Source organism: Serinus canaria, chromosome 2 (assembly GCF_022539315.1).
Source record: "Serinus canaria isolate serCan28SL12 chromosome 2, serCan2020, whole genome shotgun sequence".
NCBI lineage: Eukaryota > Metazoa > Chordata > Aves > Passeriformes > Fringillidae > Serinus > Serinus canaria.
Window position 1 is genome coordinate 143,110,495 of NC_066315.1, and position 121,896 is coordinate 143,232,390.

The 121,896-nt window shown below is 38.5% G+C and overlaps 2 protein-coding genes across 5 annotated transcripts; one reads left to right on the forward strand and one right to left on the reverse strand.

The window, feature by feature from the left end:
• The first annotated feature begins 22,465 nt into the window (after positions 1 to 22,465).
• On the forward strand, positions 22,466 to 97,895 carry EFR3A (EFR3 homolog A). Of its 4 annotated transcripts, XM_050970853.1 has the most exons (25): positions 22,477 to 22,560; positions 26,982 to 27,035; positions 32,607 to 32,687; positions 45,137 to 45,213; positions 47,025 to 47,152; positions 48,517 to 48,667; positions 57,126 to 57,247; positions 58,930 to 59,079; positions 63,525 to 63,662; positions 68,242 to 68,320; positions 69,320 to 69,455; positions 70,644 to 70,808; positions 73,040 to 73,154; positions 75,000 to 75,051; positions 77,470 to 77,642; positions 78,095 to 78,170; positions 80,751 to 80,912; positions 82,098 to 82,229; positions 82,715 to 82,782; positions 83,969 to 84,096; positions 88,430 to 88,518; positions 91,883 to 91,931; positions 92,879 to 92,982; positions 93,588 to 93,637; positions 94,827 to 97,895. In XM_050970853.1, exons 3-25 carry the CDS (start codon positions 32,675 to 32,677, stop codon positions 94,930 to 94,932), a joined length of 2,463 nt encoding a protein of 820 aa, XP_050826810.1. In that variant the 5' UTR covers positions 22,477 to 22,560; positions 26,982 to 27,035; positions 32,607 to 32,674; the 3' UTR covers positions 94,933 to 97,895. The 4 variants fall into 4 exon arrangements, with proteins under 4 accessions (XP_050826811.1, XP_050826810.1, XP_018769508.1 ...); XM_050970854.1 differs by lacking the exon at positions 32,607 to 32,687 and having other exon boundaries at positions 22,466 to 22,560; XM_018913963.3 differs by lacking the exons at positions 22,477 to 22,560; positions 26,982 to 27,035; positions 32,607 to 32,687 and adding an exon at positions 41,518 to 41,664.
• A 3,116-nt stretch (positions 97,896 to 101,011) lies between these two features.
• OC90 (otoconin 90) lies at positions 101,012 to 121,648 on the reverse strand. Its single transcript, XM_050971043.1, has 14 exons — positions 121,613 to 121,648; positions 119,459 to 119,467; positions 117,765 to 117,834; positions 117,494 to 117,553; positions 117,071 to 117,245; positions 114,386 to 114,501; positions 112,860 to 112,988; positions 111,349 to 111,390; positions 110,948 to 111,004; positions 107,896 to 107,946; positions 105,525 to 105,671; positions 103,302 to 103,476; positions 102,202 to 102,308; positions 101,012 to 101,690 (listed from the first exon to the last, which is right to left on the reverse strand). Exons 1-14 carry the CDS (start codon positions 121,646 to 121,648, stop codon positions 101,314 to 101,316), a joined length of 1,551 nt encoding a protein of 516 aa, XP_050827000.1. The 3' UTR covers positions 101,012 to 101,313.
• Positions 121,649 to 121,896: the final 248 nt, after the last annotated feature.

Genomic DNA, 121,896 nt, shown 5'->3' on the forward strand with positions numbered 1-121,896 from the left:
TTTTCATTTAATTAGTCATCACATTTTTAATACTCTACAAAATAAAAATGACAAGTGATTTATTTTTCTGAGCCCACAGCCAAAGGCTTGGTACATATACTATAAACCACTCTTTTCCTCTAAAGTGTAAATCAGTCTGTAGCACTTTAGTTTGTTACCTGCACAAGACTGGATTGTAATGGATAACATGCAAAGAATTTTGAAATCCTACAGTGACATGTTTTGTAGCAGAATAAAATTATTGTTATATCATTATACAACACCATTCATGCTACCTAAAAGCATTTATTTATCTCTTCCCACAGCAGGCTCTGTACTAAGAGAAAATATTTTATTCTGTTTCATAAGTGAAAGTCAGCATGGAGTTCACTGCTCTAAAAACTCTTTGCTGCTAAGACTTTCTCAGAAAAGTTATTCTATTATGAGGATCTAGTCAGCCAGGAGGTTGAGTATTAAGCACCCAGTCATCAAAGTTCTGAGCTCATGTTTCTTTGTAAAAGAAATGAGCAATATAGACAATCAATTTTCTTCTGAATCTCCACATTTTGGATTATTTACAGATACTGCCTCATCTTTGAGGGTTTGCTTTTGGTTTTGGTTTTTAATTTTTATTAAAGACCACAAACTAATTTGAAAGTGAGAGAAGAAATTGCCTAAAATACTGATTTATACCAGTCAGTCTGCAATGATACCTGTTAACTTTTGCTGTTAAAACAGAACTAGTTCTTGAAAACATTATAGAAAAATAGAAAAAAGTTGAAAGAGATTCTCACATAGTCTCTAGAAATTTCTAAATTTTTCTAGGCTTTTTTGATTGTTTATATCTGCAGTTGCCTGAAATCCATGAATCCATGCTGAGGTTTTTTTCTATTTATATGCTAACAGCCTTTAGGAGTTTTCTAAAAAACAAACTTTTAAAAAAAACTTCTTTTTATTGAGAGACTTTTTACTCCTTTAATGTTTGTGAAGGAAAAGTCCAGCCCAAAACAAGGATCTATCTTTATACCAAAATAGTGACTTTCAAGGAAAAAAAAATTAAATTACTGTGAGTTAACATCATCAGGATGGCTGAATTATATAAAAAATACAGTTCCATATGAGCCTGCTACCCATATCACTTTCTTGATATTAACAGATCAAATTTAAGAGGTTCCTTTCCCTGCTACTCTGCCCCCTTGGCAAAGCAGCTAAATGTGCATTCTTACCTCTCAATAGAGGAAATGGCTCAATTTCCCAGTCCTAGTTTCATTTAAGGTATGGTACTGCTTTGGCTGGATAAAGGTTACAGCTGGTACAGGGTTGAGGTTTGGATTTGTGCTGGAAATGGCGTTGATACCACAGGGATGTTTTAGTTATTGATGAGCAGGGCTTCCACAGAGCCAAGGCCATTTCTGCTCCTCACAGAAACAAGTGCAGAAGTTGTGAGGGGACACAGGCAGGACAGGTGACCCCAGCTGGCCACAGGCATATCCAGGCCATATGCTGCTGTACTCGGCATATAAAGATGGGCAAGAAGAAGGAAGAGGAGACATTCAGAGTGATGGTGTTTGTCTTCTCAAGTCACTGTTATGCACAAGGGAGCCCTACTTTCCTAGGGATAGCTGACCCCTGCGTGCCCATGGGAAGCAGTGAATGAATTCCTTGGTTCACTTGGTGCTCAGCTTTTGCTTTACCTATTAAAGTGTCTTTATCTCAACTCAAGAGTCTTCTCACTTCCACCTTTCCAATTCTGTGCACCATCCAGTCGGGGGAGAGAGCAGCAGGCTGGGTGGGGCTTAGTTGCTGGCCAGGGTTAAACCATGGCAGAGGTTTTATGGCATACACCTTGGCATATCTGGAGTACTCTTGGGATGCCAAGATACATTTGGCAGGCAGTTTGACCAAGTGGACAGTTCCATCTAATCTGAGGGATGTAAGTTTTAACACTCTGCAGAAGATGTGCGAGCACATTGATCCTGTAGCCTTCAAGGAAGGCAGAATAATTTTACTTTTACAGATTCATAAAAGCAAAATGCTGTGCTACTTGTCCCAGTTTGTTCTTACATTTTTCAGGGGAGCAGGAAGGAGGAAGGATGGAGATTGCAAGGATCACATTGCAGAAAGCAATCCCAACGAGAGGTGGTGCTGCACGTCCATTTTAGAGTGAAGTTCTGTCTCCTGCTAAGTGTTGGTTAGAAGAGAGGGTGGGAGGCAAGTGCTATCTCCCTACAATGGAGTTGTTACAATCAAACCACTTCTTTGCAAGACCAGTACAGTATTAATTTTCCCTATTGTGGCAAACAGAATTTATTCCCACTCTCATTATGAGAGGTCTGTGCAGCATGAAGTGTACATCAGATGATTTTCTCTTGTACTTCACATCAGTTACAAATTCAAAATGACCTCTGAACCCTTCTTTTCAACTGGGCTGTTCCACAGCTTCAGCAGCACATGTTTTTTGCTGTCAGAGATGCAAATTTGAACCTCTGTTTTTGAAATCATACTCCATAAGCATCTTGACATAGTTCATCATTGTAGGCAGTTCTTCAACTACAAAACTTGAAGATAGAAGGTTGGATTTTAGGCATTTAAGTTTCTTTATTCCACAAGAAAAATGTGGTTATACTTAGAAGATAGTGGATCCCATAAGGAATGCTGTGTTGCTGCCTCACACTAACAAACAGGGAAACTTGAAGGTTGGGGGCAGCCTTGGCTGCAGTGACCATGAGATTGTGGAGTTCAGTTAAAGGTGAGGAAAAAGCAGGGCAGCAAATAAGATTGTAGCCATGGGCTTCAGGAGAGCTAACCTGCTGCTCAGGGTGGATCCAAAGTGAAGCTCAAGGTGGGCTCCTTCAGGGACTGGATCATGAGTGAGGCTGAAGACCTCATAGCAAACCAAAAAAGCTGCTAAAACTCCATTAATTCCTTAAGAAACCTATCCTGAATAGCCATGATCTCAGATTCATTGGAACATGAACCTCCCAGTGACTGACCCAATGTTTCTCACAGCCATGATGGCCTAGATATGGGCCAAATATGAAAGGTACAAAATGGAAAACTGTGAAGAAATATTTTAGGGTACCAAATGTTTGTGATGCCCAATGGAAGGCTGAAGAGCAACCAGCAGCTGGTGGACATCACTGAGAAAGTGAAAGCAAAAATAAGTCCAGAGGGAATTGGCTGATGTGGTTGCCAAGTCACCCTTCAAGAAATTTGAAAATTTGTGGCAGTCAGGTGAAGTCCCAGGTGATTGGAGAAAGAAAAACATCATCCCCATCTTTAAAAACATGAAGGAGGTCCCTGGGAACTAGCAACCTGTCAGCCTCACGTCTCTGCCTGAACAGATCCTCCTGGAAGCCATGGTAATGTATATAGAAAACAAGGAGATGGTTTGGGACAGCCAGCACATTTTCAAGACCAAGTCCTGCCTGACCAAGCCAGTAGCCTTCTATGATGGAGTGACATAAGTGGACAAGGAAAGACAGATGTCATTTATCTGGATTTCTATAAAGGGTTTGACACAACAGACCCCCACAACTTCCCTCTCTAAATTGGAGATAGATTTGATGAGTGGACATATTGAGCAGCCCTTCTAAGAAGGACTTGGGGGTGCTGGTGGATGAGAAACTGGCCATGACCCAGCCATGTGCACTGGGAGCTCAGGAATCCAAATGTATCCTGGGCTGCATCCAGAGCACCATGGATGTGTGTCCTGTGAACCCCCTGTGTCAGCAGGTGACAGAGGGGGTTCAGCCCTTCTGCTCTGCTCTGGTGAGACCCCACCTGTGACCCCAGCACAGGGAGGACTTCAGCCATTTGGAGTGAGTCCAGAGGAAGCCAAGATGATCAGAGGGCTTGAGCATCTCTCCTATGAGGAAAGGCTGAGAGAACTGGGATTTTTCAGTCTGTAAAAAGAAGGCTTAGGGGTGATCTAATTGTGGCCTTCCAGTACCCAAAGGGATCCTACATGAAAGATGTAGAGAGACTGTCTTCAAGAGCATCTAGAGAAAGGACAAGGGGGAATGGGTTCAAACTGAAAGAAAGTAGGTTTAGATTGGATATTAGGAAGAAATTCCTTACTGTAAGGATGGTGAGACACCAGAAGAGGTTGCCCAGAGTTGTGGCTGCTCCATCCCTGGAAGAATTCATGTCCAGGCTGGACAGTGGATTGAATAACCTAGCCTAGTGCAAGGTGTTCCTTGCCCACAGCAGTGGAACTGGAAGCAGACAATCTTCAAGGTTCCCTTCCAACCCAAACCATTCTGTGATTCTATAATTTTCCTTATGTGGCAAAGCCCTGACTACAGGATTTTAGAAATAAAGTTCCACATAAGAAGCTGTCTCTGATTAACACGAATAAAATCTTTAAATAAGACATAGGTGTAAAAATAAGATATCAGATATCTGAGAGAAATAAGGAAAATCTAATTTGTACGAATATTGCTTAAATCTGATGATAGTTAAGCCAGCGTCAGGTTTAGCAGAAGCAAGAAAATAAGCACAGCAGATGAACACATTCTCAGTGCTTGGATCACTGACAATATGTGTACCATAACAGCCAAGATATCCGGTAGGAGGATGCCACTTTGCAATATTATCAGGATATCTTTCTCTGGTACAAGTTCTTTGTATAGAGAATATTCCTTATACATGATGTTGCAATTACTGGTCCTGCCCCAAATATGGGGAACCTAGGAACTGATGCCCCAAAGAATATAGAAGTGAAGGGGCAGAGTCCTGAGTCCCTGCTCATGGAGAACATGTTTATTTATAACAGAAGTACTTTATATAAACTATATTTTTCAGCCAGCCAGCAATTTCAAGGGAAAAGTATATTTGGAGCAAAATGTTCTGATATAAAGTTTATTTCCTGCCAATGCTTTTATTAATCTAAATGACAGAATGTATAAAAATGTTTCTGCAATCTGAGCGTGTAAAATACATCATAGAGTAATGCAGGAACTAGGCATCAGTGTGTCAGCATGTCCCTTGAGATCCTGAAATTAATAGCTATATTTATAACTAAATTATATTCTGAATCTTAGCAATGGCAAGGGACGTGTACGAATTGAAACATGTTGCTATTCTAGTGAGATACTGACTCACTAAAGGAAGAACAGAATTGGGTCAGCCTTAGCAAAGTCTGAATCTATGCCTGGAAGAGGGGTGCTATTATCCCTTAAATATTTCTGAAATTTCAGTTCTTCCTTGTGGGCAAAACACTGGGGATTTATTCTGTAAAATGCAAATATTCAAAGCCTGGTGACTCTTTCCTGCTTTTGATCTCCCAGTTCTGACTGTACCTCACAGCTTGCAGGCGCTGTGTCCTGTTGCCTGTCTGTCCCCTTCCCGTACTCCCATCAAACAGCAGTCCCTGAAGGGTGCCAGAAGTACTGTGGAGAATGGTCTTAAGCCTCCCTGGTGCCTGAGACCTGCTGATGAGGCCAAAACCAGGCTTTTGCAGGATCAGTAGAAGTGGGTGATTAAAGAATGGAACGTCAGTACCATTCTTCATCCTTTATGTTTCTCTCACCCCAGCTTCATCTTTCTTGGATTCTCTCCAGAGACAGAAATAATCAGAATAATCTGAAGTGCTCTAACACTCAGAGTAACACTGAAGGGTGAGTCAGTGTTTTACAAATGAGGAATTGTCTACCTTTTATCATCTATATGCTCCATTCACTTCTGCAGGTGTAACAATGCATCCATAACTATTTATTTTATAAACATAGAAGTCTATAATACAGGATTTGTTAGCACATCCCATAGTATGCTGAACTAGCCTGAAATTTAAGGAGATTTCACACATTAGGGGAAAAGCTGTAATGGGTGGCCTTTTTGAGCTGCTTGTGATTTCAAATTCAAAGCCACAGTAGAGCAGCCTGGTGACATCAGTTACTGCCCTCAATTCTTTTCTCACCATACTCATCACCACAGGAAATCTACCACCCCATCACCTAAACAGCATGAGTGCTCAGCTAAGGTTCTCATTTCTTGTAGCAGTTTCTTGATCTGTTGGGTGCTATTCCTCAGCAAGGCATGAGATGGGAATGCAAGTAGGTCACCTTTCCAGACAGCCATCACAGCTGGAAACAAAGCTGGGAGGAAATGCTGGGCCTGAGATAACATTCAGGGAGCAGCACAGAGAAATTATTCCTAGTCCTCAAGTTCTCCAACCAACCTTACCTCACCTCCTGTCCCCTACCTTGTCCCTGCCATAGCTTCACCCAGCTACAGTTTAGTTATTGATATCATGGTAATCTATCCTCAGAATTAAAGAAAGGACCAGCTGATCAGGCTCTGATGATCAAAATTGTTATCTGTCAAGAATTTCAAATACATACAGACTTGTGGGAAAATACTCTTCAGGTTGGACAGGTAATCACATAAATAAATTTTTAATAAATGCTGTGGGAGAATAAAAGCAACCTCAAATGACAGCCCCAGCTATTTCCATCTGCTTTGAACAGCCATTATAGACCTCCCTAACACAAGCCTAAGAGACTGAAGGTGAAAGTTTGCTGGAGTGCTTCAATTTCTTAGTCTTTTTTGAGAAGAAAAGGGAAGGTTGAAGTCAAGGATAAATGCCAAACCACTGTTGGGTTTTTTTCAATTTCAACTTGCTTTAAATTCAGGATACTGCCTCAAATTGTAGGGTGCTAGAACAAGATGAACTTTAAGGTCCAATCTAACCCAAACCATTCTGTGATTCTATGATTCTTTTGACTTGTAAGTAAAGTTGCTTCTTTACTACACAGAGTTCCTGGGGAAAAAAAAAAAACCAAACAACTGTTCCTTCCTTTATTTTTATTCCTCCTTTCACTTTATGAAGTTTTGCTCCATAGAGAGAGAGCAAAGTGATAGTGTGCTGTCAGCCATGTGGAAAGGTGTAATTTTATGGACCACTTCTCTGGGGAATGGGACTGATGAGGTAGGAAATACTGAGTCTCTTACAACACATATCTTCTATAGCACTATAGCTGGGAGGAAAGAGGAGTTTATGCAAAACTGTGCCTTTAAAAAAGGTCAAATAGGGAGATAAAGCCTGCCCATCAAAAAGGCTTTGATTATGTGACAGCAATGCTTTCCATCTACCCTTTGAAATAGTACAAGAGTACAGGGAATATTGAAGTACCTTCTGAGCCAATAATAAGTAGAGGCAAGATTAAAGTGACTTAGTAATTGCATCAGAAGTTTACAATTAATGAGCAATAGCTGTCTAAAAGTAGTAGAATAAGATGTTAATCTTTTGCATTTTATACAATACTAGGGAAAAAAAGTAGTTTGCTTTTAATATTGCTGTTAAAAATTTTATTGTTAATACAAAAAAAATCTTTCACTCAGCTTTCATTTAAGAATCAAGTGCATAAGCACCAGCTGTAAACTAAAGCCTCTTCTCTGTAGCTTTGTCAAATACAAAAAGAGCAACACTGCAGCTGTAGGATGATGCCTGAGAGCACAGCCCATTTGTGTGGGACCAGAACATGATTCGATTTCCTGACAGAAGTCAGATCAAACATTCAAATGAATTCTTTGGACACTATCCAAAATGAGCTCCTGCATTTGGAGATAATAGAATTGCCAGTATAAATCATATTGAAGATGGATTTCACTGAAAATGATGTTAATACATCTGGTGGGTGGCACACATCAGCTATGAGCAGAGACAACCAAACACTTTATCCTATGCCTAGGGAGGCTAAACCTGGTTAGCCTTAGATTTATTTGCAAGTGTATTTTTAGTTGCAAGACATTCAAAGGTGGTCAGGAAATGACTGCAGTAGCTCAGAATCACACCAGGGCACAGTATTTTTTGGTTGTAGCTGTGGGTTACTCTCCAATATACATGTTGATAGTTGTGCTTTATTTTAAATAACTGACTTCTAATACTTATTTCCATGTTACAAGCAAAGCAGATTTTTAGTTAGCTCTAGGTGAGAAACACTTCCTATAAGCAATGTTCTTCTTTTATACTGGAATATAGATAACCAAATCCATTAAAAGTAACATGAAAGACAGATGAGTGTAAGACAGACCTTCCATTTTGTCAAGCTTTATTCCTTGTGACATCAGCTTCTCTGTTTTCAAAAACCATAAGGATATAGTACTGTCACCTAAGATTAGTCATACTACTGCAACACATGATGGAATTACTTTCCAACTGCAGAGTGAATGTCATCATAGAAAAGGAAAAGGAGGGAGGTAAAAAGGCAAACCTCACAGATATGTCCTGAAGATTTGATTAATGTCAGTAAAAGGCTAACCAGTGAAAAATCAAATGCATCTCACTTGTAGTATATTGTGCACAATCACCAAACAAGTGATTATGTGGTAAATTAGAATACCGCTCCTGTGTCTTGGATACAGAAGCATTTTAAACAGGCATTTGTGTAAAATTACAAAAAGTTTGAACAAGGTCCTGAAAAGGACCCTTTTAGCTCCAGATGACCTACACTTTTCTTCACAAATGTTTGCCACATAATAGTCTTGGTGTTTATTTTGTCTTTGAACCACACATTTTAGTGATGCATACAAACCACTGAAAGCCAGAGTAAGAATACAGCACACAGTAAAAATTACACACCATTTTTGTCAGCTGATTCCATGCACTCATCTGAACACCAAAACAATGTTAGTGGGAGGAGAGAGATGACTTCTATTAGAGTAACCAGTCATACTTCCATAAATTAAAAGAAGTCTACAGGATATTGCTATAGTTACAACAGGATATACTGCTTCTAGGAGTCCTTTAAGATAAAAGCAGATATTTCATTTACTTCATTTTGTTCTTCTGAAGATTCAAAACATTACATAGGGATTAAAGAATATACTTAAAAAAAAAAAAATTCATGTGACAAACGAGGAATGGTGCTACCTGTGGTCACACCTATTTTCTTTACTCTCCATATATCAACAGGTTGTGAACAATACCCTGTAAAGGAAGCAAAGAGCTATTCACCATTTCTGGTCTCCATACAGAAATATGAGTAGAACTTCTAAACAAAAAATTCAGATACTTAAAGAGCATGATGCAACTGCCTTTTAGTCCCTGACCCATTTACAGTTTAAATGACTATTATAATGCATAAGGCACCTGACAAATATTTAGAAGACTAAGTAGTAGGGAAGAGTCTATATTTGTAAAATCTGTCCAGCTTCTTTGGATAAAAGGCATTATCATAGAATCATAGAATGGCTTGGGTTGGAAGGGACCTTGAAGATCATCCTGTTCCAATCCTTGCCATGGGCAGGGACACCTTCCACCAGACCAGGCTGCTTGAAGCACGATCCATCCTGGCCTTGGACACTTCCAGGGATGGGCCATTTCCCTGGACTACCTGTTTCAGTGCCTGTCAGTGAAGACCTTTTTTCTCATATCTAGTCTAAACCTATTCTCTTTCAATTTGAACCCATTTCCCCTTGTCCTGTCACTACGTGCTCTTGTAAGTAGTCTTCCTTCATCCTTTGTTTAAGTTCCATGCAGGCACCGGTGTATTACATTTATATATTCAGGAATATTAAATATAGTACTCAGAATTTAGGCACAAGTGCTACAAATACTGTGCAGCATTTTTCATGGTTTTTTGTGGTTCATGAATGAAACAAAAAAAGAAAATGTTCACAAAGTTCACAAAGAAAATGAACAATTTCTTCTTGGCAAATTCAGCAATTATAATTCAGTAAAATTCAGAAACAGAAATAAGCAGACCTAAGGTTTGTGCTTAGTCCTGTTCACATCTGGGCTGCAGATACTTGTGAATGTAATCACTGCTCTGCTAAAGCCAAAGGAATATCTGTCAGCAGGATCATGGTTTATTCATAATTACAGTCTTAGGTTAGGGACAGAACATCTCCAACAATCTAAAGGACTAAAAAAATTAACTACTATTCTTGCTGAAAGTGTTGAGAGCTAGGACTGAGGATCAGGCACAGCAATTTTTTCATTAATGACACTTTTCTTGGAGAAAGGAGTCACATTATTATTTTCACTGAATTAGAATTTTTTTTGCTACTTTTATTTTCTTCAATACTATGTGATATTCAACTTAGAAGGTTAAAAGTACATACAAGCTCTCCTGCTTCAGAAACTTTGAAGTGAAAACCAGTTTAAGATTGCAAAATAAAGTTTTTATTCCTCAGAATCAACAAATTGTTGCTATTCCTGAAATGAAAATCATATCTTCTGCAAGCTATTTCAAAAGCAAAAGAAAGAAATATCTCTTTCATGCTTTCTTTAGAAGGCAAATCATAAAGCCAGCAGAAAATAGAAGCAATTGGAATAGATAAGCAATTTAGAGACACTTGTTTAATCTCAGTAATTACCTATTCAGAGGGGCAGGATTGGTTAGAAAGGGCTATAGATATTTTTCTATTTAAAAATTCACAGAATTTCCTGAGATGTGCTAAATACAGGATAAATGTCATCTCTCTTCTGTCAAAATCATACCAAGATAAAGAACAGAATATGATCAGATAATATTTTCTGCTGCAGTCACAGCAGATTAACAACTCAGAGCTAAATTTTGTCTGTTCACATGTATACAAATCTTGCTTATTTCACTGAATTTCCTTCTGTCAGGCAAAGCAATGTCAGAAAGCAACTCTGTCAATGATTTTCTGAACGGCATTTCTTGAAAGGGTTTTAGAGTTCAGGAACATCAAGAAATTGCATTTTAAAACTATGTCCTCTTTATAATTTTTTTTTGTGGTTTGGGTTTTTTAGTCAGATTGAATAGTATTTAAATACAGACTCAGTCCTTCACTCTTCCATTGGGCATCTTAGCTTGGGAAAATCAGATTAATTTGTTCCCAGAGAGCAGGAATAAGCTTCAGAGGACTAAGATATACATGGCACAAAATGGCACTTTGCTGGGCAAGTTCTAGATCACTCTGGGCAAAATTAATGAATTACAGTGCTTAAAGAAAGATCATGTGAATGATAGACATCATCAGGCCACTTCACAGACAGCAGTGACCCAGCTGTGGCAATGCTGCCCTTCCTGGCTGCCAACTTTTTGACCAGTTTTGGCCCTAACAAATTTTGTCTGCAGGGTGGCCCCTAATGTGAACCCTTAATGAAGGACATATGGCTCACAGAATCAGGTTGTAAACATGCAGGACCAGCAGGCAGACCTGAGAGCAAAGCTGAAACCAGTCCCAGATTTGGCAGGCACAGATGTCATGTCAGGGCATGACCTTCTCCCAGGCTGCTGCATTCAACACAAACTAGATAAAGCAACACCTTTACCACAGTTTTCTATTTATGAACTTGGCATATTCATGTAACTAAATACATGAAAAAGGGGAGAGGAGAGGAGAGAGATTGGGAAATACTTTATGTCTTTGGTGGGTGCAGCTTTTAATCAGTATTTCAGCTCCCTAGGCAAAATTCAGCTTGATGGCAGTGGCAATGTGGGCAGGAAGGAGGGAAAAGGAAAGGAGGAGATGCCTGAAGAAAACCATGAGAAATTAATGAAGGGACTGAGAAGACCAAGGGGCTGTGAGGCATGCAGGGGAATTCCCCTACTTTTTGGGGTTTTTAGGTTTTATTGGGTGGGCTTTGGCGAGGAATGCTGAGTGATTACAGTATGTCTCTGGAAGGCTTTGAGATACAGTAGGCCACAGGGGCTCTGCCTTCACCTAGTCTCATCTTCCTTAGTTCCCCTGAACTATAGGGTCTCCTCACCTCTCCCATAACTCAAAAACCCTATCTTGTCCTTGGCAACAACTTACATTTCTGCAAATTTTTCAAGGAAAGAAACAACAACACCCACTCCTCTCCACCCACAGTGGGGCAGAGGGATTGAAGACAAGATGAGCCTAGATCAAGGAGACAGGACTAGAGAAACCTCTGAAGGGACAGGAAATCAGTGGATAGGTATTGACAGTGATCGCTTTTCTGCAAAGGGCCACTTGGTAGAGCAGCCACAACTGCCCTCCTAGACAAAATTCCAGAAAGAAAACCCCAAGTTTGCTGCATTGCAAACTCTGTGTCCCAAAACTTCAACTGCTTGTGCCTCAATTCAAATGAGGTAAAAGTGTCTCATCTACTCATCTCAAAAAGGGGCGGTAAAAAGCAAATTAGCATGTACATTTAGTGAGGAAACAAGTACTGATGAGCACAAGTACTGATGAGCAGAAGGCAAAAGTCCACCAGGAAATTAAGTTACAAAAGCAAAATCTGAAGAGGTAACAAATGCTCCACTGGGGCATACACTGAACAGCAATGAGCAAACAAATTAGAGAAGAGTTTCTCATTTGGTAAACACTAATTGCTATGTACATAAAATGTGGCAGAAGTTCAAGTGGAAGCAAATGTGTATATATATATATATATATATATATATATAAAATCAGGTACGAGAAGTGCAAAACTGTGCTTGAGTCTGAAGGAGGAAATAAGGTAGGCACACGCCACCTCCTGGCATTTCTTAAACAGAGCTTGTGACTTATTTATCTATTACCCACATTGTAACTTTGCAGGAAAATGCAAATCTGACATATGGCCAAATAATATTGACTCAAAAAAATTACATCTACACTGTTATTTTCAAAACAAAATCTCCTGCAGGTTTTGCTCCATGTAGCATTATTTCAAAATTTATCTAAAAAGACTGAGTGAATTAAACATTATAATGCAGCTGAAAAATCTTTTGGACTTATTGGCAATTGGAACAGGGGCAGTTTATTTTTTAAAACATATTAAATTATGTGATTTGACCCAAGACATTCATTAGCTACCCTTCACCCCGATATTTCAAGTTAGCCAGCATTTCCTACGAAGATGAGGTATCAGCAGAGAGGCAGGGGGATTCCTGTGCCTTGGTGTCTGTTCCTAGCACTGGAGGAGAATGCTGTAGTGAGCAATATTTTGCATTTAAACCTGTGCATTAAACCAAAAGGGGTTCCCAGGTCCTGCTCTCCCAGTGCCACTCTGTGTGTCTTGGTATCACCAACCCTTCTGCACAGTCCCAGTCTCCTCCTTGTGTCCACACTTCTGGTATTTGCCTCAGCCCAGGTCTTCTCTCCAAACAGACTCTATTTCCTGACACAGGGTAAAGAAACCTGAGAAATTTTTGGGATAGAAAGGGCTGAATATCCTACTTAGTCTTGATACTCTTAAAATAGTCAATATTTTACTTCCCTAGCATAATTTTATGTCCTTTTTCCCAAGACTTATTCCTGCCCATTTTTTTTATTTTATTTATTTCCTAGGAAGTATTTTTAACATCCTAAACTAGAGGGCAAATTGGCATTAGGTCAGTGCAACTCAATTAATTTCATATTAATCCTGCCAGTTCACACAGGCTGAGAATCTGGCCCACTGTGATAGGAAATTAGGTCTTTTTTTAGTCAGTGGAGGCTGTCACCCACAGGCCGTTTAGAAATGTATTTGGTTATTTTTATGGATGTGACATATCTTTATCCAAAAGGTATCAACAGGAAAAACATATCTTTTTTTCTGTGAACAGTAGAACCAGTAAATCTTGATTTTTCATGGGTTTGCATCCCTGTACCTGTACCTGAAATGTGATAATTCAAATTCTTCTCTTATTTCATAATGATCTCATTCCATAATATTTTAGTAGCCCCCACATTCCCTCACTGCCATCTGGGAAGAAAGAAGCACAGTCAGGCCTGGCTTGGTGTTGTATCTGTGTGTCTGCTGTTGGTTGTGTCTGTAGCTCTTAGCCAAGCCAAAAACCACAAAAAAATACTGAGTTCATGTGAAGATTTTTTTTCTTCTCAGTGAGGTCATTAATTCAGTTCACTTTCACCTACCATTTTACAGATTTTCACAAAACCTCCAGGACCATTTTATCTGTGAGACTTCTATCATTGTCTAGTGTGGCTAAAATTGACCTGTTGGTTCCCAACTTATTAGAGACTGGTCAGTGTAATTGTAAAAGCCATAGAAATCAAGAAAAAAAAAGTTATGGGACATAACGTGCATTATCTGTTGCCAGTACTTTAAATGACACAGAATAAATAGTTTTTGCAGCAAAAGCAAAGATTCTTGGAGCACATTCATTCTTTTCTAGTGGGTTTTAATTGGTTCAAAAAAAAAAAAAATCTAGCCAACACAGAAAATGGAAGAGAATAATTTGATTCTATTTTTGAATGTTATTGTATAACAAAAATTTTGACACTACTTTCCTATTTTACAGCAAAGGGAAGAGAGTACTTGAAGTGAAGATCCACAGAATATGCCAAGGTACATCAGCAGCTCAGTAAGGAGTGGGAACTTGACTAATACATAAAGTCGCTGATTTTGGAGTATAAAATACTTGAGTGTGACCACCTGTGCATGTGGCTAGCTCTCCTTACAGACAGCATTTCAGGAAATCAGAGTTTTACATGGAATGTTTGAGGGATGACATTGTCATCCGCTCCTTTGGTGAAAGCTCTCTACTTCATCCTCCTTCTACCCTCAGTTGGACAAGTTAAATTTTAATTACACAGACCTCACTTGGATATCGTACTATAACTCCATGAACTTTATAGAAACACTGCCTATGCTAAATATAAAATCTATCAAGATTGCTTGATTCTGCCAGAAAATCATAATTATAAACATTCCTAATGACAGAAAGTATGGAAAATATGTAATCCAATGAAACAAGAATGTTTCCTCTGAATAATTTTGTTGTAAACAATTTAAGACAATTAATGACTTCATAATTTATGATTCAGAGGTTTTATTCTTATTTGTTGCCAAATACATATCTGTGTAGATATATGTCATATGAGAACCTTTCTTACTCCCTTGAAAATTCTGCAGTGCTGACATGATGTGGAATTAACTCTCTAAGTATATATGGCCATGGTTTTGAAAGGTATGTGGGGATTTGGGCTGCAATTTTAAGATTTTTGCTCTAAGACATCTGTGAGACTTTTCTGTCAGTGGCAGCTCAGCTTTTCCTGGGAATTTTAAAAAACGTAGTCATTCCAATCTATTTTTGCTGTCCCTCTGACAGATGTCATCCCAGTGAGCAGAGCTGTCACTGAGAACTCTCACTTGAGATGAAACTGGGGAAAAAACCTGATATCAACCCAGAACTGCGGGATGGTCTGGGGTGTGGAATTGGCAGGAACTCTCTGCTTTGCTTTTCACGGTTGGTTAATATTGTCACTTTGCATCCACCATGGCTCCTGACAAAATTAACAATGGCAGAGAGAAAGCACTAACACAGGCCCCGGGGATTTTATCTCTGCAGTGTAACAATGCTGTAATGGGTTGACCTTGGCTGGATGCCAGGTGCTCACCAAACTGCTCTATCACTCCCCAGTAGTGATAGAGGAGTGGCAGGGGAGAGAAAAACAAGGAAAACAATCACTAGGTTGAGATAAGGCAGTCTAGGGTCTGTGAGTGCATAAGAAAAGGAAAACAAAAATTGATCTCTACTTCCCACTGGTGATCAATGTTCAGCCACTTCCCGGGAAGTAGGGCTTCAACACATGGAGCAGTTGCTCTGGAAGGCAGACTTTGTTAACTAAAAAATTCCTCCATTCCTCCTCCTTCCCTTAGCTTTTATATCTGAGAGGATGCCATATGGTATGGAATATCCATTTGAATCATCTGGGTCAGCTGGCCTGCTTGTGTCCCCTCCCAGGATCTTGCCCACTCCCAGCCCCTTGACAGGGGAGCAGGGGAGGAATGTTACAGAGACAGCACAGCTGCTGTGCCAGCAGTGCTCAGCAGTAGCCAAAACACTTGTGTAACCAACACCCCTCCAGCTACCAATGAAAGCACAGCACTGAGAGGGCTGCTAAGGAAAAGTGAACTCTGCCTCAGTCAAACCACATACAGTCTCCATCCCTTATTCCATACCATGAGTCATACTCAAATCCCACATAATTTATGTATCTTCCAAATGGTCCATTTTATTTATTTCTCATTACTGGAATCCATTCTCACCCACACATACAACTTGAAGTACATCCCTAAACAATCTCTATACCTGACACAGATTTTCATTAACCTTTATCCCTCATCCTTTCACAGATAAATATTTTGCCATTTCATGGGCTTCCTTCACCCCTCCAGATCTATGACTTGGAATACAGGGGGCTTCTGATCCTTGATAAGTCCAGTTTCTTGGAGTGACCTCTGTGTCTTAGGTTACAATGTAAGATGTAACCAAGTATGTATTCTATCTGTTAAAACCAGGTGGGACAGTGTTCTTTATCTCTTCCATAACCCACCCCTCATAACTCCCTCTGGGGGGGATATCTTTTATTAATGGGCCATCAAGTCTCCCTGAATGACTGATAAAATTACATCATGCTATTGTGAGATGCTCCACCCAGGGGGAGGAGCCAAGCATTCCTACATGGACATAATCTGGGTTTGGAACACCACAATCAGCCTTATCCACTGGATTCCCAGAGGAAGACCAGACTACACCACCACTGGACCTTCAGAGGAAGACCACACTCTTCTACAGGATCACTGCTGCAACAGAACCACATCTATTACTCCAAGAGAACTGCAGCCACTATTAAATTGGACTACTACCAACACCTTTAACAACAGGGTTCTCAGGTTGTATTCTGACTCTGTCAGTGTTTTATATTTATTTTAATTTTCCTATTAAATTGTAGCTCTGACTTGGGCTATCCCACAGGTTTGCTTTCAAACCAGTACACTTTACCAGAGGCTCCAGGTGACACCCTGCTCCCCTGCTGCATGCAGCCATTCTGCATGGCTGGCTGGTCCTGTCAATACAAGCCCAAGAGCTGTTTCCTGTTTGATCTGCTCAAAGGCCTCCTGCTACTCAAGGCCACACTTGAAATATTCCTTCTTCTGGATCACTTGATAAAGGGGCCAATAAGCTGACTAGAACCTGGAATGCGCATTCTCCCGAACCCCACTAGGATTAGGAAAGCTTGTGCTTCATTCCTGTTAGCCAGTGAGAACATAGCAGCTATTCTGTTAACCACCTCCATAGGCACATGATTGCATCCATCCTGCCATGTTATTTCCTCAGAACTTGATCTCCCATTGTTATGAAGGGAGTGAAAGCTTAGACAAGTCCTGCCTTTGACTTGGATTTATGGATTGCTCTGTTTGATGCAGCTTGCACCCCAGATTGCTCTTGCTTGCAAGTTCTTAAGAATGGCTGATTAAGTCTGTTATAAAATGAATTATTCATTGAATAGATACAAGATTAACAGATATAAGATTTTAAACAGAATACTTACTAAGCAGGATAAAACAAAAAGAACTATGAGTAGATAAAAAATACCTTGGACGATAAAAATGTTACCACCAAGTTGATGGTGGAGTACACACAGAATGCTTTTACTCAGTTTCAGGGAAATAACCACAAAGTTTGCATCCAAACTTTGGGGAAAAGCCCTACATATTTCCAGGATGTGTGTAGGAGACTTCTGATTTGGTGAAAGTTTTGCGTAGCTTTTATAGTTTGTAAAGTGAAGTGTCTGTCAGTCAGAAATTCCAGCTTATCTCCCTACATCTTATTCTCAAGGCCAGATGTTTATTGTCAGCTGGGAATTCTACCTCTGGCATCAAAGATAACTCCCTACCAGACAAATGTCCAGCCTGGGTTATCTCGCCAATTCATGTGAGGAGAAGAATGCCCAGAGCCTTCACACCAGCTGATCGAACAGATAAGCTCTTCTGTGGTAGCGGGGAGAGTGCTGCCACACCTTTGCAGGTTTGTTTAGCTTACTTTGTTCTATGGCAAGACCAGCTTTCAGATGAATTTGGATTTTTTTTTTCTCAAAAATTTTTTCGGCTGTATTGCCCCACACAATGACATCAATGATGGATTACAGGTGTTCTGAAGCTCCACCTTTTCCTGTGCAGTCTGGGTCAGTCCATGGCAGATGGTCGGGCTGTGCTTCCACCCATGGGGCAATCATTTCCAGGTATACTGGACATTCCTACAAGCAAAAGCAAACTGTGGTCTGCATTCTGCTGCCAGAGGGACTGAGAAAAATGCATCAGTGGTATCAACTGTGGCACCATTTGTCTGCCTTTGACTCCTGCTAATATTGGAATTCCAACACATCCAGCACAGCGGCACTCGGAGGCAGTGTGACTTCATTCAGGCCACGACATTCCATTATCAGCCTCTATTCCCCATTAGACTTTGGCACTGGCTACATGGGGCTGTTAGAAACATCTTATATCATCAACCACATTTGGATGGTAATAAAATATTGTAGTTGCCACTCATTTATAGAATCAACTATAAAAATGCAAGGTGGGAAAAATACGACAAAAAATACATATTAACAGAACTATTATTTGGTGTCTCATTATATAGTCATAACATTACATTTTCTTTTCATGAAATGCCTGTGAGTGGTGGTTTCTTTAGTGGTGGCTGGGCAAGCAATGAAGTCATTGCTACAAAAACTCCTGGTTTTTCACTATTGAAAGCTGAAATTATTGTTATAATGGATTATAAACTGTTCATCAACTGGATTATTAATGTTCATTAATCCAGCCATTACTCCTTTCTGTGAATGAATACTGAACATTTCCTTATCTTTTTTTTTTATCTGCAACAGTTTACAATTAATATTATCCTTCTTACACAGGTATAAAACCATTATCAGCTTTCTATTATTCCTGCATTATATTGTTATTGGGGTACATTAATTTTTTGGGATTTTTTACTTTTCTTTATTTTTTTCTTTAGAACTCCTTGAAGAGCTCATTCTCTTAGACCATTTAAGGCTAACTAATTCTTGATACCCTTTGAACCTCCATGAGCACTTCAAACTAAAGTACTTTTTGCTGCTTGCTGTAAATACTGAACATTTGATTGCAGTCTTAGGTGACTTAGTAATTCAATCAGAAAATGAAGAACTGCTGCTGCCAAATTACTTATGCAATTCACATTTTATTATTGGCTGCCGAACAAGATGTTTCAGTCTCACACTTTAGATATTACTCAAGTGAAAGCTCTAAAAATTCTGCTAATGTAATAATCATAGAATCCAAGAATGGATAAGGCTGGAAGGGACCATAGTGGGTCATTTGCTCCAACTTTCCTGCTCAGACAGGGTCATCCCATAGCACATGACACAGGATTGTATTCAGACAGTTCTTGAATATCTCCAATAAGGGAGACACCACCAACTCTCTAGACAATCTGTGCCAGTGCTCAGTCACCAACATAGTAAAGAAGTTCTTCCTCATATTCAGGTGGAACTTTCTCGGCATCAGTTTCTGCCCATTGCCTCTTGTCCTATTGCTGGGCAGCACTGAGCAGAGCCTGGTTCATCCTCTGACACCTCCCTACAGACACTGACAGACATTGTTGAGATCCCCTCTCAGTTGTCTCTTCCCAAAGCTGAACAGGCCCAGCTCCCTCCAATTATGTCGGCTGCCATCCACTAGACCTGCTCCAAAATGATGACCTTCACTTTTTAAAGAACTGTGAAAGCAGGTCACTTGGGCCAGGGAGTTTTGTGCATATGGGGACCAGCATGCTTACATACTGTTGGCTCCAGAAGATTCAAGTAAAACTGGCCAGTCCACTTTGATGGGCTTGGGATGAGGGGGTGTAAAACCTTAATAGATAGTTTGGCTGCAAATTACCCATGCAACAATGTTTAATGTACACAATTCAACTTTTTCTTATTTTACTGGGTAGTTTGATTGGCAGTCTAGCTGTGGTCAAAGGATCAGCTCCATCTTTCATTGACAGTAAATGAAAAACTGGTGTTGGACAAAAAGGGGTCCAGATACTCTTCTGATGTCCTCACACGTTTTTCACAAATGAAAAATTCTCGTAATTCACAACTAAATTTGCTACCCATTACATAACACATAAGGAAGCTCAAAGAGATCAACACATATATTCATAGACTACCGCTGTTTCCTCTGTTTTGAAACTGAATTAGAAAAACAGTTGTTTTAAACAACACCACTACAACTCTGCTAAGGGCTTTATTGACTTTTATTAAGTATTACATGCAACATGGTTTATGTAATAATGTAATAAAAGAAGCATTCTTTGAAACATATCAGCTGTTTTCAAAAAAACCTCAATACCAACACTGTATTTATTCAGTTATCTGAGCTTTGCAAGGCTACTCCATATACACAGATATGTTTAAAACAATAAAATGGGGGAAAACATTTTGAAAACCCTCAAAGAATAAAGAGCATTTATCACAGAAACAGGAACTATAATGTCAGGCAATTTAAATTGGTTCTAAACTGTTTTAGAGAAATCAGGATGCTACTCAGTGTTACATTTAATATCTGCGAGTAGTGGCTCCAACCTGGCTTGCTGCTTGTTGTTTAGACAACTAGTAAGATCTAGCAATTGGACTGGTTGCCAGCATTCTCCTGAAACCATATGGCATGACGAGAACATTGGAGCCTGCATGCCCTTATGCACAGAGAAAAGAAAAATGAGACAAATAGCTGGAATGAAACACTTCAGTAAAGAGAGCAGACTGTCTGTAGCTGATGGTTAGAAAGATGATCTTTGAACTAAAGCTGCATCTGACATGAGTTAAGACCATAATAATGCATTTGAATTTTTGGCTGATGAAAAAAAAATTTAAATTTTCCTCTAGGTTTCAGAAAATGAGGAGGATTATTATCACCAGCTGTACTTAAAGGACAAAGGGCAAATGTAGATCTATGTAGTTCTGACTGTTGTTGGCAGAAACTTTAAGAAATCGACTGCTAATGCTAACATGTTCTGCTTTACAGGCAGTAACTCGACACACATATTTATGGAAGGCTGAATGTTCACTGTGTCTTATCACTTTCATTATGTTTGGCCCCAAGAGTTCAAAGCCATAAGCTGCGTTTCAGAAATGATATAAATGAATAAGAAGAACTGCAGTTTACTTCTTTAACTTGCTCAGTTGCACCCACATGTGAGAGACTGTCCAATTTTTGCGAATTAACATGTTTTGGATACTGCTGAAAACTGTGAGACATGTAGACATCTCACTTCCTCAGCTGCACATTTTTAGGGATTGTTTTCCAGGAACACAAGTGAAACACTGATCCTGTTTCTACTATTGGTGAAAGGAAAGTTTCAAGTAGTTTCAAAAGCATAAGAAAATGAAATGCTAGTTTTTAACAGATGCCACATAAGCAGAACTGAAGTCACTGAAAGATAGAAACTCAAATGGACTGACATGTTCTCCTTTAGAAGGAACTACTACAACAGGAAATGGGCTTTTAGGGCTATAGGCTGGGTAAATGGGCCAAGACCAATATATGAGGTTCAACAAGTCAAAGTGCCACGCCCTGCATTTGGGTCACAACAGCTGCATGCAGCACTGCAGGCTCAGGGAAGAGTGGCTGGAAAGGTGCTGGTGGAAAAGGCCCTGGGGGTGCTGGTCAAGAGTGGCTGCACACCAGCCAGTGCTGCTCAGGTGGCCAAGAATGTCAGGGGCATCTGGTCTGTATGAGCAATAGTGTGAGAGCACCGAGTGTCGCCCTGTACTCAGCACTTGTGAGGCCACACCTCAGCTCCTCATGACAAAAATCACATTGAGGTGCTGCAGCATGTCCAGAAAAGCACAACAGTGCTGGGGAAGGGGCTGGAGCACAAGTCTGATAAGGAGCAGCTGAGGGAGCTCGGGGTTTCTAGCCTGGGGAAAGGGAGGCTCAGGGGAACTTTCTTGTTCTCAACAGCTGCCTGAAAGTAGGTTGTGTCCAGATGGGGGTTAGTGACATTTTCCAGGTAAAAAGCAAGAGGACAAGAGGAAATGGCCTCGTGTTGCACCAGGGAGGTTCACAGGAGAAAGTTCTTCACTGAAAGGGTTGTTCAGCATTGGAAAAGGGTGCCCAGGGAGGTGGTTGTGCTCAACCACTCAGTACCATGGTCTGCTTGACAAGGTTATAGGTGGGGTTCTATGATCTTAGAGGTCTTTTCCAGCCTTAACGATTCTGTGAAAGACTTCCGCTTTCCCCTTGCTTGTCTGGAAAATCTGGCATCAAAGGCATCAGATCTGGAAGCTGTCAGTATAATTTCAAGGAAAACAGACTAAGAGAGATTGTGCTGCCTCGGGCTTCACTGATTTTCACGGGGGTTTGGCATCACGGTCTGTGTAGGTGAATTTGAACTCCGGTTTCAGGAGAGCGTCCAACACCGTTCGCCCTCTCCTGCCTCTTCCTTCAGTCCATGGCTGAGAGGAGCCCAACGCCCCGCCCGGGCCGGATCCACCGGAGCCGGCACCAACTCCCGCCCGCAGCACCGAGCCGCCCTCACGGCGCGGGGCCGGGCACGGGGCACGGAGAGCGCCGCCCCCAGGAGCCGGCGAGCCCACCCGCAAGTGCCTCTGGGAGTTGTGGTCCGCTCCGGCGGCCTCCGCCCGCCCGGCCCGCGTGGCGGGGCTCAGCTGGCCCCATGCCCCGGGGCTGTCCCTGCGTGTCATGTCGGGGAGCTTCTTCGTCCGTCGTGATCCCTCGGCGTCCTCTCTGTGTGAAAGGGATGGGCGGAAAAGTAGACGGAAGGACTCCGGTTAGAACTACAGCTCCCGGCGTGCACAGCACTACGGAGCACACAACGGGGCGGGCGGGGTGGATGAAGATGGCGGCTGCTGATCCGAGCTGGAGGGGAGGCTGAGGTGAGTTTGGAGCACCCGGGCAGTGCTTCGGCCATTCGTGGTCACCCTCGCAGTCTCCTCCTCGTTGCGATCTCTCGCTTCTTTCCTCTTCTCTACTCTTGCGAACGAGGAGGAGGTGCCAGAGGGGTGGGCGCTGAGGGAGTGGCGGGAGGCTCGGGCCGCCAGGCTGGCGCGGGAGGAGAAGCCTCAGGGCATGGCCTCAGCCTGGACCCGCCGTGGCAGCGGCTCGGGCTGTCCCAGTGGGGGCTGCTCCCGGCGGAAGGGCTGCCAGGCTGGCTCTCCGCCTCCGGACGGGTCTGCTCGCCACGGGAGGTCCGGGGACAGCCAGCGGATCCCCCCGCTTTTACCGGGCGGGGCTGTGGCTTTGGGAGTTCCCTCAGCAGGTTTTCCTCAAATGGACCTTAAGAGAGCGAGATGTTAACTGAAGACGATGCAAATTGACAGGAGGGCGGCATTGTGAGCTTTCTTGGCTTCGTCTTTAAAGTAAATTGTGCATCACGGAGCCAGCTTAGTATGAGGGGGTCACCTGTCTGAAACATAGTACGTTATTTTTTGATACATCTAGAAAAGTATGCCGTGGTCCTTTGAGCTGAGATACAAGAGAGAAAATATTGTGGTGTGCATTGTCTCTATGCTGTTGTAGGACTGGTGGGCTTTTAGTTACAGGCTTTTAAACTCTGGTTTAAAGCCTGTAACTTTAAACCAGAGTTTGATTTGCTGTATCAAAACCCAGTTTGCTAGCCCAGGTGTTTCACTTTGCAAAGCTGCATCAATGCTTGCTGTGCAAACTGAGCAGGTAAGCTAAACCCGGAGTTAACAGCCAAGGCTTTGGGATTTTATAGGTAGTTACTTCCTAAAGCACTTGTAATTAATTCTAAATATTTTGAAATATTTTCTCAAGTAGCTTCAGGACATCTTGCTTGAATACTTGGTTTTAATGCTCTTAAACATGATAAAATTTCTATGAGAACTTGGTGGTTTGGAGTGGAAATCTTGAATGTAGTGCCCTGATAAGCCTGAAAACTTATCCATAGGTTTTATTTAAGCCTTTTGATAACAGTTTTAATATTTGTCTATAAAAGGCTGCTAGAATGAGATTACTTTCTGATTCAGGAAAAAAACCTTACAAAAATGTAATTCAAGTACAGTTTGTGATTAAACAACTGTTTTAGATACTACAAATGTTTGCTGTCCATGATGGGGCAGTACCTCCTCTCTACTTCTGATCCCAACTTGTGCAGTAGAAAAGAACAAACAAATTTTATATTGCATGCAAGTTGAAGGGGGTGTGAGAATACTCACTGGAGTTGGCAATTCAAGTATAATGATAAAATCTAAATTATAAAGAGTACAGGTTAGAAACAGCTTTGGTTGGTGTCAGTGACTTTTAACTGCCCAGCCTAGCTCCATAAGGGAGTAATCCTTGTAAAGTTACCACACAACTTTTAAACAATTTGAAGATATGTAATTTTTTGAAGTGAAAGCAAATCATGTTTTCTGTCATTGCATTCTGTCTTGAGTAGTCTCATTAACTGAGACAGCTTCATACCTGGCATTCCCTCTCCAGCTGAGAAAAGTAATTCAGATTAAAGTCAGGTGCTTTCCCAGAATTACTGTGGTATGTAAATCCATTTTATATTACATTTTTTGGGTTCTGGGAATCATAGTTGGAGCTTAATGGTCTATATTTAGGAATGAACATGTGATTTATTAATCTTGCATTGCACTGGCCGTTTGCCTACTTTCAAAGCTAAAGGCATTGATTAATTTTTCAAAGAGAAAATATGAGTGGGGAGCTAAGTGATCTATCTATTTACTCTAAAGTAAATGTGCAGTGGATTTTTAATTTTTCAGTTCATGCCTGTGTGGCTGTGAGAGGTGCTTAAGCTTCTGCCTTTATTTGGCTTAAGTTGGAGGAATGAAAAGGAGCCCAGATGGCAATTTCATTTTGGAGACGCAAAATCAAGTTAAATATTTATGGTGTTACATAATAACATAATAGAGGGCTTTTTGGAAGAAAATACAAAATCTCAGGTATGCTGACTTCTCTTTCTTTACCTGTACACAAGGTTATATAATTTTTTCCATTTTGGGTCTTTTAAAGAGGTCCATTGTTTTTGGGTGTATAGGAAAGCAATCTCTGTTTGCTTTCAATGCCATTTCTGGAATCTTGCGATAATAAAAAATATTTGTGCTTTATAAACTGTCCTTTAATTTCAGATCCTGAGTTAGCTAATGAAAAAAAAAGGTACAAACTGTATTTTTATCCTCGTTGTGATGAGCAATAAGTTGGCTTTGGGTTTCCTAGCCAAATGGTGCAAAATCATCTCAAAAGAAAACTGCAAGTTTTTCTTTAGAAGAAAGATTTTATGTGTCATGCAAGTGTTCCTCTGTCTTTTAAGGTACATTCACTAGTACTTTGCACTTTGATTATAATTTCATTTAGAACTATTGTTATGTCCTTAGAGAAAACACAATGACTCAGTCCTCCACAGAAAAGTAGGTATGATTTTGTTTACCTTCTTAATAACCAGGAGTCAGTTGCTTTGGTGAAGGAAACAGTGTAGAGTATTTGATATCCATAAGCATCTGGGGATCTGTCACATGTCACAAATTGACATGGAATGTGTTAAACAGTAAGTGTTAGACTAGGAAACTAAATGGTATCACATGATTTTCCACAGTTCTCTTTTAATTAGTTAAGTTCTGCTTCATCAAATTCTGGGAGGGGGTTTTTCCTCTTTTCTGAGGTAAAATTTTAGCTCAGTGACAAATAGATGAGCAAACTCAGAGTGGAAAGCTTCTTGGTTTGGTTTAGTTCTGTTCTGCTGTGACAGGTGACAGCATCTGTGGATGAAACTTTGTCCTAGGCCAAGTGAGACAGTGATTGAAGACTTTATGGAGAGGAACCTGTGTGCTCTGTTCTGCCTGTAGAGGCCAGGCCACCTCCATGTGGAATTTCTGGTCATGTTACAGATCATAAAATAACTAAAAACCCAGTGAATTATTTTAAAACAGGTGTTTTCTATATGTCTCAGTTGATACAACTTTTCTTGTAATTTCTGCAGAAGACTCTTCTAAAAATCTTGTAAAGTGAGTTGACTATGCTGACAGCAGTGGTTATGTTTTAGGAAAATGTATTGAATTCCTGATTGCTGGAGATGGTCAGTAAAACACTCTTGAGTCTCTGGCACTTGGCTCCTTGAAACTCTCACCAGGTTCCCTGCTTTTTTATTCTGAAACATTACAGAAAACAGTAAATCTGTTTTCTGTAATGTTTCAGCTAGCTCCATAACTACATTCTGAACCAGAGATTTTGCTTCTTCATGTGTCTGTTGGACATGACAATCTGCAGCACATTTCCTTTTATAAAATTACACTGTTACTCATGCTGCCCTTGGAGAGCTTGCTAATAGATGGGATATTTAAAATCATTTACTTTGAAGTACTATTTTTAATTCCAGTTGCTGTCAGCAAATTGGAACCTTTGATTGAAATGCACATACAAGAATAAAGTTTATTTTTAGCAGCTATGAACATTTCTTTAATATGTGGTCATTAAAACATATGTTGACCAAATGAAATGTTTATTCTCTCTTTATCCATCTGTGGAATTGCAATTTTTTGGTGTATGTATACATACAATTATTAGCTGAATATCTTTTATTAAAAAAAATATTTTATTTTTGAAGAAAGCAACACCCAGTATCATTAATGAGATTTTGTTCTTATTTGTGGAAAAATACATTTGTGGGGAGCTTGCGTTTGGCAATAAGTAAAAGCCAAACACTGCTTTAATACAGAAAAATCTTCAAATAATTTGCATTTTAGTGCTAATTAGAGGATCAGTAGGTTTAGCTAGTTTTATATCCAAAATAGATCGTCATAGCTACAGATGGGTTCATTTTACGAATATATTTAATTGCATCAAAAATCCTTTGAGCAGCTATTGTGTATAGGAGGTTGCACTCTGATCTAAAATCTGCCTTTTTTGATACTGGGAGACAAATGCCCTAGAAAGGGCCATGCAGGTTTTTCAGTTTTTTTTTATAGTGTTGAGCAGAAGCCTCTCTCAGGCATTTTAACAGGGAAGTGCTGTGCTTTAGAGCTGAAGTGGAAGTATCCTGTGAGATGTTCACGATTTATCATCCTAAACAGTGGCACTTGGGAAGGTCACAGTACACAACAGAAAAATGTTTACTCCAGCATCAAAGGCAAGAACAGAATGACTGCATTTCAGGAGCAGGCAAAATCAACATCTAGTCTGGTCAGCTAAGAGAATATTTGGATTTCTGTGGTAACAGCCCCTCTGGTACTGGAGCTGAAGAATGCTCATTCTGCATGAGTTACTGAGCCTATTTGGATGTAAATTGTCTTAAGCTATAGTCCTGACTTTGGTTTTTTGTTTGTTTCCTTCATAGTTCCTTATGCTTTTACAAAATTGAAGACAGATCCCCAATTAACAATGCCTGGCAGTAAGTATTCTTATCTTAAGTACATTAAGACAATAAATAGGGGTGTTTACTGTTATTTTCTTTGGGGTTTAAAAAGTAAAAAAAAAAAAAAAAAAAAAGAAACATTATACTTGTGGTCATTTATAAGAATTGTACGATGTTAATATTATCTAGTCTCTGCCTTTGTAAATCTCCATATATTTTACAAATAATATTATGAGCTTTGCATCTGCCTTTGTGATTACAGCCTCACAGTATAACGTTGAATTTTGTGATTTAGACTGTGTTCTGAAATAGTTGGATTCAAAAACTGAAAAATATATTTTTGGTATTAAAAAGTTTTATTTTGATATAGCTATAATCCTATCTTTAGAAAATGACAACTAGTGTTTATAGAAGATAGAATTGCTATTTAGGATAAAAAGTGCTAAGACTTAAAATTTTTGACATTCAAAGTGAGATTTTTTGAGGCAAGTGTTTCTAAGAATCAAATTATTTACCTTCAAGAGTAGCAAATTTCTGTAACTCAAAGGATCAAATTAAAAAATGTGTTAGAAAAATGTAAATTTAACTTTTCCTTTAATCATGTTTTCTATTTAGAAAAAAATCTACGTGATCTGTAATAATACTGCTAACACCAGTCTTCGGATAAAGCAATCTGCTTTATCAAAAAAGTTACAGTACCAGTCATACTGAGTACATTCTAATATTGGTTTGTAGTGAATTTCATGGATGCCTAATTTCATGAGGAAGTCTTTGAGCATTTGTTCATTGCTGTGATTTGTAATAAGCTGTGACTGGGCACTAGAAATGCCTTGCAGTTGTTCTGTCTTGTGTCATTTGAACCCTGGTCATGTAAAATACCTTACTGTAAGTAACAGTGTCACACCTGTCATGTGAAGGAGTGAGTGGAGTTTTTTTAACAACATAAACTGGAAAAGTAAGTTGGGGTTTTTTTGGTGGTTTTTTGGGGTTTTTTTTTGGGGTGTTTTTAGGTTTTTTTTGTATTTTGTGTAAACCAGATGTGCTTATGTTTAGGGTCACTAATATCAATGCAAGTAGAGTATGCATTACTGCAGTCAGATGGGAGTTAAAGAAGACCAAAAGAGCTGATTGCAGTGTTTATCTGTGCAAGACACTCAGAACTACACAGCCATTTATTTATCTTTACTGTGTTAATGAGTGTAGCTGCATGGGTGAAGGAAAGGAAACCTAACAAATGTGTGCATTGCAATTCTTGTGAAATAGCAGTATTTTCATAATATTTTACTTCTAAAAGTTATGGCAGTGAAGAAGTAAAATGGGATTTTAAGGCAAGCGAGCATCCTTTTGTGGCTGCTTGTACTTCTAATCAATAGAGATAGAGCCTTCAGGAATTCAACTCTGTTGCATGTGGAAAGGAAATCTTCTGCCTGCTAATTTAGGCTTCTCTAAAGGTTCCATTTCTTTTCAGAGCATATTGATGAAACAAGCTGCTGCTAGTGTTACTTTGAAATCTTAAAGAATTTGTCCTTGAAATCTGAAAAACTCAGTTGTTTCTAAGGCTGGGGGGTTTTGTGTGTTGTTTTTATTGTATTTTATTTTCACATGAAGTTCTCTCATCACACACATCAAAAAGTGCATATAAAACTTATTCCTAAACAAAAGGCTGTTACCGTGAGATATTTTCCAAAAATGTTTCTGTCATGTTACAGTGAGTTCTTTACAAATGAAGTAGAAAAATAGTATCTAGTTAACAGGAAATTTTGATAGACTTCTTGGGTCATACTGACCAACTCCTGTATCCACTACTGTCCTGCTTTGTTTCCTGGGTCTGTGTAGCAGTTCCTGGTGGTAATTTTATCCCTCCACCCTTCATACAGTAATTGAATGAATGTGCAGGTCTGAAGGCAGTGTTCTGGAATATCATGAGAGATCCAGATGACTGGTATTACATAAAGACTTAGTAAAAGCTTAATTAGTCTTTCTGGGGAATTCAGCTGTACCTGGTGATTCTTTAGAGGTCAGTATTGAAGTTACTGTGTGTGAAACCTTGTCAGGACAATATGCTTTTTAACTTCTTCAATATTAACTGTGGAAAAACAGGCATTAGTCAGAACTGGGCTGTGGTACTGAGAGGGGGGGAGATGAACAAAGGTCATTAGCCAGAGGTGATGGATGCTCTTCTCTTTAAACCTCAGCTCAGCCGTGGCTGCTGGGCTCTGCACGAGTTGTTCATTACATATTTGGATTATCACATTTTCTATTGACGTTTCTGTTTATTAATCTCTCTTAGGAATGTGGGGATTTAGTGCTGCATGAAGTCCTAAAAAATGTTAAGATTTTAGTCTCAATGCAGTTGCAATACTGCATTGAGTATAGGAAATAGAAAATTTTTCAGTCTGCTCTCTTTACCTTGAGAAGTAAAAGTGCTTGGCTTTGACCAGCCATGACATGGCATTTGTGTTGACAACTGCAGTGGAGGTGTGGTGCTCTGTCGTTGCTGCAGCACCTGGATCAACCTTGCCAAGATGTAGCTTTTCCCTGTACTTTTTATGTTTATGTTACAAGTTTTTCTTGTGCAATTAGAATGGATATTGGTGCAAATGGTTACAGACATGGATGGTGTCTTCAGCTGAATCTGAAGTAAAAATTCTGAAATGCCGAGGAAGCGAATGTTTTCTCATTTCTGATTGAGTACAGGAGGAGTAGGTTTGAACCACAGGTGTTTAGTAACTGTTTAGGGTGAGCTTTATCACAAAGAAACTGGAGTAAAAGATTAAATAGTGCTTTTATTTAAAAGTGAAGCCAAAGAATATATAACTAGATAGCCTCTGCAGTAGCGGCAGTATGTGTTTCTCGCTTGCCTCTTGTGCTCTCAGTTTCCCTGTTGAATAATTTGTGCAGATAATTTCATTTAGCATACTTCTGTTATGGAACACGGGTGGTTTTGGTAGGTTTTTTTATTGGCTGCATTTGGATTGAAAATGCTTCTGGTAAGGAGAAAAAGCGATAACTAAGTTATATCAAAATATTGTTGAAGACTCTCTTTTTGAACATTATGTTCTGGATATTCACCTTTAATTAGATGTTTGAAACACAGCTTGGTAGATAGTGAGGTTTTTCTTTTCTAGAAACAGCTAACCTACTTACTGGATGTGCTCCCTGACTTCAGTGAAATGTTTAACTTAAAAGGCAGCTTTTATACTAAAATGAAATCGCTTGAACTAGAAGAATTATATGTGGCACAGGTGAGAGCACCTGTTGACTATAAAAATATATTATATTTGTGGTAGCTGTGTTTGAATTTTTTTAACTTTTTCTTAGCTTATTCTTTTTTCCTTTGGCTTATGCCATTAGCATAACTATGTCTTTGGGTTTCAAGGTTTTGGTAATAGTAATTGTAAGTTAAATTGTTTTTAACTGATTAGCAGGTCCTTTTGACTGACTGTAACACATAAAGAGAAGAAATAAATAAAAATAAGGATTTTGCCAAATGTAATGTTCCCACATTCTTCCTTTGATTTATGGCTGTGAAATCTAGTAATATGAACACCTCCCACACTCTTCTGTCAGATATTTGTCAGTTGGAAAGGGACCATTCTGATTTAAGAAGTACATGTATTAGTTATGTGGAAAATATTCCATGATTTGGCCTGTTCTTGGTTGCAGTGAAGAGGCAGCTTTGGTGACTTCAGAATGGCTCCAAGCATGCTCACTAAACTACTCAGTATTTTATTTCCTCAGCCTCCCAAAGACCATGTGGCTTTTTGCCCCTTGTCTGCAGAGGCAAGTCCTCTAAAAGCAGGTGGAGTGTGCTGGTGACTTCCCTGCTTTGTGCAAGGTGAAAACAAGCAGAAGATGGAACAATTGAGTAGTGCCTGTCAGTTTCTGTATGCTACTTCCTTCCTTGCGTTACTTCATGGTCTTCAAACAAATAAATGACCCACTCCTCCCTCAAACCCAAAAATACCCATCAAACTTTAAAAATTAAAATTTCTATGCGCATAGAATTTTCTTGCCAAGTGTAGGAGGGAAAACAGCACTTGAAATGGAATTTGAAATGAATGAATTCTTAACTGGCATTTAACATTTTTAACACATTTTAAGAGGCAGATAACTTCCTCATTTTGGTTTCTCTCCTCCCAGCAATTTAGGGAATATCATTTATTTGTGTTTTGTGGTTCTAGTTTTTATTGTGTATGTATTATAAGTAAGTATTAACAAGATTGGTAATGGGAAGGGAAGATTTATCACCCTGTGAAATAAAATTCTGAAATACCAGTGACTGGAGATGTGTTCCTAAATGTGTCAATATAAATATTTCAGGGACTAAGCTTTCTAATGTTTTTTGTGAAAATCAAGCCATAGTTCTCATTAATTATTCTCTCCACTCTTTCCACCCATGTGGAATATGTTTCTCATGTCGCCTTCAAACATTGCAATGGGACCTGCTACTTAATAAAGCACTTCTTGTAATTTCTTAGTTTATTTTTTAGGCAGGAGAAACCCTCTTAATTTTATGACACCATTATTGACTACTTAAAACAATGTTAAATAGGTTATCATTCTGTAACATTTTCATATTTCATCTCTTACAGAAGAGTTACATCAGGTGATGTCTGAAATTTTTGTTTGCTGCTTGATTCTGGTATTTTAGGATGAGACACATCGGAGTGCCTGTATCATGTCCTTTTCACTAGTAACCTAAGGGACCATAGGAACTTGGAAAACAGCTGCTAGGGGAAGGTCATGGTTTTGGGCTTCCTTTGGCAGTTTGCCACTTGCTAGGACTAGGCCAGAAAAAGGAAATAACTGTATTTCAGGATGCCTGTAGCTATTATAATGCTATGGTTGCAGAATATATAATAGATTATTTGCATAATAATGTGCAAGAATTGCTTTCAATATGAAAACAGCTACAGTTTTTTTTCAGCTGATTTTTAGGTGACTGCATTGAAAAAAAAAAGTAGTAACTTTTCCAAATGTATCCTTCATTTAGCTAAGAAAATAAACAAAACAGGAACTTGCAGCTGGAAAACTGTAGCTCTCTGTACATCTGTTTATTTAATTCATGGTATCTTAAACAACTTTGTGTGCCACCAAATTGGTGCTTCCTTATTTAATGAATACGCATGGGTTTCTTTAAGACTTGTTGATTTGGAGCAAGTGTTCCTTTTGTTGTTTTCTGTTAGCTGTCATTTCTATGTACAGATCATCCTAGCCCTGTTTGGGAAAGTTAATGTTGAGGAGCAGTTCCATAGAGTCAAACCATTTGTATTAAGACAAGACATGATGAGTGATATCATTATCATTCATCCTTCCATTTCCTCCATTTGTTTTGGAACACACTTTAATATAGCTAAGAAATGAACAATGGTGTTTCATCCATTCCTTGTTAAAACCCGAAGAATTAATTTTTTCAATTGTTGTTACTTCTGTATGCACAATCTTTATAAAAATGAAATTCTTTAGAGATGAGCTTCATTCAAAGTGCCTGTCAAAGCCTTTGTGTGCTTTCAAACTGTACATGGACATTTCCCCAAAGATTAAAATGTAGCTTAGTAATTTTTTGGGGCTTTATTAAAATATGGCTGTCGTTGTTATTTACAGAAATCGCTTTGCAGCTATCAGTCGATTAATCTTCATGTGCAGCCTTGTTTGCTATTGATTTCTGAATCATGGGACGAAAGGGTAAGAAGGCTCATGCTGATTGTGCATGCAAGTGTCCTATTTTTTTTTTTTTTGTGCATGACAACAAAGCAGAATTGGTTTTGGGGAGTGGGGGTAAGATTTCCATTATGTAATTAAATGCATGTCTCTGGAAAAGCCAGGGTGAGCTCCTTTTGAAAGTGTTTTGGCTTTCCCTTTCCTTGATATATGGACTTTTCTTCCCACCATTGGCCCTTGTCAACCTCAGTGGCTCTCTAGGGAATCATGTTCCTTGTGGATTGCTGAAGATTAAAAATTATCTGTGTACTCCACTCTTGGCTTTCAAAGAATGCAATTTAATTTCTAGGAAGTTACATTATTCAAGATTAATTTATGCAGTAATTAGAAATTAATAAGAGGTGGTGTAGGTAGGTGAATGAAACTCTTCCAAGGCTTCTGAGAGTTCAGGAAGCATTTGGACATTATTCTCAGGCACACAGTGTGATTCTTGGGGCTGTCCTCCATAGGGCCAGGAGTTGGATTTGATCTTTGTTGCAACCCTGTGGAGTCACAATATTCTACAATTCTATGATTCCTAGTCTAACAATTTGTAGACCCCAAGACTTCAAAAATAGCTGGTGCTTGTGTAACTCGTGTCCTGCTTGAGGTCTGCTGAAGGTCTCAGTCCTTTCATTTTTCAAGAGCACAGTTGTGATTCTAAATTGTACTTGGACCTGGTATGGTTGATAACAGTCTGTACTTTGGCTGGAAATGGGCACCCTGAATCTTTAATTGTGCTTTGAGAATGCTTACTCATTCCTGAGTAAGAGAATGAGAAAGGAATTCCAATCTAGCGCTAAGCTATATAATTATACTAAATCAGTGCTCCTTCCTGATACTTTTGTCAAGCTGTTAATGCATAAGGAAGTTGGTGAAGATAAAGCTTCATGGATATTTTGTTAGAAGTCCACTAACAAATGCCCAATAATTTACGCTATTAAAAAAAATTTCCTGTGTTTGTTAAATTAGAGTGTAACTGTGTAATGATTAGGAAAGGGCTTTAGGATGATGATACCCTATTTATGAATTTTATATGTAATAAAATATGAATAGTTATAATTGATCTGTGTCTGACATGATTGAGCTGGCAGAGTTCTCTTGTCTCATAATAGATTCAGTGCTGGCTGTTTTCAAGACTTCCTATCTGCTTGTGGTTTTTCTATTAAATGAGTTTGTGATCCATTACTGACATTGGTTTAGATATGAGTTTTAAGTTCCTCAGAACTGACAAAACATAATTTGTGTAAATTGAGTCTGATGTTGGAATTGCAGTGTGGTTAGAAGTGCTGGTTGTGGGCAAGAACTGCTGGATTGCTGCAGAAACCAGTGAGCCTGTGTGCCTACAGATATCCTGTCTGATTTCTACAGAAAGCTGAGACACTCAAGATTTACTGCTTAACAAGATGTGTTTATAAAACAACTTCTTTGTGTCTAGATGCAAAACTGTCTGTCTCTTCCACTGCCCATCTTCTAGACTGACCAGTTCTGTCTGGTGGGAAACAGAAGTTGTGGTGGAAAAAGGACCTACACAGACTTTAGGTGCCCAGAAGAGCAAATCACTGTGTCTGTGTTCCTCTCTAACTCATTAGACATTACAGGAGGGGAAAAATTGCTTTCTAATCAGCTGGGATATGTGGTTCTAGATAGGGATAAGTTCCAACCTTATATACCACTGCTTGGGAGAAGAGCTGCATTTCAGTTCTTGGGGGAAGCCTGAACTCAAGATGATAAACCCTTTAGAGCTAATGGGAAAGATAACAACCATGAGAACATTTTATAATTTGTTTTGACCTAGAAGGAGGTTTTGTTTTCAGTGAAACTTAAAGTCTTTCATGTCTGTGTTTAAAACTGTTGCATATACTTCTGTTTGCTGGTTTGTTCAAAAGCTGCTCTTCTGTAAGGGCAGGATGAATGAGGTAAAACTGTTTGCATTGAAAGGAAGACATGAAACATGGAGCGTATTGGCGGCTCCAAGGACCTGTTCTTGATAATATGTAAAGGGATTTTTGTTTCAAATTTTTGATTCCATATTCTTTTAATGTACATTTTCTTTTAATGGAAACATATGTGTTTCCAAGTCCAAATGGCAATATCTCATTTTGTAAATGCTTTTTGGGTAAGTCAAACAGCTAGGAATAGACACAAGCAGAGCACTTAATTGAAGATTGGTGATATTTAAACAAGAATTTTAATTCTGAAGCCTAAGTATCCTATGTGACGGTTTCTTGAAGTAACATTACAACATTTTTCTTTAGCATTTTATTTTTCATTAATGTCAATATAGTTTAAAGACTTGTTTCTGAACAGGAACAGATGCCTTGTTGTGTTTTGAGCTCTGCATATATGCCTCAGCAGAATTGCTCCACTGTTTTCTCAGCATAAATATCACAGTATGATTCTAGATTCACAGAAACACTTTGATCCACTCTTCTGTTACTTTCTGTGTACATTGTGTATTTGTGCAGGAAATAAAATGTATGTAATGAACTACTTGTGAACAGAACATTTTTCTTTTAATTAGGAAATGTTTTTCAAAATCTGTGCAAATTTATTGAAGCCTGTAGCTGGGTTTGCTGAAGTGAAGGTAAAACTTGTTTTTGTAGCCCTGGCTATGCTTATATTGGTATTTGGGGTGTTTTAATCGTAGCAAGGATCTATAGAGCAACACTCTCTTATGTGTCCTATTAACAGGTCAGTGCTTTATATTGAACTAGTTAAAATCTAGTTTCCTAAGCTAGGCTTATCTTCTCCATTAGCTTTGAGGGCTCTGGAGGGAAGGCCTGTGAACCTTTGTTTCCTCATCATCAGGACTTTTAATCATGACATACATGCATGTTTCACTCAGAAAAACCTTCTCATGCCTTGTTTTTCAAGTGTCAGTGTGGTACCTACTCCCCTGATCTCTTTCAGTCCTGTGTGTTTGGGCAGGTGAGCTGCAAGGCATCGTTGGGCAGGAGTGGAGAATTAAATCCTCCCAGCCTGCATACTGCAGTGAGGAGGTGACACAACGGTTCTAAGCATCCATTTTTCTTAGGAAGAAGATGGGCAGCAGCGTAAGATTCTGGGAGTTCTTACCACTGCAGTTGTATTCCTTTCCTGTGGATTGGATTAAGAAAGCAAACTGCATCATCTTAAGGAAATGGAAAAAGCAGCAGTCATCAGAAAAAATTCTTCATGTGGCTTTATGATCAGGGTTTTCAATGTGCAAAGCTTCAGGTGCTTTCCTTCTAAGACGACTTGAAACCCTGGGCACTTGCTGACCAGTTACTCATGGGTTTGAAGTGGGCTTGTTGTCTGTAGGGCAGGTGATAGTTTATCAGTGCCATCCTTATAGCTCTCTTCAAACAATAAAGATTTGTAATACTGACAAAATCTTCATAAAATTCTAAAAGTAGAGAGTGTTTGACACTTCTCTGTCAGTTTCTTGGTGCAGGGAAACAACAGTTTCCAAAGCAGAAGATACTACTCTGTAATGCAGATTTCAGTTGACCAAGAAGATAAAACTTTAGACATCTTGGCAACTTTGCTATGTGTCAGGAGCCATTCCAGTTACTTTTGGGATGCTGACTCTGGAATTAAAACAACTGCTGAAAAGCAGAACTGTTCATGGTGTTTGTGTGCTGAGATGCCAAGTAATCCCTATGTGCTGTTACCCTGAGCTTGCAATCTTAAAGGTTCTGTTAATTGTAACTCCTTAAGTTGTATCTAGATCTGTGTTCTTGTCCTGCTTCCCATCGATTCCCCTCTCATCCTCATGTATACAAGGGGGTATTCCTCTGAAGGCAGTAGCTTAATCCACTTGAGTTCCTGTAGCAAAACAGAAGCAAGTATTACAATAACTCCTTGCTGGAAAAGATAACTCTTTTCCATGCTGTGACCAGTAGTATGAGGAAATGCAATGGAAGGGGAATTGTGGAACATCAAGACTAGAAATTTTAAGACTAACTGGGCATGGGCAGCAAGGCACAAAGAAAGTCCCTGTCAGCAGTCTGCTGTGCTGCCAGGGCTGGAACTCAGATGAAAAGGTCTGACCAGCTCAAGCATCTGTGAGGCATTCTGTAGCCTGGGCTTAGTCTCCAAAGTACTGAGCCTTTTAGACAAGTATATATATTTTTACCAGTAGTTGGCCAACCTACTGATCAGAGGTATGTTTTGAAAACTCCTGAGGCAGACAGTGACCCTTTTGGAATAGTTTTGCCTCGGGCAACCCTCTAGAACTGCTTCTTACTCACCTCTGGCCACCCTGGAGATAGGCAAGTGTCGCTGCTTGGCCTGTTACCTTTCAACCATGCCTTGTGTAGTGTCTTTCCTCTCCTTCAGTGTCCATCTCAATCCAGAGGTGCACCAGCCTCTTCTGGTCTTCTGTGTTTGATGTTTCTCCCTAACCTGCCACAAACAGGAAACAAAGTGGTAGGAGAGGTGCAGGTGTTGCAGACCCTCTTCTCAGTGGAGTGTTTAGCGAGTTAGGTGTCTTGGCCTTGGAGCACGCATGACATTTACAGTCCTCTGTCACCTGCAACTGTCTTCTGTACCTGGCAAGTGTTCAAGGATGCAGCAGCATTCTGAAAATGACTCATCTGGGTAAGAGAATAGCTTAGGGTCACGGTGAAAGCAGGCTTTGAGCAGAATTGTCTGGAGCTCAGAGGCTGCTTCTATGCTAGAATTGTCACTGTGCTGGGGATTTTCCATTCTCTGGTACCCATGGATGTTGGGAGGAGCCAGGCATTTGGACAAGCCGATAGGTGGGTTAAGTAGCAGGAATAGAACAAGGTCACTGTGATAATGCCTATCCTTCTTTACTTCTTTTATTCTGAATTTAATAGTAGGTAAAGAATGTCTTGCTGGCTCAGTGTGTTACTGGATGTGCACAGTGGGTGTTTTGTCAGTGTCAGGAGTCTGCTCTTTGCCTGGATGGAGGAACAAAAGCAGTTCATGTCTTCAGAGAACACACAAAGCACTATGAGTCTCTCTTTCACTCTGTCTCCTGTAGTCCAGTCGTTTATTTACATTACATTTTTCACTGATTTATTAAACACCTTGTTATGAAATCAGTGTTCCTTTAGAAATAAAGGTACAATGAAACAAAAACTCTGTGGGGTTTTTTTCTGTCCACTGGATTTATCACCTAGAACTCATTTCCCAATTGCAAACCAAATATGAAGGCAGGAATGAAAGTTGGACTTTGCCTGGTCGTTTTTTTCCCTGAACAGATTATCAGTGCGAGCTGTGAGGATGAGGGATCAAGGAGATTTATGTAAATGTGTCTTTCTTGTCTCCTAAAGTCTCTTTTTTGTATTGCTTCAGTGATAGAAGTCAGAGAAGTAAATGACATTGGCTAGCTTAGTAGGAATATAAGTAAGGACAGGAATTAAGAAGCAAAACTCACAGAGTTCTTCCACTGCAACCAGATTAGTTTTAGGTAATTTTAATGCTGTATTAAAAATAGAGAGTAACAGTTCTATCTCAAAGAAGGAAAGGAAGAGGTTGTCTTGAGGAGCACAGAAATGAGCAAGTAAAGCAAAGTTACTATGTGAAACCAGCAAAGGTGGGGGAAAGGAGAGATAGTATGGACACACTGCCAGTGGTGGAACTTAAGGAATGCAACTGGAGAACCTGATGTAATGGAAAACTTTCTTTTAATGGATTAGAAGTCTGTAAAACACACTATCCCAAAAATAATATCTTCCTGAGGGTTTGTTATAATTGCTACTGGCTCTGAAAAGAATACTTCATTGAAGAAGCTTAGTGGTGAGCATTATTTGACTAGCTTGAGGGTTTTTCCTCTTTCTTATTAGTAACTTCACATGGATTGTCATTTCTTGCTTTCATAAAAAGTTTACATTCAAATTATTTTTACATGCTTTTCACCATAGCAAAATGTACCTCTCTCCATGCTGACTCCAGCACACAGTGCTATGGGTTTGGAGAAGAGTGGCTGGAAAGCTGTCAGAAAAGGACCTGGGGTGTTGGTCAATAGTGGCTGAACAGGAGCCAGAGTGAGCCCAGGTGGACAAGAAGGTCAGTGGCACCTGGTCTGTATCAGCAACAGTGTCCCCAGCAGGACCAGGACACTGACTCTCCCCCTGTATTCAGCACTGGTGAGGCCACACCTCAAATCCTGTGCTGAGTTCTGGGCCCCTCACTGCAGGAAAGACACTGAGGGGCTGAAGTGTGTTCAGAGAACAACAGAGCTGGTGAAGGGGCTGGAGCACAAGTCTGAGGAGCAGCTGAGGGAGCTGTGGCTGTTCAGCCTCTGAGCCTCCTTTTCATTCTCTACAACTGCCTGGAAGGAGGCTGTACTCAGGTGGGGGCTCGGTCTCTTCTCCCAGGTAGCCAAGAGTCAGGACAAGAGGATGTAGCCTCAAGGTGCACCAGGGGAGATTTAGACTGATATTAAGAAAGAAAAAGTGGTTAGGCACTGGGATAGGCTGCCCAGGGGAGTGGTGGAGTCACCATCCCTGGAAGTGTTCAAAAACCATGTGGATATGGCACTTCAGGACATGGTTTAATGGTGAATATGGTGTTGGTGTTGGGTTGATGGTTGAATTTCATAATCTTAGAGGTCTTTTTCCAGCCTTAATGATTATATGATTCCAGTTTAGAAGAACTCTTGAAGTCATATCACACCAGAAATAACTTGAACTTTTTAGCTTACTGTGAGCTTACTGTGAGAAATTTTAAGCAGAAAGCTGTGGTTTTTTAGGTGTTGTTTTCATTTGTTTCAAATAAACTGAGCACCAAAATATTTTTGAAAATAAATGTAAAATTGTCAAACCTAAGTATGGATGGAATTTTCCCCATTAGATGTTACTGTGGGTTTGCTACATGGGGGCCATAAGTTCACATCACAAGATGAATATCCCGTTCTCACGACAAAAATTTCGTCTGCGTGTTGGACATTTTCTTGGGTGCATTTTTGTGGAGAGAGGCTGGAAACCAGGCACTTGGAAGTCAGCTGGCTTTGAGTGAGGGAAGGAGAGGCTCATCTGGGGGATGAGGCTTCATCCTCTCTAAATGATGAGCCCACTGTGCCCTCTGGGAGTGCATTCCAGGGACATTGCAATGGCTGAGCAGTGCGTCCTTACAGCAGTTACTCTTTTTATAGCAGGTTGAAGAATATTTTTAATTAACTCCCTTATATGGCTGGAATAATTTCCTAGTTATAAAATGTCTGATCTCTTTTTTTATAGTGGAATGAGAGTACTCTTGAAAGTCATTTTAGTTCTGAATTAAATGCATCAAATGATATTAACCTTTCAGAAATTACCCAGTATAGTAAGTGGTTATGGTTAAAGTGTTATTTTATGCACTTTCATCAGGATATTTGAAAGAAATTTATTTTATTTATATTTTTCATCTCAGATACAGAAAAATAAGTAAAATGAAAGTTAAATTTATTACAGTCAAATGCATTTTTACATAGTTATATTTAAGTACATTGATCAACCAAATATAATTCTAATATTGCTCTACTGCTTGATATTAGCAAAACATGCATTTTTCTGTAGATGAAACTTCTATGTTAGTTGCACCATTTTTTGATAGAATATGTTTTTTTGAAAAAAGCTTCCACAATTGCAATTAAAGTTAGGGATGACCACATTCAAGCATGAGATATAATAAAAATATTCAGGGAGTAAACGTGAAATCTTGCTTCAGGTTGTTAATGCTCTGTAAACAGTTGCCAACAATATTAGACAACATGACAAAACTATGGAAGAAATTCCAGCATTAGATAAAACATTATTTTTTCCTAGGTTTTGATAGAAAAAAATGTGGCCATTTTAAACTCAATTGGCAGAACTTAGTCTTTTATGTTTTATGAAACTTTTGTTTTCCTGTAATTTTGTATGAGTAAGATACAGCACAAATATTCAGACACCCTATTTTGAAATACAGCTTTATTGTAATGCAATTTTTCTAATTTACAACATAGTGTTCCCTGTAGTAAACTGCGTGGGGACACTTTCTGTGCAGCTCAATGTTTTCCCTGAGTTTATTAGCACTAATCTTTTAAGTGCTGAATTGATATGGAATTTTTATGCAGTGGAAATTATTAGCTGTGTTCCTATTAAAAACAGTACTTAAAATTTCCAGGGTTTATAAAAATGTCTTTTTGCAAATCCTGTATTTGTGTATCCCAAGTGGATGTAATGGAGGAAGTGAAACAATAAAATGCTGAGAATTAATGGGAAGCTGGAAAGTAACTTCAGAATTGCTTAACTGAAAATTGATTTTCTACCTGCTGGCTCATAATCATGTTAATGATTTAAATTCTGTAATCCTTGCTTCCTAAACTAGGAAGTTTTATTAGAGATAATATTAATTTCATTATTTTTAGATTGTTTCTTTAATCTTAGATGTAAACCTTTCTGTTTAAAAAAGTCTTTTTGGTCAGTAGTCTGCCTTAAATGCATTACTCTGTGTCCGTTCTCCAGGAAGACCGAGCGAGTAGGTTTAGCTAAAATATTTATCACTCTACAGTGATATGTGGCAGCTGTCTGAGGATAGTTTTACCTGAAACTATATGGATTTTTTACTTTTAGTCAGAGAAATAATGATCTGTGTGTTCCAGGCAAGTTGAAGTAATGAAACTGTCTGTGCAGTTTCATTGGAGGAATGTGTGTGAATCACACATTGACAATATATCTTTTATTCTTTGCTCTTTTCCTGTGCCTGGCCTTGTTAACAGAATTTGATACTGAGGTTTTTCACGTGTTTGGTGGCTTTATGCAGATGTCACTGAGCTGATCAGATAAGCTTACAGTATTGCAGAGCCCTGGCGGGAAGGAACCGCAGCTATGTGAGTGTGAGAGAGCACATTTCTGGGAAAGGAGACAGTTCCCTGAGAGTGAATTCATATCCAGGATGAGGCAGTATGTGCAAGTTCCAACTGTTGAGCAAGAAAAAGCCTATGATTATAGTTCTGCTTTTGAGCCGAGGCCATGTATGTGTTTGGGTAGGTGAAATTACCATTTTCTGATGGTGGGGGCTGTGTCTTACTGCACTTGTGTAGAATAAATATGTGTAAAAAGAAGTACCTGTGCAGCTGGTAAATGTGTACAGTTGTAACATGAAAAATGCAGATTATCGGACTTCTTTAGCAGAAGAGAATGTGCATGTTTGAACTTGATAAAAATCCCACTATTGGAGAAGCAAACAGTATTTTTTAAACCTTATACATTAACTTTCACATTACAGTGCAGAATTCTCTGTAAATATTGCTTTAACCTTTGTATTTACTTGCATAAAATGATGTAAAGATGTGTGCAAGGGGGAGGCCATTTAAATGTAAATTTTGTCTGACACTAAAAAGGAATTGTCATAGGAATCTTCCTCAATAAACATGCATAAAATGGAACAGGTTTTTTTTTACTTGATTGTGTTCTGTAGACCTACAAAACAGTTTATTTATGTGAAGCAAATGTGTTTATTTGGATAAATTTTTATCTGTGTTAAATTGGTATCCAAGAAGTAGGGAATCCATTTTCAGTTACTCAGCTTCTATGCATCTTTGACAAGATTCATCTTTTTGGTCTATGTAGTAAAATGTTCCTAAATTTTATGGATTACTTTTAATGTAGTTTGTTGAATTGATCTTGTGGCGATTTTGTTGTCCTTTTTTTGTTGTTTTTAAATATTCATACATTCTTTAAACCTTTTCCTATGATTTGTTTAACCTTTCATGCTTATATCAAAATGATATAACTGAGCAATGATTAGTAGTTTTCCCACAAAATCTGTGTCGTGACTGTTAACTATTCTGGTTTTTGCTTTAGGTTGTCATTTATTTCTGTGTTGTTTGGAGTGCCTGTCAGTTTTATTTCTGACAGTGCTCTGCTTGGAGGCTGAAAACTTTGACAGATTAAATCCCACTTTCTGATACTTGAATGTTCTGTTTAATGTAGGAAGTTCTTTTGATGGTATTAACATCATAGTTTTTAGTTTATATTTTGATGATAAAGAATTGTTGACAAGTTCATAGGGTTTTTTTTTCCCATGTAAACAGTTCCATAATTAAATACATAGCAATGTAAAGATACCTCCAAATTCCAAGATGAGGAGGGAATTTAAAATCTTATGCATAGTTACTGTTAGGCCTTTTTTTGGTGTCAAAATTCACTATGTTCCATAAATTTGGAGGGCAATATATCAATAGAGCAATATTATGTTTCCATTAAGTGAAACCATCTGGTGAGGCTGTCAGAATGAGTTGGTACTGTTACCTGATCTTTTTTATCCCTCTCAAAGAAGTAACTGGATCCAGATTTTATGTTGAATTTATGTAATTAAATTGGCTTGAAACACCATTTTAAGATTTAAATTGCTGTTCTTTGCAGAGATTTTCTTCTTCTATCACTTAAAGAGGGAGAAGGTAATTCTAAAAAGTATTTTTAATTGCCTGTCTTGCAATATTTTAGATTGCTTTCTGCTCTTGTTATATTTTAGGTAGTTGTGTGCTACAGTTATTGTTAGAATATTTTGTTATATTTAGTACTGATCAAACATGATGTTTACCATGGGCCAAAGTTAATGGTCAACCATAAGGTAGAAAACCAAGTACAAAGAGTGATGGGCCAGAGGGCTGCAGAGTTGCATACCTACTTCAAAAAATATTTAGCAATAATATGTGGGGCTTGGTGGATTTTGATGGTGTTACTTGAATTTCCCAGTAGGAGTGGTATACAAGACACTAATACAGTATTCCTTTCTTATTATGATTTTTCTTACTTCTAAGATGTTGCATAGCATTGCTCTCAATAGAATGTTTTTGTAGAACTGTCTAAATTATACTATTCTATTATTCTATTTTAAGTCAAGCAGGATTTTAACCTCTTTTCATACCTACATTTTCCAGCATATTGAAGAACTTTGGTTTTTATCTACTTCATACCTGCAGCTTTTATGAAAATGTAGATTTTTTACATTTGTTAGACCTCCGTGAGTAAGACATCAGCAGGAGTGGTATGAAGAACTTGACAGTAGTAACAATGTACTGTTTAACAAAAAAATTCTCAATATTCTGGTTGTTTATTCCTTGAGTGCTATTTGTTTTCATAATAAATATATATTGAAGTCATAAGTCAATGTTGATGTTACTGGTGGTACAGGACTCTTAATTCATAAGCTGGGCAGAATTCAAGTCCATTGGGGAGAACTTGGAGTTAAGGCACAGTTTTAAAATCATACATCTATATTCAGTAATTGCTTTTGATTAAATAAGTGGCAAGAATTAAGCTGTCAAAGTATGAGCAGAATGCATTTTTTGTCCAAGAGACAATAGTATCAGAAAACAGTTGTAATTGAGGGAGAATGTCTATTCCAGTAGAGACTTGTAATTAAAATGAAGTACAGCAGGTGAAATCTTTATTATGAACCTCCAATATGTTCTGATAAGTGTCATTAAAAACTACTAAGATTACTTTGATATCTTAAGTAAAGAAGTATAAGTCTTAATGTTTCTGCAGCGGAATTGTAATCATCAAAAGTTTCTGCCAAGATACCCTTTATTGTTTGCAATTTTTTACTGGTTTTAGCAGTGGTAAAAGATTTTTTTTTAAGTATATAAATGGATATCTTTGATAAGACGTTTGTAAGGTATTTAGCTGTTCTGAATCCTTCAGGTGTTGGAACTTGAAAGACAGGATCTGCATTAAAAACAAGGGAGTAAGTCTACCCTGATAAACAGTTGGATAGATACCTAGAATTTTTTTTTCTTTTGTGCTGAGTTTTAATCTAACTCCAAAGTTCTAGTAGTTCTTAGTGCTAGAAAAAGGACCAAATAATGCTTTGCAGGTTTGTTACCTTTTTAAAGTAGGCAGTATGACTTTTAAAATTAATAAAATTGAAGTTATGTGCATGGTTCTGATTATATGGATTAGTAGTAGAGTAGAAATGAGATCAAAAAATCTCATTTCTCTGCTTCAGGTGACTGTCACTTCACTGATGCCTGGTAAAAGGAAGGATAAGGGACAAGGAAGCAGAGCATATTTTGTATATTGTGGTTTATATTAGTTTATATGGGTGCCTTTAAAACAGACTTCATTTTTGTTTTCTTTGTTTTAGAATAATGCACATTTGGGTGTTTTGAAACAATCATTCAGAATGAAGAAAAAACTGCAAATGAAGTAGCTTTGGTTTTAATATGACTCAGTTTTAAAATGCCTTGACTTTTCTGCATGTTTTTAAGTGTGGATGGCAGGTGCATTTCTGGTACCCGAGATCCTTGCCTATTTTCTCATGTATTGCAGAGTGATAGTCATTTTGCTTATTGACTTACTTGTACTTTCTTCCAATTCCCTTGGTTTTGCTTTCTTGCTGATAGCAAGCTGAATTCATTGTTATCTTCTTCCTCCATGCTTGTCAGCTTGTCCCTTCCAATGAGTCCCTAGAACTGCATCCTAAATCCCGTTGGGTAAATCTCTCTGCAGGAGTTTGCTGCTGCTGTGCTGCGCTGCGACCTCGCTACAAACGTCTGGTAGACAACATATTTCCTGAAGATCCAAAAGTGAGTCATAACTTTAAAATTTTAAGGGATTGATGTTTGAAAATCTGTGATTAAACTTTGTGATTTAGCAGTTTTTTAAAATTTTCTGTTTTCTTTTCTCTTTTAACATTTTACCATAAATTCTGCTTTAGCGCTTAATAGCTTTAAGAGAGGTTAGTAGAATAATTTATCTGCAGAGGGATCCGCGGAGATCATCTGGTCTAATTCCATTTTCAAAGCAGGGCTGCACACTGAAGAATAAAATTAGTATGTTTTGCTCAGAGAAACAGAGATTTCATTAAACAAGCTATTCTGCTGCAGAGGTAGCACTGAAATTCATCACTTTTTAGAACCACAAACAATTGCTTTCTTGTGGCTGCAGGTGTGAACATTTTCTGGTTTTCTACAGGATTTGAATTTTTTAACTCCTGGCTTACCGACTGTGATCATTTTTATAGTTCTGGTAGACTGTTGTGACCCAAAAAGGTTTTTTTGGTGTTTTTTAAAAATTTTTCCAGATACTCATCTACAATTTTATTTTTTCATTTCACTGTAACAGTCTTGGAGCTATATTAAAGCCTAACTATTACTTTCTGTGAAAATAAATAACTTCTGTTTACCATAGAGGAATGCACATGTCTACGCATAATTATTTGACAGTTCAGACTGATCAAGAGTTTATGTTTCTCCTGCTCAAATTTTTATATCTTCTGTTATAGTAGAAGTAAGCAGCACAGTCAGTATTTGCATAATATTTGGCTTATATGTTTACAAAGTATGTTGGCTTTTTTTTAAATGATGTTGTTACTGAGTGCCAGGTATTACATAAGTGCATAATACTGGCTTTAAAGGAAATGTTTTCTGTGTATACAGTGTATTGAATGCATGGAACAGTATGGTTTTATAGGTTTATTTGTTCTAATCTAGTTTTTGATGCAGGTGTGGAAAAACCTGGAAATGCTAGAACTGTAGTGTTTTATTTTAAATCTAACTCAGTCGCTCTGAGTTGGCATTTCTTAGTCTGTGCTTTGGTTGGTATTTATAGGGTCAGTGGAGGACACAGGCCAGTTCATGATGTTTCCCTTCAGTTGTATACCTTCCCTATAGTATCAGAAGATTTGCTTGATAAAGTTCATAAACCAGTATTGAATATCTTAAACACTTTAAAGTAATTTATTTGAAAAATAAATGTTTTTATGAACTTCCAGGGGAAAACAAAAAGACAAAAAGCCTTGTCTTGTTTACCTGATGATTATGATTATAACCTCATCTGAGCAGATCTGTGTTACAGTTCATGATGGAGCTAATATCTTCATCTTCGATCTGACAGTTAGCCCTCAGATGCCTGGGGGTCAGCCGTGTTCAAGATCTGACACAGAGGAAATAAAACACTTAAACTACAATATTAAATATTTAAACTACAGTGTTGTTTGTATATTTTATCAAAATAATCGAATATACATGGTGGGGGGATGGGAAGGGAAAAAAATTACATTGTGCTGTTAGGAAAGAAGTGTGTCTTAGAACTGGTCACATATCTTACTACATACCTTCTCCTAAAATACTCATTCCCTCACAAAAAAAGGGTGGAGCAAGCTAGTTGCTTCATTTCCTTTAAAAATATTTTAGTTGTTTCATGTTGCTGATTTTTGAGCTAAGGTTATGGCAGTTTTGCTCAATAGTTTTGGAGTTTTTTCAGTAGCTTATTTTCATTTGTAAGGCTCTGATTGCTCTGATCTTTAAATATTAACTAGAAAAAAAGGAAGAACACTTGGAAAGCTTTATATTTCCTATGAACTCTCTGATTTTCTATTTTGTATTTCTGTTTCTAGGATGGTCTTGTTAAAGCTGACATGGAGAAACTGACTTTCTATGCAGTTTCTGCACCAGAGAAGCTGGATCGAATTGGGGCTTACCTGGCAGAGAGACTGACCAGGGATGTGGCCAGACATCGTTATGGGTAAGGAGAGAAGTCATTAAAAATAGATGCCAACAAGTCATGGAATTTAATCATGTTTGTTCTGATCAAGTCTGGAAAGCAAGGCAGACCCAATCCCTTTGTGGTCAATTCCCCCTGGACCCCATCCAGCTGCTCTCACTCCTCCTGCTCAGCCAGATGGAGATGAAAATAAGATGGAAAGTTCATGGGTTGAGATAAGAACAGGGAGATCTCCTTTTCCCCACGATAAAACTGAGTGACTTAACTTGGGGAGGATTGATTTAATTACTGCCAATTAATGACAGAGTAGGATAATGAGAATTTAAAGCAGAGCTTAAAAACATCTTTCCTCCAGCTGTCTTTCTTCCCAGGCTCAACTTCACTCCCAAGTCCATTGCATCCACCCCCACCAAGCAGTGCAGATTAGCACTGGGGACTGTGGTCAGCTCCTACCATTGTGTCTCCTGCTCCTTCTTCCTCTCATTCTTACATTCTGCTCTTACCTTGTCTCTGTCCTTGTAAGCAGTCCTTTAAGAACTGCTCTGGCATGGCTTCTGTCCTCAGGGTACAGTCCTTCAGGAACAGGCTGCTCCAGTGTGGGTCCCCCATGGGATCACAAATCCTGTCAGAGGAGCTCCTGCATGGGCTGCTCTCCATGAGGCCAGAAGCCTGTTCCAGCAGGGCCTTTCTGAGGGCAGCAGTTTCCTTCAAGGCACAGCCACCTGCTCCAGCAGGGTCCTCTGTGCTCTGCATTGTGGATATCTGATTACCTGTGAGCACTTCCAGTGTCCTTGAGGGGCTCAAGTTTGGGAAACTGGGGGTCAGTCTTGGAGCTGGCTGGAGCTGGCTGTGTGTGTCTTGGGACAACTCCTGGTTTCTGACAGAAACCACCCCTGCAGCTCCTTGCTGACAAAACCTGGCTATGAGAGCCCAATACACCCTTGAATGTCAGTCAGGACACAGGAAAACAGCATTATCTTTCTTTTCAGCCCTTTTGGCTAAATCAAATATTTAAGTGAGAAATACTAAGTCTAAGAAGTGACAGGAATTATTAAAGAAAAGCAACATCCATCACAGATCACCATTTTTTTGCCTTCATGACATCCAAAGCTGTTTTTATAACTTTACAGAAAGGGTAAATGGCCAACACTCAATTCCATGCTTCCCTCCCTCCTACACCACCCCATCTCCTCCCAAAAACAAAAAGAAAAAAAAGACAGAAAATATGGATGTAGAAAATAGCTCCAAGTGTCATTTTTATGCAGTGGGAAATACTCACCTTCCATTCTTTCTTTTCTATTTTTTGTGGTAAGTTCCTAAGTTGAACTAATTGAGTAAATGATACATGCAATATAGCTTTATGTGTCTCTCTAATTAATTTTCAGTTATGTTTTAATTGCCATGGAGGCACTGGACCAACTTCTAATGGCTTGCCATTCTCAAAGCATAAAACCATTTGTGGAAAGTTTCCTTCATATGGTGGCCAAGCTTCTGGAATCAGGCGAACCAAAGCTGCAAGTCCTTGGGACTAATTCTGTGAGTAAGCTCAGATGCTAAATCAAATCAGAGTAAATCTTTGCTTAGGAAAGTAGTTTGAGAAGTCGTGAAGGGTCTGCCAGTTGACATCAATTGAAAGATGCTGTCTGTAGCAGGGTGTATCCTTTGGGCCTAAGCACAAAGCAGATACCAGCTGGAGGCAGATAAACTGTTTCCCTTCAGTATCCCAAATTCTTTTGATGTGTGGGCTCGTTCCCTACAAAAATAACTTCTGGAAGGAACAGGAAAGCTGTGCTTTGAGTTCATGGTTTGAGTCTTTAAGCAGCCCTCCTGGAGCCAGTATATAGGTAAGACAGTGTTTTGCTTTCTGGCAGCTTAAGCTACACAGAAAGATTCTTGTTAGCTGAAAAGTAGCTTTGAGTATTGCAATTTCACCTCTTATCTGTTTAAATATTTCAGGATTTCGATCCAGGCTTGAAGGGCATAACTAAAAGTGTCAAAATGAAGATTTAGACGTCTAGTTTTCCAATTAGAGTGATGGGTGCAATCAAGAGTATAGCTCTGTAATACTTGCCTTCTAACTACTGTATTTTCCAGCTGGTAAAATTGTAATCTCATAAATTCCAGGATTGTGATGTGGACTGTTTTCACTTAGAGTTATTGCTTTTACATGAGTACAGAGTACTTGCTTTTCATGTAAATTATTACCATTGCTAACAGTGGGGGATTTCTTTGTGGAATCAGTTAAGCTGTTGGGCTTTTGGATTTGGTTTGTAGCTCATGAAATTAAATGGAGTTGCAGCTCAGGAAGACAGGAGGGCGTAGTAAACTGATGTTACCCTAGAGCAGGATTTCTTGTTATGGTGAAATAAGGAGAGTTTTGCTGTAATATAGGGTAGAAGTGTCCCTTGTTCCCCCACTAGCAGGGCAGCTTTACTGAGGATAACGAGATCTATATCTCATTATACATATAAAATTTTGCTTATTTATATTAATATCATTGAGCCAGGCTACCCTGCTTCTTTTGATTTGTTTGTGTAATAATGCCTGGGCAAGTCCTTTTAGGGAAATGTCTTTGGAACTTGTTTCCTAGGCTGCCAAATGGCAAGGTGTGCATCACTTTCCAGTTGTTTAAAATCATTGGTTAGTGCCAACCTCCACTGTTATGTACAAGGCATGTGTCACTTCAAAATGCATGTTACTGAACAGGACTCCACTTAGGGAAATCTGTTTGTTATTCTTGTTGGTTCCTAAGTCTTTTGTGAGTAAACAAGATTAAGAGACTTCCTGGATTAGGAGATAATTTATTTGTCTTCTATAAAACTCGCCAAAAAAGGTTTCCCTAAGTGAGAGGAGAAACTCTGTGAGGAGAAAGAATTTTTATGGCTCTTCAGCAGCATTCCAAAACCTTATTGTAGCCAAACTCTGCTAATTTCCCTAGGTGCCTTCTAGAGTTAATGAAGACAAAGGATACAAGTCTATTTGTATTGACTTAGAAGGAATAAGGGTAACAGCTTGTCTGTTACCAAGGGCACTGCCTTACTGTGTTCTTAAATAGATTTTGTTACATTAACAAAGAAAGTTTACTGCCATATTCAGCCTTTTTTTCTCTCCTTCATAAGGAAATAAGCAAACAAACAAAAACCAAAAAGCAAGAGGAGATGGTCTGGTGATTGAATAATATTTCATGTGCTTTAGCTGATAAACCACTTTGGAGTGCAAACTGGTATTGTCTAGAAAAGAATGGGTTGTATATGAAGTAAATGGTTTTAACTGGTGAAAAGTCAGGCAACCTTTGGAAAATTTTACATAGTATTTTTAGGAAACTCACTTTAAGGCCCCTACAAATTTATAGTCTGCTTACATTTAAAATGTATGGAGTATGATTGTGGCTCTACGTAGATTTTGATTATTTTCTACCCAAAGCTTCATTGATATAGAAAAGCAGTGATGTATTTGAAGTAAAATTCAGACCTCTTTACTTGAGCTGTAGGGTTTTTCCAGCCTCACAGGTTTTGCTTCAGCTGCCGGGACTCTTGTGATTGGTTAAAAGGGTTTCAAATGAAGCAAATCTCTGTACAGAACATCTTTGGGTGGTTTAAAGGCTTGCAAAGATTTGGAAGCTCCCACTGCCTTCTTACTGTGATTTGCTGACTTCCAGGTATTTGGTTTTGGATGCAGAACTTACTCTACTTTGTGCCCTACATATTTAAGGAAAAAAAACCCAAAACTTTTACTTGGATATTTGTCATCTTAAATTAATTTTGGAATTTAAATTTCATTTAATTTATAATAAAAATTCAATTTGTTTTTGAAAAGCAAACCTGAAGATGGCTATTTTAGATAAATAATTGTTTAGGTTTTATTTATGCATTTTTAAGCCTGATCTTCAGGTTACACATAATTAATTTGTTGCATTTATGTATTGAATTTATAAATTATGTTAACTTATTTCCCACAGCAGCAGGTTTTTTTTTATTTTCTTAATAACATAATTGTAAATCTATTTATATAAGGCAGATACTTAAAAACGGTAAAATTCAATAATGGATATAATGAAAAGGTTTTGGGATTTTTTTTATATAGACCAAATTTCAAATTGCTAATGTCTGTGGGGTTGAAAATAGCTTTTTTTAGCATGGAAGATGTTTTTATAGACCATGTGCTAGGATAGCATGTGCTGGTCAGGAAACTGAAAAAATGTGGTGGGAAAAAGTGATATCTCCCTTGGCTTATGTTGGAAGGATCTGGAGGCTGTTTGCAATAAGCTTTTCCTTAGAAATTTATGACAGTACTGTAATTCTCTCTCTAATTTTCTTGCAGAATTTCAGTAACTGAGTACATGTAAAGCATCTCCATTTGCTCAAGAACAAAGAATTAAATGAATTGCTTTGGTCTGTAGTGGTTATTACTAGGATAGAAGTGACAAGCTTTAAAATCTTTCACCTTGTGATCAAAATTTTTTGGAATAGGAGATCCAATTTATATATATTAATCTATATCCAGTTTATGTCCAATTCTAAAGTTTTTAAAGAAGGTTCAGAAAATTTCTTTAGTGGGCAGCTGGTCAAGAACAATTGGATACATAATTTAGTAAAACTTTGATCTTAATCCATATTTACAAGACTCAGTTAAACACAAAACATTGTAAGCTAATTTGGAATGCTGATGAGGTGAATTCTCTGTATTTTGTCAGTAAGGTACTGGGGTTTCGTGTGAAGAATAGCAGATAATATGTGGAACCCAGTGTTACCACATTTTAATTATGTACCACAAAAGCTTCTTTAGTTGATAGGGTGCTTCCTTTTATAAAGGCTTCTCCTTTGTAGGAGTAGTGAAGTAATGATCCCATCAGTCAGTGTAGAGCTTCCTGTGCATAAGGTGGCTGTTATTGCTGGTTGTCATCATTTGTAATTTAAAGGAAGATTCCCAAGTGGAAAAGTGATCAACCAGTGCCTGGGACAAGACTTTCATATTTGTTAGTGTTGGCTTTTAAAAGCAGTTGGGTTGGGCAGAATTCAGTGCATATGTATGTAAAAATAGTATAAAATGTCAACACTTTGAAATTAAGCTATGTCAGAATTCATATTCCCAGCAGGATACTTACTTGTTTGCCTTGTCTGCAAGCAGTCTGGAAATAGACAATGAAAACTTACCCTTATTGCAAGATGCTTCTTTCATTCCATGTACCAATACAGAATTATGTGCTGGTAGTGATTTAATACACAATGGAACAATTCCTTTTCTAGGATCTCTCCTCTGTCTTTTTAATAGGATTTAAATCTCAGGGAGACAGATTAACACACAACACTCTTTCTCATCTTGTGGGTTATTAAATTATCTTAGAAATTGTGTGTCTGCATCTGCTAGAATTTAGGTCCTTTAGGGTCACTCAAAGTTAAGTATTGCTTCCCCCACTCATACTTGTGCTCTCTGGTTTTGCAGTTCCACACTCCTGTGACCCTGTAAGCCAACATTCCATTGCTGATTTTATTACACAGCTGTCCGTGTGGTGGTCAGGAGAATTTTCATCCAAAGGGCACAAACTAAAATAGAATGTGAAATTATCCATCCTGTTCTGATAAAACTGAAAGTGTCGGGTGATCCCAGGTATTCATAAATAAACTGAATCACCAGTTTTCATTGCTGAGAACCTTGTGATCATTTTCATGCTCTTTGTAAAGTTAATGTATCCAGTGTGAAGTTAGTGTATCCAGTGTTTGAAGCTTTTCTCTGCAGGAAAGTTGACGTGCTTGTCCTTCTGGCATTTATTTGTTGTAGTGCACATATAACATTCACACTTCTCATTGAGGGTGTGCTGTGCGGTTTGTAAGAGTCTTACATTTATAGGGGATCATGACTTCCCATGTGACAGTTTCATAATAATGAAACACAGTACCCTGGCCTGTGAAAGGTGATAACTGCCAGTATCAGCACTGTGTTTGAAACAAGAGAAAATTGCAGTCTGCAGAAGACAAATTGGGGAGCTCAGATATGAAAAAAATAATTCTCAGGTCGAGCTTAGTGTTCTTACAGGGAGATACTTTAAGTAACATGACTCAAACTCAAATATGACGCATGGTGATTATTCTTGAATAAAACTGACCTTCTCTAAAGACATCCAGGGACCATTAAAATAGTTATGATTTTTCTCCTCCTGTATTTGCTACATAACAAATACATGAGGAGAAAAATAACATAAAATAACATAAAAAATAACATAAAATAGCATAAAAATAACATAAAACAGCATAAATGCATAGAAGAAATTTTGTCCTTGAGAAATTGTAGGATTTACTTAAAGGGCTTGCACAATCTCTCTCTCTCTCCTTGCTAATATGATCCACATTTCTCTTCTCAGTCTGGAACAAACATCTTCTGAATAAATAATATGTTTCTTCTTTACTTTCTGGTAGATTTGTATGTTTTTATACTGATTGAATTTTATTTGTTTCAAAATAAATGGAAATAAGGTACTACCAATGTAAGTTCCTTTCTGTACCTCCTGTATTATAAAATATAGAAGATGCTTGTACTGGTAAAACTTCTGTATGTTACCATTGGATGCTTGAAAGTATTTACTGTGACTGAATGACATGTTTACATCTATAAAAGCTTTGTAAATAATCCCTAGGCAAGTGCTTGGACTTTCATAAGAGTTTTATCCTTCTTTAGGTTGAATAAGTGCTATATTTGAAGTTTGTTTGAAAATATGTGCTTAGGAGTAAAATATTCTGTAACAACAATAACAACATCACCGCTGCAAAGTACAGTGATGTCTACTGTAAAAACTTAACATTTCTATGATGGAATGGAATTTTACACTTTACTGAATGACAGTGCTCAACTCAAAACTGTTATCACAGACAGCTTTCCTGTGGCCTAAATGCTCAGTCATCTGAATGCTAGTCCTGGATTGTGCTTCAGAAATGCTGTATGTTCAGTGGGTGAAATTGTTTTGTTATAGACATGAGGACATAAAAAACCTTTGCCCTTTCTGGAGCTCTTACTATGCATGCTGTTTTGAAAGGTGTGACTTCCACATGTTTGTGTCCCTGCTGCAAAGCTGCCCCCTGATACAGGAGAGGTACTCAGAATGAGGGAGTGTCCCTGACACTTGCTTGGCCTAAATTCATCATTTTTTCTTACAAAGCAGTTTCTTGGTACAGTAAATGTTTCTGTTAGCAAAACAGTTATTAAGAATGTATTAAGCTTTCCTCTTGGGAGATCCTGTCAATCAAATAATTAGTACTTCAAATAATAATAATATTAAAGGCTGATACTAAATGCAGCATGAATTAGCAACATGAATTAATATTCTCACAACCACTCTCTCAGTGCTCTGTCTTCATACTTTGTTTCCATTCTTTTCCATACTTTTATGGAGGTTTTCTGGGTGAATCATTTGTCAACTTGAACATCTGGAAAATATTAAGATAATATTGTTTGGGGTTTACTAAGTCCTTGGTCTTGGTGCCTTATTCAGATGTAAGGACTAATAAAATGCTTGTCTGCAAAAAAAAAATTATTTCTGTTTTGCTAGTAACAATTTCATGAAACAAGCTAGGGAGCCACAGTACATATGAAGCATTTGCCAGGGTCTCGTGGGAAGGAAATGATGATCATTTTTATAACTCACTTTATTGGAAAAAACATATGGGTGCTGTTTGTAGATCATCCTTCAGTCTATGGCAGTGGACCATACAGAATTAGATTTTCTGTCAGGTTTTTACCACCTGAAATACAGGATATTCCTAACAGAAGGACTTGTAAAATGGACTCGTACTATACAATTTTGCTCCATTTTCAGTAACAGCTGAGAATGTAGTTTTATGAACTACATAATTTTCAGCTGTTGCTGTGGCTTTTAGAGGGTGAACTGGTAGTGCAGCTGAAAGAGATAACTATTCTAGATAAAACAGAAAAAAAGACTAAACAAAAGAGTAGAAAAAAATGGTAGGTTTTTTTTTTTCTGAAATACACAGCTTTGTGTATTTCAGAAAAAATACAAATCACTGTGCTCTAGATTATGCTAAAGGGCTTTGGGCCTGTCTGGATGTCTATGGGTAACGTGCTGATGAAAGCAGGTTTTACATCATGAAAAATACAAAGGAAAGGCCTCAGCCTGTGCTTAGGAATTGATAAAAATGGTGTGAGTAAAAGCAGAGGGATCTTAATGGAGCATCACTCTGCTTCAGGGCAGAGCCAGCATGGTGTTTGACCTTTCCTGACAGTGTTTTGTTTTGCTTTTTATTTCCCTCTGTAGTCTGTTCTTAGAACTGTCTTTGATGGAGAATCCAAAAGGTCTTTAGGCAGTCTGCTCACTTTAGAAAGGAGGGGTTTTAATGGCTAACTTAGCCTTTGCTTCAGTATAAGCCTATTATTGATTTTCATACTACCATTGGACAAAGAAAACTATTTATTCTGTTTTTATAGCTGTCTTCTGAACCTTTTAAGACTGATACATTTTAGGCAGCTGTAGTTAAGGTAATTTGGTGTATTTCAGTCTTTCTTTACAGATGTTTATCTAAAGCTTTGTCCATCTCTTGAATAATTTGAGAACTGTATCAGTCACCATTTTGGGCTGTGATGTTTCAGCTGGATGCACCACTTCATTTAAGGGCTTATTTGGCCCAGTTAGATAGCAAAAGTTTCTTCATAGGTGCCATGAGTAATGCAGATGTATCTTAGTATATTGTTCTGTTTTCCATGCCATCATATTGGCATTGACTAAGTTCCTTTTCTTCATTCAGCTGTTTCTGGCTAAAATGCTGTTTTGCAATAACCATTCCCAAATTGCTTCCTTGATTTTTCAGGTCCTATTTCCAGTTGTTCAAAAATCAAGTATGTCTGCAGCTCTGGCCAGCTTAGTGTTATTTGCAAATTCGATGAGCCCAGTCTGCTCATCTAAGTCTCTAGTGAAGCTCAAATCGTTTTTGTGCTGTGATGATTTACAAGTGTTTCCTTATTTTTTCCAAACTCTTGTACATCTCTCTTATGGGGAGTGTTCTTTTGACAGTGTTTTTCTAGCTTTTCTTTGAGAATTTTGTGTATTTTTTTGTCAACAACATCACTGAAGTTTTGACAGATGCAGCTTCATCTGGATTCACAGAAGTTATTTACTTGTCGTATGAATAAGATGGATTGATGTGATTTGTTCTTGACAAATCCATGTTGACTGTTACTTACCCTTTTGAGACTTTGTAGATGTTGGCAAATTGGCTTTTTTTTTCCGGTGTTTTTCTGTGAATGGACTAGAGTGGACTGGATTATAATTCCCTGACTCCTCCTTTTTCCCTTCTGTCTAGATGGAATTGACAGAATGCCTCCTTTATTTCCCTTGAATTTTGGTATATCAGAATGTTGCTAGGTAACATTACCTAGTTAGTGACCGGGTTGTGTTTGATTGCTTGGGCTGCTCTCTACAGCTGCTTGAGAGAGGGTGTAGCAGGGTGGGTGTCAAGCTCTCCTCCCAAGCTGAAAGAGATAGGACAAGAGGAAATGACCTCAAGTTGTGTCAAGGAAGGTTTAGACTGGATATTAGGGAAAATTTATTCTCTGTAGGAGTTACCACCATTGGAACAGGCTGCCTGGGGAAGTGGCTGAGTCACCATCCCTAGAGTTATGTAAAACAAGGTTTTGTGGTGGACTTGACTGTGTTAGGGAAATGGTTGGACCTGATGATCCTGAGGGTCTTTCCCAGCCTAAATGATTCTGCCAGTTGATGACTCAATGTTCAAGTGTTAGATGTTTCCATAGTGCATTTCATGCAGTTTCATGCTTCCATAGCTATCTAAATGAAGTTCTTGTGGGAAAAGTTTAAAAAGAAAACCCTCTCTATTCAGATTTTTCTTCTTTGAAGTTTTAAAGTGTTGTTGAAATTGGGTTCTTAATGCAGTTACTTCATGTTACTTAAGCTTAGATTAGGCTTATTACTCATTATTCTATTTTAGGAAATTGGTTTTAAAAGCTTTTTTTAATGTATTGCATTTTCCAGTTTGTCAAATTTGCCAACATTGAAGAAGACACACCTTCATATCACAGACGCTACGACTTCTTTGTGTCCCGGTTCAGTGCCATGTGTCATTCCCGTGACCCTGATCCAGAAGTACAAAATGAGTAAGTGTCATTCTGCAGGAATTACTGAAAACTATTGACACATTAATACTGTCTGTAACACAGCTTTTATTAAGGTGTTTATTGGACTAGTTCATTCCATATGAAGAAAAGGACAGTCTGGCTTTTTGAGTAGCACCAAATATTGCCAATCTTAGGTAGCTAGAACTCCTAGGATATTTAGGTGTAATTTTACCTTAATAATGCATGTTGGATTGTGTGGATTGTCTCCAGAAAGGCACCACTTATTACTGTAAATGCATGGGTTCATAACTTACTTGAGATATTAACGAGGCTACTTATATGAAAAGCAAAAGCATGTATCAAGTCTGTTCTTTGAGAATTACTCATTAAAACTGTGATTTCTTAAATGTCTGAGTATGCTCATGTGTGTCAAACTCAAGAGCCTCCATGAATGGGAATTCTATTTTTCCCATTCTTATGTAAGTGCCACAGTTTGTTTTCCTGTGGCTCCCCCTAAAGGATGTGTCCTTCCCTGCAGCAGTTTTTCTCCTTGTTTGTCCATCCCTCTTGTCTCCTGCTTTGAGTGTAATCCTATTGAAACTGTCTCAAAAGATCTTGAATAAAATCGGGTTCATCTTGAATGCACAAAACTTCATTCAGGAATAGCTAAGATTTAAGCATCTACAGATTTAGGTATTTACAAATTGAAATCCAGACAGAAATAATTACAGAACTTGGTTGCCTCTGTAGTTCATCTTAGAAGTGTTTTAATTCAGTGAATTTAACTGAGCAAGGGCTTTTCAAGTGTTGTCCATACCTGAATCAAGATTTAAAAAATGAGGGGTGGATTTTAAGGGAAATAATTCAAAATTTTAGTGAGGCTTATTTCATTTGATAGCTGTACTAGCTTCTGCTTGTTTTCAGGAAGTGAATTCTCTTCCTACCATTTATTACAATGGATAATTTGCTATTATCACTTCAAAAAATAGTATTTTGCTATTCATGTCATAGCACAAATTCTCCTGCAAGCTATTTTTGTTTAATAAAATGATGACAATAGCTAGCAGCTAGACCAAGTCTTTTTTTGAACTTATGTAATTTTTTTCTTATTATTATTTCAGTGTTGTTGATTACTTCTCAGTTGATTTCATTCAAATGGTTTTGGAATGAAGCGGTGTTTCCTTTCATCCATTAGGCTTAAGTAGACAGAATTATCCTTTGGTTTCCATCTTGTGAATCTTTCAGAAATCTTAGAAAATCTTTTCTGACTAATCCATAGCCTTAATTACAACTTCTAATGGCACAATCACATGGCTGTGCTAGATATTATTTCAGCTGTGTTGTAGTAGCTTCCCATTTTTCTTCAGCTCTGGAACAGGCTGAGATTGTGCGAAGTTTCAACTGATGGGTGGTAGATTGGTGGGTTTTTTCCAGGGGACTTTTGTCAGAGGTGATGCACAAAGTTTGAGTCATCATTGAGCAGTGTCAGCTTTATCCTTACAGGCCATCTTCTGTTCAGTTGTTTATTTTGTCAGCTTCCTTACGGCTTTAAAGGTGTTCAAAGAAAGCAAGGGCAATCTTAATGGTTGGCCAGTTTTCCCAGTTGCTGCTTGTGAGAGCCTACTGGAATTCCACAGTACTTCATTCCTGCTGCCCAGAGCCCTGCTGGGAGGTGCTGTGCTGTGTACTCAACTTCAGTAATTCCTCTTTCCTTTGCTCAGGATCCGAATTGCTGGAATCAGGGGCATTCAGGGAGTGGTTCGAAAAGCAGTTAATGATGAGCTTCGAGCAACCATATGGGAACCTCAGCACATGGACAAGATAGTGCCATCACTGCTGTTCAACATGCAGAAAATAGAAGATATTGACAGGTAAGTGTATTCCTTGTCACTGGTGTGGATTTTTTTTTAAGCAATCTCTAGACTAAGTTTTCATGATGGATATCCTTTTTCTTTTCAGTAGAAGCAACAACTCACCTTTACTAGCTGAGGCTCCTTGAAATTGATAGTATAGGTTTGCATAATTGTTCTTAATGTTTCTTGTCTTAAAATGTTTTCAACCACATTTATTCATATGTTCAAGATTCTGTTGGCCTAAAAGTTATTCTAGAAATATCCATATTTTGACTTGATAAAAATTGTAAACTCTGTGTTTTAGTGGATCAGATGCAGAGATGAGTAAGCAAAGGCTTTTAGGTGACTCAAATGTTTTTGCTACATAGATTTGTTAGAAACTGAGGTTTTAATTCCTTTAGCCATTAGTCAGAACTGTTTGTCCTGGCTGAAACAGTACTTAGAGTAAGGAATTAAAGTTTTATTTATGTGTAGATCACCTTCTCTTTTTTGTATTCAGTGAGTCCTAGGCGTATTACTTGCCACATTTGCAAACAGATATTCAAAAAGATCTGTGTGACATTTAAGATTGAGGAGATGCCAGTCAGCTTACAATTGAAAAGTCACCTTTTTTTTTTTGTCCCTATTTAAACACTATGTAGGTGTAAAAACTGTTTATTGGTAGCACTGAGAAATTTCCATAAAATGAACTTCAGCAGTGCAAGCAAATAAAATATTAATTCCATGTCCAATTCTGGCTGCTTCTAAACTTGCCTGCTAAGAGGCTCAGCAGCCTTCCTATGACAACGAGCTTTTCATGCTTTCACTCAGCTTTCTAGATCTGTCAGTTTCTCTTTTTTTTGTTTGAGTTTTGGCATTTATTTTTCAATTCCTCCGCTTGATTTTTGTTGTGTTATTTCTGACTGCCAGTGCCTGTCTTATCTCTAAAACAAATTTTCAAACCAAATAGCTAAAATCAATAGTGGTCTATCTGTCCATGCCTTATCTAGTTACTGTATATAACTGAAGGCCCATACAATATTTATAGAAATATCCACTCGAATTTTACATCTGAAGAGTGAAAGAGAGAAATGTTTCTGAAGCTGCTGTTTGAGCAAGGAGAGCCTGGTTTGCCTTTGCTTACTCTTACAGGGTTCTATCTGCAGGTGGGCCCTTTCCTTTGGTACTCTTTACAGTGCCCTTGGGCATACACTTTCCTTTTTATAGCAGAAGTAAATTAACTACTGATGGAAAAACTGACTGAAGTAGGATTTGGACTGACCACTTAAAGTGAATCAGTTTATATGTACTGCAGGAGTGATTTTTATCATCTGTGGAGCAAGGCAATAGTAGTGGTAGAAAAACAAATCTGTCAAAAAGCAACTTAAATTTCTGAACTCTTGTGCTTGAAACTTGTCCTAATGAACATGAAAAAAAAAAAGACTAATGATTTTCCTAGTGGTAAGTAGGGGCCTTTTATGATGTGCATATGACACAAAAGCTGAAAACAGTGTTTGTAAATTGTTACCTGCTGGTCTTAAATGGTGTTACGGACAATTTCTCATTTTATTTTATGTGTGACTTCATATTTGTGGAGCACAGAGACTTCTTGAAGAGTAAGAGTAAGAAGCATATTGTTCTGGCAGATGGAGTCAAAGCATTATTTGAGAAAGAGCAGAAATTCCAGAAAATACCCCCAGCCTAAATCCATAGAATAAAAACCATTTTTGATTGTAGCTGAAGTACACATAGGTACTTACCTTGGAGGTCAATGTAATTTTAGCTTGTGGAACTTCACAGCTTAATTCAAGATTCTTTTGAGTACATATCAGATGAGACACTTCTTGGAGTTAAGTTGACTATTTAAATAACATTTAAAAAATATGATTGTATTTGTGTATGTCATTATTTGTTCATATATCTGAGTGCACATTCTAGTTACGTGCCTATCAGACATTATGTTATGTGGATATCTATTTATGTGCATCTCCAAAATAGGGAGGGGATGTATGAAATTAGTAATTCCCTTACTTTGTGACGTATTCTTCATAACTGTGGAGCTAAACCTGCCAGCCTTATTTCAGGCAGAGGGGCACTAGCACTTAATACAAACTTGACTTCAAATCCATCTCATACATCTGTAATGTTCATACAAATTCTGTTTTAGAGGAAAATTAGAATTTCTTTCTTTCTCAGGGTTAGTGAATCATAGTCAAACATTCCTGTACCTACTCTGCTCAGAAGTGGTGGTTAAGTTTTATTTACGTGTCCTGTCATATCTTTGGCCAATCCTGGTTTTTGGCATTTAAGAAGTCTCATGCTTAAGTTGCTGAGTTACTGTGAGCTAGTTTAAGTCTGTAATTAGGTGTTTGCTGTGGAAACTGCTGTACTTCAACACATTCTCCTTCCAGTTCCTTGTTGCCACTTCTGATAGAGATTACCCAGAAAAAAGCCAGTAGAGCTGCTGCAGGGAATTGTCCTTGCCCACTTCATTGTAAAACACATTTTCAGCCCTCTTGTGGTAGGACAAAAGGTTTAGGTGCAGAGGAATACTACTGTTTTTTTCTTAGCTCTTGCAGTTGGATTTCTCAGAGGTTTTCTGATATTTCTGTAAAAACCAAGCCAGTGAAACAAAATGATTATGAGATACTCATTTGAATCTAGAAACTTAAGAGTCTGTATAAAGCTTTCCTATAAAACTAAAGAAAGTATTCAATATTCATTGTCTATTATCTGCAGTGCCAAAGAATGCTTACTGAGAAATACCTTGAGGTAGGTGCTGTTAAAAGTTCAAATAAAATGTTACACCCACAGATGACACAGGATAATTTTGATGCAGTCAAAGAGTAACATTTTATACTAGGAAGATTCATCTAAAAAAAGACTCACAAGCAGTGCTACGTCCCCTTCTGTAGGTTTGCATATACAAGCGCTTAAAATGTAACTTATTTTACTTCATTTTAACTGGAATTCTTTCAGACAGGCTAAGCTCTGAGTGCTATGCAGACTGCTTTCCTCCCCACATACCCCCACCTTTGCAATGCTGTTGTATTTTAGGGAATCTGTGTCAAAACAGCAAAGGAAATGACAGTCATACACTGTCTCTTGCACCTTCTCTGTGCTGAAAAGAGCACAGAGAAGGTGCTCCTCCATCTCCCTAGATCAGAGTCTAGGCAGTACAAGGGAAGGAAAAAGAAGGGAGGATGAGTGGCACAGCAGTTGATAAAGCTGGAGTTTTGTGGTACTCATAGTGGATTATATACAAATTGTCATACCTTTTAAAATTCTAATCATGCTGCACTTGTAAAGCTATTTCTCCTTATCTAACAGGGTTCCTGAGGCTCCTCTGTTAATAAAATCTGACAGGCTAGCATTGTTGTGGTAACTCCTGAAACACTGATGTTTCCAGAGGCAACAGGATTTTCATATGGCAAATTTTAAATTTCAGTAGTATTGAAACACTAGAAAATCTTTTGCCATCAAAAGATATATTACAACTATGATGTTAACATGTTCTTTTGACTACTGATATTTCAATTTGCAATTTTCTATAATGCTCTAAAGCTTTTATGATGCTTAAGTAAACTGAATGCTCTTGGTTGACACTTCCAAATGTATTTAACACACAAGCTTGCACTGCAGAACTGAAATTATGTTTAAGGGTTTAGTGTACTGGTTTCTGCAGTCTAAAATTAAAGATGCATAATGTTAATGTAAATGAATGAGCCCTCTCAAGTTCCTACAGTGTATTTTGTGAGAGGAAAAAGAAGGTTGCCACTTGTAGGTCGTGGCTCTTGGTAAGTAATGGAGGTACCTCAGGGGGAGCTGTTTGCTTCCTTTCTGAAACCTGTGTTCACCCTGTGCCCACAGGGAGGGGCTCAGCAGTGCCCTCTCCATAGTAATGATGGAAGACATTCAGGCTGAGGGTGACCAACTTCTACACTGTCTATTTCGAGGTAACTGTGTGGGTGATAATGTTCTAATCAGTTCACTCAGACATTATATTTCAACTCACAAACCGTCTGTTTGTGCAGAAGTACTAGAGTTTCATTTAAGGCTCACCCACACAGTATGGACTCAGTAGTGGGCAGGTGAATGAGATCATTAATCTGAGCAACATTACTAAGATTCTGTCTAAATTTTTTTTGGGGTTTCACAACCTTTGTTCATTTGTTAGCAATACATAGTGTTTTGTCAAAATGTGGTAGGTAACAAGTTAACTGAATATTAGCAGCTTTTGTTTTTGCCATATAAATATTTACTAATATAGTGGTCAGTACTGAGTGAACAGATGATGATCTATGGTCCTGCTATAAGAGAATAAAATATGTTAATCAGAATTCTGGTGTGATGCATATTTGAAATGCAATTCTTGCCCAGTTCAAAATTGTGACTCGTGAATGTTTTAATACCAAGGGTGGATACAGTAAAGAAAAGGTGAATATTAGTCAGTAATATAATCAATGCATTTTGTCTTATTTCAGCAGAATAGGCCCCCCATCCTCTCCTACAGTAGGAGTGAAAGAAGAAAATCCCTCTGTGCTGGCTGAGAATTGTTTCAGAGAACTACTGGGACGAGCAACCTATGGAAATATGAATAATGCTGTCAGACCAGTTTTTGCGTAAGTTGAAAATCTGTGGAAGATCTTAAGAGGTTTTCTTTGTTTCATCCTCAATTCTGTTGCATTAAAATTTTTCCTACTTTTCAGCTCAAAGGTTTCCATTCATGTTTCTTTAAAAAATTGCCCCTCTTTTAATCTCTCCTCTTCTCTTTGCTCTGTCTATAAACTTGAAGGCAGTTATGGAGGAATGCATGTCCTGCTTTACTGATTTTTACAAATGAAATGCAATAGTTTACATGAGTTGTTGCTTCAGCTGGCATTTTTTTCCCCTGTGTGAAACTTTATCCAGGCTATTAATGTCCCATAGATGAGTGTTGCAATCAGTGGAGAGACAAACCAAGTAAAGTAGCACAAAGGAATACTGTGCCCCATGAAGCTACAATTTATGTTTTCCTGCCATTTTCCTCCAGGACCTGTTTCGATATTCTTTGATTAATATCTTTAACAACTCATTTAGGAGTGAGTGGCAGATATGTACACAGTATGCACATTATGCACAAAAACACACAGTACAAATTATATCTCTTGTATTAACACTCAGTGATACCACTTTCAAACCTGGCTTTTCCTGGTGATGAGGAGACCTGCTTGCTTCTTCTTGTAGATTTTTCAAGGTACATCCCAGGTACAGGAATACATGCTCTTAGATGGCCTGCTTCTTCCCACAAAGATTAGGTGTTTTATTTATACACTGAAAGACCTTCAAGCTATCAAAAGCCAATTTCAAGTTACTAGTTACTACTAAAAAAAAGATAGCGTTGGTGTTGAAGGCAGAAAACTTTTGTAACCCCTTGTTTATCCTGAAAAACATTGACTACAAGAATTGTACCATTCCCTTAATTTCTGTATGTGTATGTTATACCAGCCTGGGAGGAGTTTCTGTTGCAAAGTTGAGTGTTTTATTGAAAAAAACACTCATTCTTTCCTAGATTTAAAATTTGCATCCTCCAAAATACCTATGATCACAGTGAACACCTCATTACTACACAGTCTGGATGGACTACCTGGTACTACACTGCAGCTGCTTTCTGACCACTTCTCAATTCTTTTAGTGGGTTTATCTCAAAACTTTATCATCATTTGCAGTAGTTTGAGTCTTTTGAATCATTTTAGTATCAGGGAAGTTTCCTATGAATAATTCCTGATTCCACAGACAGAGGTAGTTCTTTGTTTGGGATTTGAGAAGTTGAAGTTATCATCGCTACTTTTCCCGTGGCTAATCTAAAGCCTAAAGCCTCTAAAGTTTATTTCCAGCCTGTTTTCATTTCTTACATGCTATGACTCTAAGGAGCCAGTTGGTCTGTGTGCACCTCAGCATGCCACATGCTGCATTTATGCACTGAAATGAGTAGATAATGACCAGTTACTCAGAATGTTACCTCCTCTATGAATAGAGAGTTTTTGTAGTCACCATTTTTGTGTTCCACTTTGAGGACAAATTGTCAAATGTGTCTTTTTAGAAATGACTGCTGTAAAGGTTTAGTATTTTTGAAGAACAAGAGATGCAGAAACTGCAATTTTAAGCTGTGTTTCCTAAACAAAAAGGGAGTGCTCTATCTAATGAGCTTCACTTTGTGAATGACAGAACAATTTGAGTGAAAGTTTGAGATAGAGATTCTATTGCACTTATTGGACTGAAAAACCTGACTTAGCTTCTGATTAGAAAACAGTTTCTTCTTACAATGTTCAGCTCTTTCACAGGTTTTAAGGAAACTCTGGAAATATAGATAGGGCCTCTTATTACAATGCTAGCATGAAGGTGCAGGTTCAGTTCTCCACCTGAAGGCTTGCTTCATGTGACACTGTAATATCAGGCAACATGCTGCCACTTCTTTGCAAAACTGAGAGAGCAGTGCTGCTTGTATCATGAAGGCAGGGTTTATTCAGTGATTGAGGGGTTTGAATATAATGAAGATAGTAGAAATCTGAAGTCAGTCTCCTGGTATAGGTTTGGATTGACATTAATTCTCCTTGTCTTAGGCAGAAAATCTCCATGGTTATGTCTGCATGCAGTAGCTAGAAACTCTCAAATAATAGTTTGGAATAAAATCTTACAGATCAATCTCACTAATTGCTTAATGAATGTCAAAAAATGTTACATTAATATTACCTGAAAAAATTTCTGTTGTGTCAACAGTCAGAAGCTATTGAGACATACTTGGCATGAATTTGCAATGGTGAATAGATTAGATAGATTCAGAGAGATCCAGAAATCTGGTGAAACTTCCCAAGTGTAACAACTGCATTTCCATTCTTGTCAGTTATCACATTACATGTAGTGGGGTTTGGAATATTAACAGACTGGTGTTCAATATTCTTTCAGCAAACATGATTCACGATTCTCATGTATGAGAATATTTTATATATTCTCATACATGCATGACTCTTATGCTTTCTGATCCTTGGTACCAATTTATCATTATTACTTTAAGGATTACTTGCATGTGTGGCACTTAGAAAGAATTCAGGGATCATTAGTGGCTCTCTCCCTAGAAACTTGCATTATTGGTTCTGCTGTTCCTTTGAAATTAAGACACCTAATTGTGCACTTTTGCCACATATGTGCAGCAGATCTCAGTGGAAGGCAGAGTTTGGCATTTGTTAATCCAGCAATAGAATGTTTTGCAATCTTTTGTAGATATTCTTTATTGAAAGAAATGTAATTTGAAAAAAAAAAAAGAGTTAAGGTGTGACTTGATTTTAACTGAGGTAAATGCACCATACTAAAAATACCCTTTACTGTCTTTTGTAAAAACAAAACTACATTGAATACACTTGTTACAGTCAGTAAAATACATCATCTACAGGAATCTAATCCTACTGCCCTTAGGAGGAAAATTCCAGTTTTCAAAGTATGCTGCCCACTGAGCTGATACAAAAAGCTTTAGCCAAGTCTGTCATCTTCCCCCTGCTGTCTTCCCAGCAGTTCATCTACCTGAAGTAGCTAATACTTGGCCTTTCTGGCAATATAAAACTGTATATCTTGTTTAGAGAGGAATTTTTTGTTTGTTTGATATGGCATGCAGTTGACCATAATCTTCCTGAATGGATCTTTGGGGCAAATGAATAGGAACTGTCAAGGATAACAGAGAACACAATGCCCTGAAAGATTAAAGGATCAGTTCCAGTCAGAAGATAGTGGAGAGTAGGATTTTCCATTCAATGACACCTGTGCACAAGAAGAGCAGCTATTCCCAAGAGATACTCAAGTTGGATATTTAGTTATGTAAATCTGCTGTTATCTTGACAGGCAAATACCTTTAAAATTCCTGACATTCTTTCCTGTATAGATTTCTGTTAAAAGTATGTGATGTGTCAAGATCAGAACATTTTTTAATCTCTGCAATGGAGTGCAAAGTAATTCAAGGCACAGGAGATGCTTTGTGTCATCTGGTTTAATCAGCCTTGAAGGAGACCTGTGTACAGATGACTGGGCTTGGAGCAGCTGCCCAGTTAGGGAATTCAGATCTCCAGATTGTAGTCAGAGTAAGGTACAGCATCCAGCCAGTCCTCCTCTGTTCACAGTGCTGGCTTCTTTCACCTCCAGAGTTTTTCAGTTTGTTGTTTCAAGAAACTTTGTTTCCTAAGTTCTTTGAGAAAAGGGAGAGCAATAATGATTCTGTAGCTGAGATACCTGTTGAGGAACAGAACTTAAATTCATCTTCTCTTGCAAAGTTTTTTTGTTGATTGGGCATATTTGCTGTTCACTGGTGAATTTGTTTGTGGATTTTTTTTTTTTTTGAAACCTAAATCGTACCAATTAAAATGCATCCAAAGTTACTTTTTCCTCAATCTTCCAGACTGAAAAAACACTGTTATTTTTTTAATGCTTTTTCAGGGACACTGATCTCTTTTTTGCAAAAATCTGTGTGCCCTATTCATAGCTTTCAAAATTTCTGCTTAAGCAGAATTTTTTGTATTTGCTTGAAACACTGATAATTTTTTTCTCATTTGTGGTTCCTGTTTCATTTAAAGAGAAACTGAAAAATTTTATTGGGATTTTGTTTTGATCGTTCTTGCAGTAAATGTTGAAATGCTTCAGAGTATAAAGGCATATACACACGAAGAACAGCTCTTTTTTGTTTTCCATATATTTTATTTATGAAACCACCATGAAAACAAAAATATTTCTCAGGGTTTTTATTTTGGATGGAGCACTCAGCCCTAATTATTTTGCAGCTTGTAATTCAAAACAACTTACTTATCCTCTGTAAAGTATAAATTTTCAAGGTCTTACAAACTTCAGCAGATCCCTTTCATGTAAATAAGCATCTAATGTCCCAGCACTCTGTGTGGAAACAGTGTATTCTTAACTATATATGTGCGGCGTAACTAGGTTCCTTAAATTTCCAGAACAGGAATTTCTTTTCAGCCAAATGTTTTATGATCATATCCTAAACCTAGAAATCATGAGCTTTTCTGAAGTTCTGAATTTCTCACCTGGTTCATAAATCATTGCAGAGAAGTTTTGTGTTAATAAATAATCCTTTAGAGGTGAATTTTGAGAAAATTCTTAAGGTACCATTTACTGTATCTGCAGAATGTAATTATTTCGTTATGTCTTAATTTTTGTTTACAGGCATTTAGACCATCATAGACTATGGGATCCTAATGAATTTGCTGTTTCCTGCTTTAAAATCATCATGTATTCTATACAGGTAGGATTTTCTCCTAGATTTTGTTTCCTTGCAAACATGTTTCAAGCACATGAGAGAGGTTTTAATGCTTATCTCACCATGCTAATGGTAGACAGTAGATGAAGTCAAAGAATCCAAAAGATTCAAGGGAAAGTAGTGAGGTGGTTCTTCTCCAGAACAAGGAGCAGGGTGCTGGTGTGACATGGTGCTTGACAAAGAAATCTCTCAGGTTGGTTTTTTTTCTTGTCCAATACAGCTGTGCTGATTTTCCAACCCAAGAGACCAACTTCACATGCAGCTGTTGTGCTGAGGATTTTTAATAGTGAACAAGCTGTATTGTGGCCTTAAGCTGAAGGAGGGAAGGTAGAGATTGGATATTAGGAAGAAATTCTTTACCTGAAGAGTAGTGAGGTACTGCAACAGCTTGTACAGCGAAGCTGTGAGTGCCCCAACCCTGGAAGTGTTCAAGGCCAGGTTGGATGGGGCTTTGAGCAGCCCAGTCTAGTGGAAGCTGTCCCTGCCCATGGCAGGGGACTTGGAACAATATGGTCTTTAAGATCTCTCACAACTGAAGCCATTCTATGGCTGTCATTGTCTGCTGTAAACCTCAAGGTATTTTTTTTTATTCTATCCAACACAGATGCCCAGAAGATAAAAGTGTAAAATTCCAGGTTTGTGGGAGAAAGCTGAGTTTTCTCACCATTTACATCAGTGGTGCTGAATTCTTTGAACTGCAGTTAGCTAAGTGAGGGACAATTTCATGCTTCCTCTGTGCTTGCTTGTTCCTGGAAATTTTAAAGGACTTTTTTGTACACTGGGCTGGCTCAATGAACTGTATTTCTTCATCTGTCATGGCAGTTTTTTGAGTCCATATTTAGTCATTAATTGATTGTAATTTTGATAAATTTCTGAATTAAAATGTTGCAGAATGGGAACATGGTCATGACCATAGTTGAGTGACGTATGAGCTTATTCTCGTTAAAGTCACAGCTGAAGATTTTCTGTCTGTTTTCTTAATAGGCACAATATTCCCATCATGTAATACAAGAAATCCTTGGACACCTTGATGTCCGCAAAAGGGATTCACCACGAGTTCGTGCTGGCATTATTCAGGTTCTTCTGGAAGCAGTTGCAATAGCAGCTAAAGGATCAATAGGTAAGTTGTATTAAATTAAAGGCATCAGGTCAAAGGATAAATTTGCAGGGTAGTGCTCATTTTCAGTTTGATTTCAGACTGATTGGAAATATTTTGAGAAGGTTTTGTGTATAATTTTTTTTTCCCTTTGTGCTGGTAAATGCTTGAAATCTTACTTGGTTTGCAATTATTCCAAGCATATACACTTGGTTATTTGACTCTTACATAATCCTTTGCATTGAAAAAATGATGGAAAAAATTGTGAAAGGCAGTTATTCCTGTTTGAAAAGAAATCATAAAGTCTGAGAGAACTGTGTGTCACTACAAAATATCAAGAGCACTGTCGCTTTGTGATACAGCTGTGACCTGAGTATTGCAGGAGTAGAATGATCTTTGAGAAATGTTACCTTATTGACTGTGAAGCAGCTGAAATAAGGTGAAATATGTAATTTAAAATTAGGATAATTCCTTGAAATATGAGTAGTTATGAAGAGATGTACACTCTAGTGCTCTTTTCCTATTGTTCTTTGGTGTCCTGCGGAGATATTATTGTTTTGCTTCATTAGCTTGAGCCTGAATGTGTCCTTCATATTTATATGAGACCCACTTGCAGGCACGGACTTGGGAAATCTTTTACCATATGATGAAAAGAGCTCATGATTAGATCCAATCTGAATTTTAGTAATAGGTTTTGAAAAAACTTGAAGTTCAGGGGCAAGTACCTGCAGTTCAATACATTACTGATGCTTAATTTCAGCAACCAATTTTGTTTTATGTCTGAAACTTGCATGGTGAGTTGACTCTGGGCTGTTTGCACTCCCCTTTCCCACAGGACAGGGACAATGTAGAAAGAAAGTGAGAAGTTTCATGGATCAAGATAAGGACAGTTCCATGGGTGGAGCAAAAGCTGCAAGCACAATGAAAATCAGGTTACCTCCATCCTGACCAGATCCAGTAGTGGATCATAATGGATTATGCATACATTCCTGACTGTATTTCCTGATTCCAAGTTAATTTCTAAAGTATCAAAGTGTAGGCACACCTCAAAAGTTTTTCTCTAGTCGTGATGCCTCAAACACTGTAAGACACTTCGTCCTCTTCACCATACTGCTCTCATTTCTTGTGAAAATGGATTGAAGAGCCCAGTTTTCATTTTCTTGAGACATCTCCCCCTTGACAATTGCAATCACTGTTATTTGTTGTTTCCAGGCCCAACAGTTCTGGAGGTTTTTAATACCTTGTTGAAGCACCTGCGCATCAGCGTTGACTTTGAGCTGGGTGACAGGCGCAGTTCCTGTGAAAGCACCACTTTAAGCATAAGCTCCAAGGAGAGTGATGAGAGGATTGTCCAGAATGCAATTATTCAAACAATTGGTGAGTAATACAATTGGCACAGGCTCACTTAAAATTTCACCCCTTTTCCCTCTTCCTCATTGAGATGATATTGGACCAGTTTGAATCATGAAGGAATACTACCAAGTGTAGTTTCTCTGATTGTGTTTGCCTCTCATTCTCAGGCTTGCTTTATGTGTTTGATTTCTGAAAGGTTTTTCTTTTAAATGTTAACTGAACACATAGCCAAGAAGGTTATGAAAATTAAAAATGCTGATGGACTTAAAATTAATTTTAATTATATTATTACGTGGCCCTTGAAATGTAGAAATCTCTGCCTTTGGTACACAAGTGCTATTAGTCCTTTTATGAAAATCACTGCAAACAGTTGTATACAATAATACATTTTTTCATAGGTAGTGCTTTAAAATTGATAGAAATGAATGTTAAACGTAGTAGCAACAATGACACCTAATGGCCAGTTATGCTACCATGACTTAACTGAAGTACATTAATGTGCAGCTCCTGAAATTATTTTCTCAACAGTGTCTCCCCCTTTTTCAGATTTTCCCTTTATGACAGTGATGTTATATATTGGGGTGCATTTATGAAATATATTCCTTTTCTTAAAGAACAAGGAAGATGTAGCTTAAATGTTGTTCACTGATCTGTACCTTCACTTGCCTTGAAGAGCAGTAACAAGTATGTAGTAGATTCTCACCATTTCAGTAAAGCTCCCAAGTTAAAATGTTGAACTCCCACCAAAAAATAAAAAAAATCCCAGAAACCCCACAAACCAACCTTTCAAAGTGAAGCTTCTTTCTACTGAAGTTAATGTTATGCTATTTCATAGTAATAAAATAGAATATCTGGAGTTGGAAGGGACACATAAGGATCATTGAGTCCAACTCTCTGCTCCTCCCAGGACTGCTTCAACTAAACCATGTGCCTGGGAGCATTGTCCAGATACTGCTTGACCTCTGTCAGACTTGGTGCTGTGACCACTTCCCTGGGAAGCCTGATCTAGTGGCTAGCCTTCCCTTTAGTGAAGAACCTTTTCCTAATATCCCCTCTGAACTTCCCTTGATGCAATTCCATCCCATTTCTTCATGTCCTGTCACTGGTCACCAGAGAGAGATCAACATCTCCTGTTTCACTGCCCCACTTGAAGGTGTTTCATGTTCTTAGATTGAGGCACCCAAAGCATGGACTCAAGGAGGGGCTGCAGCAGTGCAGTGCAGATGGGAGAGTCACCTCCTCAGCCAGCTGGTGATGCTGTGCCTGGTGCAGCACAGGGCACAGTTGGCTCTTTTGGCTGCCGGGGCACACTTCATTCACACTGGACTTGCCATTAACCCAAACCACCCCCCCCACCACCCAGATCTCTTTCCTTGGAGAATGTTGGGAATAATTGTATTATCTCAGTTTCCTGGGTGTGCTGCCACAGCTGTGCCCACTGCTGTGGCTGTGCTGCCCTAAGAGAAGGGCCCACCCTGCAGCTGGCACTGGTTTGGCAGCTGTTCCCACTAGAGCTGTGTCTGGGCAGCTGCTTCACTTGTGGTGGGTGCAGAGGTGGGAGAGGACAGGATCTTCTGTGAGTGGAAACCATTCCTCCCTGGTGGAGCTGGCAGAGCTGCAGTGCCCTTCCTGCCAGCTGATGCCAGCACTCCCTAGGAGATTCTTTTAAGGCAGGGGAGGTGTATATGTGCCTGACATTACTCCTGGCCCTGCCCAGGTCTCTCAGCCATTGTGGTTCTTTTGGCTGCCATGAGGTTCCCCTGGTCCAGGAGCCCTCGCTGTACCCCATGCTGGAGTGCTCCTCTTCCCATGGTGCTGGCACAGAAGCTGCTCATCTCATCACTCCCCAAGAACAGCAACAGTCCTAACATACTTTTATGTCTCTTTCTGTCCCCTCACTTGTAATATTTATTGGAGACTTAACAGACAAAGTAACTATACTGTGTGCCATGAGAAACACTTCTAATTCCTCACTAGGTACAAGTTAACAGACTCCAGATATTTAATTTTTAAATTGTATATTTAGAGGAGAATAAAATTAGGTTTTAGTATTCAAAGATGAAAGTATCATGAAAAAGACTCACTAAAATCATTCAGCAAAAATAAATACGAGATTGTGTCCTAAACAAGTCATTTGTTTATTCTTCATCTATTTTGACCTGTTAATATATACCTTGTATTTTAGAGGGTTTTCTTATTAAGAGAAGGAGCCTATATCTCTATTTCTTCTGTGATTTTGTTCTGTTTTTATTTAGGATTTTTTGGAAGCAATCTTCCAGATTACCAGAGATCAGAGATTATGATGTTCATTATGAGCAAAGTACCTGTTTTGGGAACAACTTCACAATCGCTGGATCCCAGTAATCTTGGGTGTGTATATCTTACATTTTTTAATTTCAAATTAAAAATCTAGATTTTAGAATCCTGATAAATTAGGATGTGGAAAACATTAAGAAAAGCGAAATGCAAATTCTCACTCTTTAGGCGCTGTATTAAATTCTATGGAGAACCAAAACAAGCTCAGTGTCAGCAATATGAAATCAACCTACAGACATTTTACTAATAAAAATTACCTGATTGGAAGTCAGTTTATTTTTAACTAAAACATCTTTCTCTCTGCATTTGTACAGTTTTTTTTCTGAAATTGTGTACTTTGTCATTGTTAATTCCATAACTTTTTATATGTGGATTTTGAGAATGAGAGGAATTCAATTATAAATTGCATAATTTACAAACTATGTTTAAGGTTTGTTGTTTTTTTTTTTTTTAATTCTGTACAAGTTGACTTCAGATTAAGACATAACTGCAGAAATTCCAGTGAATTTTGGATTGTCCCTATGTATTTAGAAACAGAAAAAAGCTATAAGTGGGCAGACTTAATAAACACACAATTTAAAAGTCATCCTACACTAAATACTCTTCCTTGTAACAGGAATAATTTTGTTTAAAAGACTGCATTTCCTCAGTATGAGGAATTCACTGAAAAGGCTGCAGCTGTGCTTTCCAGATTTGCACAGAGACTGTGCACCACATAAGTGATCGCCTAATAGATTAAGTAGGAAGTCATTGACATTCTCCAGCTTCTTGATAGCTTTTCATACAGCATTCCTGCAGCATGGGATGCTATTCCATGGAAGATACAAGTCTATGCCAGGCAGTTGTCACTCATTGTGGAGGTATTTCAAGAACCAATCCATATGAAATTCTCTACTTGGATTAACAGTTGGGGGTAGTGGTTCGGTTTTTTTTTAATAATGGTATAATTTTCCATTTACAAGATTCTGTGTAAACATGTGCCTGAGCAGTGTGTTAGTATGATGTGCATATGTCACTCTGAGCAATGAAGGCTTTCTGATTGCTGATAAAGTCTGGCATTACTTAGAATTTTGGTTTCAGCTGCTGAAGACATTTGAATGATACAGACAGCCAGGATTGTAGCCCATTAAGGTAGAAGTTTCCACTGTTACGTAGAGGCCAACTTTTGTGAAGAGGGTTGATCTTCCTTTATACTATTTAATGGAGAAAATGGCTTGTACCTTTTTTACTTCCCTGAAAGAATATCTGTGAATGGAGCAATTTATTCTAAGTGCACTTTTATCTCCTAAGACCTTGCAAGAATAGTGACTATATTCCTTTAGCTATTTGGCTACTTTTAGTACCTGCAGGAGGGAAATGAAAACAGATGAAAAACAGGTCAAGTAGTGTTTCATGTACCTCCCTGTGATATGAAAGCTGAGGAATCTTTCAGTTTTTCTTACTGATTTTGCCATAACTTTTTTCCAGTCTCGAAGTTTTGGGGTCTGACTTAAAGAAGAAATGTCCGTGTTTCTTAAAAGATTCAATTGCATTTTAGTCCAGAAGAAATTTTCAGTGCTGATTCTTGTGAAAATAACATCAAAGTGGTCAAACATTTTAGAGATTTTTGAGTAAAACATGAAGATTTATACCTGCTTCACACACACAATTTAATTTTTTCTTCAACTGAATGTGCTCCATTTTTCAAGCCTTCCTATAAATGTGTCTTTCAGAAACATTTAATTATTGCAGCTCAGTTGGAGATGCTTTCCTTTATCTATGATCATCCAGTATTCCTTTCAAGACTGCTGTATTCACTTGTCAAAAATGAGAATAATGTCTAGAGTAGAATAATGTGACAAATAATATTTCAAAGATATGTAAGAAAACCTAATTTGCAATTTTTTTTTTCAATTGTAGAGATTTGGGAACCAGGAGGATTCAAATAATGTTATTGAGATCTTTACTTATGGTAAGCCTTCTGTGATGAGTATACTATGTTATAAACACAGAGTGTTCCACTTTATGTATATATTTACTTATAAAAGTACAGTATAACAACACTGGACTATGAAAATAAACATACATTCATACTGCATAGGCCTGTAATTCTATTGTGTAATATTGTGAAAGCATTTTTCCAACTAACATTACAAACAGCACAAGAAATACACCTCCACCTCTTAGAGCACTTCAGTGAATGTCAGTTATAATTGGATCTGCAGATCCAAAAGAACATCCTAGAGTAGGTGGAGTTCTGCCAGCAATACTGACAACATCAAAGTGAAATCACTTATCTCTGAGCCTGGAAAAGTGGTAATTAGTAGAATGGCCAATATTTTTAAAACCATAGGAATGGATACCTCAGACACAGTTGTTCTTTCCTTCCTAATGTTTCCCAAATTTCTTGTAAGGTGTGATTGAATTCTTTTATCACAAATACATTTTTCAGCTGTAAATCTTCAAAGAGTATTTCTGGAAATAGACCCAGATGGTAAAAATCAGAAGGTGGGTAGTAAAGGAGGCTCTTGCCAGTAGAATACTGGCTCATTTTGTTGCAGAAGCTGAAAACTGTTTAATGACTCAAATAGGGGAATGATTTCACAAGCTAAAGCAGAAGAATGTCCTCCTGAAAAATGAGTTTTTGTCCCTGATTTGACATGAAACTCATGTATGGTGTTAGGCAAATAGGTTAAACCATTCTTGGCTGGTCCAAATCTGAAATCTTAGACTCTGGTCTAGACTCTGGTTTGCAAAAGAGCTGGGCATTCACAGTTGCAATCTAAGGACGGAGAACTTCTTAAGAAGGACCTCAGGTGGTCATTTTGCACATTGTCTTCATTAAACATAGACTCAGGTATGTCTAAGCTGTTCCTGACAATATTCATCTCAACAATATTAAAATTCTGTTAAAACAGGTAAGAATTGTTCTAATGATTTAGTGTGCTACATAGCCTGTAAGTATTTCTTAAGGGAGTCAGAGTGTACAGGTGGAAGGGATTTATCATTGTGGTTTGCATCTCTTTTAGAATATGAAAGTAAAATTCCATCATGGCACAAAAGTGTGAAAGTCATTGTTCTGATGCTTAATAAATTAGTAATTGATAAATATTGTGGAAAAACCCCAGTATTATACATCATGTTTGCTTTACAAAAGAATAATATTTCATAACATAATTAGTCTCAGACACGTTAGTGCTGTACAGGCAGTTGAAATCTGGCACTTCATTAAAAGTGTGCACTTAGGTTTGCAGCCTTGCTGCTTGTCATATCAGTCATTTTCCATTTTCAGAATGATTGATCAGATACCTTCTTGTCCCCTGGTGCTCCTGTCAGCCATGTCCCTGGGAAGCCCTCAGCCCAGCTGGGGGCACCATGTTCACTCAGGTTTTTATCCAGAGCACCCTCACCCTACCCCAGGGGCATGGGGACAAAACCAGGACAGTACCAGTGAGAGAAGTGGGTTGAGATGAAGACAGTTTAGTAAGTAAAAAAAGGAAACCAAGAAAAACAAAACCAATAAATGAAAAAAAGAAGTAATAATAAAATAAAACAAAAGCCCAGTGGTAGTGGAGCAGTGGCAGCCCTCACAAATTGCCTCCTGTTCTGCTGCTGAACATGACACATTTTAATATGGGATATTCCTCTGGAGGTGTGTAAGCCCTGCTCAGCAGTAGCCAAATCATCTCTGTTACCAGCACTACTTTAGTCACAAATCCAGAACACAGTAGCATGTGTGCTGCTGTCAAGAAAATTACCTATCCCAGCCAAAACCAGTAAAACACAGCTCATCTGCAGAATTTGCTTTAGTTAAAAGTAACTGAATGAGACAAGTCAGAGGTAGTATTAATCTTTAAAATAACACTTTGGCACCAGATTTCTAGGTGATATTTGCTTACTTCATGTTTTTCAATAAAATAGTATCCATAAATCTCTGAGGTGTACATATAGGCCCTGATTTCTCTTCTTTTATTTCACATGAGCTTACTCTACCATATGTGAACAGCTCATAACCTGAAATGGAAAAATCTCTATTGTAATTATTGACTGGAATTCTGTCATCTTCAATTTATGCCCTGCAACTTTTCACAGGCCATAAAAAAAAAAAAAAAAAACAAAAAAAACAAATCATAAATTATACCTTTGTATGCGTGTGTTTGTAAAGAAGGGATCCTGAAAAATCCTTTTAGCATGAGTGACTTAATTTGAAAATGTATGCTGACATCCTTCCAAATTCATACTGAGGTCAGGAATTTTCAAAATTAGTACAATACTTCAATTTGAATCTACCTTGTGGATGCCAAAGCAATCCCACTAAAAAGTGAGCTGCAGTTAATTCTTATAAGGAGTGCAGTAATGCCACATGAATTTTATTTAAAACAATGAACAGGTGACTTCAGGATACAAAGCCACAACAATAAGTAATGCACTTCCTGCCCCCTTTCTGGACCCGCTGCTGTCTCCTTCGCTCATGGAGGACTCTGAGCTGAGGCAGCTGGTGCTGGAAATCCTGCACAACCTCATCGATCGGCACGACAACAGAGCCAAGCTCAGAGGGATCAGGTACTGCTCTTTCCTTATTGCCTGCTTGAAATTCCACTGCATTACCTGAATAACAAGTACTGTTGATTTTTAAATGTTTTTGCTTATATGAATTATTAATGTGTTGTTTTGGTAAATGCAAAGTGCTCAGTGTCATTTATTCATGGCAAGAGTTTTATAAGTAAACTTCAGAGCACAGTACCTTAGATAACCATTACAAATATTGTAGTTTAGACATGTAGAAGACAGAATTTTATTTTTATTTTTATTTTATGTAGATAAAAAAATACATTATTGTCATAATTCTCTTTTTGGTTCTTCCTCTTCAACTGACATTTGAATATCTTTATTAGGCATGGATATAATTAAAATAGGAATTGGGTCAAGATCTGTTTGAATAGTTCCTGTGTTCCACATTTTCCTAATTTCCAACAATTTTTTTTTCTGAAACAACTCATCTCTTTTACTTGTAGAATAATACCAGATGTTTCTGATCTAAAGATAAAACGAGACAAGATTTCAAGGCAAGACGTGAGCTTCATGAAAAAGGTAATGGAATGAAACATCACTTTTCTATCTAGAAATAAGTAACTGAACCTACAGCTGTGGTTTTGCAGCAAGTCACAAAGATCAGTATCAAATTATTGTAAGCAAGTTACAGTGATTTCAGTGTTGATGTTCTCTAGATACTTGAAAGATGATTCCATGCAATAAAATTTTAATTTATGTCTTCAGTTAAAACCTTTATATGCATGAACTTAGAACAGCATATGTCAAAACCATGATTCTGAAAAGATCTCCCTTGTTTTAAATCCCTGCACAGCGTTTAATTTTTGCTCAGTAGCAGTTTTTTCACTAGTTTGGATTTTATTTTGCTGTATTCTTAGACAATTCTGTATTTAGAAATCTTTTTATAGCTGTGGTACAGAGACTTATATCTTATGTTTTAGGTAAAGATGTCAAGGAAAGATAACTTTGCACAAAACAGCTATTTTCTTAAAAGATTGTTTTCACAGAGCTTTGTACTAGGTGACTTCTCGGTATATTTGGCTTGAAAGAAAAACAGGGTTTTTTTAGATGATAATTCAGTGGAGTGACAGTAGACACCTTGGGTTTTATGTGGGAAAGAGACATAAAGCTTTTACTGTGCTCTGCCATTCCTGACTGTGATTTATCTGTGTAGGTCTGTAAACAAAAAACAGAAAATATTGAAGTAGGCCAAAATACTGCATTTAATAGTATGCAAACTGGAGTTGTACAGCATTCAAGTAACTTTGCAAGATAAAGGTTCTTGCTATAAGTTAGTCCAGTTAATATTCTTCCAGTACATGTTCAACTGGAATAATACAAATATAAAAAATATTCCAACATTGGCAATTATTAGTAATGTGTCTTTTAAAAAGTGAATTAAATTTTAATTCATTAATTTAATATCTGTGATTTAAAGCAGTTTGGATAAGATGTATTTTGCTAGATGAAAATTAGCTGTCGAACTAAATATTTGAATTGTTAATATTGATCTGAAAAAAAAGGCAGAAGAGAAAAAGAGATTCTTCACAGGTCAAGAAAAGAGCATACAGGCTTCTAAAAAATATATTAACCCTGGGAAATGAAGTCAGTCAGTGAATATCTGTGTGATTATCTGTTACTCACCTGGTATAGATGTGCATGTTAGCAGCTTGCTCCTCCCAGATGCTCTGCATAATCAAAGGACAGGGATAAGGCATCTCCAGAAATTCATTAACATCTGGATGACCATTTGGGCTTGCTTGATGCTACATGGGGATCCTGAGGCAATTTTGTATCACACAGGTAGAATGGAACCAAACATAGGCACAAAACTCTTTGTCTCAGACCAGTTGCTCAGTTTAAATCTGTCCTTTCTTTGAAGGGAAATATTTAACTTCTTGCATTTTCCAGTCTTCTAGAAAGATACATATTGATAAAATTCACATAATAATTTATTTTCCTATTTGAGTGCCATTCTTTATCAGTGGGATAAAAAATTTCTTACTTTTATTTTCCAAATATACTGGGTCTTTAAACATCTAACCTTTATTTTGTAGTAGCTTCTGTGCTTTGCTAATAGCTGTGTTTCCTTCTTTTCTAAATACAATGTATATTTGAGCAACTCTTTGATTTTAGAGGTAATGAAAAGACCAACAATGCCATCATTATTTCTGAAGTAAATATGTCCTGTCTGAAAAACAGAAGTTGAAAATGACTTTTCTTCCTCCTCTAAAGCTGAATTAATATATCTAGAGTTAATACTTAGGTCTTGAAAATTATTTGTGTCAGCTGATACAGACTTGTACCCCCCCTCCAGATTAGGAAAGCTGGGGTGGTACTGAGCTCTGAGTTCTATACAACACCTGCTGCTTATCCTGTGTTTTTTGTGTTTGCATTTTTCTTTTGTGTTGAGGTAATAGTTTATTTACTGAGATTTGGTTAGGCACAGTATCTTGAGACGAAAGTCACTTTTGAAATGGAGAGTCTTTCATTAAATGACCTGTGTTCTTCACTAGAGCTGTAGCCTCCCTACACACATCAGTAAATGAACCCTGCTCACCTTCTGAAACATCTTCTAGCAGAATTTTTTCTTGATTTGCTGTTTGAGGGGAGATGCATAATGAAAAAAATTGATGTCTTCACAAGGATAACACTTGGAGGTCATCAGTTCTTGAAAATGAGTTCTTGAAATGTCTCAAATGTTCTTGAAAAATATTTCAAGATTGCTTTTTGGTTTCTCCTTTTCATAAATGGGCAAATTTTTTTCTAATATTTCAACAAAAAATTAATTCTAACATCCAATACTGTGCAGTAATCATGCAATTCTGTGTGTCATCTTCTCTTTCTGTACATTTGTGCATAAAATAGAACAGTATAGTGTTTATAAAGAAGCTTTTATTAGAAACTTGAGGTCTACTTGATTAATCATGTACTTGTTTCTCTTTGTATGTGTACACCATATATTTTATCATTTTTTTGTTTTTTTAATACTCAGTTGATCTAACATCAAAGTTGGCCCTGTTTGGAGTAGAGAGTTGGACCAGAAGACCGTCAAATATTCTTTCTTACCTGAATTATTCTATTATTTAATACCCATTTTCCCTTTTATGTCTTTCATAGCATGGTCAGCAGTTGTACAGACACATCTACCTAGGCTGCAAAGAAGAAGACAATGTCCAGAAAAACTTTGAACTCCTGTTTACATCCCTAGCTCTTACCACAATAGAACTGGCCAATGAAGAAGTGGTTATTGACCTCGTTCGATTAGCTATTGCCTTGCAGGTATGAGTCTGTGTTGGGTTCATTGACAATTCACATGTGAAAAACTGGGAGGGTTTGTATATTGATCTTCAAACTGGAAATCTCATCATTTGGTCTGAACTTGATTGATCACTAAGGAAGTGCACTTTGTATGAACTACTTACTAATGGGAAAACTTTGTCTAATCAGTTTTGCAACAAACTTTCATGGCATGTGCTGTTCAGGAAAAACAGCAGGTGTGGAAACTTGTTGAAACATTTATTAAAATCACTGATACTCATTAGCAGATTGCAAGGTGTTCTCTCAGCCTATGAGCTTGTGTTCTGTCTAAAATGGCTGGACTGTCTGCCCCCAGGATGAAAACTTCTGTATAATTGATTGATTGGTTGGGAATAGTTATTAAACCAGGCTGTTTAGTTTTGCCTTAGAGTAATATTCTGTCAGTGTTTTAAGCTTTATTCCTTAACATTTCCTAATAGGTTCAGATATTTACTCATACTTGCATGCAGTCCTCAGGGAAACTGGATAACTTACTAAGTTTATCTGTGTCGAAATCAAAAATAAAGTACTGCTAACATGTGCCCTGGAAATTTGATGAAATCATGCCTTGTATTCCCAGTTTATTCATTAACCTTATTCCCAAATGTGCAGGTGTATTATAAAACATCTCAAATGCAGTTCGCATCCTTAATTTTAAAATATGTAATTGAACCAAGTCCTCACTTGGTGGGAATGACATCAGGAGTTTCACTAGAGCAAAAATAGTGCAATCTGAATAAACATAGAAGTGCTAATATGCATTAAATAATTCCCTCTATCGTGCTGTATCTATGATTCACATTGGTGGTCTTTATTATCAAACTGCCATTTCTAATTTTCCTGAGAAAATATTATGATCAACAGGTGGTAAGGACAAGAGACTGCCAGTCATTAACCTGTACTTCCTGACAAGCATAATTTTGAGTTGAGTAAATTTATTTTTCTTCATAATTGTTGAATCTTTTAAGCTCTCTAACTTCAGATCAATATATTCCTACTTCAGGAGTGAGCTAAAAGACTAGAGTTTTAAGATAAGAGATATCAAATGTTAAGTAATAGCAGATAAACATCATATGTCAGATAGTGTTACAATGGTAATTTTCACTTCCATGTATTCAGGACAGCCTGCTAACTTTGGAAAACATCATGCTACTCCTTATATTTCAGGACATTGCCATCATCAATGAGGATAATCTGCCAATGTTTAATCGTTGTGGCGTCATGGCATTGGTTGCAGCATATCTAAACTTCCTGAGTCAGATGATTGCAGTGCCTGCCTTCTGTCAGCATGTCAGCAAGGTAAGACATGGTTAAATACTGCACGTCATTTAGAGCAATACACAGTCTACTGTAAAATCAGTAAATAACTTGTGTCAGGTGCTTGCTTGTTGTGTTGATCTCCCCTATTTGTGTCCACTGACATTGTTCTTGATCTTCAGTCTCTCGTGGCATTACTTGCTGACTCTTAAGATTATAAACAAAATAATCTATTCTCAAGATATAGCATTTTATTTTGTTTATGGTGCCATATATAAAGGGCCAAATCTCTATCTGGTATAAGACTTTACAGCCCCACTGTCTTTGGTAAAATGGTATTGATATGCACAAGACCATGAGAACCAGATTTTTAGTGTAAAGGGTGAGAGCCACAGTCTCTTTCCCTGGATAAAAGAAATCCCAATTGTGTCATTTGTGTTGATGTTGTGTTAGTGAAGGTTAGGTGTTGAAGAAAACAGCTATGGAACTATTCCAATTGTACTATTTGACATGGGTTTTTTTTTCAGGTCATTGAAACCAGAAGTGTGGAAGCAGCTTATTTTCTACCAGAAACAATTTTCAAAGACAAATCCAAGTAAGTGGATACAAAATGGGAATTAGTGGACAGTGAAGCCCCTATTTTGCTATTAAAAATCATAAATCATTTAAATATGTTCCATATGTGAAAAAAGTCAGAGGTTTTATGGTGTCCTGGACAGGCAGGAGAATCCCAAGCTTTAAAAGCATGTACACTTATAGGGAAAAAAAAAAGTGAGCTTCAGACTTTTTTATAGTATTCAGAGGCATTATACACAGTAGGATGCTCGGTGTGCTAACACAGCAAAATAAATTTTTACTGAACCACAGAAAGGGTGAAGCTGGAAGGGATCTCGAGGTTATCTGGTCCAAGCCCCTGCTTAAGCAGGGTCACATAGAGCAGACTGTGCAGGACCACATCCAGATGATTTGGAATATCTCCAGGGATGGAGACTCCACAGCCTCTCTGGGTAACCTTGCCAGTGCTTGATCACCTTCACCTTCGCACGAAAAAGTGTTTCCTGATGTTCAGAGAGAACTTTGTGTGTGGCGGTTTGTGCCCGTTGCCTCTGGTTCTGTCACAGAGCAGCACTGAGAGCTGCTTAGTTCTGAGGCCTTTTCCCCCTCCCTCCCTTAAGGGAGCTGTACACCTTATGAGATCCACTTTTTCCTCCATGCTGAACTGGCCCAGCTCTCTCAGTCTTCACTGGAGATAGTCCAGCCCTGTAATCCCTCTTAGTAACCCTGTGGAGCCCTGTGGTGGGCTCCCTACGTGTCCTGGCTAGCCCAGCTTCTGACTCAGCACTCCAGGTGTGGCCTTACCAGAGCTGAATAAAGGGCAAGGATCTCCTCCTCCACCTCCTGATGCAGCCCAGGATACCCTCAGTCTTTTTTGCCACGAGGGCACACAAGGGCAAATATTACAATTCATTAATTGCTATTAGTATTACTGTTGCTGTGCAGGTTTTTTTATTTAACAGAGATCATATTTTCTCAAGATGTAGCAGAATAGGTGAAGAACATATTTGAGATAAACAAGAAGTGTTAAAATAGTCTAAAATACTGCAGAGGTTTTCAGTGGACTATTTCTAGGTGGGTATTCATTCCTAAAAACCTGACCAAGATTTATTTCCATCAAATCATTACCATTGACCCTTCTTGCTTGCTCAGACATTTGAAAAATATTTTACTTAACCAACAAATATCTATTGGTAGACAATAACTTCAAATATATGTTTTGACAGTCTTCCAAAATCCTTAGAGAAGGATGAAACAGATCTGTTTTTCCTGACCAACAAGATTGCAGAATCATTAGGAGGCAGTGGATACAATGTGGAAAGACTGTCAGTTCCATATGTGCCCCAGGTAACAGGTAAGTGGTGATTAGAAGCAGCACCACTTAGTACCAGTTTTTAAGAATGTTTTCCTAATGTGTTGTGTGCCAATGAAATGTAATGTGACTGCTTGGCAACAAAACCTAATCAGATCATTTTGTCTTCTCTTGGTGTTTTGTTTGTTTTTTTTTTTTTTTTTTTACTCATTAGCTATTGTATTATTGCTAAGAAGTTTCAAAGATTTTTTTTTCCTTAAGGAATGGAAGTGAGGCAGAAGGTCTTAGAAGACATTTTGACTCTTTTTAATGAAGTCTTTGCTTCAAAAGAATATCTGTACTAACTTGATCTAGAAAATGAGGAAAGAATATACAAGTCAGCTTGCTTTATCCTTTTCATGTAAACATTGGATGAAAGACACTCCATCCTTTTGCCATATGGTCTCATGCCTTAGTTAAACTATCAATGAGCAGATGTTAATTTAAGCAAAAATGAGATATTTTCCTCCATCAGATACCTGTGCAAGCTTAGTGTCAGGTAACAGTGGAAATAAAGTGTTGCCCAAGAAGGTTTGTGGGAGTTGGTGCAGCACAGGCTGAGTGAATAATGTGAAGACTAGCTAGTATGTGACATTTGTGTGGTTTTGGCTTTGAATATATTTTTAACAGCCATTTGAGCAAATGACTGAAAAGAATTTGATTTGAAGAATGTATTCTTAACCATGTGTGTTTTGTGGCTGTATATAAATGGATTGCCACTCTAACAGATTAGGGGAAACCCCAGCCCAAAGCATGGCCTTTACCTAGCAGTAAAATGTGATTTTTTCTCATACATTAGTGAAATGTTCCAGCACAGCCACAGTGTCTGTTTTCTGTTGCTGGTTGTCTACTGAAAAGGATAATGTTCCTATGCTTATTTCTTCTGGCACCTAAAACCAGTTCAAGTTATATTTTAGTATGGGCAGAAGAGGTGGGCAGCAAGTGAGGAAATGTTACAGGCTTTGAGTGAATGAGAATGGAGTGAGGAAGATAGCCTGGTTTGAAATTTATGTTAAGCCTCTTCTAGAAACTCAGATATATTTGTACCCAAATGACTTCAGTAAGATTTTCTTGTATACTTTGCTAAAAAGGCGTTCCCACACAGGAAGAGACGCAAGTTCTGACATCAGCATTAATTGAGTTTAGCTGAAAGTGTGATTAACTGCCTCTGCAGGTGATGCGAAATCGCCGTATTTAATCCTTAGTGAATGTGAATCAGATGAGTTCGGGGATTTTATAATTTTTTTATAAAGAGCAGCAACCAAAACTTGTTTCTTGACTGTTGCCATAGCCAGGTAAGTTCATTAATCTCTGATCCTGTGGAATATTGAGCTTCCCAAGCTTTTAATTTAACTGAATCAGGACCAAGTGAATATTTCGGAATTACTAAGCCTTTCTTTTTTTGCTGCAATGAAATGTTACATTTCTGCTATTAAGATTATAATGCTAGAATGTAGTGTTGCAAAAGAGATCATTAATCTTAATAAAGAAAAAATCCCTTTATTTTGTATATTCCTGTGAAACCTAGGTTGAACCCAAAAAGCCAGTAAATATTTCATCCTAATTATTTCAGCTATTTCCAAATATCAGTGTTATGATGCTTAACAATGACTCATAGAACATAATTTTGTCATCTTGTCTTTGTTTCATGTCTTGATACTTCTTAACAACTAGAAAGACATTAATATTTGCAAATTTTTATACCTGTTTCTCTTTCTTACTTGAGGGAGAGAGAAAACTAATAATTTAAAAGACTTTCAGCCATTTTTTTGTCTATACATATATTTTTACATATATATATATATAATTCAACTCTATTTCCATCAGGCAAAAAACCTCATAAATGCAAACACAAGTCAAAAGGTAAAAATGAGCTGTAGGTCAGCCTGCTCTCCTGCCCTGTGGTGTGTCCCTGTAGGATGTGCAGTCAAAAAATGCTTTTAGAAGGCCTAAAGACCTTTAGGCCAGAAATTGTGTTGTACTTAGTGGACTTAGTGTTTCCTGCCGCTTCTTTTTGTTTCTCTCCTTGACATGACTGTAACAATGTTTGCTGCTGTGGGGTTTGCTGTTGTGTTTGCTCATGATTTTGTACTCTACCAAAAAGTAGTTTCCTGTTTTGTTTTCCTGAGGAGGTAGTAGAGCCATAGGTATCATTTTTGTGATGGTACTAATTACCTCTTTGAGTGACATTACAAAAACCTGTAGTAAGTTGGAAGAAGCTCTCAGTTGTTCGAAGAATGATGATTCATCTTAATCACTGACCATTCAGGATAATGACTGCACAAAGAACAGAGTCCCTCTCCCAGGAAAAGTGGTGCCTTAAAGACCATCTTGTGCTAAGCCCCCTGCCATGGGCAGAGACACCTTCACTATCCCAGACTGTTCAAAGCCCCTTCGAACGTGGCCTTGAACACTGCCAGGGATGGGGCAGCCACAGCTTCTTTGGGCAACCTGTGCCAGTGCCTCATGGGTTCCTAATATCTAATCTAAATCTACCTTCTTTCAGTTTAAAGCCATTGTCCCTTGTCAAAAGTGATGGACCCCAGCTTGGTCAGTGAGGTGACACCCAGAGCTGTTTCCATTGCCCAGGCAATGGGGCCAAGGCTTCTGGGATAGCCTCGGCAGGGCCTGGGCCAATGGGTGTTGGGGCTCCACCACTGTCCTCGAGCCCCTGGGCTCCTTCACATGTGTGGATGAACACTGTATTTTATAAGAGAAAAGAGTGGTAATTGTCACAATTTTTTACCCACTTTATGTTGAAATTAGAGATAAATGGGCATATTTCATATGCAAGTTTAGTGAGGCATCCATTACAAAAATGAATTCTGTCCAAAGTAGTCCCTAAAATGTATCTCCTGGTGTTTGTGTGTCAGTTATAGAGAGAGCAGCAAGATGGCAGCAGAGATGTGGTTTTGTTGGGTGTTTTCTCTTGTGGGCTGAGGTGCTTTCCTCAGATTTGGAATGTACTGGGTCATGTACCAGTGAGCCATCAGGGATTAAAAATTCAGTAAATCCTTCAGAATGCCATTTCAAATGCTTAGGGTCTCTGAAAACCTGGCAAATATTAGTAGAATTCAGGTGTTTTTCACTAATCTTGTTTTTTCACTGCCTCTTGATCTTAAAATGACATTTCTTTTTTGTGGCTTCTGAAAGTTATTTCTTGGTTTTTAACAGCTGAGCATGTTCAGCTCTGCTGGAATGAATTCTGTTTGTTCACGCTCAATATTTGCACTGCAAAAGCACTTTGCTTGGCTAGAAGTGGTTTAAACAAAGGTTGCAGAAGAACAAGCATAAATTGCCTTGTCACGGGGGAGTTTTACAGTTCTCTTTTTTTCAGTATCAAGTACCTTGATACTAAAAGCTGCTTCTAACTGTGCAGTGCAAGTCATCAGATAATAATAGCAAGGTCCAAATGGCTCGATCTTTGCTAAAATGTAAAATGTGGTTTTGTAAATGACACACACAGAAGTCAGGCCACTCAAGTGTCTGTTTCTCAGAGGATTTTTGTGACAAGTCTCAAAATGTATTTTTACTGTTCATTAAAATCTTTTGTTAGTATATTAAATGTCAAAAATGAGAAAACACTAGTGGTGCAATGTCCTATGACTGCAATCACAGAAGGAGATTCCATCAACTGATGGATCATTTGATCATAATCTCTTTATGCATTAATTAAATTGTTTTGCTTCTTTTAGTATCAGCACAGTTGATTTTATTCTTACAACTTTGTAGGCCAGCTGGACCTGCTAAAATATTTGTAGGAAGTGAGAAATGAAGAGAATTTTTTTCACCCAGTAGATTTTTAGACTTGCTGAATATGGTACTTGTAGCAACAAGAATAAGGAAGGATTGTTGTTCATTTCCATTCAGAAATCTTTGTTTCTTCTGTCAATGAATCATATTCCATAAGCCCTTTTCTCCTTCAGAGTACCTTAAAATTAAGACCTTAATATTTCAATTTAACAACCAAAAAAAAAAAAAAAAAGTCAGGTCAGGCTTTTGTAAAGGATTTTACAGCTATGTACCTATCTTGTGCTCTGTTATTATTATACATTTGAATAAGATGTCGGTTTTTAAAATTCTGGACTTTCAAGGGAAAGTTCAAAAGATCTGTAATGAGAGGAGAGAGGGACTATGAAAAGGTTATTTTTCTTCATGTTTAGTAATTTAGAGCAGTAACTCTAAATGTATCATTTTTCACAATTCAAATGATAAAATAGATGATCTTGGGTTAAACAGATACATGGAAATAAATCTGCATATGATAGATAGGAATTTGACTGAACATGTTTCAAGAGTGTTATGCAAAAAGTGAAATAATTTCTTCTTATGCTAGATGAGGACAGACTCTCCAGGAGGAAGAGTATTGTGGACACAGTGTCTCTTCAGGTGGATATTCTGTCTGGCTGCAGCATAGAGGATAAGGTATGAAAATCACTGATTATTTTAAAGCAGCATGTTGACTGGAGGGAGGGGGGAATGTAATCAAAGTATTCCCAGGAAGTCAAATATCTGATTATTCTAGCAATGCTAAATATTTTTGGGGGTTTGTTTTTTAAGTTGTGTATTTGCAGAAATGCATTGTCAAAGACACTCTTATTGTGTAAATAAATATTAAATATAAATAAATAAAAATAAAATATAAAAATAAAGATCTTGCTGTTTAAAAGGGTCAAGTATTTGTCACTACAGTTTTTACAGATAGTACTACAGATTATGGTGTAGCAATACATTTATTTACATGCTGAACAACTGGTATTATATGAGTAAATATTCTAAAATGTTTTCTTTGCCTTTTGAGGGATACAATAAATTTCATTTTGAGGGATACAATAAATTTCAGCATCTGTATCCCTGTATCATTTGAAGTATTTGAGAGACTTATTCAACAGCCTGAGCTGTGAGATACAAGCCTAGAGAAATAGCCTGGTAGGAGACCTGCAGTCTCTGCTTGGGACAGGTAAAGACTGGGCAGGCTGTGTGCACCAGTGTCACTGTTCCTCTCCAGAGGAGTTTGACATGCAGCACAGGAAGTATAAAGTAGCAACATGAAGTTCATATGTAGAGTACAGGAGCTGATGTTAATTATCCCTTAGGAAGACCACATTGTAATTAAAATTATCCCACATGGTTTGACACTTCATTTGAAGTATTTCTTAAAATAAATTTTTACTTCTACTGAATATTTTTCAAGGTTCTGCTGATTTTTATTAAGTAGATTTCTGCTGGCTGCAGTGGAGATGAGCTGTTGAAATGGAGGTGTTTGTACTTTAGATGAGGTACAGATGATTCCTACTTTTGACATCTTCAAGCACAACCTGCCTGGAGACACAAAGCAAAATGTGTGGACTGAGTCAACCTGAGTGTTAGTTAAAAAAATCGGTATTAAGCTATAGCAAAGGAGCAAGCTTTACTTTAGACAGAAGTGACATGTTTTGCATTATTATTATTATTACTGTTATTACTATTATTATTCTTTTCTGCTTTTTGCTCATTATACCTCAGATGATCTTTTGTGTTCACTTCTTGCTTTTGTGCTTTAGCAAGGATACAGATAAAAATAGAAAGAATAAAAAGGTATTTGAAAAATAAGTGAGACAATCAGATCTCTAAGCTTTCTGAAGCAAGTAAATGCTCCTCACGGGACTGAGACTGTTTGACATAGGTGTTCTTTTTTAAAATCATTCATTATATGTGGTTACGTGTAATTGAACAGCTCCCTTGTAAGTAGAATTAAATGAAAGAAGTTTCCGTTTCAGATTTCAAGTTATGCTGATGTTATGTCAAGCACTGATACATAGACTATTTTGAAGTGGATGTAGTGGTTGTAGATAAAATCTTTTTATGGATTCTCAGCTTAATGTGGTCTTAATGTAGTCCAGTGTAGATAATTAATTCCTTTTCATCTCTTAAAAATGTGATTTTTATTAATCAGGAACAGAGGAAGCAAAGTATTTCTCCTTTACTTGCTTTATGAGATTTGTTTACAAGGCAAAGGATAAAACAGTATTTTCCATTTAGCTGACTACACCTTCATACCTATATATGAAATCTGGTTTTCTTGCTGTGTAGATTAGTCAGTATAGCAATCCATAACCATTAGCAGAACTCAATAAAAAAAAAAAAGCATAAATCCTTATGATTGAGAGAATTACCTACTTAATAATGGAAGTTTTAGGACATAATGATGTATGATATCATTTCTGGACTGAGATAGAAGACTGATTATCCATAAAATAGCTGTTACTGTATACAATGCAAATGCAATTCTTCTGTCAGCAGACTCAAAGTTTTTTTGTGGTGCCAAGTCTGTTAGTGAATCTTGTTCAGGAAGGTGAGTTATTCCATAGTATCTCCATTCATAAGGTGAAAGCACTTGTAAATGCAGGTAGTGCTTCTGGAGTATTAATTAATCAAGTATAATGCTAGGTAATATCAGCAACTAATTTGGAGGTTAACTAGCACTATGCAAGCCAGGCATAAACAACTGACTTTTACCAAAAGTGAGTTGTATAAAAGATGATTTCAGAACCTGAAAACTCTTGATATGTAGCCATATCCACAAATATTTGACAAAAAATTATGTATTAATTTTTATTTATTCAGAGGTAAAGAATACATGCTTATTAAGTAAAACCTGTTAGAAAAATATAATTTACAGCTGCAGCTCATGAAATAACTCTAATGTAAAAAGGAAACAGCTACTTCATTTTCCCTTAACACTAGTTCAAGCCAATAAATTAAAAAATAGAAAAAAGTCATAATCTTCTGAATTGAATATAGGAACTTTTTGCTACCTTACCCCTTAAATCATATTGGACCATTCTAAAGAGTTAGTGTTTATCAGGAAGAATAAAATTACTGCCTGTTTAAATATTGGAAGGATTGAAGTGGGGAAATTCAAGCCAAGAAAACATGTTATGTTATGTTCAGGTGAAGACTGTTCTACCATCTAAACATTCTCCCCTAATGCCAAGAGGGTGGCTTCACTATAAATATATTTGCTGGTATAGAAACTAGGTCTATAACAAATTGACACACTTTGGTAATTTTGCATCCTCCAACAATTCTTGGTGAAGTGCATCTGCAGCAGCAAATGGATATTCCTATCAGTAGATGAACAGATTTTCTCAGTGCATCAGACATAGCTTGTTATGAAGAGCCCTTTAACTCCAGTGTTTATGATGTAAGCACCAAATGATTTGGATCCATCATGGTAGAAAGTTAGCCTAAAGCAGTAACCATTCTCCACTCTGTACTCCACTGTCAGCTCCCATTTTAGCATCACATTTCTGGTAACTGAGTTGGGCCAATTGAATCTGCTTTTCTAGAGGAATCCCTTTGGGGGTTCTCTCCCAAATTTGCCCTGAACCAAGACACTCAGCAAGCCTCAGGAAGCAGTTGATGTTATTGGCAACAGATGCCTAAGAACCAGAACTGAGATTTTACAGTAAAGAAACAGTGTAGCTTATTGCCGACCTAAAGGACTCCTCTGCCAAAATTCAAATCCTTTATAAGGTATTGTTGCCATAGAGCATCTTGAGTACAATTTGGAAAGTTTTCCTTGATCTCATTTGATAAAAATTTCCTCACTAATTGCAGTGGCTTAACAATGTGAACTAGTGATCTCTTGGCTGTCACAGAAAGTCCAAATAAAGTTATTGGAGTAAGGCAGTAAGGCTGAAAAGTTCTGGTTGTCTTGGCCTTCTCTGTTTTATCATATTCCTTATTATTTGGAAGCTTATATGTTATATGTGATGATTAAGGAGTTTTGTTTCTATGTGTTTAGGTTGATAATACTGAAGAAATCACCTTTGAAGCTTTGAAGAAAGCCATTGGTAAGACTGGTTACATTTGTGTTTGTGCAGCATAGTTTGCGATTGCTATGGAATTGCTGAAGAAGAAGGAGAGGCCAGAAAAACATAAAATATTACTTTTTTTTTTCAGCTAGTAAATTTATTTAGAACTCCAGTTATTTATTTCTAAATCTCTGAAATGATATCTTGATAATGTTAGTGAATTCATTTTCTGAAGTTAAATGAATGAATGAATGAAAAGCATCTGGAAATGCCTGCCATCTATTATATTTGCAGTACAGACAAAGCTATAAATGTGAGATATTCAAGTTACACTGAGTGATTATTTATGAGGTGACTTGAGTATTTTTTTTTGTATTAAGATTTTTGGGTCTTTACTACATTCAAAAAGAGGTTGTAAATTACACGTTGCAGATTTTAAAGTACTAAGATTTTTTTAAAAGAATATTTTTTGACAAGTGACCTGGCTGTGAGAACACAGAATTATCCAGTTTCCTTATTTCATCTTACCAAAAGTAATTGCTAATTAATGCTTTTCAGTCTACCAAAATCCTGTTTAAAATATGGATAAAACATTGATGTTAAGAACAGTAGACACATTCTGAATAGTAAGAAAACTCTGGCCACCTGTCAGCATGATACTGGGAGATTCTTGTTTTCTCTTGAATATGAATCTGTGTGCAGTAAGTGAGAGGTGCAGGCAATAGAGCAAAAGGAAGCTTGGAATTACTTTTAATTAAAGACTTAGTAAGAAAGGGGAAAAATTTGGCCCTCAAACCATCTTCCTGAAACTTTATCTGCGTTTTGCTTTAGGAGCAATGCCAGATGACAAATCACTTGAGAATGGTTGCATTACTTCAGGCACAATCCTTGTTCACTTCTGCAGTGCACAGTTGATATTTCTTGTACTTCACAGGCAAAGATTGCATTTGTCTTTATTTTTTTTTTTTTTTTGTTATTCTTTTAAGATAACAATGGACTTGAAGAACAGGAAAAGGAAAAGAGGCGTCTCGTGATTGAAAAGTTCCAAAAAGCACCATTTGAAGAAATTGCAGCTCAATGTGAAACCAAAGTGAGTTTCTGCAGAATGTTAGCACTGAGGATATCAGTGTAGGCATTAGTGGGCATGTGCTGACTGAAGGTGATTTAAGATGTCGTGTCACTGCTGCTGTTACTTGTTTAGAAGTTCAGTTCTTTGTTTTGTCTCCACTGCTATCAATGGTGGGAGATTCCACTAATTTGAAGTGTGTTTGTTCTTAGACCATTTGGAAGGTAATGAGTAACTTGTACATTCTTCACCTTAATTATTCTTCCTTGCTCTCTTTGAAATCCAGGTTCACAGTCCATTCCTGTTTCATTCTGGGATATCTGGAGCAGCATTTAACCCACTATGTATTTTAAATAACTAAATGTATTTCAGGTTTGTTAAACTCCTGTCTGCAACAGCAAAATTTGCTCTATAATTCTTGGCGCTCCAGGACACGCTCACCCAATCTCAAATACATCTTTAAGGCTCAGAATCCTTGCAGCAGTGAGAAAGGAAATTAAGAAATGTGGCCTAGATTTACACGTTGCAGTGTGGAACACACTCACCTGAGTATGGCCTGGCACACCCATTGTAAGCTCAGTTCATTATCTAGGAGTTAATAATCTAATTTTAACTTTTTTTCTCCCTAGGCAAATTTGCTTCACGATAGACTGGCACAGATACTGGAACTCACCATCCGGTAAGGCTTTATGCAAGAAGAATATCACACCTGAAAAATGATATAAAGCAAGTGTGACTATTTTCAGATGGTAATAGGGAGAAAATAATTGCCTTAACTGAATGCTTAACTGATAGGCCCCATGTAGCCCTATGTAGCCACTGGCTTAGCCATCTTCAGCAGGATGAGGAAGAGAATTGGAAGGGTAAAAGAAGAAAAACCATGGGTTGAGATAATAGGTTGATACCTATTACAATTTAATAGGTAAAGCAAAAGTCACACATGCTAGCAATTCAAAATAAGAAATTCATTCACTTCCCATGGGCAGGCAGGTGTTCAGCCATCTCCAGCTAAGCAGGACTCTTTGGGAAGGCAAATACTATCACTCTGAATGTCCCTTTTTTCCTGCTTCTTTCCTTAAAGCTGTTACTGCTGAGCATGACACCATATGATATGGGGTATCCCATGGGTCATTTGGGGTCAGCTGTCCCACTTGTGTCCCTTCCCAACTTCCTGCCCACCTGCAGCCTACACCCTGGGCCAGCAGTGTGAGGAGTAGAAAAAACCTTGACTCTGTGTAAGCTCTGCTCAGCAGTAACAAAAACATCCCTGTGTTATCAACACTGTTGCCAGCACAAATCCAAAACACAGCCCTATACCAACTACTGTAAAAAAATTATCCAAGCCAAAACCAGCGCAGGGAAAAAGAGTACTTTTCAATTTTCTTACTTCTTTTAATCTTCCTGATAGTGGAAAATACCCACAAACCATGTCATTGTGTCTTACAGTATCTCTGTGTCTATCAGTAGTATTGCAGGATGCTGTTTTTTTCCCAGTGCTGCATCTGGTAGAGAAAGTAATTAGATATTGAGCACCCCAAGTAGTACATGGTGTTATTATAGAGAGTTGTGCACATCATTATGCAGGATAAATAGTATTTATTAGCAGTAAGATGCATTTTGATAGTTCTGTAACATCAATGAAATTGATGATGCAGACAAGAATACAAAAATCCTCAGGGCATGATAATTTAATTAGAATTTCAGGACTAGGATAAAATGCTGCTGGAAGTTTATTATTTTATGATGTACTGTTGGTATATATATGAGGGGGTAGTTTAATCTTGTTTCTCTCCTGTGAGTGTGTAAATTTATATAAGAGCAATCTGTGTAAGTGTAAATTCTGTGTATTGGTTGTGCTTCTCACACAGTCCTCCGCCTAGTCCCTCAGGAGCGATGACCATGACTGCTGGACATCCTCATTACCATTCTGTTCCAGTCTATGAGATGAAGTTTCCAGATCTTTGTGTGTATTAAGTGTCTTCTGAAGTCTGCTGGACATTATTTAGAGTAGAGTACAATAGAAAAAACAAGATGAGTTTTCAAATTTTATTGTTTATTGTATCTAACTTTAATATAATGATGGACATGAGCCAAATATGGATTACTTTAGCCAAATTCATGAAACTGTCTTGAATTGTTTTATTCTGTAATATATTTTGAGTTAGGTTTTTCACAGACCATGTTTTTTCATTTTCATATTTGAGTACATTAAAAAGTCAGATTTAAAACTTGTCTTGCCATATAGGTAAATATTTCAGTTACTCTGGGAATTTGTATTGCTTCAAATTCCTTTCATTTGAGATATTGTAACTGAAAAACCTGTTAAAGCCTTTTCTTTTGTTTGGTTTGGTTTTTGGAGTTTTTTGTTAGTTTCTTTTTGTTTTGGTTTGGTTTGTTTTTTTTGTTGGTTGTTCTCTTGGTTGGTTGTTTTTTTACTTCTCTCCACCTCAGTTCTATGTCGAACTAGAATGCTTTTGGCTTGCTTCATCTCTTTCAATGTAACCAGGGGAGCCCTACCTGAGCTCCCTCTTGTTCCTGCTGTCATAGCTGCTCAACTTGTTTGGTTTGGAATAGATGGCAAAACCAATACCTTACATGTGTTCAAATACAGTGACTGAATTAATGGGCACTTATTAAGTATATTTTGATGCATCACATAACATGCTTTTTAGATAGATACATCCAGTATATGTACTGTGTTTCTTGCTAAAAGTTAAATCTTAAGCTTTGCATAAGAGAGGAGAAATCTCCTCTTGAAGCACGGAATTGTGCAATATATTTCATGTCTTAAGATGTATGGTTTACAGACTGTACTTTTGAAAACACTGTAGTATATTACTGTCTGCTTTAGTATAAATACAGGAGAGATATATTTAGTATAGCAGAAAATAAACTGAGGGCATTTTAAATCATAAATACTAAAACTATATTCTGTGAGACATTTCTCTGTAGTTTATAACAGCTTTTTAGTGATATTTTAGGAATTAGTAAACTCAATGAAACCATTTAAAGATCAAGAATTTATTGCATATATTTTCAAGCAAAAGCATTTTTAGAGACGCATCTCTGTGTTTGTTTTTGTTTCATCTCAAACCTTTAAGGTAAATTTCATAGGTTTATGTATCTGAGCATATACTATTCAAATGTAAATAAAGTAAAACTGATAAAGTAAATCATGGACATTTGATGATAATTATCAAGGTTGTCTTTATGACTCACTAAATCCCTCCAGCAAAAAAAGAAAAACATCATTCATTGATGCCATGAATAGTAAATCTGAAGTCCCTTAATTTATCTGAATCTGACTGGGGCAGTGTAAACATGAATGAGTGCTCTCAAATATCTATAATAAATGTAGACATTTAATTAAGTGTTTTAGATGAACATGAAGTAACTGAACTTCAGTTAGGCCTACTTTGAGCAGAAGCTTGGTTTAGATGACTTTCAGAAGTCCCAACCTAAATTAATCTTTGATTGCATAATTTGATCCTAATTTGAAGGATTATTAGCCCTGCTAATTTGCTGACTGTTTGGAGCATTTGCAAACCCATTGGAAAAAGGATTTTAAGTTTTCTAATCAGTAGTTCAGTATTGTACTGGACCACATTTAAAGGCCTGGTGTGGCATGACATAGAGAAATATCAGCTACTTAAACCTATGAGATGACATGCTGAGTTTCAGAAAGCATTCACAAAGCTCAAAAGGTAATTGAGACCTTCTTTTCAGTTTAACAGTGCAATCACAGCTGTTAGTGGATGACGAAACAACCCCTTATCTACAGCATTCCGTTGTGATTTTTACTGCTGCAGCGTGTCAGCCTGATCAGACCACAGTCTACACATAAATAGGACTCTAGCTTTTAGTTTTCACTTTTTTTTTCTTTTTTTTTAAGGTAAGACTAATAGTTTTTGGCCTGTATAAAGACTGTAATTTTTTTAAAAAGTAAATCCAACATAGGGTTACAATGTAAAAAACCTACCCACTCTGTCATTTTTTTAAGAATAACACTTGGCACTTTTGTACAAAAAGACAGAGTCTAAGTAATACAGAATGTACTTCTGTTTGCACTTGTGCAGTATGGAGACTGTGCTGTAAATACAGGATTGTTTCTGTGATTGAATTCTGTTGCATGAATGCTGCATGTGAAAAAACTAGATTCAGCATTTCATTTTCTGTTCTGTTAATGAAGTATTTTTCCTTGATGGTAATGGTAGGTTTCTGTGTTTCCAATGTTTGTTTGGGAAATGCAGGTGTTGTGCAGGTGTAGTTCAGGGAGCAAAGAGTTTGTAACACTCTGTGTGTTCACATGATATTTAATTTCTTCCTTCATGGAAATTCAGGGAGTCTGTAAGTTGATAATTGGTTCACTCTGAGGAGTCTGTAAGTTGATAATTGGTTCACTCTGGCCTTTCTAAACACGTGGGACATGGGAGTGACTGGAAAATGTATTGGTTTGGTAGTTATTGTTATATGAGCCAATGAATGAAACCAAAAGAATTTAGAATGCTGTTTATTGTACAGTACAAAGCTGCTTTGTTTCACTTCTCTTTATGTTCTTCAGACAAGCTGCAGAACTTAAAAGCTTCTTATGCAAACTGGCCCTGTGTTATCTGCAACACATTGAGCACTGTCTTAATGGTTATAATTGGTACCCAGTTTAAATGTATTCCAGCTGTTGCTTGGGGTTCTCTTTCCTATTATGTCATCTTGAAAAAAATATAGCTGTTGGTAGTGAGTCACTTAAGATAAATTAAATTCATGTTCTTACTAAAAGGTAGAAATAGCCTGTTGTCCAAAATCAGAGTAGGGCTAATTTGTCTGTTGTTTCAATGATAATATATTCTGTACTGTATGTAATGAACCAGTTTCAATAAATGTAAGAACACACTGTGCAATCTATATTTAAGCAATAAAATAAACCAAAATTTAAAAATTAATCTTTTCTAAGGTGTCAGTTAATTTTTATTGCTCATCATTTATAAATCAATTACTAATTTTTTAGCATTTAAAATAGCCCTCAGTTTGCACACCCATTTGTTTTTTGTAGATATTACAGCATTGCATCATTATTAAACTACTACATTTATTTACTATTAAACCTGGACAGGCTTGAGAGGTGTGGCTGTGAGAATCTCATGAGGTTCAGCAAGGCCAAGTGCAAGGTCCTGCTCCTGGGGTCAGAGCAATCCCAAACACAAACACAGGCTGGGAGGAATGGATTGAGAGCAGCCCTGGGCAGGACTTGGGGGTGTTGGTGTTGGCATGGCCCAGCAATGTGCTCCGGCAGCCTGGAAACCAAACGTGTCCTGAGCTGCACCCAGTGCATGGGCAGCAGGGCAAGGGAGGGGATTGTCCCCCTCTACTCTGCCCTTGGGAGACCCCACCTGAGGTCCTGCATCCCACTCTGGAGCCCTCAAAACAAGAAAGATGTTGACTTGTCCAGAGGAGGCCACAAAGTTGATCAAGGGGCTGGAGCATCCCTGCTATGGAGACAGATGGAGTTGGGGCTGTTCATCCCGGAGGAACATGATTTCCCCTGGCTCTGGGGAAACCTTATAGCACTTTGTAGTGCCTAAAAGGGATTCAGGAGGGCTGAGGAGGGACTTTGGGCAAGGGCATGCAGATAAGACAAGAAATAATGGCTCCAGATTGAAAGAGTAGGATTAGATCAGATGTTAGGAAGAAGTTCTTCCTTGTGAGGGTGATGAGGCACTGGACCAGGCTGCCCACAGAAGCTGTGGATGCCGCATCCCTAACACGCATGGAAGTGTTCATGGTTGGAAGGGGCTTTGAGGAACCTGGTATAATGAAAGGTGTTGGTGCCCATGGGGCAGGCAAGGAATTCAATGATTAAAAGGTTAAAATATTGAAGTAGGAAATACTTGTATATTAGTAGTTAATAAATGAGTTGTTTGCTTTTGGGAAACAGCTAGGTTTTGGCCAGCTGTGCCTCAAATCTGTGAAAACTATGGTGTAAAGTGACTATGAGAATGAAAGAAGAAAGCTATGCTAAATGTTTCTTTTTGATCTGCTCATCATTTTTAAAATTATTTTAGCACTGATCTCTGATTATGAATAAATATAGCAAATCATGACTAGGTTACAATCACAGTTCATGTGGTAGTAATTGGGGCATAACTTGGGTGTTAAACTCTTCTTGAAATAGAGATACTGGGAAAAAAGCTCAAAGGAATTAATGACAACATTGCCTGAACAAACTCATATTTATTTTGTTATTTCTCTTTTACCTGGTTGACTAAATGATCCATCCCTATCTCTGCAGTCAGAAAATTCAGCATAGTTGAGTGAATGTTTGCAGCACCATCAAGGTAGTAATAATTAGCAGAAAGGAATGGGAGTGTATTTTAAGCTGCAGTGTTCAGAGCAGCAGCACCACTCTTGTCAAAGAGATGAACTGATGTTATTGTTACTCTGCAGTGCAATTCATTCACCTGCTTACAGGCCAATTTTCCACATTTAAGCTAATCGTTTGTCTCACTTTCTCACTGCAATATTTATTAAAAATTCTGTGAATTGTAAAATAATTTTTCATCCGTGTAATAAAAGTTGCAGTGTAATGCAGATCTCATCCTCAGCATAGGACAAAAATGGGCATTTTGCAGTTTTAGCATTTTGTTTCAGTTCTGAGATGTCCTTTTTCTGTACAGCATAAAGGGGGAGTTAATTAAAATCTTGTCTGCAAATAGAATTTCTCATATCACATATTTAACCTCTGCCTTCTCTTAAAGAAAGTCTTTTTGTTCTGTTGTTTTTTTCACTAGGGTTGAAGATGTAGCCACTGGGATCCAGAGGGATTCACGTGACTAAATACCTTTGGGGTTTATTTTAGGAGCTTATGTGATGGAATTAGTTTGTTTGTGCTTTGGAGAAAGGGGCGGAGGGGAAGGGGTGGAAATGTTTGGGGTTTTGTTTGTTTAGGGTTTTGTTTGGGGAGTTTTTGCACTGTAGTAATCCTTTGCACTTTTAATGTAGGAAAAATACTGAAGGGGGCTTATCACCAGCCAGAAGTTTATCCAATATAAACTGCTCATCCAAGAACATTCACAGGCCTTTTCACCTGCTCTTCTCACACTGTTCAGTTCACACAGGATCAGATGCTGGGGTTTAGTGAACTGCTGCAGGATCTGGAAGAACACAGGCAGCATCTCTGCACCCAGCATGAGGGTACATGCTATAGTCATTGGATAGGAGGGATGCATGCTACAGTCATTGGTCTGTAGGAATACTTTGGTGACACAGTTCAGTCCTGTAGAACAAGATGATGGAGAAGAAATCCAGACCTTTCAGAGCAGCTGAACGAATCACTGGGAAGTTTGTAGCATCATTTTTTGTTCTAGGAAGTTTTGGTGAGTCATAGAATCATAGAATAGATTGGGTTGGAAGGGATCTTTAGAGGTTTGTCATGGCCTGATATTACACCTCTCTCCCTTCAAGTATGTTTTAAAGCCTATCAGTCACCCCTGTTAGCTCATGAGCAAAGACCCTCTTGCCCATGTGAGAAATATGAATGCCATGGGACACAAACAGATCTGGTGTTGTGCTGATCATCCTATTACCAAAAAACCCCAAATTCTGGCTCAGACATGGAGCCAGGACATGGAGTCAGGTATTGATAGACTGAGTCTGTCCATTCCTGCAAGGATAGGGGAAAAAATGACCTGTGCTCCACATTTCCTGATCAGCCATTCCAAGATGCTGAAGTCTCTTTTGATCACCCTTGGACTGCACATTGTGACTTCATCACCCCAACATGGAAGAGCAATAACAAGTAACAGTCTGAGGACTGTACCAGGCTGGGACGTTTCCTGCTCATGTCCTTAACTTGGGCCCCAGGGAGGGAAGAGGCTTCCCTAAGAGAAGGGTCTATTCAGCATTTTGGACCTTCTGTTGCCTTCAGAAGGGAGTCACACAGCAATAGCAGGAATGAGCAAAGGAACTTTCATGTAAATACTTAAGCTTTGCTTCTGGGTGTTTCCTGCTAAGCTCAGTAAAGGAAAAATGTCTGCAAAGGGAGTTGGAGTAGTTGCAGGTTGGTTTAATTGAAAACCTGGAATACTTGGACACCATCAGCAAGATCCAGTCTGAACCAAGTGCCCAGTTAACAAAAGTCAGTTTGATCATAACAGTTTTTACATTAAAAAATCAAGTGAAATTATATAGAACACTGTCCAGTAATTATTTAAGGTAATATCTGACCTAGACAGATGCTCCATGGTGCTGACCTCCCCGCAGTAAGGAGTTAATACAGCCTAACACCTAATCCTAGTCTATGATTATGTCACTTGTGTTCTGGAGAGTGCGAGGCAGTGTGTAGAGGATGAGGAGGGCAGGTACTCAGTGCCTGGCTGCTGTCCTGGCCCTTCCCAAGCCCCTGGAGGTGGGTGGTGTTCTGCCCTCAGGGTTATCTGCCCTGGTGTCCCCAGTTCTGGCGTTCCCCATGTGCTGCCGCGTCCCTCTCCTGGCTCTCCGCAATCTGCCCCGCTGGGCTCCTTCCTCCTCACTGCTCTCCTCGGAGCTGGAAGCCCCTGTGCCTGTGTGGGTGCCTGCTGCAGGCCTTTCAGCAGACTCCCCTGGGCAGGAGAGCTTCTCCTCCCGGCAGCCCTGCCCGTGGGGCTGCTTCAGGCTCGTGTTGAAGAAGGCAGAGGCCATGCACTCGGCCGCGGCCGTGTCGCAGGCACAGAGGAGCTTCTCACACGCGCTCCGGCCAATGCCTGAAAGAGAAGTTTCACAGTTCATCTCTGAAAGCTGTTGAACTTACTTCATGTATAATTTGCCACTTCATGTATAATTTTACTTACTTACTTCATGTATAATTTTATTTTTGAAAATAAAATTTTCAAATCTACCATGAATTTTAGACTCCGAAGTCACCATTAATTACCTAAACAAAAGCCTGACACCAGGGTGCTGGGCAGTGGAAGGTTCTGCTGGCTTTAGTTGAATTTGTGAATGTAAAGACACAAATAGCTGACTTCTGACAATAATTGTAAAATGTCTGAATGTAATTTTCTCAGCCTGACCTGGTCACATACACATCAGTGTAATAACCTTTGTCTCAACTAGGATAAAAGTTTAAATTTATAGTAAACATTGCTATTTTTTTGTAAGCTAAATATTTCTGTCTCCATACTCAGCTCTAGCAGCTCTGTCATAATGTCACTCAGTCTATCATGTTGATACACTGTCATCAGGACATGAGAATTTCCTCTCACACAAGCTTACATTTTGGTGTGTGATGAAAACATACAACTTCAGATCTCAAATTTCTTTCTGCGTGGCATCCAAGTTTCTTAACTTGCTCCATACAGCAGTGATGAGAGAAGCAGCATCTAAAATAAAAAGTAGAAGTAAATGGAAAATACTTAGTCTTCCTGAATGTCAGAACACACAATTATTTATCTGTCTTTATTTTCAGTGCCCATTAAAACTAAAAAATTTTAGTTTTCATACCCTGGAATTTTTTTTCTATTAATAACAAAAATCAACCTAAGCTGTTCCTACTTTCTTCCTATATTTGTTCCTCCTTTCACTTTCCTCTTCCTAATTCTTTTCATGTCATGTTTTTAACAGGAGTGTGTTTTAATTTTAAGACACAATTGCAATTTGCCTAGTCTGCCATGAGAAGTGTCTTCCAGTATTCAAATCTTGGCTGGAAATCTGAAAACTGTGTCATGATACCCAGAGCACGCCATCATCTAATCCAATTTTTCATGCCTGGGCTGTCTTGTTTGTGTATGAGTGCAGGAAAAAGGAGTGTGCTCTACTTGGACCTGATGTGCCCCAACTGTTCTGAACTTCATCAGAGGAGGAGATTTTTAGCTGTAAATACAACACTCCCAGAGGTGCTTTTATTTGTGGAATTCTCTGCATTGCCCCTCATGGTCAGCCCTGCTGGCTCTTGGCTGCAGCTCCAACAGGACTTTGCTCCAGCTCTGCTCCCTTCTGGAGGACAGTGTGCCCTTGGGTGGATGTTCATTCTTCTCTTCAGAAGGCACTTTCCAAGCCACCTCTTAGTCAAGTGAGCCTTATCCTCCTCCCTTTGATGTACTCCTCCTTCTGCTCTGCTCACCTCCCAATCGTTCACCTTCCTTATTTGGAGTTAGGAAGTCCTCTCCAAAATATTGGCACAGCAATAGAACGTGGTTTAGTCACATTAGAGTATTTGTGTTTTATGTATTTAAGTGGACTTTTTTTCCCCAAATTGTGACTTGACTACTGCTCCATAGCCAAACAATGCCCAGAAAATGATGTACTGATCTTCCTTGGTCCATGGGCACCGCAGTAACACCCACACTTAATGGCACATACAGAGGAGCCCACACCTGTCCAGTGCATCGATGGGATCTCCTCTTCCATCTTGGCCACAATAGCAGCCATAGGACTCAAATTCCTCTGGGCATCTCTCAGTTAAGCAGAACAGCATTTCTCCAAGCTGGGGCAGCTCCCTCTCCACTCTTCCACGTCCTCCCTCTTGCAGAAAGGTCAGTCGCTCGCACACTGCAAAGCAAAGTTGTTATTTGACACATCATCTTTTCACTGCTTCAGGGCTCTCTTGTGAAGATAGAAGTGTTTCCAGAGCTACTAGAATCTTTGAAGGACAACATTTTATCACCTCTAAATTACTGCTTCAGTCCATGAATTATGGTTCTTAGAGTACTGCTGACTGAGCAAAACAGCAAAACGGCAAAGCAGTTTAAAGGCGAGAGAGAATCCTATGAAGATAGAACATACAAGTCAACTTGGACTGCAATGGGAATACTTAGCAGTCCTTTGTAATCCTTCATAGGTAATTTTTTCTTTTGGAATATTCAAACTCAGCTGAGTATTCAGTGGTTTCTGTCTTGGTGATTTGGAAAATAGAGTCCTAACCTCTTGTGCTTCCACAGTGATAGCTGGGCAATGACCATGTTTTGCTGAAGGAAACAATATTTTTTTCTGTTCTCATTTGAAATATAGTCCAATTTGAGCTGCAGTGCCCCTAGACCAAATGCAGGAGTGATCTGTTGTAATGGCTATTGTGCTGCTGAGGGTTTGGCATCACCAAATCCCAATCCTAATGTCTCTGTGGCTCCCTCTACTCAGGAAGAGCTGACATTATGGGAATTAATTAATAAGATTTGAAAAAACACAATGTTCCATATCAGTAAAAAGACATCAAAGGGACCTGTTCTGGGACTTTGCTGGGGAAAGGATGTAAGAGACTGATGCAGGAGAAGGAGGGAGGCTGATTGCAGAAGGAGGGAGGGAAGGCTTCTGTTCCCTCTGCATCCCCCCTTCTCCCTCGAGTAATCCCATCTTCCCTTCTGCAGCTCTAGACTGATTCCCTGCCCCTGTCAGGGTCAATCCTGGATTACTGTTTCCAACAGGAAATTCTGCCCATGTGCCTTCCTGGATCTTGATTCATTCATGTTAAATCCCAGAATAAATCACAGGCTCAGGAAATTGATCTGTGCTCTCTAAAAGCTGGTATTTTAAAATTGTATTTCCCAGTTTGGTAAAAGGTGGGGTTGATTCTTCTGCTATTTTCAAGTTCCAGGAATGCTTCTCTCCATTGGGAAGCCTAAAAAGATGGATGGGACAGTCCTTGAATGTGGATTTATAGCCATGACAGGTCTGAAATGTCTTAGGATCTCTGGGATCCCCGAATAGGAATCGGAACAGAATCAGAAATGGTGAGAAAAAGTCTGACTGGCAAGACTGTGGCAAAAGGTCAGAAGGAAGAGCAGGAAAATTCCTATTGCTGCTGCTGCTGCTTATAAAACAAAGCAAATTAAAGGTGAGATTAAATGACTTCCAATAAACAAAAGCAGGGAGAAACATTCCCTGAGCTCATTTTAGATACTGCACTATATGAAAAAAAATTCCTTACAAGCAAATAATTAGTTTTTATAAGTGTTACTGACAGCATATTGGCAGAAGAGGTTAAAGTGATGGAAGCTTCTGCAGATGTCTTCACCTCCTCTTCTTCTAAATACCAATACCTGTGTGCTAACTGGTTTAAACTAACAATAATATTTATATGTAATACATACCTGCTTTTAATACAGAGGTTGCTGAGTATTTCATCAGATGTATTGGGGAAAAAGCCCTTTATTTACCTTTTCCTGCAGGTCCTCTCTCAGACCGTCCCAGGCCCAGAGCTATGGCAGAGGAAGTGGTGCTCAGGCCACCCTTTGCAGGGCTTGTCTCTGGAGAAGACAAATGCATAGATTAGACTTGTGAAGGTAGAATATCTCTTCTTTCAGGAGTGTGTGTCCAAAAGTGCATATTCTAGACTATTATCAACTGCAGCCTTCTAAAATGTGTTCATTCTTAGTGGGAGGCTGTTTATTAGAGTTAGTTGGCTTTCCTGGTCAGGTGGCAGTGAGCTGCCCTTTCCAGGGCAGTCAGTGCTATTCATCCTGTATTGTATGCAACCTCCAGATTTAAATAACAAAACGGTTTCATTCTACATATCCATGAAAAATGATGACTTCTCACATAGCTGTAGACAGGAATAGGGGAGTGGTCTAAATTAGAAAAGGTGTAATTCATTTTTCACTTGCCTTTTCCTTTTGTCCTTGCAGGTGTGCCTGCAGGACTCCTGTTGGTGGGGACAATTTTGACTTGCATTGAGTTACTGTCTCCTGGGAATGAGGCTGGGGAGGTGGTTATCTCTTCCACTGGGACCAAAGCTTCCACAAATCCATCTTCTTCTGAATAAGCAGAAAAAAGAAAGCAGAAGAAGAAACAGAAAATAAACAGCAAGATTTTAATTTTAGATAGCTGGTGAGAGTAATATCCTCAGGCAGAACCAGTGTGAATTGATGGTCATAGAGAAGGAGTATCTGAGAGGAAAATTGAAAAAAAGCAGAGCATCCACATTGGTCATTTATGCACATCTCTTGCCTTTCAGAAGATAGGACTGTGGTTAACTATGACCAATTTAACTGCTGATTGGTTTTGGTTTTTTTAAATTCTCTATGTACTGACACAAAGAGCTTTGCCAGGTGCTGAAAATCATGTTTGCTGCTTAGTCAGCTGTACTGAGATAAAGTAAAAATGAGATGTCATTTGCTGAGTAAATTGCTTTAAAAGTGTCTGTTCACCTGAAGTTTCTAAAACTGAGAGTAACATCAGTGAAAGAAGGGAATTATTTGATTGATGAAGAGCTGGGTGACTGAAGGGTTCACTGGGTTGTAACCACAAGGGAATATTGAGGGCAAAATAAGTTGAAAAATAATTATTTTCAGGAGATTCTTTATAAAAAAAATATTTTGGTATTTCTTTTTAGATTATCTGACACTTTATTGTTGATCAGGAATGTTTTGTTGAATTTGGAGGTACTTAAAATCTTTTTATACCTTTTTAATATAAACTAATTTGTAAATGAAAACACTTATCAAATGGCTTCATTTCCTTTTCTAAATGGCAATGTGAACCATGTGGCATTCACAAAATAAATACTTTTAAAATACTAATGGGCATGTATTTTCATATTTTTAATGCTTTCTTTTTGAATTCTTTGGCTGAATTTATTGACTGGACTAAAATTCATTAAGCTTGTCCCTCTGATGTTCTGATTTTAGTATGTGTTGAAAATAACCTGTCACAGGATAAGAGAACAGATTAAAAGAAATTAAAGCACTTCTAAGAACACAGCAACCATGAAAGGTGGCAGAAAGGGATCAATAGTCACACACTGGTTTTGATAGCTCAGCAAGGTGCACATTTTCTGCCACTTTGTTTGGCAGTGAAATGTTGAAATGAAAGTGATTCCTGCTGGATGTAAAAAATAAAACTAGAGTTTGGGAAATTCTACACTTAGCTAAGAATAGATATCACAAATAATCTCCTGGGAGCTATGCAGACATAAAACACAATACACAGATTTTCTGGTACATTCAAGTTAATGTAGGAGAGCATTTAGTGCTTTTGACCAGTGCTTAGTACAGCAGTGCTGAATCCATTGAGGTGGGAGACAGGGATATTGTTCAGACAGTGTAATCAGAGTCAGAAAATGACTTCTTTCTACTCTCCATATGCAGTTTTCTCTGACATTTTTCTGGTGGATTTCAGCCTGCCTGGATAATCTTTCTACACAAAAGGGGCCAGAGGAAACTTCCAGATCTACCAAGGTGCTCCATTTTCAGCCGTGCCTGCTGGTGAGGCTGTGCTCAAAGCACAGACACCTGCAAAAGCTGGAACAGGTTTTAGACTGGGAGAGAGTTCCATGAAATTATCTGTAATAAAGGAGAAGGCAAAATCAAAATAAACCCTTCTGGCAGCAGATGCTGTGAATGTAATTTACAGAAACAATCATTATATCATTAAACCTTATGTGAAGAGGCTTTCAGAAACACTTGGATGAGGAGTGCAAATGAGTGGCTGGAGGCAAGGAACAGCTAATGCTTCTCAGCCAGGTTTTATTGTTTGTGTACCTGCTATCAGACCCTGAGCTAAATTTGATTCTCTGGCAGCCCTGTTGCTACCATGCACAGAGTTTTAACTGTGGTGCTTTTAGATGAAAAATTGCTGTGTTAGCCAAAAAAAAGAGGAAAACTGAGGGTCACTGACCTTTTATTGAGAGGATGGGGGGAGCAGGAGCTGTGCCTCTGTGGTCCCTTGAGGTAACTGTACAAAAAACAGAGGCATCATGGTAGTGACCTGCCAGCTGAATTTCTGCCATGCATTTCTGAAATTACTTTGACTTAAAGCATTATAAAGCTTAACCAAACAGCCTGGATTTATAAGGATGGTAATTAGGAGAAGCAATGTGTTTTGCTGAAGGATGTGCAAGTCAGCAGAAGAAATATTATCCAGAAATCCTGTGCTGAAGATTTTTGACTGTGACACCACAGAGCTTCATAAATGAAAATCCATCTCCACCTGTAGTCAAGAGTGCCAAATTTGTCAGCAAAATTTAATGACTCTTACCTCTGGCTTTGGAAGTTGCCAAGACTCTGTCACGGGGCTCAAAAGAAACCACTGTTGAAAATAGAAAATATAAACTCAGGAAACACATTGCCAGCACAGTTATGAACAGCCAGGCTGCTGAGAAGAGCTTTTTCTGAAAACAGAAGATACAGACATAGCATGGAGAGACATTTGCCTGGTTTTCTCAGTGGGTATTGATAGTTGTAGACAAAGTGATGCTCATAAATTAATCTCATTGCATGCAAATAATTACATAGCACTAGCACAGGATTCTGTGATCCTATGAAAGAAGTGTAAATATGGCTGAATTGGGAAATTCAACATTAAGTCCATTTGACAGACAAATAGACTAAACAGGACTAGGTCTGGCATCCCAGTGTTGTGCACAGAAGGATACTGGGCTCCTTGTGAGCATTTTGTGTTTCCCTGCACTGAGAGTCAGGTATGGATGGGCAGCCATAAGTCCAAATACCTCCCTGACCTTGAACTTGTTTCCTTTACCTGATAAAATGATTTTCATTTGTCTGCTGCCTTTTGACAAATTATAAAAATAGCTATCAAGTGATCTAAAAAATCATCTCCACATTTTTTTCTGTATTGTTAGGATGTTGCAATGTGAAGAATAACTTGTTAAGTCCTTTGAATGAGTTTCTCAGTGATACTTAGCTTTGGTTTAATGAAACTTCTACAGTTGTCAATGTTGAAGATTCTTTGGGCTTAAAGAGGAAGACAACTGGTTAAATAATAAGTGGTTCTCTAAATGTTTCCTTCAAAGACTGATTAGCAACATTATCTACATTGTTTTCAGCTTTCTAAAATTCCTAATACAGGTTTTTGTTTGTTGGTAATACTTGGAACCTTGTGATGGACTGTGCCTCATTAGGGAGCAGGAGTTGGTTTTTTAGGAAGTAAAACATTGTTTCAGAAGTGCAAATGCAGGTGCTCTCATTCCTTCAGGGGCTCTGTTTTCTATTTCAAAGTGTCCCAGAAGCAGGTAGAAAAACATGAACCAACACTGGAGCTGCTGCTAGGCGAGAATGAAAAATATTGTAAAAAACTACTTTGATAATCCAGGAGAGCTGTGAAGGAACAGCCAGCACTTACATTCAGCATAAAGCCTTTTCAGGTACCTACACTTGTGCATGTGCTGCTATTTAAAAATATAAAAACCAGATAAACCCACAAACCTTTAAATGTCAGAAACATTGTTTTTTAAAAGAAAAAAAAATTCCATGTGGTTTTTATTATTCCAGATTCACACTTAGGGCAATGGCACACGCAGAGGGGCACACTAAAGCTTGAAATCAGGTTCTTAGGTTCTCAAACAATCCAGTTTTCCACCTCTCCCTGTGCAAGCTGGAAAGTGTCCCTGCCCACAGCAGGGGATTAGGAATGAGATGATCTTTAAGGGCCCTTCCAACACAAACCACTCTGGGTTTCTCTCTCTGATTTCCTGGGTTAAGCAGTGGCCTGGTTGCACATGTCAGTGCTTGTTGCTTCTGTGCTTGGCAGATTTAGGGTCTATGAACAGAGAATCATGGAATCATCAAGACAGGAAGAGACCTTCAGATCACCCAACCCAGCTGTCAGCCCAGCCCTGCCCCTGTGACCCCCAAACCACATTGCCCAGCACCAGATCCAGGTGCCTCTTAAACACCTCCAGGGATGGTGACTCCACAACTTCCCTGGGCAGCCCATCCAATGTCTGAGCACCTGGACAGTGAAAAAATTCTTACTAATATCTGATCTGAATCTCTCCTGTCTCATCTGAAGGACATTTCCTCTGATTGTTTCCCTGCAGGCACAGCAGAAGAGACTGACACCCACCTCACCCCACCCTCCTGTCAGGTGGTTGTAGAGAGCAGTGAGGCTCCCCTGAGCCTGCTCTTCTCAAGACCAAACAAACCCATCTGCCTCAGCCACTCCTCATAAGAACTGTTCTCTTGTCCTCTCATGAGCCTTGTTGCCCTTCTCTGGACACACTGCAGCCCCTCAATGTCCTTTATGAGGTGAGGGGCCCAGAGCTGAGCACAGCACTCGGGGTGCAGCCTCATGATGCTGAGGGGTGATCACTGCCCTGGTCCTGCTGGTCACACTGCTGCTGGCACAGTCCAGGATGCCCTTGGCCTTCTGGAACCCCTGGGCACACACTGGCTCCTACTGAGGCAGCTGTGCACCAGCACCCCCAGTGCATTTTCCAAACAGCTCTGGTGCCACTTCTCCCTTAACAGCAGTGTGGCTTTGCTTGTGATGGAGCCACTAAACCAGAGAGCAGCAGCTAAACTGGGTTAAAGTCCAAGACTGGTCTCCCTCTCTGCTTCATATCTTGGCCCTCCCAGAACTACCAAGGGCTTTGGGTGCTTCTGTCCCTGGCAGTGCTCACCATTCAGGCAAGAGGAGAACAGATTCTCACTGCAGCAGTGAGGTTTTGCAAGTACCCACTCCTTAGAAGACAACCTGATTGTAGAAGACAACTGATTGTAGCAGAAAAAAAAGAAGAAGACTTCCATGAGAACCACTTGGCCTTGCTGTTTGGAGACCCACCAAGGAGGCTCCAGAGTGAGGAGGTTTCAGCCTGGATCTCTTCATTACAAGTAAATAAACTAAAAATTGGTGGCTCATTGGCACAAACCATGCTCAGAATTTCCTCGTGCTACTGCTTGATCTTAATTAATTCACTATCTTTTAAAGATAAGAGTATGCAATTGGCTGTGGGTCCAGTGGTTGGCACCCACAGAGGGCATCTCTGCCAAACAGCTCACCTGCTCCAACCTGTGTTCCCAGGGAAAAAAGGCTGTTTTGATGAAAACAGGTTTTGTTGTACAGCATTCATTCTCAGCCCTTGGGAAACTCACTGTAAACACTGGTTAAAAACATCACATGCACAAATTGAAAAATTGCACCTTCCCATTCAATCTTGAACTCCATCACCAAAACATTACATCTAGTTTTACATCAGTCCTTTTAGAAAGGCAGAAAGAAAGCAACTATCTTGTATTCTCTCAGCTTTTGGGAGCTGCAAGCAGAGCTTTTTTCACTCTAAGTTGCAAACCTTCTTCCACAGAGGCAGTCACAGCTCGTGTTTCATCAGTCCCTTGATGAACCAACGCTGCAAAAAGAAAAATTTTTTTACTCCAGAAGCTCATGGCTTAGGGTGCTCCTTAGGCTGTATCCTGGAATAACATGATCAGAGTCATCAAAAAGGAACTCATTTCTAAATATTATTGTGATTGCAGCAGCAGTATTAAAATATTGCTTTAGTATTTATACGAAACGCTATTGAGCTACATGCAGTATAATAATAGAAAATAATCCCATGAGTTTCAACCTCAACAAGAGGAATCAGCTGGCAGTCAGCACTCTTTAGATTCCCATTTCTTCAGCTTCTTTTTCTGAGTATAAGCTGGTCTCAATTTAATGCATTCCAGACAAAGAATTACAGAGGTGACCTACCCTCCATGTGTCGTGTTGTCAGCTCTCTCTTGCTGGTTGTTTCTGAAAGAGAAAAGTCTCTCATAAAGTGTGAGAAGGGGATTTTTTCACTGTTTGATCTGACCAGCACAAATCAGGAGTACCTTGAATGTATTCCTATTAAAGATTTGGTCAAATACATGCCCATTTCACTAATTTTTTCTCTGTAATAAAGAACCTACCAAAATCCTTTGCCTATGGATTCATCAGATAGGGTTGGCTTTTTCCCCAAAGTCACAACTGGACAGAACAGCTACACAGAAGGATTACAACATCAGTGAACATTAAGTGAAAATGTTTCATTCAAAGTTGCTTTTTTTTCTCTTCATCAAGAAATATAATCCTCATCAAGAAACATAATATAGTTTAAAATTAGCAGAGGCATCCAGTGAACTAAAATGGAATCTGTTTTTATCAGCAGTGATAAAATCAGCATGATTTTCCTGTTAGCACTGGACAATTTCCCCTTTACTTTTGGTGTGTTGGATCCACCATACTGTACATCAGGGACATCTGATCCCAGTAGAAGATTGTTGTCTTAAAAAAGGACAAAAGCTGGCTTTGATGCAAACCTTCCTGGGGCATTTTCTTCTCCCTTGATGCATTCAGGAGGGTATGCACACATCCAGGGTGTGATTCTGGTGTGTCTGTCTGTCCTTAGCACTGGAGGCTGTGACTCTGACCCAAAGTACTAGAAAAGCTAATGCTGCTTTTTCACATCTCCCTCACCTTGGAGACCCAGAGCTCCTGCCCCTGCCATGCTCTGATAGCAATCCATATGAATTAAGTTTGTAATCCAGGCCTGTTCCCACAGGGCATTTGGCATTTGTTCTTGCGGGGCTGTAATTTCAGCTACAGAGCACAAATCACTGTGTGACCACGGGGATAAACCTCCCCTTCATCCTTAGCAGGGCTTTTGCCTTCCAGAATAGAAACCAAGTAACTGAACAGAGTAAGCCTGGTTTTGCATTTCCAGTCAGTCTTTTAATGGTTTAAGGGAAGATTTGGGTTAGCAATATTTCCAGCATTTCCTGCTAGTGACATCACCACAAGTATCACTCATTTACTCCAGATGGCAGAAGCTTCCTGAAGAAAAAAATTCTTCTCATCTAACTGGAATTTCCCTGGTGCAGAGGTGTTCTTTGCACCCTGTGCACCTCCAGGAAGGTCTGGCTGCATCTTCTCTCCACACCCCACTGGATACTGAGAACTGCACAAAGATCCCCCCAAGCCTCCTCCTCTTTCCTCATGGGCTCCAGCCCCTTCCCCATCTCAGAGGCCTCTCCTGGCCCTGCTCCAGGACAGCAATCAGTCTGCCACCACCTTCTCTCCTGGTATTCACCCAAGGAGCACTAAATGGACAGGACATGTGAAACAGAGACCAGATCTATGGTAGGAAAGCACCCAGCTCCTGCTTCATTCTCTTTGGGTCATGTTTGGTGCCAGCAGAAAATCTGGCAGGAGGGGGCACTGGGTCAGATCCCCTTTATTACCTGTAACTGGAGATGGGCAGGAGGAGACATCCAGCCCATTCAGGGAGGAGTTGATCTGGGCATTCACAAAGCATTCAATGGCATCTTTGTCACAGGTGCAGAGGAACTGTTCACAGGGATCCACAGACTCTGGAAATGAAACAGAAATCCAAACAAGGCACTATTGTAAAATCCTTTCCACCTTCTACTTTTTCCTCCCTGTGAGGTTTGTGTCTGTATTTTGTCTGTCCAAACCTATTTATACTGTGCTTCTCCATGCAAAACATGGACAGGTTTCATAGTCCAGTTCTTGTTTTAAACACCAGTCCATGCAGCCTGGCATGGCTGTCAATAGATTATTGCCTCTTTGGTTGTGCCTGCAGAGTATTGAGGACTGCAGAGCAATGCTCTATTCTTCCATGGAAAGTTTAATGCAGCTGATGCTGCATTTAACATTTCACAGACTTCATTAAAATATTCCTCCTAACTCCAAGAACTCACAATCCACAATTCAAGACTTTCATGGATATGTGATTACTCCTTATAAAGAATCAGAGAACCTTAGAACAGCTTGGATTCAAAGGTGTGAGAAACCTCATGTCATTCCATGCCCTGCCATGGGCAGGGACACCTTCCACTAGCACAGGTTGCTCAAAGCCCCATCCAACCTGGCCTTGAACACTTCCAGGGATGAGGCATCCACAACTTCTCTGGGCAACCTGTGCCTGTGCCTCACTGCTCTCAAAGTTAAAAATTTCTTCCTGACACAAAGGATATGAAACAGTACCCCATGAAATACTATTTTCCCTCTTCCAAAATTTCCTACATTTCAGAGTTTAAAAAAACATTGACTTTTTATAGCTGTCACACTTCTATTTTCTATTTGTGATGGGGACTGTATAGAAAGAGTTTAAAAAGCATAATTAATGCTTAAATGCACTTGGACAACTAGAGATTGGCCTAAATAACAAAAATGGTTTTAATTTGAAGCAAGAAATGATAATTGGATCAGATTGTTGCTTAAATAGGACATAAGGGTATTAGTTTGGAAATTTTGCTCCTCTTTGCTGGTATCCTCAAACTATGTTCTAGCATATGGTCTTTTTTGAGAGCCAAAACTTGATGAAAAATTATATTACATCTTCTTAGGCATTAAAGAACCCCACTCTTGCCAGGCCTGTACCAGCATTGCATGGAGTAGCTCCTGTTATAACACACAATTTCTGCCCTCACTGGTGATAGTGCTGTTGCTGAGGAGTGTGTGTGACCCTCTGAACAAAGAATTTTCCTCTAAGTGCAGGAAAATCAGGCCTGGATGCCTCAGAAGAAGATTGTTTTTCAGGTCTCTCCTCAGCATCTGATGTGTGGAGTCATCTCCAGCAATGCTGAGTGGGCTTGCAAAGTAAGGGAAAGCCCAGGAAGAGGCTGCCTGTTGGAGGAGCTCTGGGAAGGGGAGTGATTAACTTGTCTATGACTCTTCATGGGTAGACCAGAATGAACTTCTGGTGAGGCTCCAGTGTCAAGCTCTTTTGACAGGGCAATCTCACCACAGGTCAGGTTTTTAGTAGAGCAGCTGCTGACATCTGCAGAAATCTTTGATGGGTCCCACGTGCACTCCATCTCCAGCGCTTCCTCGTAGCATCTGCGGTGCTGAAAACAGCACCTGAAAGAGGAAATGACAGAGAGCTCAAGCCTGTCAGTTTGATCCCCAGACAAGAGAAATGCCAAGTGCTGCCTTTCCCTGAGTCAGGGTGGCAGGATAACCATGGCTGCATGCAGAACTCCATGGTGGGAGCAGGTCTGCCTGCTGTGGGTGACCAAGAATTTCTGTCCTGCTGTGGTTCCTGGGTGCTTGCAAGGACTTTACAGGCACTCCATGTAAGAAATCCACTGCCAGTGCACAAACACTTCCCCTCAGCACTGCCAGGTCACTGACAAGCAAAGCCCCACAAGTCAGCCCTAGAGATCTGGGCTGTCCTGTCCCAACTTTCCTCACTGCAGATTTGGAGAACTAAACTGAACCTGGCGCTCATGGAGGGTTAATGGCTCTTTGGCAATGTGAATTCCTGTGTCTCATTGGGACTATATAAATACATGCAGATTTCTGCTCTATTTCTTGAACTTCTATGCAACAATCACAATTGAAATGCACCATTTAGCCATGGGAAAGGGCCATGAAATATTTTTCTCACACTGGAGTAAAACAGTTTTCTCCTGCCACTATACATCACAGGCAGTCAGAAACCTTGTGTTTTCCTGCCTCCCTGCTGTCCTGCCAAACTCAAATTGCCTACAGGACCACTTCAGCTTTCAGTAGGAATAAAAAGTCAACTAAACCAACAGGTTCTTCTTCAATTCTCTCCTCTCTTCAGCTCTTTGTACAGAAAAATCATCTCCACAACACCTCTGTGCACTGACATCAACCGTAAATGAAACTCCCAGGAAAACACAAATCATGTACCCCAGGTAAAATTGTTACCTAGATGAAACAATCTTGCTGTTAGACTCAGATTGAAATACCCTCATTTCAGAGAAATGGACTCAAAACACTGCTCTGTTATTGAGTTACATTTGTCCTGGACAATGCTGAATGCAAGGACAACATGAACCTCCAAACCCAGCATCTGCTGCCAGGAAGGCTGACACCTGCTCCTTGCCAGGCTCCCTTCTAAGGAGCCCTTCTACATGCTACACATGCACTTTTTCACCTCCTCTATCTAGAAAGAATTTCATATTAAATCACTGACTGTATCAGTAAATAATTATCACAACGTTTTATTTGTCTTCACAACCAGAGAAGGAGTCCAAGGAATGTATCTGAAAAAAAGTGAGGGCAAATAACATTCACCAAAAACTCCTGATGGCTCCTCTGCACCACAAATTCTACTGTGCCTTGTTCCAGGGATGAGGCTGAAATCTGTGTGCTCCATCAGGAACAGGGTTTTGAACACTTAACTGGTGATGTCTCAACACTCTCCTGACTCTACCTGAGATCTAGTGAGGTGTTAGCATCTAAAAGCTCCTCTAACTGCATAGGAAATCTAACACAAACTCTCTGCACTTCATGTTTGTTTGGAGATTCACAATTACATCAACATTTACTGCAACAGTTAATCCAAAAATTCACTTATTTTCCCTTTGCAAACAGGGAAGGGATTGTTTCCCTGTCATTGCAAGACATGGATTGTCTTCTGGGCCTGCTTCTCTTCCACAAAGTCTGTGGAGGCTCCTAATTTAGATATGACAATGAGCTACTCTGGGAAATGGGAAAAGGTTGCTCTTACAGGCACTAGTACTTTCACATGCCTTAAAAACCTGCTGTGAGGCATTGAGCCCTTTTCTGTGGAACAGAAGTGGCACAGGCAAGCCCCAAGATTTGCAAAACTATTTTCTAAGAAATAAAATCAGTGGAAAAAATTGCAACACTGTGGGAACTGTCTCTGGGAGAGGGAGGCAAGCCAGTTTGGAGGCTCCCTTGAACCAAGAGCACATCTCTGTCAGTGGCAAAGCAATAATCAGTCTCTGTGTGCTGCAGATGGCAGCAGGAATTCTGTGCTGATAGGGAAACCTCACCCCAGGGCTGCAGAACAATTTGTAAATACAAACTGGCTGTGTGGGTGATTCTCAGGACAAACCTGCTGATGGATGTTTCTGCAGTCTCTGGGTTTGTGCTGCTCTGCACTCAAATGAAGCTGAGTGAAGCAAGAGCCCAGGTTATCAATCCATTGAACTGACTCCGGCTCCCATTTCAGGATGTCATCACAATTGTTCAGAAAACCTTTCACAGAGAAGTTCCATGGCTTTTTTCCAGTAGCAGGGTTAAATCTCCATTTTCCCAGCCATCCCATGCTGCAGAGTGGATGGATCAATTTCCACCTATCTATAGGCTTAGCCCTTTCTGAGCCGTTGCTGTCTTCACTCAGGGAATGAATACATGACATTGTTGGAAAACCCATTTTCTTCACAGGCATGGATGCATCTTGATTCTCTTTGAATTTCCTTTCACATCTCCTGCTGATATAATTAAACAACTGTTTGACTGTCCTGGCCCTCAGATTACATTTTCTCTCACTAGAGCCAGATGGTGTGGGTCTCACTTACCCCCAAATAAATCTATCTTTTTATTACTGTTTCTAAATAATTTATACAGGTGTTATGCTTTGGGTAATCAGAGCATGAGGGCGTTTCTTGCCAGTCAGGGCAGAAAAGGACCTCTCATGGATGTGACTTACTCATCAGCTTCATCCACGGGGAGCCCTTCCATCTCAAACCGGCAAGAGCAGCCATAGTCCTCGAAATCCCGGGGGCAAAACCCAGTGGCACACTTCATTTTGTTGACAAAGTTGAGAAGGGCAGGGAAGTTGGTGAAGATGGACTGTAACCAGGTGAAGTGAGAACCCAGGCAGTCTGGAAGGAGAACAGCCATAAAAGACCTGGTAAGTGGAGGTGAGGCAGGTGTGATGTTTGCAGGAGCACAGAGCCCAGACCAGGCAGTGACACTGGGCAGTGCTTGGCACTCAGCAGTGTTTAGTGTTACAGTGGGCTTTGGGGAGACCTGCATCCACAAAAATCCCTGTTTCAGCTTAGTAAATATATAAACCAAACCCCACAGGATTTCTATTCAGAGCTAAAGCACAACTGGAACAGGTACGTACCAAAAAATAATGCAACACTTTCCACATTTTGAAAGACTCCATTGAAGAGTGTGGCATTGTCTAAAGGAAAATAAACAAAACAAACAAACAATGCTTATTTTTAAAAAGTTCTTTTCTTCCCCTACCAGACTTCCCCTAGTCTCACTTAGTTGTTAAAAAATTTGAGATGAGTCCCTAGCTATTTGCTCACACTTCCCTGGGGTGCTTCTGGAGTACAAGGATTCCCATTGCCATGCAATATTGCAGAAAGTAAAGCTTAAACCTTTCTTACTCAAGATCCTTTCAGGTGTGTTAAGCAGCTCTGGCAGGAATGCTGGTGGCTCCAGTTCTTGGCCACCTACCTCAACAAATAAATTTGAGAAGAAAAAGGTTTAAATGTAAAAAAAAAGCCAACCAACCAACCAACCAACCAACCAGCAGCAACAACAACAACCAAAAAAACCAAAAAACCAAACCAAACCAAACCAAAACAAAAAAAAATTCCCAAAAGATCACAGTTAACCAGCAACATATATTTCCTTATGACACACTGCAGGCATTTTGAATTCCTTCATATATTTCATAAGCTGATTTATCAAAAACATGAAGCACTTGCTCAGCTCCACCACCCCCTGGGAAGCCCAGAACTGTACTGGTGTGGACTGGTGTGTACTGGTAACTCACACCCCCTTCAGCTCAAAACCCAGTCTCTCTTGAGCAGGTGTTGCTGCTGAGGATGAACTAACCCTTGTCTTCCTGTTCTCATCTGAACAGTAGCCTTTTCTGGGACAAAATAGTAGAATTATATAAAATTGTTTAGTGCCCACCTATGTCCCAAGCACTCTGTAACCCTGTGCTATATGGTGAAGCAGGGTTATTTGAAGTGATCTGGTTTTTCTAAGTCCATCTTGGCTATTGCCATATTGCCTCATGGTCTCTCTTCCTATAACTCTCTATATTTTAAATTAATTATCTCTTATTCCTTTTGAAGATGACATGGTAGGTTTGGCATCTTTTCAACACTTCCACTTTTTCTGTTGGCCAAATCCTGAATTAGAGTAAAATCTAATATTTGTTCTCTCCCTTCCCATTTTTAATCTGTTTTTTTTTTCCTCTGCATGATTTCAGAAGACAGTGCATTACTTTGGATTTATTTAACCTTGTTTTTTTAAAAAAATGTAGTAAGTACAGGATATTTGCTGTCTCAAAATCTATATATTTAAAACTGAAAAAGCCCATAGTGTTAAATTCATGGCATAACTTTTGTCTCAGAATAACTGGCATTAGGAAAGCTGTCCTTTTTCTCTAAAAAAATTCTGGGAAAGAGCTGACAGTTGTCTTGCTCATCTGTTACATTTTCCTGCAATAAACATAGGTGTAAAAGAGGGAAGCAGAGTAATGGGGTTTTTAGATAGGAGGCTTAACTCTATGCTTAGTAAAGCATTAAGAAAAATAGGATTTTTCTTTTTTTTTAAAGATCATATATAGGTGCTTTCTCAGGATGTCGACAACTTTTGTGATGCGAACAAGATTTTCATGGTAATACTCATATCCTCCCAGCAATTAATTTCTCAAGTTCAGTTGCAGAATATGGGCATAGGATTGAGTGAGTCAGGAAGAGGTGCTTCCTCTTGTGTTATTCTTTTTCCTGAATAGTTTGGTCACAATGAAAAGCCTTTAGATAAAGAGCAATCCATCAAAAGTGTCCTTCTCTGCAGCAGGACTAAGGGCAGCAAATTGCTTTCCACAAACCAGAAGAAGCCTCCCAATAAAGGCTGGTCTTTTCACAGAACTGTAACAAGTCTGTTGGAAGCTTCATTGCCACGGGGAATTCAGCTTCAGGCAAAACAATGGCATGCCTTGCAAAAAAGCAGCATTGAGTGCTATACTTGTACACATGCTTCTAAAGAAAAACTAACCCTTATTTTCTGGCTTAAAGCCTGTATTTCCTCTGCAGTGACAAACATCACCTGGGCCAGGTTCTGCCAAGTGCAACTGGAAGCAGGTTTGACACACTGCCTACCACCACAGCTCAAACTAAGTGTTTGAAGAAGAGCCATTAATCATTTGGTCCTTTCAGCAAAATGTTTGGAAAACATGAAAATCTCATAGAGTTGAAATGTGTCAGAGGAGAAAATTGACAAAACCATATTCCAGGGGTACTGGAAGCTGTGGTTGCTCCACTATCCTTCACTTGCAATTAGTTCTTCTGAGCAAACTGAACTGTGTACACCCAATTAACACAGAAATGTTTGAAGTTCCCCTGGAGAGGAGTGTCTGCTCAGCAGTTTGGTAAATCATTGGCTCTTCAAATCCTATAATTACAAAGAAAAACTTTTTTAATTGTCACCAAGTCAAGATCAATGAACCAATGTTTGCTAACAAGATTGCTCACTTTTGTTTAAAGTGGGGGTGGGAGGAACAAGGAGAAAACACTTTCTGGAGTAATTATTCTCTTTTCCTCTTTTGTTATCATGTATTTGGAAATACTGTCCTGTGTAATTCCCTGTAGAGGTAGTGAAAGATTTCACTATAAAAATCAATTCTTTAAATCCCAGAAGATCCTTGGGATGCCAACTTGTCTCACCTCTCTCCAAAACCTGCTAAAAAATTCAGTACATTTTGAAGAGACTCCTGTATGAGACATCAGCTCTTGGGCTTTCCCATTGTACCCCTTATCTATGGAATTTCTTTTAATGGTATGTTACATATAAAATTGTTTCTGCACTGCATCTGAGATTTTCCTACCTGAAAACAGTTTTCTGAAATGCTGTATAAAAAAAGCCCATTAAAAAACATCACTGCACCTCCAGTTGTCTTTTTCAGCCATGGCTCACTAAAATGTCCTAATACAGGGCATGGATGCATTCCTTAAAATCCTTGGGAAGCAAAAACTTCGACTGTGCCAGAAAAAGTCAGGGTGCAGCAAACCCAAACTCTTTGATTTATTCAAGGTAAACGACATCAACTCCTCTCAAAGATGCTATTTTGTGCACAGATATTTGCTTTAGTCTCAAAGCAGAGATCAGTGGAATAAATCCCACAGAAATATAAATCAATAATCCTCCCCAAACCTAAATGTGGTAACACTTTAAATATTCATGTTCTGATTGTATTTAGCTAAGGGGAAAGAATTTAAACACTGTTTCACAGCCTTTTAAGGGTTGAGGGATTTTTTTTTTCATGTTTTGTCATAAAAATGTATGAATGTCCAGATATTTTTGAGTGCAGTATCAATATAAAAATATATATATTTAAAATAGATAGTGCAGGCATTTTGGCATTTGCTGTCACTGCAGTGGGCAATGTGAATATTCTCTCTGATTTCTCTCTATATAGTAAGAGTCTTAAGGTTCAGCTTCATAATTTTAGCCTGTATGCTTTGTGTTAGACCTGTTTAATTTCTGAGCTGCACTGCAAACAACCCCTCAGAGGAGAAGCAACTGGTGAAGCTGATGAAGGTCAGTGCTGAATTTTTCCATGCTGGGATCCTGAGTTTTCTCTTCCCTTTAGAAATATCCCCATGGATTGACCAGAAATGGTGAAAGACCTTCTAAGAGTCCATCTCTTCACTTGCACATCATAACTCTTACTGACATTCCTAGACAGGGCAGAGACTGCAGAAATTTGAGATGTTTGCCCATCCCTGACTCGGAGAAGTTCATTCACTCATGACAATAAAATCTAAAGAGTAAAATGAAGAAAAAGCTATTCATACTAAAATTCAAAAGAGGAGCTTTAGGTGGACATGGGTTCTATTTCAGGATGTACTGAACAGTTTGGAGAATTAAGACAATACAAATGTGTTTAATGAGTAGAATCTCTTTATATGAAACTTATAAATTTGGAGTCTTAATGGCTTAAATAATGACAAAGTGCTAGCAAAAAGAAGTTGCAATTTTTTGGTTTATTTTTAACCCCACTACATATTTTGTTGCTTCACTACAAGTCCTGAGAAAAATATTTTATGAGTACTTCATAAAGAAATGTCTTCAAGTGCATTTGGGTGTCAAACACCAAAATTTGAGCAGAGAGAAGGTGTGTTTCTAAAGGACTGTTTCCAAATCCTCATACTTAAAATAATATTTTGACAAAATATCTAATAATCATAAAAATACATTGCCACTTACCACTGTCCACCACCATGGACATGGACACCAGCAGAATTACAATCATTTTTTGTTTAATCCAAAGACAAGAAAAAAGTCACACAGCAGACTGGTGTGCCTGGTGGGTCAAGTAAAATATTAGACAGAATGTTATCTCTTCAGTCTGGGATTGGGAAGACACCAACTTGGGAAATCATTCTTTTGTAGACTGGATATATTTCTGCTTGATAAAATTCAGGTTTTACTCTTATCATAGTAAATGTACATATTACAGGAATTATGAGCCTTATAATATCCTTATTTTACCAATGTTGT

Excerpts from the sequence above, each read along its gene's own strand:
- EFR3A (XM_018913963.3), top strand. The coding sequence starts at position 41,574 with ATGAGGCAGTATGTGCAAGTTCCAACTGTTGAGCAAGAAAAAGCCTAT. Across the intron at positions 78,171-80,750 it reads ACGTGAGCTTCATGAAAAAG|CATGGTCAGCAGTTGTACAG; the intron begins GTAATGGAATGA and ends TGTCTTTCATAG. Across the intron at positions 91,932-92,878 it reads AGCTTTGAAGAAAGCCATTG|ATAACAATGGACTTGAAGAA; the intron begins GTAAGACTGGTT and ends TATTCTTTTAAG.
- OC90 (XM_050971043.1), bottom strand. The coding sequence starts at position 121,648 with ATGATTGTAATTCTGCTGGTGTCCATGTCCATGGTG. Across the intron at positions 114,502-117,070 it reads CCCGTGGATGAAGCTGATGA|GTGCTGTTTTCAGCACCGCA; the intron begins GTAAGTCACATC and ends TTCCTCTTTCAG. Across the intron at positions 102,309-103,301 it reads CCCATCGATGCACTGGACAG|ATGCTGCTTCTCTCATCACT; the intron begins GTGTGGGCTCCT and ends TTTTTATTTTAG.